This window comes from Ovis aries, chromosome 25 (genome assembly GCF_016772045.2).
Source record: "Ovis aries strain OAR_USU_Benz2616 breed Rambouillet chromosome 25, ARS-UI_Ramb_v3.0, whole genome shotgun sequence".
Classification (NCBI taxonomy): Eukaryota; Metazoa; Chordata; class Mammalia; order Artiodactyla; family Bovidae; genus Ovis; species Ovis aries.
In genome coordinates this window covers 34,704,903-34,816,432 of record NC_056078.1, presented here as the reverse complement: position 1 = coordinate 34,816,432, position 111,530 = coordinate 34,704,903, and the positions used below count along the sequence as shown (strand labels likewise).

At 43.4% G+C, this 111,530-nt stretch overlaps 3 protein-coding genes across 10 annotated transcripts; 2 read left to right on the top strand and 1 right to left on the bottom strand.

The window, feature by feature from the left end:
• Positions 1–9,064: 9,064 nt before the first annotated feature.
• On the bottom strand, positions 9,065–19,953 carry DYDC2 (DPY30 domain containing 2). 4 transcript variants are annotated; one of them, XM_027962252.3, is made up of 6 exons: positions 19,673–19,953; positions 17,705–17,881; positions 15,289–15,425; positions 14,623–14,778; positions 14,316–14,486; positions 9,065–9,594 (listed from the first exon to the last, which is right to left on the bottom strand). In XM_027962252.3, exons 4-6 carry the CDS (start codon positions 14,767–14,769, stop codon positions 9,328–9,330), a joined length of 585 nt encoding a protein of 194 aa, XP_027818053.1. In that variant the 5' UTR covers positions 14,770–14,778; positions 15,289–15,425; positions 17,705–17,881; positions 19,673–19,953; the 3' UTR covers positions 9,065–9,327. The 4 variants fall into 4 exon arrangements, with proteins under 4 accessions (XP_027818053.1, XP_027818054.1, XP_060262539.1 ...); XM_027962253.3 differs by having other exon boundaries at positions 19,746–19,953; XM_060406556.1 differs by having other exon boundaries at positions 19,808–19,953.
• Positions 19,679–59,632, top strand: DYDC1 (DPY30 domain containing 1). 3 transcript variants are annotated; one of them, XM_060406558.1, is made up of 8 exons: positions 19,679–19,957; positions 25,301–25,438; positions 25,527–25,696; positions 28,181–28,282; positions 35,369–35,461; positions 38,946–39,002; positions 39,826–39,927; positions 53,114–59,632. In XM_060406558.1, exons 3-8 carry the CDS (start codon positions 25,550–25,552, stop codon positions 53,183–53,185), a joined length of 573 nt encoding a protein of 190 aa, XP_060262541.1. In that variant the 5' UTR covers positions 19,679–19,957; positions 25,301–25,438; positions 25,527–25,549; the 3' UTR covers positions 53,186–59,632. The 3 variants fall into 3 exon arrangements, with proteins under 3 accessions (XP_060262541.1, XP_060262540.1, XP_042096729.1); XM_060406557.1 differs by lacking the exon at positions 19,679–19,957 and adding an exon at positions 19,991–20,154; XM_042240795.2 differs by lacking the exons at positions 19,679–19,957; positions 53,114–59,632 and adding exons at positions 19,991–20,154; positions 43,202–48,182.
• MAT1A (methionine adenosyltransferase 1A) lies at positions 53,114–95,717 on the top strand. Of its 3 annotated transcripts, none has more exons than XM_042240794.2 (9): positions 53,114–53,205; positions 82,653–82,730; positions 83,535–83,657; positions 86,426–86,538; positions 86,875–87,018; positions 91,051–91,269; positions 92,330–92,512; positions 92,850–92,983; positions 93,632–95,717. In XM_042240794.2, exons 1-9 carry the CDS (start codon positions 53,190–53,192, stop codon positions 93,732–93,734), a joined length of 1,113 nt encoding a protein of 370 aa, XP_042096728.1. In that variant the 5' UTR covers positions 53,114–53,189; the 3' UTR covers positions 93,735–95,717. The 3 variants fall into 3 exon arrangements, with proteins under 3 accessions (XP_042096728.1, XP_027818047.1, XP_060262538.1); XM_027962246.3 differs by lacking the exon at positions 53,114–53,205 and adding an exon at positions 78,757–78,990; XM_060406555.1 differs by lacking the exons at positions 53,114–53,205; positions 83,535–83,657 and adding an exon at positions 78,757–78,990.
• The last annotated feature ends 15,813 nt before the right edge of the window (positions 95,718–111,530 follow it).

Below are 111,530 nucleotides of genomic sequence, written 5' to 3'. Positions count from 1 at the left end.
TTATCTACAAGTGTAATATTTTTTATACATTATCTTTGGATGCTATCATTTAAGTCAGAGAGGTCATTCTTTTTGACAATGGCAACCAGAAAAAGAATTTTTTTTCTTTTCTAATAATTTATTTGAGGAGGAAAGACCCAAGACATTCCATCCAGTGTCAGGATAACTTCTGACCATGGCTTCCAAAAGTCTACTTTCTGGGAACACTTAATAGGATTTTTGTTCCATCTGTGACATCCAGACTTGCCTGTTGTTGAAAGTTATCAGAAGGAGTTTCTTCTTGACAAATAGAACTTGAACATGGACATAGAAAGACTCAGAAAACCTCCCCTGTGCTAACATGAGAGATGCAACAGGGCTCAACTGTGAGCCCTCCCTGGGGAAGTGTTGGCACATGCATTGAGCTCTCTTCATACAAATCATAGCTTTAATCCTGCCCAGAAAAGTCACTCGCTGGCTTTTCTTTGCTGACAGGCATCCTCTTATAGCCACATTATCAGCTGATTTAAGCCATTTCATTCTCATATGCTGAAAATTTGTGGTTGTGACATCACAGCTGCTGCATTTGTTTCCCCAAAGTCATTCTTCATGTGGTCTCTCCAAAGATAAAAAAGGGGGATCCATTCTACCCTACAGGATGCTATTCACCCTTTTGAAAAGTATTTACAATCTACATAAAAATATAACAATGAGGTTACTAGGTACTGATTATTCAAAAGAATATTTTCACTGGAAAATCTTACTCTGTCACGAGGAAGAGCTTTAGTGACGGACTTTATCGCTTATATCACTTATAACAGTGTCTCTAAAGGATCTAACATGAATTTTTGAAGTATCCTGTTTGGATTGTAAATGCCTAGAGTGTCAATTAATTTGGCTGATAATCAAGACAATAAAATATACATGAGTGAGCTTAAATGCTTCTGGATAACAATGATCACTGGGAAGCTCTTTGAAGATTTCATTTCCTATCTGGGAGGTAAGAAAAAGACTGCAATTGATTTGGAGCAAAATATCCAAAGACTAGAGATCTCTTCAAGAAAATTAGAGATACCAAGGGAACACTTCTTGCAAAGACAGGCACAATTAAGGACAGAAATGGTATGGACCTAACAGAAGCAGAAGATATTAAGAAGAGGTGGCAAGAATACACTGAAGAACTATACAAAAAAGCTGTTAATGACCCAGATAACCATGATGGTATGATCACTCACCTAGAGTCAGACATCCTGGAGTGCAAAGTCAGGTGAGCCTTAGGAAGCATCACTGTGAGCAAAGCTAGTGGAAGTGATGGAATTCCAGCTGAGCTATTTCAAATCCTAAAAGATGATTCTGTGAAAGTACTGCACTCAATATGCCAGAAAATTTGGAAAACTCAGCAATGGCCACAGGACTGCAAAAGGTCAGTTTTCACTCCAATCCTAAAGAAAGGCAATGTCAAATAGTGCTCAAAGTACCACATGATTGCACTCATCTTACATGCTAGCTAAGTAATGCTCAAAATTCTCAAGCCAGGCCTCAGCAGTACATGAACCATGAACTTCCAGTTGTTCAAGCTGCTTTTAGAAAAGGCAGATGAACCAGAGATCGAATTGCCAACATCCACTGGATCATAGAAAAAGTGAGAGAGTTCCAGAAAAACATCTACTTCTGCTTTATTGACTACACAAAAGCCTTTGATTGTGTGGATCACAAAAAACTGGAAAATTCTTCCAGAGATGGGAATACCAGACTGCCTTACCTGCCTCCTGAGAAATCTGTATGCAGGTCAAGAAGCAACAGTTAAAATTGGACATGGAACAACAGATTGGTTCCAAATCAGGAAAGGAGTACATCAAGGTTGTATATTGTCACCCTGCTTATTTAACTTATATGTAGAGTATATCATGCAAAATGGACTGGAATGGGTGAATTTAACTCAGTTAACCATTATATCTACTACTGTGAGCAAGAATCCCTTAGAACAAATGGAGTAGCCATCATAGACAACAACAGAGTCCGAAATGCAATTCAGTTCAGTTCAGTTCATTCCCTCAGTTGTGTCTGACTGTTTGTGACCCCATGGACTGCAGCACACCAGGCCTCCCTGTCCATTGCTAACTCCCTCAGTTTATTCAAAGTCATCTCCATTGAGTCGGTAATGCCATCCAACCACCTCATCCTCTGTCATCACCTTCTCCTCCTGTCTTCAATCTTTTCCAGGATCAAGATCTTTTCCAATAAATCAGTTCTTTGCATCAGGTGGCCAAAGTATTGGAGTTTCAACTTGAGCGTCAGTCCTTCCAATGAATATTCAGGACTGATTTCCTTTGGGATAGACTGGTTGGATCTCCTTGCAGTCCAAGGGATTCTCAAGAGTCTTCTCCAACACCACAGTTCAAAAGCATCAATTCTTCAGCACTCAGCTTTCTTTATGGTCCAACTCTCACATCCATACATGACTACTGGAAAAACCATAGCCTTGACTAGACGGACCTTTGGTGGCAAAGTAATGTCTCTGCTTTTTAATATGTTGTCTAGGTTGGTCATAACTTTTCTTCCAAGGAGCAAGTGTCTTTTAATTTCATGGCTGCAGTCAAAATCTGCAGTGATTTTGGAGCCCCCCAAAATAAAGTCTGCCACTGTTTCCACTGTTTCCCCATCTATTTCCCATGAAGTGATGGAACGAGAGGCCATGATCTTAGTTCTCTGAATGTTGAGCTTTAAGCCAACTTTTTCACTCTCCTCTTTCACTTTCATCAAGAGGCTTTTTAGTTCCTCTTCACTTTCTGCCATAAGGGTGGTATCATCTGCATATCGGAGGTTATTGACATTTCTCCCAGCAATCTTGATTCCAGCTTGTGCTTCATACAGCCCAGCCTTTCTCATATGTATTCTGCACATAAGTTAAATAAGCAGGGTGACAATATACAGCCTTGACATGCAGTACTTGCATGCAATCTTAAAAATGACGGAATGATCTCTGTTTGTTTCCAAGGCAAACCATTCAATATCAGAGTAATCCAAGTCTATGCCCGACCATAACGCTGAAGTAGCTGAAGTTGAACAGTGCTATGAAGACCTATAAGACCTTTTAGAACTAACACCCCAAAAAGATGTCCTTTTCATTATAGGGGACTGGAATGCAAAAGTAGGAAGTCAAGAGATACCTGGAGTAACAGGCAAATTTAGCCTTGGAGTACAAAACAAAGCAGGTCAAAGTACCCCACTCCAATACTCTTGCCTGGCAAATCCCATGGGTGGAGGAGCCTGGTAGGCTGCAGTCCATGGGGTCGCTAAGAGTCAACCACGACTGAGTGACTTCCCTTTCACTTTTCACTTTCATGCATTGGAGAAGGAAATGGCAACCCACTCCAGTGTTCTTGCCTGGAGAATCCCAGGGGCAGGGGAGCCTGCTGGGCTGCCGTCTATGGGGTCACACAGAGTTGGACATGACTGAAGTGACTTAGCAGCAGCAGCAGCAGACATTTGACATCTGGAAAAATTTTTTATTTTTTTAACTAGGGTATATGGGTGTGTACTACGGACATCTATTTTTGTCATTGAAGTTTAGTTGATTTACAATCGTGTTAGTTTCTGATGCATAGCAAAGTGATTCAGATATATACATATATCTGAATCTTCTTCATTTTAGATTATTACACGATATTGAATATAGTTCCCTGTGCTATACAGTAGGACCTTGTTATCTGTCTGTTTTATATATAGTAGTGTGTATCTGTTAATCTCAAGCTCCTAATTTATCCCTCCCCTTTCCCTTTTGGTAACCGTATGTTTGTTTTCTATGTCTGTGAGTCTATTTCTGTGTTGTAAATAAGCTCATTTGTATCATTTTCTAGACTCCACATTTAACTGATACTACCTGATATTTGTCTATCTGACTTACTTCACTTAGTGTGATAATTTCTAGATCCATCCATGTTGCTGGGACTGCCATCATTCCTTTCTGTTTTTATGGCTGAGCCATATTCCATTGCATATATGAACCACGTCTTCTTTATCCATTCCTCTGTCTGTGGACATTTAGGTTGCTTCCATGTCTTGGCTATTACAGATAGTGCTGGAATGAACACTGAGATGTACGTATCTTTTCAAATTAGAGTTTTCATCTTTTCCAGATATATGTCTAGGACTGGAATTGCTGGATCATATGGTAACTCTATTTTTAGTTTCTTAAGGAAAATTCATACAGTTCTTCATAGTGGCTGCACCAATTTACATTCCCACCAACAGTGTAGGAGGGTTCCCTGTTTTTCACACCCTCTCCAGCATTTATTATTTGTAGATTTTTTGACGATGGCCATTCTGACCATTGTGAAGTGATACCTCATTGTAGTTTTGATTTGCATTTCTCTACGTCTATTGAGTAAAGGCCATGAACGCTACTGACATCTTACAATATATAAGACAGCTCATTACAACACAGAATGCCCAAAATGTCTGTAGTGCTAAGACTGAGAGATTTGACTACTCAGAGCGTGGTCTTTGGGCCGGCAGCTTGGACACGGTGGAGAAAATTGTTGGGAATCTCATATCCAAATATAGAAAATCCAGACATTTTAACAAGCGACACTTAACAAGATCTCCAGGTGACTTATAAGCACATTAAAGCTTTAAATGTGTTGCTTTTACACTTGTTGTTTATTCTTTCTGATTGCCAGTGTGAAAGTATTGTTTTCCAGAGGCTCCAAGAATTCTGATTAATTATAAGCATGAGTTTCTGCTTTTTGTTAAGGAAAGACTTTACTGGGGCCCCTGCTGCATCAGGGGGAGGCAAGAACAAATGGCAGGATCCCTTGCTTGCTCACTCCCTGAGTGGGGTGGTGAGCTTGTTCCTTATAGGAGGAGAGGATAGGGGTATGTCCAGGGGACAGGCCAGAGGGATGGCTTAGGTGTTTTGCCCACCCCTTAGAAATAATTCTTGTTTTGTTTTTAAGCTGCACTGTGCAACATGGGGGATCTTAGTTCTTTGACCTGGGATGGAACCTGTGCCCCCTGCATTGGAAATGTGGAGTCTTAACCACTTGGGAAGTCCCTAAGCACTGGTTTCTAAGGAGAGTATGTTTCCATCTCAGGCCTGGGCTAGCCATCCACACCCAGGAGACAAACCCCAATAGCAATGTGTTCCAAGGTTCTGAGCATTTCCCTCATGCTTGGCACATGTGGTCCTGTGTGTGGCAGCTACGGACTGATTCATGTGTGTGACTGTTGGGGAAGGCCAGTGGGAGCTCTCACCCTTAAAAAAACAGTAGTGTGACCTTGGATACACTTAATCTCCCCATCCTAAATTCTGATCTCATGGCTGGGGAAGATAAGGCCTCGTCATAGATGTTCACTGTTCGAAAAAAAGGCCTCATCATAGATGTTCAATGTAGGCGGCAGCTCTGGCTACAGCAAGGCTGACTTCATAAGAGTGAAACCTGTACAGTTACACAGGGCCAGATTTGGAAATGTTGCACACTTGGTTTAATGCTTTGCTGTTGTCATCTTGAAGCACATAATTTTGATCAAGGCAGCCTTTATTTTCCTTTTGCACTAGGCTTTGCATATTATGTAGTCAATTCTGGGCCTAGAGGAAGGGGTCAGCAATCTGGAATTGCAAGCTAATCCTTGTGCCAATCAAAGCTGGCTAGCTTGCCCTTTTCACATGTCTGCCATGAGTTGCCAGCCCTTATGTACTTTGATTCATTTACTTATTCAGCATATATTTACTGGCCACTTTTTGCACACTGGGCACTCTTTTAGGTGCTGGATATATCAAAGTACACTTGATCTTGGCCAAAAGGCCAAGAAGCAATGGAAATATCAAAGTAAACAGACAAAATCCGTGCCCTCTTGGAGCTCACACTCTCTTGAGAGAGACTCACAGAGGAGACAGTGTGGAATGTTGTGGGGGGCAGTATAAATGGGATGTATCTATAGGAAGCATGGACTTCCCTGGCGGATCAGTGATAAAGAATCCGCCTGAAATGCAGGAGCTGCAGGAGACCATGAGTTCTGTCCCTGGGTTGGGAAGATCTCCTGGAGGAGGGCATGTCAATCCACTCCAGGATTCTTGCCTGGAGAATCCCATGGACAGAGGAGCCTGGAAGGCTATAATCTATAGGGTCGCACAGAGTTGGCACGACTGAAGACGCAATAAACTGTGGAACATTCTGAGAGAGATGGGCATACCAGACCACCTGACCTGCCTCTTGAGAAAGCTGTATGCAGGTCAGGAAGCAACAGTCAGAACTGGACATGGAACAACAGACTGGTTCCAAATAGGAAAAGAAGTACATCAAGGCTGTATATTGTCACCCTGCTCATTTAACTTCTATGCAGAGTACATCATAAGAAATGCTGGGCTGGAAGAAGCACAAGCTGGAATCAAGATTGCTGGGAGAAATATTAATCACCTCAGATATGCAGATGATACCACCCTTATGGCAGAAAGTGAAGAAGAAATAAAGAGCCTCCTGATGAAAGTGAAAGAGGAGAGTGAAAAAGTTGACTTAAAGCTCAACATTCAGAAAAATGAAGATCATGGTATCTAGTCCCATCACTTCATGGGAAATAGATGAGGAAACAGTGGAAACAGTGTCAGACTTTATTTTTGGAGGCTCCAAAATCATGGCAGATGGTGATTGCAGCCATGAAATTAAAAGACGCTTACTCCTTGGAAGGAAAGTTATGGCCAACTTAGAGAGCATATTAAAAAGCAGAGACATTATTTTGCCAACAAATGTCCGTCTAGTCAAGGCTGTGGTTTTTCCAGTGGTCATGTATGGATATGAGAGTTGGACTGTGAAGGCCGCCAAAGAATTGATGCTTTTGAACTGTGGTGCTGGAGAAGACTCTTGAGAGTCCCTTAGACGGCAAGGAGATTCAACCAGTCCATTCTGAAGGAGATCAGCCCTGGGATTTCTTTGGAAGGAATGATGCTAAAGCTGAAACTCCAGTACTTGGGCCACCTCATGCGAAGAGTTCATTCATTGGAAAAGACTCTGATGCTGGGAGGGATTGGGGGCAGGAGGAGAAGGGGACAACAGAGGATGAGATGGCTGGATGGCATCACCGACTCGATGGACGTGAGTCTGAGTGAACTCTGGGAGTTGGTGATGGACAGGGAGGCCTGGCGTGCTGCGATTCATGGGGTCGCAGAGTCTGACACGACGGAGCGACTGGGCTGAGCTGCAGAGACTGAGCACGCACACGTGCACGCGCGTGGGAAGCACCGACAGGATGGCTGAAGAGCCCTCACTGCAAAGGCCACTTTGAATGAAGATGTAACGGAAGAGAGCGTCCACTTCAATAACAGAAAAGCCAGTTATTTTACCAGCTACAGTGTTTATTAGGGAATAGCAGAGGAATTTCAATTCAGACCATAAGCAAATCCAGAGGAGGAGGAAAAGGAACTTGCTTTTATAGAGAAAAGGGGAGAATTGGGAGGGGCTGCAGTAATCAAAGAGCTTGCTGGAAGAAGCTGGGAGCCCCAACTATGGAGGCTTCTTATTGGTTGTTCTACTACAGTCTCTTACTGGCTGGAACCCAGGGTGGAGGGAAGTTTTATTCTGTGTGCGTGTGTGCGTGTGCGTGTGCGTGTGCGTGTGTGTGTGTGTGTGTGTGTGTGTGTGTGTGTGAGCTCAGTCATGTCCTAACTCTCTGCAACCCCATGGACTGTAGCCCGCAAGGATCCTCTGTCCATGGAATTTTCTGTCCATGGAGTGGGTTGCCATTTCCTACTCCAGGGGATCTTCCCGACTCAGGGATCAAACTTGCATCCCTTGCACCCCCTGCATTGGTGTGAGAATTCTTTTTACTGTGCCACCTGGGAAGCCCTTTATTCTCTGTGCTGGATGCTAAAGTAGAGGCACCTTTAGGTGGAGACGTAGGCAAGTATCTCTTCCTATTTGGAGCAACTGATGATGCGTGGAGGGGCATGAGAGTTCTCCCTACTGGTCTGTCCCAGCTGAGGTTTGTTTTTTTTTTAAAATTTGATAAGAGAATCTGCAGAAATCCAGGGGTGTGGGGAGGTGAGAGCTTTCCAAGTGGAGGGGAAGAGAATGTAAAAGTTCTGAGACTAAACCATGCTAGTCCTGTTTGAAGAACGGAAAGTTGGGATGGCTGGCGTGGAAAGAACAAAATGGAGACTAAAAAAAGGTGATGCAGAATCACTCTTATAGAGTCGGGCAGGTCATGGTGTGGGCCTTAAATGTTTCTGTAACTGAGATGGGAAGCTACTCGTTAGACATGATCAGACTTAATGTTTTATCAACATCATCCTACTTTAATGTTGAGGTTAGATTAGACAAGGCCAAGGGCAAAAGAAGGGAGATCAGTTAGCAGTCTATTATAACAATCAAGGCAAAAGATGATGGTGACTTATGCATTCAGGTGGTTGAATTCTGTCTTTATTTTCAATGGAAAGCCAACAGACCAGATTTAGGGCTAACATAAAAATAGTAGAGCCCAGGATGACACCAAGAGTTCTGACCTGAGTAAATTTAAAAAAAAATAGTAGAAACCAATTCAGGGAGAATATCAGGGATTCCATTTGGATCACAGTTGTTCCTTGAACAACACGGGTTTGAACTGCACAGGTTCACTTACATGTGGTTATTTTCCAAGAGTAACTACTGTACTTCACAGTCAGTGGTCTGTTGAATCCAAGGATGTGCAGGAACCTCAGATATGGATAGCCAACTCAATGTAAGTTATATATGGATAAACCCATGCATTGTTCAAGAGTCAACCATGGTTAGGTTGGAGATATCCATTGTTTATCCAAGTGGAGGTAGCAAACTGGGAGTCATGTTCAAGGAAATCTTGATTAAAGATATAAATATCAGATCATCAGCATAGAGATATCTGAATGAATACAGATGGAAAATGATGGAAAAAATTTCTAACCTTTGAGTGTTACTGTCACTGGAATTGTTTCAAAAATAAAGACATGTAAACACCCTGAAGAGCCTAACTGCAAAATTCAGCCAAAGCTGAGGTGCAAACATTTGAAACGAATGTGTCTTCACTGTCTAGTCTCCAAAAAATGATAAAGCAAGAGGAAAAACATTCTCATCAGTTTAGTTATTTATTTTAAATCTTTATTATGAGTTTATTTTATCCTATATGTAGTTCAAATCTTCACACAATTAAGGGGTTTTCATGGTTATCAGGATGAGACTTGGGTTGGAGAGTCCCTGTAGACACTTCCTTCCACAGCCTCTCATATCTTGGTTTAATCCACATAGCTAATCATCTTCAAGTAAGAACTCTTTGAGTTGGCCACTTTCTCAGCTTGTAGCTTTGAGAGAAGCATCATTAGAATCATCCACCTTCTACAACCTAGGGAGGAGATTCGGAGCCAGGATGAAATTCAAGAGCAATTTCATGCTGAACAGCCTGGTAATTTATTTCTTGTGGAGTTCCAGTGTTCAAGTCAACCTGGCTGGAGACAGATGGCTCTGAAGAAGGGCTCTGTTGAGGCATTCCTGGAATCATATTGGAAGTTCCTGGCAGGGATTCCTGCCTCAAGGCTTCCTTCTCAAGGGGTTCTGGGTTCTCCTGCATGAAGTTAGTCTTCTCCAAGGAACTTGCTACAGATTTCAGTGGCTAAATAAAAAGCAGAAGAGCAAAAAAAAAAAAATCGTTAACAGAGACTAAACATTCTCGGCATAGCAGGAACACAACATTGCCGTTTTCATGCTCAAGCCTGAACAAAACTGAAAAAAGACATTATCCAGAAAAGCATAAAATAAATATGACAGGTTCAAGATAATTCACCAATAATTTAACTGCAAGACAGAGCAAAATTCAACACCTTTTAAAGAAAAAGTACACAGTCTAGATGGCCTATACAGTATCACATACAAAGTTCAGCATACAGGTAAATAATTACTAGACATGTGAAAAAATAGGAAAATGTGAACCATAATCTGGATAAAATATATTTACTAGAAAGAGACCTCAAAATGACAAAGATGGTGAGATTGGCAGACAAGAACTTAAAAGTGATTACAGATTTAAAGGAGAAAATGGCCATAATGAGTGAAGAGATAGGGTATATCAGCAGAGAAGATAGGAGCCAGAATGGAATTCTAGAACTGAAAAATAAACTATCCAAAATGAAAAAAAAAATTCATTAAATTCCTAAATAGGATATTGGACATTGCAGGAGAAAGGATCAGAAAACCTGAAGACAGATCAATAGAAATTATCCAAATCAAAGCACAGAGAAAAAAAAGATAGAAAAAATGAATAAAGTCTCAGTGACCTATGAGACTCAAGGAAACATCAAGCATCCACGTAATTGCAGTCCCTCGTGAGGTAGGAAACCTTGGAGCTTAAGTTCTATCCCCAACATCGCCCATTGTCCAATCAACAGTGGACCCTGTGAGGCACTGCAGAGAGGTCTGTGAGGTACTTGCCCACATGATCTCAAAGACCCTTCTAACTCCAAAGTGCTATGAATGAATCGGTGCAGCAAATCTACATATTGTTTCCATAAAAACGTATTCCTGAAACATTTGTATGGCCCAGATCTTTATAACAGTGGGATTTTCAGACTTAGAAACAGAATAATGATTTACTTAACTAAAAGATGCCTCTGCTTAATGAAGAGACACCGATATAGGAACCACTTTTGCCAGTTTTATTCTAGGCCTGACTCAAATGCTATCTTCTCTGTGAGTTTCTTCTTGATTCCCATTTGATGTGATCTCTACCACACATAGTGCTCTCTTTCTACTTCTCTTTTGACCGACACACTAGACCAACAGTATTCAATCTGGGGCACTAAAAGCAATGATGGCTTTAAGATATTTAGGAAATTCTTACAAAATTTTGAGTACAGGTGTTAAGAAAATTAGAGATACCAAAGGAACATTTCATGCAAAGATGGGCTCGATAAAGGACAGAAATGGTATGGACCTCACAGAAGCAGAAGATATTAAGAAGAGGTGGCAAGAATACACAGAAGAACTGTACAAAAAACAGCTTCACGACCCAGATAATCATGATGGTGTGATCACTCACCTAGAGCCAGACATCCTGGAATGTGAAGTCAAGTGGGCCTTAGAAAGCATCACTATGAACAAAGCATAGTGGAGGTGATGGAATTCCAGTGGAGCTAACTCAAATCCTGAAAGATGATGCTGTGAAAGTGCTGCACTCAATATGCCAGCAAATTTGGAAAACTCAGCAGTGGCCACAGGACTGGAAGAGGTCAGTTTTCATTCCAGTCCCAAAGAAAGGCACTGCCAAAGAATGCTCAAACTACCACACGATTGCACTCATCTCACAAGCTAGTAAAGTAATGCTCAAAATTCTCCAAGCCAGGCTTCAGCAATACGTGAACTGTGAACTTCCAGATGTTCAAGCTGGTTTTAGAAAAGGCAGAGGAAGCAGAGATCAAATTGCCAACATTCGCTGGATCATGGAAAAAGCAAGAGAGTTCCAGAAAAACATCTATTTCTGCTTTATTGTCTATGCCAAAGCCTTTGACTGTGCGGATCACAATAAACTGTGGAGAATTCTGAAAGAGATGGGAATACCAGACCATCTGACCTGCCTCTTGAGAAACCTATATGCAGGTCAGGAAGCAACAGTTAGAACTGGACATGGAACAACAGACTGGTTCCAAATAGGAAAAGGAGTACATCAAGGCTGTATATTGTCACCCTGCTTATTTTACTTATATGCAGGCACATCATGAGAAATGTTGGGCTAGAAGAAGCACAAGCTGGAATCAAGATTGCTGGGAGAAATATCAATAACCTCCGATATGCAGATGACATCACCCTTATGGCAGAAAGTGAAGAGGAACTAAAAAGCCTCTTGATGAAAGTGAAAGAGGAGAGTGAAAAATTTGGCTTAAAGCTCAGCATTCAGAAAACTAAGATCATGGCCTCTGGTTCCATCACTTCATGGGAAATAGATGGGGAAACAGTGGAAACAGTGTCAGACTTTATTTTTGGGCTCCCAAATCACTGCAGATGGTGACTGCAGCCATGAAATTAAAAGACGCTTACTCCTTGGAAGGAAAGTTGTGACCAACCTAGATAGCATATTGAAAAGCAGAGACATTACTTTGCCAACAAACGTCAGTCTAGTCAAGGCTATGGTTTTTCTAGTAGTCATGTATGGATGTGAGAGTTGGACTGTGAAGAAGGCTGAGCGCCGAAGAACTGCTGCTTTTGAACTGTGGTGTTGGAGAAGACTCTTGAGCCCCTTGGACTTCAAGGAGATCCAACCCTCCATCCTAAAGGAGATCAGTCCTGGGTATTCTTTGGAAAGAATGTTGCTAAAGCTGAAACTCCAGTACTTTGGCCACCTCATGCGAAGAGTTGACTCATTGGAAGACTCTGATGCTGGGAGGGATTGGGTGGCGGCAGGAGGAGAAGGGGACGACAGAGGATGAGATGGCTGGATGGCATCACTGACTCGATGGACGTGAGTCTGAGTGAACTCCGGGAGTTGGTGATGGACAGGGAGGCCTGGCGTGCTGCAATTCATGAGGTTGCAAAGAGTCGGACATGACTGAGCGACTGAACTGACTGAACTGACAGATGTTAAAATCCATCAGTTAAATCAGCAGGCCTTCTGAAACCCAATGCAAACCATTCTGGGCCTACTTCAGATACGTTTTACAGTTCCAGTGATGAAAGCTAAAGGTGACAGCAGCAAGGAATAGTTCGCGATTCACTTGGAGCCAAGAAGAAACCAGAACTTAGACTGTTATTCTATCTGATGTACCTCCACAGCTTCCCTTGAGGCTCAGCTGGTAAAGAATCCATGTGCAATGCGAGAGACCTGGGTTTGATCCCTGGGTTGGAAAGATCCCCTGGAGAATGGAAAGGCTACCCACTCCGGTATTCTGGCCTGGAGAATTCCATGGACTGTATAGCCCATGGTGTCACAAGGAGTTGGACACGACTGAGTGACTTTCAGGTCGCCACCTCCTCACCCTTTATCTAGCTCTTTCAATTTGTACCAGGATGTGGCTCTCCCTCGCCCTGTAAGCAATAAGCTTTCTTTTAGACCCCTGTTGGGTTCCCTTTGCTTCCTTCTTACAAAGGGAATAAATTTCCATAATTACAATTTGCACGTGAAATCTCTCCTAAAACTGAGAACTTGCTCACAATCCAGGCATCAGGCTGGCTCTCATTTCCCTGACAATTGCCAATTGTCTCACACTTGGCGAAAGAACAGCAAACCGTTTATTCAACCAAATCTTGCTAAGGAACAGCTATAGGGTGTGAAACCTCCTGAGTGCAACATAGAGGGACAACTCAAGATACTGATGTGAGCAAAGTTTTCCATCATAAAACCAGGGTACAGTTTTGGGAGTCTTTCCTTGCCTTATATATTTACATTTCTATTAACAGTGAAGCAAAGTGTTAGAAAAGGATTAGCGTGGGCAACCAAGGTGATGACAACTTTTGCTAAATGATCTCACCTCTACCATCTCCCAACAACTGCTCAAATGATGAACTGTTCCTGAGGGAGGATTCCTTCAATTACTGCTTTCAGACTGTAGTAGGAAACTATCTTTCTTTTGATCTACATGTAAAATATCCAGACTTAAAACATAAATCTATTAATTTTGAGGAAAGCTGAGCATGTTGATATAAATGTACATAAAGCTTAATATTTTCATGTCTTCATCAAAATTGGCTTTGGAAACTAGCAAAAGCTAATAAATTATATAAGACTACATTAAAGATTTTCATGCACAGGAATACAGTGATCATTACAAAGATGTCAGATATTAAGTTCAAGAAGTCAATCTGTTCTCCAGGTGTCATGTACTTTGCAGAAAGCACAAAAGGACACATGGTGTTTTTCAGAAGACTGCGGCAAAAATTGTGGGAGATAAAAGATAAGCTTGACTAATAAACACAGAGTTGTTGCTTAACTATTCTAATAATTCATGACCACTATTAGAGCATTACAGGAGACATCTTGTGGCTTGATAAATAAATAGCATATATTAAATTAGTTAAGTAAATAGTAGATAACATAAAATAATATATCTGAAGTATATACTGGAAACCTATATTTGGTTTCTGAAAAATATTGAGTAATTTTTTTAAAAGAATTCGAAGAATCTTGTATGAAAATATACTTGTTCCAAGTGATGCTTTAGATTTTTCTAAACTCTGGTTTTTTAAACCAATACATGTAAGGTATTTCCTGAAATCTAAAATGCCTTTAAGCATTTTGTTCATTGACAAGAATTGTCAGTAAGACTGATCTACATACAAACATATGACTATGGAGGGAAAGTAGGTTTGGGGAGCCTCAGTGCACTCCGTGTATTTCCTGGTACCCACCACGGGATGTGGTTGTGTGCCCACCGCCGAGTTTCTCCTCCCTAGCTGGTGGTGACACTCTTCATACCGCTCTTGAATCGCACGTTCTTCTTGCTTCAGCATTTCTGCCATTCTGGTTTCTTTGAGGCTATTTTCATATTCTCTCTGCAGCTGGGTCTTCTCTTGTCTATCCTAGGGTGATAGGACAGAGTAGAGTCTGGTCAGTTCCCAGGGGCATGGACCCTCCCCAGGGATCCCCAGAGTCCTGCTTTGGGTTTCAGGTTACTATGAGAAAGCTCACAGCCCTCCCCAGACTGACTGCATGCACCTGTTCTTTTGCTTTCGCCGTTTTCGTGTAATGATAAAGTCGGTGAGCCAGGTACTCTATGGGGTCACTGGGCTGAACCATCGCCACTTCTGCCAGAGCCTGGGCCAGGTGATTTCCAAAGCACCTCTTCAGGTAATTGGTTTCCATCCTGGTGGGCTTGGGAAACATCAAAACAGGGTCACAATCTAATTGGACTTAAAAAAAAAAATAGACACATTCTAACCAATGCAGATTTATTTGGGGACAAAAGTGAGATGTTTCTGGGAGCCCATCCTTCCCCTTAATTACCAATAAATATATATGCACTTGTTAATAGCTCTTACATGCAAATGAACTTTTTTCTAAAGCTTTCCAGCTGTCCTAGGTCACAAATAGGTCCTGGGGTTCATCTGGCCAGGAGCTTGGTGAATGGGTATTTAAGAGTGGCTGAGGCCTCCACTTATTCACACATCTCGACTCTTGAGTAGGGAGGAAATGGCTGAGCAGGCAGGAGGGTGTAAGAGGGTCTCTAGGCACCTACCAAGCCACACTATTGTGAGGTTAAAAGCTACAGTCATCTATGACATAGATAAGACAGGCTTATATATTTCACCACGGACCACTGAGAAGCCCTGAGGCAGAGAGGGAGGGAAAATGCCTGGCACTGTGGCTACTGCCCAGGGCTACCTGAGCAGAGGGGTCAGCAGCAGTAGGAACACAGACTCCAGGATCAGACAGACCAAGTTCCAGCCCTGGGTCTCCTGTTTATTAGCTGTGTGATCTTCAGCAAGTTACCAAGTCTCTCTGAGCCTCAGCTTTCTGATCTAGAAACAGAATAACAAAAATATGCATTTCGTAATTGTGAGGATTAGAAGAGATACTAAACACATGTGAAGCACATAGCTTGGCGAGTAATAAATGTTTACTATTAGCTGTTATAGGGGAAGATTGTGACATGAAATCGCCTGGCATCCAGCCTCTTCCTGACCATCTTCATATTTCTGAAGCTGACACATTTTAACTCCAAAAGAGCTAATAATACAGTGAATAATAGGCTTAGATCAAGTCCTAACATTTTCTGGAGGCACTTTTCAGTTTAAGGAGGGAAAGGTAAGTAGATTAGTAGATATGAATATGGGAAAAATATTCCCAGGTCTTTCCACTGCAAAGGCCTAGAACCAAGAACACCTCAGTAGCAATGAACACAAAGAACCTGCTTTTTTTAAAATTGAAGTATGGTTGATCAGTAATGTTGTTTTAATTTCTGTTATACAGCAAAATGATTCAGTTATACATATACATTAATATATGTATTCTTTTTATATTCTTTTCAACAATGGTTTACCACAGAATATTGAATATAGTTCCCTGTGCTATACAATAGGACTTGTTGTTTTACCCATTTTATATATAATAGTTTGCATCTGCTGCCCCAAACTCCCAGTTCATTTCTACCTACCACCCACCCCACCCACATAGCCTCAGATAGAATTTGCTCCTAAATAGCCTTAACAATTTAAAAGGAATCAGGGTTCCTTGGAGAAAGGACCAAGATCAAGGCAGGGAAAGTCTAATAAATCTGGAATATTTTGCTTTCCCCCCAAAATAAGAAAATGCTAAAAAATAAAATGGTTGGGGACAGAGGAGTCAGCTTGAAGGGGCTATTACTAGCCAAATCTGAGGTAATTTGGCCACCAAAATTAGTAATGACTGTTGTTATTGTTCAGTTGCTAAGTCGTGTCTGACTCTTTGCAACCCCATGGACTGCAGCACACCAGGCTTCTCTGTCCTTCACTATCTCCTGGAGTTTGCTTAAACTCATGTCCAAGAGCCTGTGATGCCATCCAACCATCTTATCCTCTGTTGCCCTCTTCTCCACTTGCCCTCAATCTTTCCAAGCATCAGGGTCTTTTCCAATGAGTTGGCTCTTTGCATCAAGTGACCAAAGTATTGGAGTTTCAGCTTCGGCAATAATGACTGTAATGGATTATAATCAATTGAATAAAGTAAGAATCCATGGGTCCATATAAGAATAAATTACTGAATGGGAGGGCAGGCAAATTCTTTCATAAAGAAGAATGCCAACTAATAAATGTGGAAAGAAAAATGAAATTTTAAAATATTTTGTAATGATCATAGTATAACTGAAGCAGTCATCAATGAACACTAAAACTTGGTGAATATTTGACAAGGAGTAGGATATTCATACGGAGAAGGCAATGGCACCCCACTCCAGTACTCTTGACTGGAAAATCCCATGGACAGAGGAACCTGATAGGCTGCAGTCCATGGGGTCGCGAAGAGTCAGACATGACTGAGCGACTTCACTTTCACTCTTCACTTTCATGCATTGGAGAAGGACATGGCAACCCGCTCCAGTGTTCTTGCCTGGAGAATCCCAGAGACGGAGGAGCCTGGTGGGCTGCCATCTATGGGGTCGCAGAGTCGGACACGACTGAAGCGACTTAACAGCAGCAGCAACAGGATATTCATATAGTCCCAAAGTTTCTCTCCACAAATTATGGATTAACTCCAAAAAGAAATACAGAAACTTCACAGTGGTAAAACCTGACAGGCACAATGTTAACCAAATAATCAAAGCATATATCACCCATAAAGGGACAAAATAACATTATGTGTCTCCTGATGTGATGCACTTCCTCCTGGAACACAACACATTTCTGTAGATTCTTGCCCCAAATGCAAAACTGGAATCTGACATCAAACAAAGCCAAGTTGAGAGAAAGTCTATAACTGGGGTATACTCTTAAAATGTCAACATCATGAAAGACAAAAAAGATGAGGCACTGGTCCAGCTCAAAGGAGCCTAAACAGCCATCCATCCCAACTAAATGCAATCTATGATCCTTAGTTGGATGTAGACCAGGAGACAGAATTCTGTAAAGGAAATTGTTGGGAAAACAGAATGTGAACTGTAAGTTCCATAATAGAATTATATCAAGGTTAAATTTCCTGGTTGTGGTAATTGAAATATGAGTAAGAAAATGTCCTTGTCCCTAGGAAATACACAGTGTGTCAGGGCAGAATAATGGCTCCCAAAGGTGTTCACAAAGTAATAGCCGGAATCTATGAACCACGTTACCTTATATGACAAAGGGGACTTTGCAGATGTGATTAAATTTGGCATTTTTTGTTTGTTTGTTTTGGGGAAATTATACTGGATTATCCAGGTATGCAGGCTTTCCAGGTGGCTCAGTGGTAAAGAATCTGCCTGTCAGTGCAGGAGACGTGGCTTCAATCCCTTGGTCCGGAAGATCACCTAGAGAAAGAAATGGCAACCCACTTCAGTATTCTTTCTTGCCTGGGAAATTCCATGGACAGAGGAACCTGGCAGGTTATAGACCATGGGGTTGTAAAGAGTCAGACGCAATTTAGCAACTAAAATAGCAATAAATCTAGGTAGGCACAATGTAATCACAAGAGTCTTTATAAGAGGGACACAGAAAAGTCAGACAGGGCGGAAGAAGGTGTGGTGATGTCGGCAGAGGGAGAAAAGGTGATGCGATTCAGGACCATGAGCCAAGGAGGGTGGGTGGCCTCTAGAAGCTGGAAAAGGCGAGGAAGGGGATCTTTCCTGGGGCATCCAGGAGGAACCAGCCTTGCTGAAACACTCTGACGTTAACCCTGTAAGATTCATCTTGGATCTCAAACTTCAAAAACTGTAAGATAATAAATGTGTGTTTAAAGTCACTACGTTTGGGGTAGTGGTGAAGGGAGGGGATGGGGATGTGTTGGTGGCTGCTTCTGCCAATCTGTGACTAATGCACCTGAACCAATGCACCCAAGTAAACTACTTTCTACACCCCTTCTCATCAAAGTGTGGTCATTGCATCACCTGGGAGTTGTTGAAATGCAGATTCTCAGGTCCCACCTCAGATTTACAGATTGAGAGTCTGCATTTTAACAGAATCCCCAGGTGATACACAGTTACAGCTCTCCTTTGCCTTAATCCCAGTACAACTACCCTTCCCAGGGGGTGGGATCACCAAGTTTGGAGCAGATCGTTTATCCAGTTTGCCACACTTACTGCAGTGTGGCAGACACTGAGGACCAAACGCTGAAGAGCCTTCCATCTGTCAGTGCTCCCGCTGGCACTTATTATCTCAATCAACATTTAGTGAAGCATCTTGTGCCCAGCACTGCCCCACATAAACTGAAACAAAACATGGGAAATGCTAGCCAAGAACTGTGCGAAACAACTAGCCCAGGGAAGGCTGCAGATGGTGGGGGAGATGAAAAAGGTTGGAAGACTTCCTGGAGGTGGGGGCACCCGGGCTCGCTCTGAAAGTAGTGCCAACTAAAGAATGTCTCCAGCCAGCTGGCTCCACAAGGACTGAGTCATTAGCAGTTGTTAACTGGTCACTAACACAGCCTGAAAAGAGTTCAGGGTGGAAATCAGGAATGAGATACTCCACTTTCTGGGAAAACTGACAGAATAGACCTTCAGACAGAAACTTTCAGGACAAAAATTTACAAACCCAATTTCTTGCATCTTACATACTTAGAAAAGCCATAAAATAATTAAACTGTGTGTGCTTGATAACTAGCAGTAGACTTTTACCTAGATATATGTTTGACTGCAGGTACCCGTTCTCCAAATCTCCTATACGCTGACCTCTGCCCTCACCTCTTCCATGCTGAAGCAGTTTCTCAGAGTTGTCTGAGAGGCTGTCTGCAGGGCTATAATCCTCAGTTAAGTCCCCAAGTAAAACTGAATTTACAGCTCTTAGATGTGCTATCCCCACCCCCAGTGGCCAGGATCCAAGCAGAAGTCACCAGCAGGTGCGAAAGCGCTAGGCTGAGAAAATACCAGGATGTTAGATTGCTACACTCTTTTCTGGCCTTAAGCAGTGCGGGCTTCACCTACCGGTAGCCTTTGCGCACATCCACTCCCGCCCCTGCCCCGCCCCGCCCCGCCCCGTCCCGGTCAGCCTCTGTCCTGGCTCTCTCCGTGTGCACTGCGCTTGCCAGTCTCGCTTGGTCAATTCCCCTTTTTGGCTGGCCCCTCCTCAAAGCCTCTAGATTGCACATCCTGTCTCTGCTCACGTACCCTGGTGCTTCCGGCTCTCCATCCAGCACCCTGTACACCTTGGGCGCAGCCTCCTCTCAGCTGCGCATCCTACCTTCCACTCCTCCAGCTTCTCCTCTCTGCAGCATCTACTCCGCCGCCGCCTCCAACCCTCACCATCGCTCACGCCCCGGCCCGCGCCTCTTCTGACCTCAGCCCAGCGTAGTCAGCTCAGCTCTCAGCACGCACTCTTCTCTCTCGGACCCAGGCAGTCTCCAGCCCAGGGGCGCGCGGGCTCATTGCCTAGCAACGGGACGCTATCTGCAGGTAGGTAGGCGCATGCGTCAGGCGCCAGCCTCTAGAATGCAGGCGCCTTTTGGGAAGAACAGCTTCCGGTGCTGGGCTGGTTTCCAGCCGGCAGAGGCAGCTTTGGCCCTTGGACCCTGCCAGTGGTGCGACAGAGGAATAGCTCAGCGCAGGGAGGCAGCTCTGTGGCTGAGTCCTACTCCTCTTCCTCCTCACTGGTGAGCAGCGCCGCGCCTTTTGGAGGGGCAGGGGAGGCGGGTCTGGAATAGAAAAGCTACCGAAGCTCTCGGAATCCAGGTCGGTAAAATTCGGGGTACCCAGTTAAATTTGAATTTCAGAGACATAAGAAATTACTGTTTAGTACATGTATAGTAGAGTGTATAATACAAAATCGTTTCTTGTTTATCTGAAATTTTAAATTTAACTGGCCACTGTATCCGATCCCTTCCTCTCCCACTCGGCCTGCTTTCTCCCAAGCATGACCGAGGAACCTCTGTTTCTTTGGACAGCTTCGCCAGGCTTCAGTTCAGTTCAGTTCAGTTCAGTCGCTCAGTCGTGTCCGACTCTTTGCGACCCCATGAATTGCAGCACCCCAGGCTTCCCTGTCCATCACCAACTCCTGGAGTTCACTCAGACTCACGTCCATCGAGTCAGTGATGCCATCCAGCCATCTCATCCTCTGTCGTCCCCTTCTCCTCCTGCCCCCAATCCCTCCCAGCATCAGAGTCTTTTCCAATGAATGAACTCTTCGCATGAGGTGGCCAAAGTACTGGAGTTTCAGCTTTGGCATCATTCCTTCCAAAGAACACCCAGGACTGATCTCCTTTAGGATGGAGGGTTGGAGCTCCTTGCAGTCCAAGGGACTCTCAAGAGTCTTCTCCAACACCACAGTTCAAAAGCATCAATTCTTCGGCGCTCAGCCTTCTTCACAGTCCAACTCTCACATCCATACATGACCACAGGAAAAACCATAGCCTTGACTAGACGGACCTTAGTCAGCAAAGTAACACCTCTGCTTTTGAATATGCTATCGAGGTTGGTCATAACTTTTCTTCCAAGGAGTAAGCGTCTTTTAATTTCATGGCTGCAGTCACCATCTGCAGTGATTTTGGAGCCCCCAAAAATAAAGTCAGCCATTGTTTCCACTGTTTCCCCATCTATTTCTCATGAAGTGATGGGACTGGATCCCATGATCTTCGTTTTCTGAATGTTGAGCTTTAAGCCAACTTTTTCACTCTCCTCTTTCACTTTCATCAAGAGGCTTTTAGTCCCTCTTCACTTTCTGCCATAAGGGTGATGCCATCTGCATATCTGAGGGTATTCATATTTCTCCTGGCAATCTTGATTCCACCTTGTGTTTCTTCCAGTCCAGCGTTTCTCATGGTGTACTCTGCATATAAGTTAAATAAGCAGAGTGACAATATACAGCCTTGATGCACTCCTTTTCCTATTTGGAACCAGTCTGTTGTTTCATGTCCAGTTCTAACTGTTGCTTCCTGACCTGCATACAGATTTCTCAAGAGGCAGGTTAGGTGGTCTGGTATTCCCATCTCTCTCAGAATTTTCCACAGTTTATTGTGATCCACACAGTCAAAGGCTTTGGCATAGTCAATAAAGCAGAAATAGATGTTTTTCTGGAACTCTCTTGCTTTTTCCATGATCCAGCAGATGTTGGCAATTTGATCTCTGGTTCCTCTGCCTTTTCTAAAACCAGCTTGAACATCAGGGAGTTCACGGTTCACATATTGTTGAAGCCTGGCTTGGAGAATTTTGAGCATTACTTTACTAGCATATGAGATGAGTGCAATTGTGCAGTAGTTTGAGCATTGTTTGGCATTGCCTTTCTTTGGGACTGGAATGAAAACTGACCTCTTCCAGTCCTGTGGCCACTGCTGAGTTTTCCAAATTTGCTGGCATATTGAGTGCAGCACTTTCACAGCATCATCTTTCAGGATTTGAAATAGCTCCACTGGAATTCCATCACCTCCACTAGCTTTGTTTGTAGTGATGCTTTCTAAGGCCCACTTGACTTCACATTCCAGGATGTCTGTCTCTAGGTGAGTGATCACACCATCGTGATTATCCGGGTCTTGAAGATCTTTTTGTACAGTTCTTCTGTGTATTCTCGCCAGGCTTAAGGCAGCTGTTTCTGTGGGAATGAGCTTTCTTATGTTGAGCCAAGATGCCTGTTGGTGTGTCTGAAAAATATGCCTTACAACTGGCTGGGTATTTTTGCTGTTTCCTGGAGAGGAAGCAAGCCGAAGGAAGTAAGGAGTTTCACCTGGGTTCGGTTGATGAGCAGATGCAGCCGGCTTCTGTTGGAGACCAGTCCTCCTTGGGCGGTTTCTCCTTTCGGAGACCAGGGTTGTCTCCTCCTGTGTTCGCTTTCTGGAGCTGCAGCAGGAATCTGTTCCAGATTTCCTGCACTGCAGTCAGATCCTTCACTGCCCGGGCCACCAGGGAGAAGTCCTTTAGAAATTGCTAGTGTGTTTCAGATGGAATTGAGATGACAATGTAGTTATTTTTGTCTTTAGAGCATTATCCCATTGAAGAAGTACAATTAGGATACTGTGTTCCATACTCAGTTATAATCATTCTTCTCTCTGTGTGGGTAAGATGCTAGTGCCAGCTAGGTGGGGCATTAAATTTGTGCCGGGTTTTGGTTTGTCTTTATGACAATGTTTGTGGATACACAAGTACACATTCCTTTCCCCATAGCGGTAAATACCAAAGAGGGCATGCTGCTGCTGCTAAGTTGCTTCAGTCGTGTCCGACTCCGTGAGACCCCATAGATGGCAGCCCACCAGGCTCCCCGGTCCCCGGGATTCTCCAGGCAAGAACCCTGGAGTGGGTTGCCATTTCCTTCTCCAATACATGAAAGTGAAAAGTGAAAGTGACATCACTCAGTGGTGTCCGACTCCTAGCGACCCCATGGACTGCAGCCTACCAGGCTCCTCCGTCCATGGGATTTTCCAGGTAAGAGTACTGGAGTGGGGTGCCATCGCCTTCTCCGAAAGAGGGCATACTAGATGCAATTTCTGCATCTGGCATCCCTCCCCCCCCCCCCACCCCCACCCCACGTCTTCACATTATGTCCTAGAGCTCACTCCTGGTCTGGGAGACCTTCCTCATTCTCATTTTATTTGCACAATAATCCATTGTGTGGCTGTACTTTAACGATGGATTCCCAATTTGGTTATTGTTAGTGATAGTTTAAAACAACCCTGTGTATGTATTGTAACAGAGCATAGGGAGCTCATCCCTTAGAACGCAGCAGTTGCTCTGCTGCTTCCTCTGGACACCCCTTAGCAGGCAATGGTCCGGCTCAGCTATTAGTCAGTACAGGCAGTGGGCCCGCCCATAACCAACGAACCAACCATCAGTGAGTGACCGTTAGTGGTCCTGCTTAACCATTGGCTGTTGCTGCAGTGGGCTCCGCCCACAAGCAACCAACTGTCAGCTACCGTTACTCAGGAACACAGCCGAGGGTCTGTTGGTGGAGTAGTGAGCTGTGGAGTGGTGGTCCTCAGGTGCAGAGTGAGGTAAGAGGCGGATCCAGGCCTTCTCCATGGAGCCCTCCAGTTCACCTGGCCTCGGGCCAGTGGGTGGGCTGGAGGGCCCAGGGCCGGGGGCTCTGTCCTGCAGAGTTTCAGAGCCCTTGCCAGGGCTACCCACTGCCTTTAGCCCGGGGCTTGAGGCAGCGGTGAACCTCTCCCCCATACCTACTAGCAGTGGCTTTCTGTGGAACCTGTTCCTCCCCACACCCCGCAACTTTTTGGGCAGAACATTTACAGGAGCATCATTACCTGACCATGATCTGATAACAACTGACTCCACCCCTCTCTCATCTTTCCTAGAAAAGGGCCTGGCTGAGAGCTTTTGCGGGAGTTTCGGGTTTCTAAGGCATGAGCCACCCAGGTCCTTGCATGGCCCTGCAATAAACCTTTCTCTGTTCCAAACTCTGACTCTTAGGTATTGTTTTGGCCTTACTGTGTGACAGGCATATGAACTTGCATTTCAGTAATAATATCACTTCACATTTTTGTAAGATAGGATCCCAGATGTGAAATTGATGAGTCCAGTGGTAAATACATATGTAATTTTCAAGATATTTACAAATCCTTCTCCGTGGTGTTATGTCATTTTGTACTCCTATCAAGGAGAGAGAGAGTAGATTTGAGATCTATGGATGGAAGTCAAGGGGTCATTGTTTCTACAATTTTGTGCAGAATTTTAGGTGCTATTGTTTAGGGGACCTGTCTAGACACTGGCATTCTGTCCCCTGAAATTGCTCATGTCTGAATATAACAGATACTCAGTATGTATTTGTTGAATAATGAATACATGTCATCAGATTCTCAGAAGAATCTGAATTCCATACGGGTAATTCAAAGGTGATCACTGCTTTCAAAGCACCTGAAATAGAGTGGTTACTGCATTCCTCCCACCCTCCCTCTTTCTTTTATTCTTCCTTCCATTCTTGTCTAAGATTATTCTTGTCCGGATTCATTAGTAAATTGGGACATTACTGAGAGAGTGGAGAAACTCATTCATTTGCCCATGGAGGAGGGCCAGCTGTGTCCACAGTGTGATTGAGCCATACTTTTTGAGGAGCTAGGAGAACTTGTCCTCTTGCGGGAGGGCAGATGTATGCATACACAGAGAGTGCTCAGGTGGTGTGACAAATGCTGTGTGAGCTGCTTGGGGAAGGAGGACCATCTTTGCAATGCCTGGGAGACTGTTGTATGAGCCACAGCAGGGAGAAATGAGAGAGGATTGATGCCTTGCAGGTGAGGAAGTATTTTCCAAGCTGAGGGAGAGTGAGGGGGCCATCATATGCAAAAGTCATGGAGATGGAAACATGCAAGGTGTGAGCAGCAGGATGGCAAGATCTTCTGTGTAGTTAAAGCCCAGGAGCCAGAATTGATATCTGGAAGTGATCCTGGAAAGAAAAGTGGAGCCAAAGCATGAGGAACTTCATATGCTATTCTTGGAAGGTTGGATTTTTTTTTGTTAATTCTTTGGCCTTGAGATATTTGGAGTTTTAAAAAATTTGAGGCGGACGATTGTGATATTTTCAAGAAATAAGTCTTATGGCTTGCAACGAACATCTTAATAAGTCATGTAGGGAGGGTAACAGCTCTGGAATTAAGAGTTGGGTATGATTCCCTCTCCATCATGCACAACCTGTGTGATCCTGGGCTGTTTGCTTACACTCTTTGTGCCTGGTCGTCCTCATCTGCACAGTGAGGCTAAGGATACCATGTTCAGGTATGCTGTGAGGATTTAATAAGACATGTATCTCTTGTCATATGGACATCTCACAATAATGAAAGTAACCCTTCTCTGACTCTTGGACTCCAGGGTCCTTCAGGATTTGGAAACTATTCTAGTTGTGGCAACATTTGTGGAGCCATTTTGGAAACTTCTAGAAGCATCCCAGAGCCAGCTTGCTTGTGCCCTGATGTGCTGATGGCAGCTGCCCATGACTGATGACAGAAGGTAATGCTTTGTTGGCCTCACTGGACTCTGCCCTGACTGTGCCTTCATTGAAAATTTCCTGCACTAAAGTAAAATGTTTATCTTTTAGAAGTTTTTATTTAGCAGTTAGAAATGGAGTCAGCATATCTTCAAAAGTTTCTTGGGACATGTCTAACTGAAGGTCTTGCGGAAGTGGCAAGGATGCGTCCAGTGGATCCAATAGAATATTTAGCACTGTGGATTTATAAGTATAAGAAAAATGTGACCATGGAGAAACAGGTAGATATGGATATAGTTTTTAAAATTTATTATTTATCAAAGAATAGTTGATTTACAATATTATATTAGTTTTAGGTGTATAGTAAAGTGACTCATATCCATGCATGTATTATATACATATATATTTTTTAGATTCTTTTTCCATATAGATTATTACTAAATAGTCAGTCTAGTTCTCTGTGCTGTGCAGCAGGTCCTTCTTTACTAATACATAGTAGGATGTCTACATTTCTTCCGAATTCCTAATTTATCCCTCCCCCCTCCCCGAACCTTTCCCTTTTGGTAACCATAGCTTTGTTTTCCGTCTTTGAGTCTGTTCCTGTTTTATAAATAAGATCGTGTATGTCATTTTTTAGAGTTCACATAAAAGTGATATTGTATAACATTTGTCTTTGTGTGACTTACTTCACTTAGTATTAAAATCTCTAGGTCCATCCATGTTGCTGCAAATGGCATTCTTTTTTGTGGCTGAGTAGTATGCCTTTGTCAGAGAAGATGATGGCACCCCACTCCAGTACTCTTGCCTGGAAAATCCCATGGACGGAGGAGCCTGGAAGGCTGCAGTCCATGGGGTCACTAAGAGTCGGACATGACTGAGCGACTTCACTTTCACTCTTCACTTTCATGCATTGGAGAAGGACATGGCAACCCACTCCAGTGTTCTTGCCTGGAGAATCCCATGGACGGGGGAGCCTGGTGGGCTGCCATCTATGGGGTCACACAAAGTCGGACATGACTGAAGTGACTTAGCAGCAGTAGCAGCAGCAGTATGCCTTTGTTGGAGAAGGCGATGGCACCCCACTCCCGTACTCTTGCCTGGAAAATCCCATGGACGGAGGAGCCTGGTAGGCTGCAGTCCATGGGGTCGCAAAGAGTCAGACATGACTGAGAGACTTCCCTTTCACTTTTCACTTTCATGCGTTGGAGAAGGAAATGGCAACCCACTCCAGTATTCTTGCCTGGAGAATCCCAGGGACGGGGGAGCCTGGTGGGCTGCCGTCTATGGGGTCTCATGGAGTCGAACACCACTGAAGCAACTTAGCAGCAGGAGCAGCTTGCCTTTGTATATATGTACCACATTTTTTATCCATTTAACTATCACTGGACTTTTAGATTGTTTCCATGTCTTGACTACTGTAAATAGTGCTTAAGTGAACATTGGGATGCATGTATCTTTTTGAATTAGAGTTTTCTCCAGATATATGTCCAGGAGTGGAATTGAAGGATCATGTGGGTTCTATTTTTATGTTTTAAGGAACCTCCATACTTTTCTCCATGGTGATTGTACCAATTTACATTCCCACCAACAGTGTAGGGAAAGGTTCCTTTTACTTCATACCACCTCCAACATTTATTATTTGTAGACTTTTTGACGCTAGCCATTCTAACTGGTGTGAGGTGATACCTCATTGTAGTTTTGTTTTGCATTTCTCTAATAGTGATGTCTAGCATCTTTTCCTGTGTATTTTGGCCATCTGTATGTCTTCTTTGAAGATAAGTCTATTTAGAATTTCTGCCCATTTTTTGATTGAGTTGTTTGTTTGTTTTGATATTCAGCTATATGAGCTGCTTATGTGTATTTTGGTGATTAATTTCCTTGTTGGTTGCATCATTTGCAAATATTTTTCCCATTCTGTAGGTTGTCTTTTAATTTTCTGTATGGTTTCCTTTGCTGTGAAAAAGCTTTTAGGTTTAATTAGGTCCCATTTGTTTATTTTTATTTCCATTACTCTAGGAGATGGGTCAAAAAAGATATCACTGCAATTTAGGTCAAAGAGTGTCCTGCCTGTGTTTTGGTCTAGGAGTTTTATAGTATCCAGTCTTACATTTAAGGCTTTAATCCATTTGGGGTTTACTTTGGTGTAGGGTACTAGAGAATGTTCTGATTTCATCCTTTTCCATGTAATTGTCCAATTTTCAAAGCATCATTTATTGAAGAGACTGTCTTTTCTCCATTGTATATTCTTTCTTCTTTTGTCATAGATCAATTAACCAAAGATGCTTGGGTTTATTTCTGGGCTTTTTATCCTGTTTCATTTTGGATCTTCTGTTATAAAATTATATGAGTGAGATAATTGGCCCAGTGTCTTTGCTTTTTAAAAGAAGTTCAATATTATAATTTCTTTCTATTATAAAAATAGTATGTTTATTATACAAAACTGGGCGACATGAAAAAGTAGAAGAAAACAAAGACCTCTATTTAGATTTTTAGGTATTTTTAGGTTGTCTAATCTTTTTTTCTACATACTTGTCTGGAATTTTTTTTTTAAACACAATTGTGCCCACATTCAATGTGTAATTTTAATTTTATGCTCTTTTTTGAAATAATACATTTTCCCCAATTATTATATAGTTTGCTAATGGATAAACTGTAATTTGCTTTCCTTTCCCTATTGGTGGCAGTTAAGATGCTTCTAAGATTGTGTTTTACAAATTGTTTTATCTGTAATTAGTAATGGGATGTTTTTCTTTAAATCATGCGAGAGACAAGAGGAAATGGCCCAACTGGAGCGTGAAAGAGAAGTAGCTTTGAAGGAGCAGGAGATGATGGAGAGACTTAGAGCAGAGGAGCTTCTCTTCCAGCAGGTAAGACCAGAGAGGTCAGTGGTGCCTGGAGCCCTGGCGGTGGCACCCTTGGGGCAGTGCCCCGACACCAAGGTGCAGAAAACTCCTCGCCTCTGGTTGCTTAGACGTGGCTTTCTTACATCTTCAGAGTTATGTCTGTTATGTGGTTTCTTTTGTTTAATGCTTATTTTTATTTGTTTATCTTACTTGGCTGCACCAGGTCTTAGTTGCTGGCATGGGGGATCTTCATTGGAGACATGCAGACTCTTAGTTGCGACATGCGGGATCTAGTTCTTGTATGGGGAGCATGGAGTCTTAGCTACTGGACCACCAGAGAAGCCCCGGGGCTTTCTTACTGGGGAAGAAGCAGTGTGAAGTAGGAGGAAACCCCAGAGAGTCTGCTATCGCAGGAGCCAAGGGGACAGCATTTCAGTGAGACCTGAGTGGTCAGTCATGTCTGTGGTTGGTCAGGTGAGAGCCGAATTGCCAAGTGCTCACTTGAGGCCACAAGTGACCTAGGTGGGAGCAGCTGTGTGGGGTGGGGTAGCGCAGGGGATGTGGAGATGGTGAGTAGATGTAATGCTTTCAAGGAGATTTTCAGGGAAGGGGTTTTCTTCTGTTTGTTTGTTTTAAGGAACAGAGTGGAAGGGGAGCGGTTGATATAAAGAAATGAAGGGGATGGTTACTGGGGTCAGCTTTTCTTGGAGACCAGAGGAAACTGTCTCTGGAATGAAGATTAGGCAGGTGAAAGTGTCCTTTGATTGAAGGGAAGGGGAGAAAACGGCATTAAGTACATGTGTGTAGGTTTTGTGGAGCAAAGATGAAAGCAGTTTCTGTGTGACTGTTTCTTTTTTATAAAGCAGGGACCATGATCATCTACCCAGAATGAGGTGGTAAGGTAGGAGGTGACGGGAGAGTGGTGAAGGTTTGAAATGGTGACTTTGGAGAACTAGAGTTGACCAAGGAAACTAAGCGTTCCTTGGTAGCACTGAATTCCCTGAGTCCAACCAGTCGGAGTGGGGCCGTTTGGTTTGATTTTGTTGTGTGATTTTCTCTACCTGCCCTAGGTATACTGGTGAAGACGTGGAGGAGACAGGCAGACTGAAGTGAGTTTGGGTTAGCAGGACTGGGGAGCTAAGGATGCTGGTTTGAGAATGGCTGAAGAGGTGGGTTATGAACTATAAACCAGATAGGGAAAAGTCCTAGGGTGACTTCTGGACTAAATTTAATTTATGGAGCACTTCTAAACCAAATTTGAGTCACCCTTATACTTCTACCATATAGTACCTAACTCTAGAGACTCAGCTCCAGTTTACATATTTCAAAAAGGGATTAATTGGGTGTGTGGATAAAAAGGAAAATGTAAACATGGAAAATAGCTTCTCTATCTTGTCTCCCATCCTCAATACTTGGTAAAACATTCTAGGCACCTTAGATGGATATGGCTGTAGAGGCCTTTAATGCCTCTGAGTCTTCATTTTTCAGTCATTGGGCTTATTTTTGTGGGGAGCTTGCAAAGTGTTGGATGTCAAATGCCCATCCGAATGGGCAAGTGTCTGCTGCAGTCTCCCCAACTTTGAGTGGGGGTCTGCCCTGCCTCTTCCAGCTCCTGGAGCTGCATCTGTCCCCTGTCTATCTGAATAAGGGGAACTTCTTAGCAGTTCTCCTTCCCCAAGACAATTAGATCACAGCTGTGGAGATACCCCAACTTCCGTTGACTTATCTTTTTTACATTACTTCAATAAAGTTTGACAATACTAGAAACTTTTCTCTGGCTGTGCATCGAACCCTAAGCATTGTATTGGGTGGGTGGAAGATACAGTGATATCCTGCAGAAGGCATGGTGGCTGGTTAAAGAAGTAGATTGATGGGCAGAGAGATGAGAGAAGAAGAAGGGATGTGTGGAAAGATGGACCAGCAGAGAAGCACTTAAAACAGTGAGGCTAAGATGAAGAAAAATCAGAGAGGCTCTCTGTGCCCTTTGAGTCAAATGAACTGGAAGTCAGGACTCTGGTCACCTGCCTTTTGGTTGCAAAAGCAAGTGTCCTCACAGTATAGCTGACTTGAAATTGTTTGAAATTTTAGACACTCTTCAGCAAGCCCAGGTCCTTGTGAACAGGGAAACATTTTTATTGGTATTTTTTACTTAAGAGCTCATTTTAGAAGTGATAGCATTTATATTTGTTTGAATGTTTTTCTAATGGTTTTTGGTCACATGTGAATAAAGCAGTTGAGTTTCAAACATTTCCTGAAAATGTTAAGAAACTGATTATGTTGACCAGTGTGGCTGGTATTTAACAACTGCATTTTGCATTGTTATTGACTGATTAGAGTTATTTCACTTTCTGTACTGATGTCTGAAATGATTGAATGATAACATTCCTGCATTTCAGCTAGCTAGCCCATCACTTTTATTTTAGTGGGGATGACATAAGAATACAAAGAAAGTAATTAACAGCCCTGTGTGAATAACTATTAATCACTGTTTATTATCTCTTTGTAAAAAATGTATTTTTTAAAAATCCTTAATATAGTTTTAAAATTCTCTTAATGGAATGAGCTTCTATTATCCTGTTTATGGGGTGGCACTGGACTGATGGTAAGAAATTATTTTCTAGTGAGGTTAAACTCTTCCTGTAAAGGTGGATATTTTCAGGCCAAGAGGCAAAACTGAGGATATTGTGTGGGGACTACAGTATATTATGTAGCTATAGCAAGAGAGAAATTTCTACAAATGTTTTATCAATGAAATAAAAAATTAAAAAAATATAATTTCTTTCTGTAATGTAGACTTACTGTTGAGAAGAATTACACTCCCCCTTTAAAGATAAGAGTTCACCTACTTGGACTTCAAAGATAATGTTCCCTCTCATCAAAAGGGATGGAAATGTTTCTGTTAATGCTGATCTGTAATGAGATTTTATGTATTTCATCTATGAAAATGTCTTTTCACTCATAGGTCCTACCAACTATTGATAATTAGTCCCTGTGCCTATAATATTCAGTGTATCGATCTCTTGGGAGGCACTTGTAGAAGTCTACTCAATTTTTCTCTTGATATTTTTCTTTTAGCGGGTCTCTACCTGGTAAATTAATCTCTTCCAGTTGAAGGTTGGTGAAAGCCTCTCAGTTACAGTTTTGAAATCCATTGTAAATGGATTTTGAAATGTGGGAATTTCCTTTGCACTTACATCAGGCCTAAACACACTCTGAAACTATAATTTGAATTTGGAAAATGTATCTGGCACAGATCTGTATGGGAATGGAAATCTCGTTTCTGACAGCGCTAGGAGTGTATACTGCAGCTTGACGTGATTCAGACGGTATTAGCTGTTGTAAAAATGATTTTACTGAAGTGTTCAGTTTTACATATAAGTGCTATTTTGCCTTATACTTTTATATTGAATTGATTAAAAGTCTACAGCAGAAGCTAATTAATGTTTGATAATTGTGGTTGAAAATGGCCTTCTCATTCAGAAATACCTCAGTCTTGTCCCTGAGCTCAAAAATTCACAACAAACCTATTAGGCACGGAACTATCGAGATATATTCAACTTCTGTTTCTTTTTATTTTTAAATATGTGGTCTTTGTAAAAGTTTTTATTTATTTATTTGGCTGCGCTGGGTCTGAATTGTGGTGTGCACGATTTTCTGTGTTGTGGCGCGGAGGGTCTTTAGCCAAGGCTTGCGAATGCTATTAGTTGTGGCATGTGACCTGGAGTTCCCTGACCAGGAATTGAATCCAGGCCCTGTATGGGGAGCATGGAGTCTTAGCCACTGAACCACCAGGGAAGTCCCCAGCTTCTATTTCTTATGAAAGTTCATAGAACCGATGATGGTTAAATCCGTAAGGGTAAATGAAGGTCGCTGTTGCCACTGTAACTGAATCAAACTTAAGTCTGTTCATCCAGTGCACAGTAAAGCGAAACCTGTTGACACTGGGTTGTGGTGAAGGCAAGTACAGAGTTTACTGCAGGGCAACAAGCAAGGGCACAGGAGACAAACTGTATCCACTCTCACTTAGTGTCCGAATGAGTGAGTTTCTTAAAGGGGAAAAGCAAAGAGGCTGGGATTAATCTTGTGACGTTTCTGTGACATTTTCTATTTTTAAAATTGAAGTATAGTTGATCTACAATACTGTGTTAGTTTCATGTGTATAACAAAGTGGTCTGGTTATATATATATCGATAGATACTTTTTCTATTTCATTATAGTTTATTATAAGATATTAAATATAGCTCTCTGTGGCATACAGTATCCTTGTTTATTTTATATATGGCAGTGTGCATCTGTTAACCCCTACTCCAATTCCCCCTACCTTTGGTAATCATAAGTTTTCTATCTCTGTGAGCTTGTTTCTGTTTTTTATGTTAAGTTCATTTGTACTATTTTTCAGTTTCCATGTACAAGTGTGATATATGATATTTATCTTCCTCTGTCTGACTTATACTTAGTAAGATAATCTCTAGGACTATCCATGTTGCTTCAATACTTCTGTGATATTTCTTAATCATTGCTTTTTTTCAGGCAGCGATTGATTTTTCAGTCGTTTTGAACTTGGCATTGACTCCTTTGGAAGTCAGGGTGTCGCCCATTTACAGTTCCCTGGCCAGGTGGTCCATGGCTCAGTGGGTCAGTTAGCTCATCTTGTCCTAGAGAAATGATCTGAATTTGTACATTAATGATAAAATAGCAATTTTAGTGCATTAATGATGTTACCGACAATAGCAATTTTAGTCATCTGACTCTGGTTGATTATGGTGTTCAGTTAGCACAGAATTGAGGTCAGAGAGGACAACAAAGGGAATAAAGTTTTGGATAGAGAGATTAATCATAAACTTAGTACAGGAACTCAACTTTAGGGGGTCTCAGTTTCAACACTGCTGGCTCAATAACACATGATCAGTTCAATTCAGTTGCTCAGTTTTGTCCGATTCTTTGCGACCCCATGGACTGCACTGTGCCAGGCTTCCCTGTCCATCAACTCCCAGAGCTTACTTAGACTCATGTTCATCAAGTTGGTGATGCCATTCAACCATCTCATCCTCTGTCGTCCCCTTCTCCTCCTGCCTTTAATCTTTCCCAGCATCAGGGTCTTTTCCAATGAGTAGGTTCTTCGTATCAGGTGGCCAAAGTATTGGAGTTTCAGCTTCAGCATCAGTCCTTCCGATGAATATTCAGGACTGATTTCTTTTAAGATTGACTGGTTTGATCTCCTTGCTATCCAAGGGAGTCTCAAGAGTCTTCTCCAATACCACAGTTCAAAAGCATCAATTCTTTGGTGCTCTTTAAGAATTTTCCATAGTTTGTTGTGATACACAGTCAAAGGCTTTGGCATAGTCAATAAAGCAGATGCTTTTCTGGAACTCTCTTGCTTTTTTGATGATCCACCGGATTTGGCAGTTTGGTTCTTTTGCCTTTTCTAAATCCAGCTGGAACATTTGGAAGTTCATCTGGAACTCTAACACATGATAGAGTCAAATATTTCCTGAAGAGTAGCTGCTATTGAATCATACAGTGAAAACTCATAGGTTTTAAACACTATGTTTTCACAAACTTTGTAAATTTGTCCAGTTAGGCCTTTTTCTGTTCCACACACACTTCTTTTGGCAGCTTGTTACACATCTTAGCAGATTTCATATCTGGTTGTACTGAATTAATGTTCCTCAGTGTCTGAAGATGTTCTTGCCTGTAGCACTGTCCCAAGAAGATTGCTCATGGAGGTTGATTTTTCAGTCACTGCAAACTCAGCATCAACTCCTTTGATAAACAATAGCTAAGCAGTGCTGAGAGCATTCGTCTACTCATCAAGGGCAAGGAAGATCAATATTTCCCTTGTCTTTAATTGGCCATTGAAGTTGCTCCTCATGTCATCCACTCTGAGCAACTGTTCTCACCAAAAGGCTAATAACCTTATTATTTTTTTAGACACTGAGATCAAACTTGTTTTGATTAAATCACCACTGATGAATGTGTTTCTTTGCTTGGCTAACAGAGGAGCCATTTGGGAGCTCATTTTCATTGCGGCCTCCTTTTCACTTTTAATTTTTGTGAAGAAATTCTGTTCTGGTGAAACAATTTTGTTTTAAATTATCTAATATTTCCAACCTTTGTGTTCATGTGAGTTGAGACCATTGTGATAAGTGCTTACTCTGATAATATTGACATTTACTGTATTCTTTTAGTGCACTGTCATTGAATGAGAAACATCATTTGCTCTTGAATAATTTGATAGTAAAATAACCCACATTCTGCTTTGTCTTAAAAGAGCAGCATTCAAAATTCACTTCTTTTCTTGATGGATAATGCACTGGTTAAAAGAAATAGCCTGGTGTAGTGATACTATGGCGCTCTGTGAGTTCTGATGGTGTCAGTGAGCTTGTATGTACTGTGCTGAGCAGCAGTGCAAGGCAGTGAGAGCACCACCTGCCGCCTCTGTTGCAAATACTGGGCTCTGCTGTCATGGGGCAGAAGCAGTCACAGTAGATAAGTGAGTGAGTGTGGGCATGGCAGTGTTTCAAGAAACTTTTATTTATAGACACTCACATTTGGACTTCATATAATTTTCAGGTGAAATAAAATATTATTCATTTGGTATTATTCAACCATAAAAAAAACAGGAGTTGGGTCAGGTTTGGCCAGAGGAATTTAGTCTGTGGACTTCTGTTCTCCTAGAGCTAGGATATATGTTGAGATGGGACCAAATATGTTGTTGATTATCTCTGGGTTCAGGTAATATACTTAAAATGTTCTTATCTACTGTTTTACAACCAGAGTTTGGCTATTTGAAGATCTGTTCTTAAAGAAATTTCATCTGAGAAAAATCACTGCAGTCTCATTTGTGGCTTCTAGAAGAATAGGAAAAATGATTTAATTTTGTACAAATACTGCTTTTCTAAAATCAGCAATTAAGGAACCTTCCTTTTAAATTTTGTACATCAGAAATATTTGTAAAAGCTAAAGTACTGGGAGCCTGTGACCATTTATTCTCTTAAGTTTCTGAAATTTAGATGGGTGTAACCTTAATTATCCTGGGATACTTCAGAGTAATCGAGTGAATTCCTTGCAATAAACTCTAATATGACTTATTTATATCTGAATATTCAGCAACAGCTAGAATTCCAGCTGGAGTTGGAAGAGCAAGAAAAAGAGAGACAGAGAATAGAAGAACTGCAGAGAGCTCAAGAACAATATGAGAAGGTAAATTAAAGTTTTATAAATGTTTGTTTTATGGAAAACCTCTTAGAATCCTCACTGTTACTTTCAGTTGTTATAGCAGGGGATTCACAGTCTAAAGACCTGCCACATATTATTTGTGCTACTTAAGCAAGTCCTATAACCCTTTCAGTTTCAGTTTACCTTTTAGAAAAATAGGGATAACAGTATAATGTTGTTGGCAATATCTCACTGGGCTGTTGTAAGGATCAAATAAGACCGTGTATGTGAAACTGCTTTGTCAGCAGTGGCGTTTCCTAATATTGATGTGGTCAACATTTTAGTCAAGAGACAGTGGTTCCTAATTATGGCAGCTGATACTGAAGGCAAAGTTCTTTGTAGTATTGGAGGTATTCTCATCTCTGAAACAATAGTTTGTCTCTTTTCTTCACACTGGATGTATTGTGAACAATAACTTACATTTTAAAATATGTTCTTATTTGGATTTTTCATGTCTTCAAATTTTTCAGTAACTTATGCCAGAAAAGTCCATCTCCCTCGACTGTGTCTGTTTTATGTCAAGCCTCCTGCTTGGTTAATGTTTCCTTGTATCCAAAAAGTATATATTGTATAGACTAAACTTTTGCATGACTGAGTTATACTTTTCAACTGAATATTTCATATTGTATGCTTGCAACTATCAATTGTTATCAAATGTTATTCCTCTACTTATTCCATGATTAAAATTTTAAAAATTTAAAATAGAAGCAGGTTTTGTAGAATATATTTATTAATGGCTTAGATGAGAGTATCATTGTTTAAAGCAATTTAAAAAAGTAAATTAAAGGGTAAAATAAATTTTTTTAAAAATGAGATTTAATTAATTTACTATTTTTTTCCCATCGATGTACAATGCTTATCATTCTATAAGAGATGAATAAGAATTGTTTTTACAAAGTGAAATCATTCAGTCCTGTTGTAGTTCAAGTGTTGGTAGACTACTTTTGTGAGTCAAAAAGATGAGATTTTAAAAGGATAAAATCAAATACCCATACAGAGTTTTAAAAACAGAGGTGCTGATGTTGTCTTTGTCTGAATGAGGGTAGGGTACATGGATATCCACGCATGCACACACATGTCAATGCACACACCCTTCCGCTTCAGTTAAGACTGAGTGATCGCAAGTAAAAGAAGAAAACTCAGAATACATCAAGAAGATAGTGATCAAAGTGATAAAAGAATTGAAAGTGTGTCTTATTGAGATGTCCTGATAGTTATAGCTGAGTGATATAGAAAGTCTGTGATTTACAGGAGGGATTGGCTCCACAGGGTCCCCGTTCATGTTGCTTACTTTCTGGGCATTATCAGACTGAGTGTCCAGAGCTGCAGTGACATTAATAATCCATATTCCTACTGGCTTATCACCCCTTTCTTTCCTGCAACATACTGCCTTGCTTGGAGGCAGATTCATCCAGGTCTTTTCATCCTGGCCTTCTTGTGGCTTCAGAGACATGACTTAAACTATGATTTGCAAAAGGAAATGTATTGGAAGGCTCCTGGGTTGAAGCAAGGGTTTTACAACTGAACTGTGAAGGGCTTTGGTTGAGCTGGGTCTTCCAGGCCTCTGGGGGCAAGAGAATCAGCGCTGCCAGGGCTCACACCTCTGCTGGTGCCTCTCACTGCGGCCTGGTTCGCTGCACATGGGTGAGGGTCACCATGGTCCTTAATGCTTCCTGCGTCTTATAATGCTGTGGCTCCGACCATCCGAAAGGAATGGATTCCTTTCTTTTAGGTTTCAGTTAAGAGAAGAATCTTGGGAAGGATTCTGACTGGATGAATTTATGTCAAGTATCCATCCCTTGGTTGGGGAACAGAATCCTATGAGAACATGAATTTTTCCGTCAAAACCACGAAGTTGTGGGATAAGATGTGTGCAGGAGAAGGGAGTGATCTGGAGAAAAGCATATAGTGCTAAATTGCTTCCATTGTGTCTGACTCTTTGCAACCCTATGGACTGTAGCCCGCGAGGCTCCTCTGTTCATGGGATAATCCCAGCAAGAATACCGAAGTGGGTCGCCAGGGATCAAACACATGTCTCTTACATCTCCTGCACTGGCAGGTTGGGTTTTTTACCACTAGCGCCACATGGGAAGCCCATATGTACCATTCAGTTCACTTCAGCTGCTCAGTCTTGTCTGACTCTTTGCAACCCCATGGACTGCAGTATGCTGGGCTTCCGTGTCCATCACCAACTACCAGAGCTTGCTCAAACTCATGTCCATCAAGTTGGTGATGCCATCTAATCATCTCATCCTCTGTCGTCCCCCCTCTCCTACCTCCCATCTTTCCCAGCATCAGGGTCTTTTCCAATGAGTCAGTTCTTCGCATCAGGTGGCCAGAATATTGGAGTTTCAGCTTTAGCATCAGTCCTTCCAATGAATATTCAGGCCTGATTTCCTTTATTGACTAGTTGGATCTCCTTGCAGTCCAAAGGACTCCCATGTACCACATGTGTCCCTAATCATCAGGGCCATTATATAAACGGTCACAAGATGACTCACCCTTGGACAGCTGAAGTGAATCAGCTCAAGAGCAGTTAAGTCAGCTTGCTGCCTTAGAATGAAAAGATAGAGGCCACAGCAAGGTTTGGTTTGTTTAGAAGATTCTGGGTTTTCACATTCAGAAAGCAGTGTCCTATGTATTCAGAGTGCTTTATAGAGGGCATTGCCAGGTGCTGTGGAGAGGTCACATGTATTAGGTAGCGCCTTGGGCCAGACTAATTGCTTTAGAAATATTTGCTTCTTTTTCACTATGTATAAAATTCTACTTAACTGAAAGTTCTTTCAAAGTCTCTTATTCTAAGAGTTTATTAAAATTTTTGTCACTTTTCACTTTTGTTAGTAATTTGGCTTCAGGGTTAGTGTTTCAGCCTATTTCATTTTTTAAAATATTCTGCTGCTGCTGCTGCCAAGTTGCTTCAGTTGTATCCGACTCTGTGTGACCCCATAGATGGCAGCCCACCAGTCTCCCCCATCCCTGGGATCCTCCAGGCAAGAATACTGGAGTGGGTTGCCATTTCCTTCTCCAATGCATGAAAGTGAAAAGTGAAGATGAAGTCACTCAGTCATGTCTGACTCTTCATATCCCCATGGACTGCAGCCTACCAGGCTCCTCCATCCATGGGATTTTCCAGGCAAGAGTACTGGAGTGGGTTGCCATTTCCTTCTCCAGAGGATCTTCCTGACCCAGGAATCAAACCCAGTTCTCCCACACTGTAGGCAGACGCTTTACAATCTGAGCCACCAGGGCACATTTTATTTAATTATAAACAAAATATGGTAGTTGCCTATTAATAGAGTATTAAATGAGGCTGTATCTGTACTTGTGTATTCAGATTTCTTCTTTAAGAAGGTCAGCATTTTTGCTCTTAAATGGGTCATAATGTAAAAATGAAATGCTTAAAAATTAAACATGGAATCAAAATGGAAAGCATATGCAAAGTATTTTTCTCCATTTTTATATATTATAGGAGTTGAGAATGAGCATGGAAAATATGGCTAAGGGTGAAGATACTTTACATGGAGAGGTGAGAACAAAAAGTTATGTTATGGGATACGAATAAGTATCCTGGATTGTGACACTAAATTTTGGTGCATTAGTAGATACGTTTTAAAAACAATTTTATTTATCTGTGTTTGGCTGTGTTGGGTCTTCTTGCTGCAGAAGGCTCTAATTGCAGTGAGTGGGTGCTATTCTCCAGCTGAGGTACCCGGGCTTCTCACTGTGGTGGCTTCTCTTGTTGTGGAGCACAAGCTCTAGGGCACGCGGGCTCCGTGGTTGCAGTGCCCAGGCTCAGTAGCTGTGGCACACAGGCTTAACAGCTCCTGCAGCATGTTGGGTCCTCCCGAACCCATGTCTCTTGCATCGATAGGCAAATTCCTTAACACTGAGCCACCAGGGAAGCCTAGTAGCCAAAGTTTTAATATGGAGTTTATCAAAACTGATAGTTCAAATACATAATCTAGTAATAACAAGTCACAAATAGGGTGTACTTTAAAGCCAAATCTCAAAGTGGATAAAACTGGAATATCCAGTTTGTTTTTGTATTTTTAAAAACCAGAATATTATGAGATTATTGACCATATGATTACATGCAGTGATATGTTTTAAATTTTATGATGTATTTTTTAAAAAACACATTTTAGCCTTTGTTTTTGGAATTCACTTGTCACTAACAGGTATTGGTTCATTCCATTAACTGACAATGTTGAATGTTGATGTTATAATTCAGAAATGCCTTAGCAGAACTGAAAGCAAATTAATGTATTAATCTCAAAGTCATTTGAAAGTGAAAATGAATTATATGATTCATTTATGATCAAGATTCATTTATGATCATATGGTTATAGGATGGAGCCGACTCAGGCAAAACACTAGCTGAGATTAGTGATCGATATGGGGCACCAAACTTGAGCAGAGTGGAAGAACTCGATGAGCCAATGCTCTCTGACGTAAGTATCCTTAGGAAAGTATTTTGTGAAAAGCAGAGTTTCTTGTTTTACTTGGGAAAGCCCAGTGTCTCTCAGGCCAGGGTTGGATGGCAAAGTCAGTCTTTTGCTTCACAGAAAGAAATCAGCTTTCTGGGTGCCAGCTTTTTTCTAATTGGTATCCTGTGCAGTGTGCTGCTGGCCCCAAGAGTGAGGGCAGGCACTGGTCTGGCTCCACACAGAAGTGTAGGCGCTGGTGGGGAGGTAGCTGGGTATTAATGTGGAGTGAGCAGTGTACCCTCCTGTGCAGAGGGTGATACGGTTGTTCGGAAGTGAGGCTTTGAAAATTTCAAAATCTTTTCAAAATGTATATTTAAAACCATGTGGTAAAATACATAATCTTTAAATTTTGGGGGCCGATATTTTGGTTCTCAGTAGTAAACCATGGAGCCAAGTAAATAACCTAATGAGCGTGCATGCTTTTACAGTATTTATGTACGTTAGCTTATTTAATAATCATACAGTGTTTCCTGGGCACACATATTGTGCCCAGTACTTTTATGGCCAAAACAAGTCGTTCTGACCTTGTCTAGGAAAGAAACAAACAACTAGACAAGCAAGTAATTGTCACTGTTAGAGTGGCCAGGTAATTTGTCCTCCAAAGCAGTATGCTTCAAGAGCGAGAGGAGGAGCTGTTGATATCTGATGCCATCAGCAGCTATAACCCAGGAAGCCTATTGAGTCACCTGCATTGGTGGGCACTGACAAAGTAGAACAGCTGCCTGGCTGAAGACCCTTGATCAGGGAAAGCTTCATGGAGAAAGTCAGCCTTGTCACTCAGTGGTGGGGTGGGAGTCTGGGGGCACAGAAAGTATCAGGACCCAGCTCAGGGTGAAGAGGGAGGGAAGGGGAGGCAGGGAGAGATCAGAGCTGGGACAGTGGAGAAATCAGGGGCCAGACCACTAAAGGACGTGAATTTGTGCTCAGACATATATTTATCATCCTGAAGGCAGTGGAGGTCAACATGCTCAGAGCTGCATCTTAGGAAGGCCATTTGGCTATAGCGTGTAGAAGAAAATGGAGTGATAGATTTGGGAAGACCCACCAGAGGGCTATTGTAATCTACGGAGAAATAGCATTGATGACCGAAAATAGTAACTGGTGTTTTAAGAGCTGTTCAGAAAGTGGAGCTGGGTGGATTTGGTTCTAATCAGTCAGTGGATACATTTTTATTAAATGGCTGCTGTGGTTCAGTACTATGCAGGGAGCTAGAAAATACCAGAGAGCAAAACAGATTGGGTTTCTGTCCTTTGGGAGCCATGGGCTGGTGGGGAAAGTTCACTGAAAGGACAGAGCAGGGAAACCTGACTTAGCCTGGGTGAGTCTTATGCAGGAAATGACATTTAAAGAATTAGCCTGAGATAAGTCTAGCAGATAGAAAGAGCAAGATGCTTTCAAGGAACTGGAATAGTCCAGTATTTTGGTTTGAGTTGCATGGAGCTAGGAGAAGGAAGTGATTTGAAGGTTGGAGAGGTGGGTACAGGCAAGATCATACTGGGCTCTGTGTGTCATGTTAGGGATTTTGGACTTAGATGCAGTAGAAGTCATCAAAAGGGTTTATGTGAGGATTAGATATGTGTTTTTAGAAGGTGGAGAAAAGATCTGAGCGGGTGGGAGTGGGAAGAGCGGACAACCTAGGAAATTCTCATAGTCATTCAGGTGCAAGGTGAGTAGGACCAGGATGCACACAGCACAGATGGGGACAGCTGAGTGGATTCACATTAGCTGGGAGGATAAGGGGGAGAAAGAAATCAAGGATGAAGCCCAGATTTCTGCCTTGGGCAACTGGACTCGTCACCAGTTTTTGAACTTTACCATTGGTTGAACTGAGGAACATAGGAAGAGAAAGTAGGTTTGTGAAAACAATGGCTTCAATTGTGGACGTGTTGAGTTTCAGGTCACTCTGAGATATGCAGGTAGGTCTGGAGGACAGGAGAGAAGTCCAGACAGGAGAGAGGAATTTAGTTATATATACTAAGTGAAGCTAGGAGAGTGAGTCAGATGCTCAAGAGGGAATGCAGAATGTGAGGAGGGGTCTCAGGGTGAAGTGTGTGTGTGTGTTTAGTTGCTAAGTCATGTCCAATTCTTTTTTGACTTCATAGACTGTAGCCCACCAGGTTCCTCTGTCCAGGGGGTTTCCCAGGCAAGAATACTGGAGTGGGTTGCCAGTTCCTTCTCCAGGGGGTCTTCCCAACCCAGGGATCAAACCTGTATCTCCTGCATCGGCAGGTGGATTCTTTACAACTGAACCACCTGGGAAACCCTCTCAGGGTGAAACCATGAGAAATTTCAGCATCTAAGGAATGGGTACAGGACTCTGCAAGAAAGATACAGACAACAATAAGAGGGAATAGCAAGAGAAGTAGAAGAAAGGATGGGTTAATAAATACATTGAAAATACAATTGAATGATTATATATTGAATTTGGATTTTATGTGAAATAATCCAAAACTATCAAAAAACTTTATTTACATAGTCACATAGAAGTTACCTAAGCTCTAATTTTGTGTAGCTTGTACTTTTCGTAGTTCTAATTGTATTTAGTTAGTTCACTCACTCAGTCGTGTCTGACTCTTTGTGACCCCATGGCCAACAGCATGCCAGGCCTCCCTGTCCATCACCATCTCCCAGAGCTTGCTCAAACTCATGTCCATCGAGTCAGTGATGCCATCCAATCATCTCATCCTCTGTCGTCCCCTTCTCCTCCTGCCTTCAGTCTTTCCCAGTGTCAGGGTATTTTCTAATGAGTCAATTCTTTGCATCAGGTGGCCAGAGTATTGAAGTTTCAGTTTTTAGCATCAGTTCTTCCAATGAATATTCAGGACTGATTTCCTTTAGGGTTGACTGGTTGGATCTCCTTGCAGTCCAAGGGACTCTCAAGAGTCTTCTCCAACACCACAGTTCAAAAGCATCAATTCTTCAGCGCTCAGCTTTCTTTATAGTCTAACTCTGACTACTGGAAAAACCATAGCTTTGACTAGATGGACCTTTGTTGGCAAAGTAATGTCTCTGTTTTTTAATATGCTGTCTAGGTTGGTCATAGCTTTTCTTCCAAGGACAATTATATTTCTAATTGTATTAATTAAAACTTCTAATTGTATTAAAGCATATTTTAATACAATATGCTACAATTAATTTTTATTAATTTTAATTTTAATACAAAGCATAAAGTTAATAATTGTATTAATTAAAATTTATAATTGTATTAAATCATATTTACTTTTCATTTTGTTTCTAGGTTGCCTTAAACATTGATCAAGACTTGTAGGCTCAACCAACCTAAGAACAATACATTTTTCTTCTTGTTCCAAGATTCAAAATAGGAGGTCCCCAGTTGTATTTTTTTTCCCTCCAAACTTGTACTCTGCTTTTCCTCCCTCTAACCACAGCTTTATAAATAAGTTTCAAGTGTGGCCTTAAAATATTGTTTTCTTAATGTAACTGGTTACATGTGTGATGTCATTGAGAGAACAGGAGAGAACTTTTTCCAAAGCAACCAAAAGGAGCAAGTGGGAGACCAGCTGAAAAGAACTGTGTGCATCTGTATGAGAACAAGATTGCCTGAGGTGAAAGTTACTGGTCTGTGAGAAGTGAAAGAGGCTGCCACTCTGCAGGGCTCAGGAACATTCAACATGCTTTAGATATGATGATTTCCTCCCGGGAGTGCACTGCAAAGACTTCCCCAGTTTGCTGGGAAATGATCTTTGTAGTTCCACTTAATCCATGCTTATTGACGCAGCTGGGGTGGGGAGGGATGTCAAGTTCCCGGATAGGGAAGCTTTGTTTCTTTTGGAACAATCTTTGGTCAGAGGGATGATGTGCTGCTGTTGAAGGGAAGATCTCGCTTCCTTCAGTGGATGCTGGGCGGTCTGTGGACCCTGACTGCACTCTTGGCCTCTTGGAAGTTTCAGGGCTAGCTTTGAACTTTAGGGAGAAATTTACTTTTATAAAAAATTTTTCCAAATCTATGTTTATGCCAAGAAGAGGCTTCTTCTAAAAAAAAAAAAATCTGGTTTTAGTTATAATATACCTTTCCTGACACAATGAGAAGAGAACAACCTAATTGCTTAAATGGGAAAAGAAAAAAGGGGAAAAAAAATATGGGAAAGAATACAGATTTCATTGAAAAGAAACATTACATCAGTTCTGTACTTTTTAAAAAACTTAAAGAATTTGGGGCTGCGCTGGGTGTTCACTGCTGTGCATAGGTGGCTTTTGTAGTGAGCGGGGGCCGCTTTCCATCATGGTATACAGGCTTCTCATTGCTGTGGTTTCTCTTGTGGAGGAGCGCAGGTTCTACGTGAACAGGCTTCGGTAGTTGTGCAGGGGCTTAGCTGCCCTGTAGCATGTGGAATCTTCCTAGACCAGAGGTCAAACCTGTGTCCTTTGCATTTACAGGTGAATTCTCAACCACTGAACCACCAGGGAAGTCCAGTTCTGTGCATTTTATTTATTTTTTTTCAGAAAAAAGTTCCAGGTGCCCTGGAGCCATCAATAACTTCTGTGTCCATCAGGCTTCCAGGCACTCTGCCCCCCCGTATGGATGACCTGTGTTCACTGCACCCAGGCAGAAGTGTTGAAGGCAGCAGGAGAGTGTCCTTCAAGGCCTCGGCCTCAGCCTCAACCAGTGTGGCACTATCAAGGAGGGCTAGGTGTGGAAAGCCAGGCTCAGAGCGCATCTTGGACTCAGTCAGCCCATGCCCCTCGCCAAAGAGTGCAGTCTGGCCCTGGGATTTGGCAACAAGAGTTTCTGAGTGTTAGTCAACACTCAAGGTGAAGCTTTGTGGCTCTGGGCTAGGGGGTGGTCTTGTGTGAAGAGTCTCCAGCCAGAGCTTGAAGAAGGTAGAATGGGATAAGAAAGGAGATGAAAGATGTTCAACCTTTGTCTGGGGAGAGAGCCCTCAGGAAGATTCATCTGGTGATCAGGGTGCAAGGGAAGAGGCTCCCATCTCCACCAAGAGATGACTCACAGATACAGCAGATGCCCACTGGGACTAGGGCAAGCCTGTCATCTTCAGGCAGACACTTATGCTGAGTTTGAATCTGAGTCTTAGAGTTTCTTGCTAATGGCAGCAAGACGTATTTTAGACCCACCCAAAGGATGGGGTCCTCTGTCCATTAGATTTCCCAGGCAAGAATACTAGAGTGGGTTGTCACTTCCTTCTCCAGGGGATCTTCCCAACTCAGGAATGAAGCCCGCATCTCCTGCAGCGACAGAGAAGCCTGGTGAGCTTCACAGTCCATAGGGTAGCAAAGACTAAACAATGATAACAAAGGATGGGGTGGGGATGTCTCCTGTTCTGGCATACTTTTAAGTAGCTAGATAAGATCCTGTTTTGGTTGAAATTGCTGGGAGAAATATCAGTAACCTCAGATATGCAGATGACACCAACCTTATGGCAGAAAGTGAAGAGGAACTAAAAAGCCTCTTGATAGTGAAAGAGGAGAGTGAAAAATTAGGCTTAAAGCTCAACATTCAGAAAACGAAGATCATGGGATCCAGTCCCATCACCTTATGGGAAATAGATGGGGAAACAGTGGAAACAGTGTCAGACTTTATATTTTGGGGCTCCAAAATCACTGCAGATGGTGAGTGCAGCCATGAAATTAAACGATGCTTACTCCTTGGAAGAAAAGTTATGACCAACCTAGACAGCATATTCAAAAGCAGAGACATTACTTTGCCGACTAAGGTCCATCTAGTCAAGGCTGTGGTTTTTCCTGAGATCATGTATGGATGTGAGAGTTGGACTGTGAAGAAGGCAGAGCGCTAAAGAATTGACGCTTTTGAACTGTGGTGTTGGAGAAGACTCTTGAGAGTCCTTTGCACTGCAAGGAGATCCAACCAGTCCATTCTAAAGGAGATCAGCCCGGGATTTCTTTGGAAGGACTGATGCTAAAGCTGAAGCTCCAGTACTTTGGGCACCTCATGCGAAGAGTTGACTCATTGGAAAAGACTCTGATGCTGGGAGGGATTGGGGGCAGGAGGAGAAGGGGACGACAGAGGATGAGATGGCTGGATGGCCTCATTGACTCGATGGATGTGAGTCTGAGTGAACTCCAGGAGTTGGTGATGGACAGGGAGGCCTGGCGTGCGGCGATTCATGGGGTTGCAAAGAGTTGGACACGACTGAGCGACTGAACTGACTGACTGATTGTAGATTTTCCTCCTGATCTGGCTGTTAGTGGAAGGCAAAGAGAAGGAAGAGATGAAAGAATGGAGAGACATAAAGGATCTAAACAGAAATAAATGATAGGTTTCTGCTTCTTTTTGTTTTACTCACTAGTTTGTTATAGTTTTTTAGATTCCACATGTATTGGCATCATGCAGTTAAATAGACATTTCGGCTGAATCTTGAACAGCCAAGTATTAAGTTCACTGTTCAGCTGAAGTTAAGGCTGAAGTTATAGGTTAACTTCTGAGACATAGCAATTTTTAAAACTACACTTTAATTAAAATTTTGGTTTAATATTATGATGCTTGAGCACTGATTTTTCAACATTTTTAAATGCTTGGAACTTTTGTGGTCACTGTGCCACACAATTTTGGTACTATGTAAATGTTTATTTTTAGCTAAAATAGAGAAAGCAGATACTTTTCAGTATTTTTCCCCCTAATGTGTTTTTTCTGTAAGCTCTCTATTGTTCATTTGTGTTTGATACTTCTGGATACCTAATTTTTCTCCAATTCAGTTTTCTGCTCTGTAGATGCTATATTTTAAATTTCGTTTGGATTGAAGATGACTTATCCAGCTGTATATATTTTGGGACATAACAGCTTTATTGAGATAAAATTCACAATCACCCATGTAAAATTTACAATTCGTTGGTTCTTAGTACATTCACTGGTTTGCACAACTGTCACCAAAATCAGTTTTAGAACATTTTCATCACCCCAAGAAGAAACTGTCTGGTTTAGTGGTCATGACACCTAGGTCCTTCCCCATCAACTCTAGGCAACTCCTAATCTAATTTTTCTGTATAACATCAGAAATCACAGCATCTGACCCACCGTTGGTATAGTTAAGAAGAACTGTTGGGTTACGGTGATGATACTCTGTGCCTCTAGTCTTCCGTGCCCCTCTTGCAACTCTGAAGTAATTTGTATGGTTGCTATATGACCACCAATCCTAATCATTTTAATATTAGTTGCTAATTTTTATCCAAATCAAACTTTGCATTGGAGTTTGTGAAATTCATTGTTAATTCTAGTTTCCTCTTACATTTATGTCCAGCATTCTTCTGAAAAGTTTTTCATAATCATTGAGAATCATTTGGTTATCCCCAAAAGTAATTCTTCCTAAAAAGAGATAATTGTTTCTTTTCCCTTAATTGCTAACCTTAAAAGTAAGGAATTCAAGTAGTTATGAATAATGACAATTTTTCCTGAATTTCTTTTAATTGATTATCATTATGGACTCATGGTACTTCTTTGATTTAGTTATTTTTTATTATCATCACCTTGGTAAGTGAATAAGCTCCTTTATTCCTTATGTATGGTGTTTCCACTACTCAGGACCGTGCATAATTGATATTATTCACTAGTCTGCAGATGAAGAAACTGAGGCACAAAGAGAGGGGTTTTGCCTCGTTTTAAACAGTTGGTAAGTGACAGAGCTGACCTGGACTGGGCCTTTCTTGGGCCTCAAAGTCAGTGCTGCTGATGTGCTCAGTCATGGCTGACTCTTTGCGACCCCATGGACTGTAGCCTGCTAGGTTCCTCTGTCCATGGAATTTTCCAGGCAAGAATACTGCAGTGGGTTGCCATTTCCTTCTTCATCAAAGTCAGTATTTTCTGTCAGTTCACTATTTGGATTCTGGATAGGGACAAGAAAATTAAAGTAATTTTTTTTTAAAAGATCTGAAACAATTGTTTGTATAGCTCAATGTTCATAAAGAATTAGACTTTTTATATGTTTTACTTTTTATTGTGGTAAGATGCACATAACATGAAATTTACCATTTTACCATTTTAAAGTGTGCAGTTCAGTGGCCATAAATAAAGTCGGCCATCGCTGTACTTGATATCATGCTGCCATCCTCACTGTCTGGTTCCAGGATGTCTTTATCAGAGCTGGAGCCTACACACCCACTGAGTAATCACTCCCCATTCCTCCCTCCTCCCAGCCCCTACCAACTGCTGAGTAGGTTTCTATGAATTTACTGGTTCTGGAAACTTCAAATAAATGGAATATATGGCCTGGCTTCTGTCACCTCCATCATGTTTTCAAAGTTCATCTAAGTTGTACCATATATCAGTACATTTTTTGTCACTGAATGATAACTTACTGCTTCGATATATACCACACCTACCCATTTGTCAGTTCATAGACACTAGGGTGATTTCTGCCTTTGGGCTCTTGTGAATAATGTTGCTATCAACTTGTGTATTCAAACTTGTATGTGGACATGTGTTTTCAGTTTTTCTGAGTATATACCTCGGAGTGAGTCATACAGTAATTCCATGTTGAAGTTTTTGAGGAACCTCCAAGCTACTTTCCACTGCAGCTACACCATGTCACATTCCTACCAACAATGTATCATCCCCACTTACACTTGGTATTTACCATTTTCTTTTTGTGTGTGTGGCTATCCTAATGGGTGTGAAGTCATGTGTCATGGTGGTTTGGTTTGTATTTCCGTAATTACTAATAACTAAGCATCTTTACATGTGCTTGTTGGTCATATTTATGTCTTTGGAGAGATGTTCTTTCAAGTCCTTTGCCTGTTTTTATTTTGTTATTTTTATTTTTTGTAGTTTTAAGGTTTTTGGGTTTTTTTTTTTTAAGAAAAATATATTCTCTGGATTCTAGACACTTATTGGTTATATAATTTGCAAATATTTTCTCCCATTCTCTCGCTCTCCTGATGGCGTCTTTTAATCCTCCAAAGATTCCATTTTCAAAAAGTCCAGTTCATCCATTTTTTCTTTTGTTGCTTGTGCTTTTGATGTCATGTCTAAGAAATTATTGCCAAATCCAAGGTCATAAAGGTTTACACCCATGGTTTCTTTGAAAAGTTTCATAATTTTAACTTTTATTTAGATATTTAATCCATTTCAAATTAATCTCATATATAATACGAAGTAAAGGTCCAACTTCCTTCTTTTGCGTTTGCCTATTCCGTCATCCCAGCACCGTTCATTGAAGAGACTGTTCTTTCTCCATCGAAAAGTCTTGGCACTCTGTTGAAATCAGTTAAGATAATATATATGTATGGGTTTACATACATTGCGGACTCTCCATGCTATTCAATCAATCTATATTACTGTTTTTATCCCAGTAATACCCTCTTTTGACTATTGTAGCTTTGTAATTTTTATGAGTTTTGAAATTGAAAAGTGTGAGCCCTCCAACTTTGTTCTTTTTCAATGTTTTGGCTATTAGGCCCCCTTGAAATTGCATATGAATTTTAGGATTGTCTTTTTCATTTTTGTAAGGGAGTACATTGGGATTTTGATGGGGATTTCATTGAATCCTTAGACAGGTTTGGGATATATGGCCATCTTAACAGTGTTAAGTCTTCCAATTCACAAACACAAGATGTTTTTCTATTTAAGTTTTCTTTATTTCTGTCAAAAATGTTTTGTATTTTTCAGCACACAGGTCTTGCTCCTTCTTGGTTACATTTATTCCTAAGCATTATTAATGCTATTATAAATGAAATTATTTTATTAATCTCTCTTTTACATTGTTCATTACTTATATACTGAAATGCAGTTGGTTTTGTTTATTGGTCTTATATCCTGAAATTTTGTTGAATTTATTTATTAGCTCTAGTAGTTTTTTTGTTTTTGTGATTGCTTAGAATTTTTTATACACAAGATCATGTCATTTACAAAGAGAGATAATTTTACTTCTTCCTTTCCAATTTGTGTACCTTTTAATTCTTTTTTTATTCCCTTAATTGCTCTGGCCAGAACTTTCAGTATAACATTGAATAGAAGTGTTGAAAGTGGGCATCCTTGTTTTGTTCCTGATTTTAGGGGGAAAGCTTTCCATTTTTCACAAGTAAATATTTTGTGACTGGGGTATTTTAGAGTTTTTTTTTTTTAATCAATTGAAAAATTCCATGTATTCATGATGTGTTGAATGTTTTTATCATGATATGATCCTTTTTATGTTTTTCTAGGGCCAATTTACTAGGAATTAGTTAAGGATATTTGTATCCATATTCAAAGCAGATACTGGTCTCTAGTTTTCTTATGTTGTCCTTAGCTTTGGTATATGTTTAATACTGGTTTCATAGACTAAGCAAGGAAGCATTCCTTTCTCTTTTGTTCTCGGAAGAGTTTATGAAGGATTAGTATTGATAATTCTTTAATTGGTAGAATTTTTTTAATTGATAGAATTCACCCATAAAGCCTTCTAGACCTATTCTTTTCTTCGTTGGAAGCTATTGATTACTAATTCATTCTCTTTACTGCCAGTATTTCTGTTTCTTTTTGAGTCAGTTTTTATAGTTTATGTCTTTCTAGGAGTCTGTTCATTTCACCTACGTTATCTAATTTGGCATAGAATTAACATACAATCCTTATAATCCTTTATGGGGTGCATATATCTTTTTGAGTTAGTGTATTAATTTTCTTTGATAAATACCCAGAAGTGGAATTGCTGGATCATATAGTTTCACTTTATTTTTTTGAGGAACCCTGTACTATTTTTCATAGTGGCTACATCAATTTACAATTCCCCAAAGAGTGTACTTGGGGCTCCTTTTCTTTTCATCCTCACCAATACTTGCTATTTCTTGTGTTTTTTTGATAGAAGTCCTTCTAGTGGGTATGAAGTGCTATCTCTTTGTGGTTTTTATTTGCATTCCATGATGATTAGTAATGTTGAGCACCTTTTCACGTTAGCCATCTGCGTGTCTTTGAAAAAGTTATCTATTTGGATTGCCTGCCTATTAAAAAAATTTTTTTGATATTGAATTGTATGAATTCTTAGCAGATATATGATTTTTCAAATATTCTTTCCCATTTGGTAGGTTGCCTTTTCATTTTGTTGATGGTTTCTTTTGCTGTGCAGAAGCGTTTTAGTTTGACTTAGTCTCACTTGTTTATTTCTGGTCTTGTTGCCTTTGGTTTGATGTCAAATTTAAAAAATAATCACCAAGAATGATGTCAAAAAGCTTACCACCTATGTTCTCTTCTAGGAGTTTTATGATTTAGGGTCTTTAATAATTTTGAGTTAATTTTTGTGAATGGTGTAAGCTAGTGGTTTCATTCTTTTGCATGTGGCTATCCAATTTTTCCAACACTGTTTATTGAAGACACTGTCCTTTAAAAGAAATATATTAATAAATAATACTCTGGTTTAGAATAATGCCTACTTAATTTTATTTATTAAGAAGCAGAAACTGCTTCTACATAGCTCTACTTTCTTCCTCCTCTTTTGTGCTATCATTGTCATAGAAATAACACTTTCAAATTTGTATGCCCATTAACACAGACTTTTAATTGTTGCTTTTAAATAATATAGGAGAAAAAGTTACAAACAAAAAATACATAATTATGGGTATCAATGTTCATTATTTCTTCATGGGAATTCAAATTACTGTCCAGTTTCACTTCTGCCTGAAGAATTCTCTTTAGTATTTCTTGCAGAGCAAGTCTGCTAGCAATGAATTCTGTTAGCTTTGTTTTAATTTCTCATTTATTTCTGAAGGATGGTTTTGTTGGATATAGAGTTATTATCAGTGTTTCCTTTCAGCACTTTGAATATGTAATCCCACTGCCTTCTATCCTCCAAGGTTTCTGATGAGGAATTAGCTGTTAATTTCGTTGAGCATCCCTTGTATGTGATAAGCTGCTTCTCTGTTGCTGCTCCCAAGATTCAGTCCTTATTTTTGGATAGATTGATTATGATTTCCCTCAATATGCATCTCTTTGAGTTTATCCTACTTGGAGTACACTGGGGCTTCTTGGATTTGTGGTTTAATATTTTCTATAAAATTTGGGAAGTTTGGGACCATTATTTCTTCAAATATTATTTTAGCTTCTTTTTCTTTCTGCAACTCATTTATGCACATGTTGGTATAATTGATGGTGTTCTATTTGTCTTTCAGGCTTTGTTATTGCATATTTTTTTTCTTTGTTTGTCTCAGAGTGAATAATGTCAATTGACCTATCTCCATAATGTTGATTTATTCTTCTACCAGCTCAACTCTGCTATTGCATTCCTCATATGAATTTTTCATTCTAGTCACTGTTTTTCAACTCCAGAATTTCTAAGTTTTCTTTAGTTTTTATGGTTTATTTTAGCACTTTGAACAAATTTAAAATAGTTGATTTAAGGTTTTGTCTAATAAATCCCATGCTTGACTTTTCCTTAGGGACAATTTCTAATAATCTTTTTTTTTTTCTGAATATGGGCCATACTTTCTTGTTTCTTTGCATACCTTGCAATTTTTTGAAAAGTGGGGATTTCAAAACATATGTATTAACAATTCTGGAAAACAGATTCTACCCTCACCACAGAATTTACTATTGCTATTTGTTCTTGTTATTTGTTTGTTTAGTAACTTTTCTGAATTTATTTTATCATGTCTGTATGTATTGTCATATGTGGTCACTGAAGTCTGCTTGGGTTGCTTAGTCAGCCTTTGATTTGACAGAGGTTTCTTTAGATGTTTGAAACCGATAAATCTTCCAGACTTTGTTGTGGCGTACATGCAATGCTTAGGTATGTAGTTTATAGCTCTGCTTTAATCTTCACTTTCTGATTGTGTTGAGCCTCCTCCAGTTCAGCCAGAGATGAGAGCTTAGGGTCGTCTTGGGTCTTTCTTAACTGTATATATAGCCTTAGGCATGCAACCCAGCAGCCATGTCATTTTCTAGCAATATTGCAGAACTTTTAATAGTCCCCTACGGAATCTCATTCTTAAGCTTTTTGACTTAAGGTTTTGGTCATCTTGTTCTTTGTCCCAGTCATTATCACTGTATCAGTCAGCCATGATGTTAAAAAAAAGTTGGTGCTGATTTTTTGTTTGCATAGGTGAACTTCGAGTCATGTCAAATAGAGTTTTTTCAAGTGGGATTTTCCATGGAACTTCCAGGAAAGTCAAATAATGACTATTTTCTGGGGATTGGCCTTTAGATAAGTTCCATCCTGATTCTGCCTTTATTTATTTATTTATTTTTGGCTAATAGGTCACTGATTTTCACCATGGTTTCAACATGAAAGCTCTGTTGATTTTCAAGACTACCATAGACTTGGGATAGGGGAATGGGAATAGAGAAAGGTAAGTAGCCACAAGGTTCATGCTATTCTTGAGATTCAGCTATTTTTCTTGAATGAATATTCCCTGAATTTTTTGCCAGTCTTTGGTTAATTTTGAGTTCTGAAAAAGTTGGTTTTGACAGTTTATACCAGCATTATTACTGTTTTTATGGAGAAGAGGGTTTTGGGAGATATTTTTAGAGATCTTTATTTTTGGAAATCATTATTTTACCTTTATTTTAAAATTGTTTAGTTTTGTTCTTAGGCATCCTAGTGAGATAAGGCCAAATGGCGCATTTCTTTCTAACATTAAATGAAATCTATAATCATCTATCATGTAAATGATATGAGATGTAAGCCTTTGAATTTTGTATATAAATGTTTTTTGGATTTTGACATTTGCCTTTGAAGCAGTTTTCTACTGCTTATAAAACTGTAAGTTGACAGTTTTTTCTCTTTCAGTATTTTAAGGATGATTTCTTGCTCTCTTCTCATTGCTTTGTTTTTGGTAAGAGACCTAACGTCACCCTTAGGTGTTCTTATGTAATATGTCTATTTTCTCTGATTTTAATAGTTTATCTTTATTACTGGTTTTGAACAATTTGATTTTGATATGCCTTGGTGTACTTTACTTCATATTTTGTATGCCTTAGGTTTATTTGAGTTTCTTGGCTTAGGTTTTTATTAAATTTGGAAAAAGTTTTAGTCTTTATTTCTTAAGTATTTCTTTACTATTTTCTCTCTAGGGTGAACTGAGCTCACTGATGTTGTAATTCCCTTCTTTTTGTTTTTTTGCCTCTCCATGTTTCATTTTTGAAAGTTTCTGTTGCTAAAGATTTTTTTCTCTGCGATATCTACTGTTAATCCTGTCTGGTATATTTAGCATTTATATTTATTATTTTTATAATATCATCCATCCTCTACTTAATATGTTCATTCTTTCCTCTTGCTTATAAAATGTATAGGAGACAATTGGAAAGTTTGCATTAATGTTTCTGGTTACTAATTCTGTCATTGCATTGGGGCAATTTTGATTTATTTTTTCCTTATTATAGGTTATTTTTCTTCTTTGCTTGGTAACTTTTTATGTGAATTTTGTCTTCTTGAATGTTGCGCATTTTTATTCCTAAAGTAAATATTTTCGAGCTTTTCTCCTAGGTGTAATTAAGTTACTTGGAAATAGTTTGATATCTTTTCAGGTCTTAGTTTTAAGAAGCTTTGTGAATTGGGACCAAGAGAGCATTCCGTCTTGGGCTAATTTTGCCCTGCAACTAAGGCAATAGTCTTGAACGTATGCTACCCGATGCTAGTGAGTTATGAGGAGTCCCACTTTGGCTGTGGGAAGATCAATTATTTTATTATATTTTTGAAATGACTTTATTTTTTCCAATTAAAATCTATTATTTTAGAGAATTATTTATTTTATTTTAAAATTTTATTGGCATATAGTTGATTTACAGTTTGTGTTAGTTTTAGGTGTACAGTCAAGTGATTCAGCTTTACATAGACATATATTCATTCTTTTCCAGATTCTTTTTGCATGTAGTAAAACCACTTTGTTGATGTGTGATTGACAGGAAGAGAACTTCTTCCTGAGTCTTTTTGAGCCATGCTGTCTAATCATTTCAGGCGGTTCCTTCTTTAGCTTTGTGTCATTTCCTCATACACAGGCATTTATTACCCAGCTGAAGACTCGAAGTGGACCCTCTGTAGGTTTCTCTGTGCTTTCAGTTCCTTTTCCTTCAGTCAAGGAGTCACCAGGCTTCATATACTTCCCCCTCCCTCACTGTAGTAGAGAACACTTTTTTCTCTCATTTCGTGATTACTGTCCCTTGTTGCTCAGCCATCACTGTCTTGAAATGTATTGTTTCACGTATTTTGTCCTGGTTTTGTTTCATGTGCAAGACCTGAACCTTTTACACCATTCTGGCTTGAAGCCAAAGATCAAACCCTATAGACTTTTTCTCATGAAAAACTGTTCCTTTGCTATACTCATCTTTCTTAGTTTTATGACGTTCAGTGTGATTATTTTCTGAGGACTTTAGGAGTCCTGAATGTACCTAATGACTTATATCTCTTATCCTGTTTGAAACTAGGCATAAGGGGCCAAATGCCCCTTATGAGTCAAAGAATCGACTTCATGGATGTTAATTTCATCAAAGAGTGCCCTTTGGACACTGGGCCAAAACAGTGTTTCATTCCTACTGGTTAGTCTCAAGAAAAGCAGTCAGGAAGCTGCAGTTCTGTCTGTGCCAGGTGGAGAGCCTGGTCTATTGGCTTCTCAGAGGGGGAGATAAAAGCACAGAGGGTCTTTGGTTGGTTTGATTGGCTGAGACATTGAGGAGCAAGAGCTCTAAGTCCCAGGTGGGCCTGCGGCCTTTAGACCAGACCCACTCATCCTTCTCTTGGAAGAAGCAAGAGAGGAGGGTGGTGCAGAGGTAACCTGGCTGTTCTGCCACACACATCACTCCATCTTGGGAAATGATACCATATTAGTCTTGTTTTGGCTGAAATAACTTAAAACCCCAATTCAGCTGGCTTCAGGGATCAGATAACTAATCATCTCCACAAGAAGTGCAGAGGATGGCAGGCCCCAAGCATGGCAGATCAGGGCTCTAGCTCCCTCGTCTTAGCTCTGTCATTCTCTCCTATTGGCTTCACCCTCAGGTTCCTCACAGCTTGACAGCAATAAATAAATCCAGGTGTTATATTCAGATACAGCAGCATCTTATGTAAGAATTAGGTGAGCCTCTATCTTCCTGAGTGTTATTATATTCCTAGAAACTGTTTAGCAAACTTCTTTTCCTGTCTCACGTGATTGCACTATATATATATCATCTCCAATCTCATTTCCAACAAAGATGAGTAGTTATCACCCAAAGTACTTACACACCATTGATTCATTCATTGATTAATCAGTTTAGATTCCTTTATTCTCAATCTGTATCAAAGAGACATCCCTAATTAAAGGGCAGGGCCAGGGTAAGGCAAATGTGATAAAAGTTTTAAGTGCAAACTCTGTAATTACAGGAACTGGAGAATGCCTGGCTCTTAAATTTTGCCCTCTAGGCACTCTGTTTACATTGCCCTAGTCCTGCCCCTGCTAGTTACTGTAGGACAGGAAAATAAAGTATTACTTTTTCCCTGACAGAGCTTTTGTGTCACTGAAAACTGTGTGCACATATTTGGGGCAGTTTGTTTGAAGCAATTAATTGACACAAATAGGACCAAAGAAATTAGAGGAGGGAGTTATTTTTTAAATTTAATTAATTTTTTAATTAAAGGATAGTTGCTTTACAGAGCTTTGTTGTTTTCTGTCAAATCTCAACATGAATCAGCCATAGGTATATATATGTCCCTTTCCTCTTGAACCTGAGGAGGGAGTTATTTGAGCAAGCTTTGTGAAAGGGAGAACCTTGAAAAGAACCTTAAGGGAAAGGTAAGTTTTGAACATGTGAAACCCATGGGAATGTGAAGTGAAGTGAAGTGAAAGTCACTCAGTCGTGTCTGACTCTCTGCATCCCCGTGAATTGTACAGTCCATGGAATTCTCCAGGTCAGAATACTGGAGAGGTTAGCCTTCCCCTTCTCCAGGGTATCCTCCCAACCCAGGGATTGAACCCAGGTCTCCTGCATTGCAGGTGGATTCTTTACCAACGGAGCCACAAGGGAAGCCCATGGGGATGTGAAGGAACTAGTCAAAGAGAGGGCTAGAGGGACTATTAGGAGCCAGATCATGGAGGCCAGGGATGCCAGCCTCCATGGTTTAGACTTGAGATACTGGAGTGATGTATGGAAAGACCCATGATGGTTCTTGAGGGCTTTTCACAGTTTTCATGAAGTACGTGGATGTGAAATTCAGATCATATGGTTAAGGCATGAATTTTGGTAGAGAAGGGAAAGATATTGTAAAGCTATTCTTTGGAGAAATTTTGTGATGAAGAGAAAGTGCTTGAGAATTTTGCAGGATTGAGAAGGGATTCTCCTTTGGGTAGAAAAAAGTTTCATGTTTTTGGCAGTAGGCAAGAGGCAGCTGAGTCAACTTGTTGGCAAGTTGAGAGGCAGAGGCTGGAAGTGTGGTTCAGGAGACTTAGAACAGGGTTCCTGGAGAAGGAGAATTAGGTGTGGAGCAAAATTACAAAGGAAGGAAGGCACTTTGGAATTACCCTTTTGCTCTCATCCAGGGGTGGGAAGTAGATATTGTGAGTGAAGGGGAAGAACATTTGGGATAGTAGTGCATTCTAGAATTTTCAGTATGGACTTCTAGTCCTCTTGGTAAAGAAGGAAAGGAGGACAGAGTTTGGTTATGTACTTGAGTGAGGATGAATTTTAAAATATCTGCTGGGGGAATGGGTGAATAAAATGATTGTTGGATGACTCTGTGTACCCACTTTAAATTTATTCATTCTGAAAACACTTTATAGATACCTACTCTGCTTCACTTTCCTTATCTGTATAATAAGTAATGATGCCTGCCTCTTACAGTTGTAAAGATTAAATGGCTTAATTCATATAAAGCTTTAGTAGCATTGCCTAGCATTTAGCAGGTACTCAAGTAGTGAAGTTGTTACCATTACCATGTTATTTCATGCTGGGTGCTCTGCTAGGTAAGTAGAGACCTCCTCAGCATTCTTAAATCATATGCTCCAATAGCCCATTACAGACTCAGAGGTAGGGCAGTCAGTGGGTAATGGAGGTGCCCTAGAGGTGACATTTGGTAGATATCACAAGACCGTGGGGTCTAGAGTCCAACAAGAACCACAGTGGAGTGTGTGGCTCCCAGGCTCCCTGTCAGCTGGGTGGAGGTGAGTAGCCTTGTGGCTCTAGGGGAGGAGGTGAGTAGCCTTGTTCAAAGCAGATTCCTGGCCTGGCGCAGAGCAATGATAGGAGAGGGATGGAGAGACAAGAGCAAATAGCATAGCTCATGGTAGAGGATTTTCAAAGATTTGGCCCAGCCAAGGAGTCAGTGTTAAGGAAGGATTCTGACCCTACCAAGGAGCTTGACTATAAATCAGAAGCAGGACCAGTGCCCATTGTCCAGCCTAAACACGTACTCTAAGGATGGGGGCAAGACAGAAGTGAGTTTGTGAGTGGGTGGGAAGGGGTGAGGCATGAAGTTAGTGAAGGAGAGAAGTGGGCTGAGTGCTTCTTAATGTTGAAGGCTCTACTCTGAGTTTACAGGATTGTTGCTGTGAGCCTGTGTTTGAAAGGAAGTTTCAGAAAGGAAGTTGAGCTGTTCACCTAACGTGTTGGAGCTGGCCTTGTTGCCCAGCTCTGTGTGACATGCTTAAGCTGCTGAATGTGCTTACCTACGCTGAGAGCTTTACAAAAAGCCGCATCTGAAGCAGACTTGACTTACTTTCCTAGAAGCTCGTCCTCCTCACCTTCTGCTGTTATTCAGTCACCCAATCAGGTCTGACTCTTTGTGACCGCATGGACTGCAGCACGCCAGGCTTCCCTGTCCTTCACCATCTCCTGGAGCTTGCTCAAACTCATGTCCATTGAGTCGGGAATGCCATCCAACCATCTTATCCCCTGTTGTCCCCTTTTCCTCCTGCTTTCAGTCTTTCCCAGCATCAGGGTCTCTTCTAATGAGTCAACTCTTTGCATCAGGTGGCCAAAATATTAGAGCTTCAGCCTCAGCATCAGTCCCTCCAATGAATATTCAGGATTGATTTCCTTCAGCATCGATTGGTTTGATCTTTCAGTCCAAGGGACTTACAAGAGTCTTCTGAAATACCACAGTTCAAAGCATCAGTTTTTGGTGCTCAGCCTTCTTTATGGTCCACTTCTCACATCCGTACATGACTATACATACTCACCTCTGCAGTATCATAAATGGCTTCATTACTGTTCAGGTGCCAAATTTATGCTGGAAGAGTCCTCCTGGACCGTCTTGTGGTTATCTTTCATCCAGTACAGGGAGCCTGATACTCCTCTTTCTCTCATGTTCCAAAGCCGTGAGATAGGTTTCGTAGCTTGTCCCCTTTCTGGTGTCACTGTCATCAGTCTTTCATCAAATTATAAAACGTTGCTTGTTTAACACACTATTCAGCATCATGTGCCAGCTCCCTTCAGATAAAAAATGGTAACAGCTTATCCCAACTGTGGTCAGTGGCCTCCCGCCCTTTATCTAACTTTCCTTATTTCAACAAGTTCCTCTTGTTGGCTCCCCTCTGAGGACTTAGCAAATCCCACCATAGAGTTTTGTGAGAGGTGCTCAGAGCCTTGCAAAGCCCTCTGCACATGGTGAGAAAGAGCATGAACGAGAAAGTAAATAATGATGGAACTGCAGACAACCAGTTGGGTAGTTAGCGCTATGAACTGTTTACATGGATAGAAGCCACTTAGAGATTCATGGAATTGAGAGATCAAAACAAAACAAGACATACACACGCAAAAAGAAAAAGGTACAGAACTGACTGTGGATGAGCAGTAGAAATGTGAGCAGAGAAATGAAGGTGAGAATGCCTGCAGGATGCCTGAGAAATAGTAGGTCTGTTTAGTGATGAAGTAGGAGGGAAGTTCAGGAAAGCTGATCTGGACCAGTTTGTGAAGCTTATTAAAGTCAAAGCTAAGACATTTAGGGTGAGAGTGGGAATGGATATGAGACACGTACATTGAAAACTTTATTGGGAATGGGGGATGAGAAAGTGGTGCTATTTTGCAAAGAGATGGTTTTAAGAGGCTTAGTTTAAGCTGTGGTTAGCATGGTTTTGGCTTAGAATGCTGTGGTCTTAGTCTAGGCTTCAGGTAATGAAGGGTGGAATCTGGGCTGTGGTAGTGGAAATTCGTTAGTGAATGTTCTTTGGGAAAGAACCCCCTGCCAATGCTCGAAACTTAAGAGATGTGGGTTCAATTCCTGGATCAGGAAGATCCATGGAGGAAGGCATGGCAACCCACTCCACTATTATTGCCTGGAGAATCCCACTGACAGAGGAGCTCAGCGGGCTACAGTCCAAGGGGTCTTGAAGAATCGGACACGTCTGAAGTGACTTAGCATGCATGCACGCACTATGTGCTAAGAACTGTTCTAGTTTCCCAAGGGAAAGGTATGTATCAGACGTGATTCCTGCTCTCAAGTCACCCACAGTTTGGTGGAGGAATGTAAAAAAAACAAGTGTTAGCTATGACAAATTCCATAAGCAAACTTGGAAGCTGACTGCAGGAAGAACCCTGGCCTAGAATAATGGTGGGGCCATTGAGGGCTTAGAGGGATTATGCAGGAGGAGCAGATGAGGGGCAGGAAGGGATGCCTGGCAGCTGGGTGTGTAGCAGGGTGTGAGGGAGATGCTCCAAGCCTCTCTGCTGCTCTCTCCCGGAAAATGGGGTGGCAGGGGTCCCGTTGTTTGGGGATGGAACTAACATTACTGACACATTGCTCACAAGACCACTGACTGAGACATATAATGAATAAATACGAGATGATAACCTTATTCCAAAGTGCCATCCCCATTAAAAATATTCAAGTATAGACCATTTGGGCAAACTCCGGGAGACAGTAAGGGACAGGGAGGCCTGGCATGCTGCAGTCCATGGGGTTGCAAAGAGGTGAACACAACTTACCAACTGAACAAAATAATAGACTACTGAAAACAGAAATAAAAAGGGCAAATTTGAAAAGTTTTGTGAAATTTATTTAAACGCAGAAATCAGGTACATTGAATCAAATTTGCTTCTAATTGTGTATTGTTAGTAGCTCAGTCCTGTCAACTCTTTGCAACCCCATGGACTGTAGCCTACCAGGCTTCCCTTAAATTGTAACTATTACTATTACCACTAGATGTCACAAAGATTCAGTTTTTAAAGGCCTTACACCTCTTGTGGCTGTAGCTTTGAAACATTCCTTTTTTGTACAGAAATAAGATTTTCTAGTATTAACAAGTATAATGAAATACTACTTTAAAGTTTTTTAATTATTACGAAATACCCCCAAAATACACAAGAGTACACAGAATAATTGGAGAAGGAAATTGCTACCCATTCCAGTATTCTTGATGGGAAAATCCCATGGACAGAGAACCCTGGTGGACTGCAGTTCATGGGGTCGCAAAGAGTCGGACAAGACTGAAGTGACTTAGCATGCACAGCACACAGAATAATACAAGCAGTATCTTTTACCCCAACCCAGACCTAACAGATATTAACTTTTCATCATATATTTGACATTTCTCTCATTTCTTGCCCACAGATAACCATTCCCTTGAGATCAGTAAATGTACTGCCCAGGCATGCATCCCTGATGTTTTCATGCAAATGCTTATTGATTTATTCAAAAGTAGCATTGATATTTTGGAGTGAGATTGAAACTTAATGTTAAATGGTATCAAACTATAATAGGTGTCATTCTGTATATCGCTTTTTTCATTCCTGCTATATTTTCAAGATTTATTTCTGCTAATTCATGAATACGCTTCATTTATTTTAACTGTTGTACAATGTACCATTGTACCCACTCCTCTATTGGCAGCTGTTTAGACTGTTTTAAATGCTTTATTTGTAATATACATCTTTGTATGTATCTCTGTGGAAATGTGTGCACTTGAGGAAATCTGATTGTCTGCATACCATCCCTTGACACTTAGTGACACTCTATCCTACATCCCTTTCCAGAGAATCTATCAACTAGGGGCCATGTCCCTAGTATTCTGACACTATCTCCTACTGAATGACGCTGCTGCTGCTGCTAAGTCGCTTCAGTCGTGTCCGACTCTGTGCGACCCCATAGATGGCAGCCCACTAGGCTCCCCTGTCCACGGGATTCTCCAGGCAAGAATACTGGAGTGGGTTGCCATTTCCTTCTCCAACGCATGAAAGTGAAAAGTGAAAGTGAAGTTGCTCAGTAGTGCCAAACTCTTAGCGACCCCATGGACCGCAGCCCACCAGGCTCCTCCGTCCATGGGATTTTCCAGGCAAGAGTAGTGGAGTCCTGTGGAACAGGTGAAAACTAATATGTGAGAGCTTCTCTGGTGCAGTGATTCTGAAACTCAAGCATGCATCTGAGTATTTGTGAAGTCTTTGAATGCACCCCTAGCAAGGCAGTAAGTCTGCGCTAGGGCTGGAGAATTTGCATTTCTATTAAGCTACCGGGTGTGGTGTTGCTCCGGCTCAGCGATCACATGTTGGAGAACTCTGCTCTGGGAGACACGAGACCCCCTTGTGTGATCCTGGTCCCTAATCTCAAGTGTCTAGATAATGGTAAATTGATTCCCACGGCAGTCATGCGACTGTTCCATATAGTCCTACTGGCAGGATATGGGGTTCCTTGTGTGCCATTCCCTTCCAGTACTTGGTAATGTCACACTTCAATATTTTTGCACATGACAGAACTGTAATGTGCTAGCTTCTTTGTCAATCTGAATTTTTCCTGATGTTTAGTGAGGTTACAAATCATTTCATGTTTACCAAACAATGGGTTTGCTCTTCTGAGAATTGCTTGTTCATATTATTTATTTATATTTTTTATTGATTTGTTTGCCATTTTCTTATTGACTTTCTTAGTTGTATGTATTGGGAAATCTCTCAGTTGGTGGGTTGCCTTTTAACTCGGTTTATGGTATTTCTTGTTTAGTAGAAATGTTTTATTTTAGTTAACTGTACCTTTTTTTCCATTCATGTTTTATGATATTTTGTCTTTTAACAAGTGAATGAAACATTATTAAGTCTGAAAAATTTATATCCAATCTGATTTAACAATTATCTTTATAAATTATTTCCATGTATTTTAATTTAAATTTTTCAAATTAATTTTCTTCAAGTATAGTAAATTGACAATTTAAAAATCAGGCTAAAGCATGATTTTATCAGTTATATTGAAAAATAAAGTGATTCTTCATTTCAGTTCAGTCACTCATTCATGTCCGACTCTTTGCGACCCCATGGACCGCAGCACGCCAGGTCTCCCTGTCCATCACCAACTCCCAGAGTTTACTCAAACCCATGTCCATTGGGTCGGTGATACCATCCAATCATCTCATCCTTTGTCATCCCCTTCTCCTCCTGCCCTCAATCTTTCCCAGCATCAGGGTCTTTTCAAATGAGTCAGCTCTTTGCATCAGGTGGCCAAAGATGCACCTATTGGGGTTTCAGCTTAAACAACAGTCCTTCCAATGAACACCCAGGACTGATCTCCTTTCGGATGGACTGGTTGGATCTCCTTGCCGTCCAAGGGACTCTCAAGAGTCTTCTCCAACACCACAGTTCAAAAGCATCAATTCTTCAGTGCTCAGCTTTCTTTATAGTCCAACTCTCACATCCATACATGGCTACTGGAAAAACCATAGCCTTGACTAGACAGACCTTTGCTGACAAGATGTGTTTTGCTTTTTAATATGCTGCCTAGGTTGGTCATAACTTTCCTTCCAAAGAGTAAGCGTCTTTTAATTAATGGCTGAAGTCACCATCTGCAGTGATTTTGGAGCCCCCCAAAATAAAGTAGCCACTGTTTCCACTGTTTCTCCATCTATTCCCCATGAAGTGATGGGACTGGATGCCATGATCTTAGTTTTCTGAATGTTGAACTTTAAGCCAACTTTTCAACTCTCCTCTTTCACTTTCATCAAGAGGCCCTTTAGTTCTTCTTCACTTTCTGCCATAATGGTGGTGTCATCTGCATATCTGAGGTTATTGAGATTTCTCCTGGCAATCTTGATTCCAGCTTGTGCTTCATCCAGCCCAGCGTTTCTCATGATGTACTCTGCATATACGTTAAATAAGCAGGGTGACAGTATACAGCCTTGACACACTCCTTTTCTGATTCTAGTTAATAACTTGTCCATTGATGATGTTGCTGAAATGGTACTTTAAGTGCTAAAAATGAGCCTATTGTAGTATTAAAACCTCAGCCTACTTCCACCACTGCTAATATTTTTTGCCTTTTACTTTGATGATTAGGCACTTTCTTCAAGGAGAGAAGAAAAAGAGCTTTTGAATCAGATGACTCCGAAGTATAATTTGGCATAGGAGAGTTTGCCAGGTGGGAGGTGTGCAGTGTGTGACTTTCAGGCTGGTAATGGTTGGTGGATTTTTCAAGTCATAAGAAATGCTGACCTACTCCAGAATGTCTCCTATGTGGCTCCGCTGCTTGGAGCAGCACCTCCTAGGTGTTTATTTGCATCCACAGTTTTGAAGTTCAGTTATCTCTGACGTTGTTGGCTCGTTTATTCAAAAGGAAGAGAGTGCTTACTGTGTGCCAGGCGTGGTGTGCAAGATACTTTGCAGTAGTATGTGTACTCCCTCTGCAAGGTAGGGATTTTCCTTGCTTTATGGGGGCAGAAATGGAAGTTCAGAGAGCTTTTTAAGATTCTGAGACTCTCACTGCTAATCACTGAGAGAGCTGAGATATAAACCCAGATTTCTCTGCCTTTAGAATTTTCTTGCTACCACTGTGTTCTCTCAGTAACATTCTATCAGAGAATGTTTGTAGGCATTAATAGCTATTAATACTTTAGTGAGACTATTTGCTAAACTGGGAAACCTAGCTGAATTGGATATACTAGATGAACTGGATACACTAGCTGAATTGGTTACACTAGGGGAATACATGAACAGGTGGGCTGTTGCTGGAGGGTTTGAACTTGGCTGTAACACCTTCTGAGAGCCTGAAATACTGGTGCCCAAAGACTGCATGGGGTGGCAACTAGACAGGAGGAGTTTCACATCCTTTGACCTTTTTTCCTAGGGTAGTGCTTCTCAAATTTTAATTTCTTTAAAAAAATTTTATTTTTTTTAACTTTTTTGAAATTCTAATTTTTTACTGGAGTATAGCCAGTTAACAATGTTGTGATGGCCTCAGGTAGACAGGAAAGGGACTCAGCCACACTGGCGGGATTTTGTTAAAGCATAGATTCTAATTTCCGAGTCTAGGGTGGAGCCCTAACATTTTGGATTTCTAACAAGTGGGCAGGTGATGCTGAGGCTGCTCATTAAGGAACTGCAGTGAATAACAAAGGTCCAAGGTAGACTCAGAAGGCGTGTGTGTGGGGTCATGGACTGGAGAGGTTTGGTAGACACATGGGTGGCTGGAGGAGTTTGAGGGCTGAGCAGTAGTGCAGCAGTTTCAAGGAGGGTGGTGGAGGCTGGGCGGTGGTGGTGGGCGAGGTGGGTGGTAGGCCCTCTACTGCAGGTTCAGAGCCCGGGCTGAGCAGTGTCACTTGTCCATTATGGTGTCTGGTGAGTCACTGGATATGGTGCTGCAGTACAGGTGATCCTTATGGCTCAGAAGCCAGTGAAAGCAGATCATGCTGAGCAGTGGAATTAGAGATGTGTTTGTTTCATCGTCCAAGGACCCTTTGGGTATAATTCTGGAGCATTCAGTGGCAAACTTTCTGCACCTGAGGCTATGAGAGGCTTTTTTTTTTTTTCTCCTAAGCTCTGGTAGCAGAAAGGAGAAGAGTAGCTGGCAGCAGATAAATAAACAACCACAACTTTGTGAGTACTTACTTTTTTATTATCTTGAATTAGGGAAAAGTTGAAGCACTTTTAATAGGCCACACAGTGTTGGAAGGACTGAGTTTGAGCGTGGTGTCACTTAGCAGTTGTGTGGCCCAAACTAAATCATGGAATCTCCCTGGACTTCCTCCTCTGTTAAATGGGGATGGCAGCCTGCTCAGTTACTGTGAGAGCTGAAATTTACAGGAGTGCTTTGTAAACTGCAAGACTTTCTGTATATATTTATTTATATGGAATATTTACATCAGAGACAGTAGGAATGGAAGGCTGCTTCCACGTAGGTGTGTGTTGCTTTTCCAAATAGGTTTTTAGAATCTGTCCTCAGCCCCCCAAATAAGACAGTTTGGTAGACATTCCCAAACATGAAATACTTCTGATCCAACTTTATTTACTTTTGGATGGGAGGCCTAAATTAACTAAATAATTATTTTAGTTTCTTATTTCATTTAAAATATTTAGATCTCAACAATACTGTTCAGTTATATAAAAATATTTTCTAGAGTAAATAAGGGCTTTCCTTGTAGCTCAGTCAGTGAAGAATCTGCCTGCCTATGCAGGAGACCCAGGTTCGATCCCTAGGTCGGGAAGATCCCCTGGAGGAGGAAATGGCAACCCACTACAGTATCCTTGCCTGGAAAATTCCATGGACAGAGGAGCCTGGTGGGCTGCAGTTCATGGAGTCGCAAAGAGTTGGGCACGACTGAGCGACTAGCACTTCACTTCAGAGTAAATAAGGGTAAGACAGAATATCGAGAGAAACTGAAGCCAGATGACTTAATGACTGTGATTTTCTTTTTCTACAATTTTTACCTCTAAAGTGTTTAGGTCTTGGGGATGGAGATTTGTTTAGCAAAGAAACTGTATTCTGGGGGATAGGTGACAACTTCATTCTTTTCCATACCCTTTGGCTGTGTTGTGAAACTGTAGGTCAGCGATTTAACCCCATTAAGTAAATTGTGGACTGAGGTGAGGTCACTGTCAATCCATACACTTTGCAGATTTCCTACCAGTATTGATGAGTTTAGAGGGAAGGACATGATATTTTAAATTTCTAAGGTCAGTTGGGATAACCTGCAGTTTTTAAAATAGAACTTATTTATAATGACTGACTACAGCCGTGCTGATTTTAATCAAAATGGAAGTTAGATGCATACATGTAGTCTGTAGTCCTTAGGGTCCTTAGCCTATGCTGACAGATGTCTAGATACATCCTAGCTAACTTCTCAGTTTAGAGTTGAGAGGGGATGGCTAATTTCTTGAAATCATGTATAGTATATTTAACATTCATATTGATTGCTGTGAATTGATTCTTAGATTTGACTCATTATTTTTCTACTTTAAAAATGCTAAATCATCTACAGCAAAGCAATTTTTAGCTGAGTAGAGGGCTCCATAGGAGCGCACAGGATCTGTGATTCCCTGTCTAACAACCGGGCCTCTGTAACCCGCCCCTTCCTTCCCTCAAGCGAGACGTCTCTATGTTGGGAGATCAGTGGGCCAATCCCATGCTGCTCTTCCGTCCCACCCATCTTCCTGCTTTTTCCTCCAAAATTACTGGCTGACATTAAACATACCTGTGCTGGCTCCGTTTTCACTTCAGTTATGTATTTACCTTGGCAAGTGTGCTTGCTTATGTAAAATGAGTAGTGTTTATTTCATGATAACAGTAACCTGCAGAATATTAGTTTTTAAATATAGAATCACATGCTTATAGAAATTCTTGTAGAAATGGCTTTATTGATCAGAGTATGGGGTTCTTTTAATACTTTATGTCTGTAAAGACTTTCAGTTTTCTGGAGGCTCATTTAACACCACCTGACCTGTTGAGTAAGCCATGGGGAATGTGCGTAACAGGCAATGCTGGTGTATTTGCAGGGTAGGAGACTGGCGCAAGTCCTTGAGAGCACGCAGTCCTCCCCAGAGCATCAGTGCTCACTCGCCTCCTGGCAGGGTCTAGTTCATCCTGAGAACACCCTGCGTTTGTATTTATTGTCATTATCTCTCTACTGTGGCATCCCGTGTGTTCACCCAGGTCAGTCACTTGGAAGTGATCCCTGAATCCTCCCACCTTTTTGCTTCCTACATCCAATGAGGTATCAAATCCCACTTCTGCTTTCCACCTATGCCAAGTAATCTCTCTGCCTCTGGGACAGACAGCTCTAGTTCAGTTTAGTCAGTTCAGTTGCTCAGTCGTGTCCAGCTCTTTGCGACCCCATGAACCGCAGCACGCCAGGCCTCCCTGTCCATCACCAACTTCTGGAGGTTACCCCAACTCAAGTTCACTGAGTCGGTGATGCCATCCAACCGTCTCATCCTCTGTTGTCCCCTTGGGTGGGCATAAAACAGTAGCAGCAGCTGGCAAAATGGTTTCCATAGAAAGTCTCATCCATGCACATCTCTTTTTTTAAAATTTAAATTTATTTATTTTTAACTGGAAGATAATTGCTTTACAATATTGTGTTGGTTTCTGCCATATATCAACAAGAATCTGTCATAGGCATAAGAATGTCTGCTCCCTTTTGAACCTCCCTCCCACCTCCTACCCCATTCCACCCCTGTAGGTTGCCACAGAGCACGGGAGTTGAGCTCTCTGTTTCATACAGCAAATTTCCACTGGCTATCTAATTCACATGTAGTAATAATGTATATGTTTCAGTGTTACTTTCTCATTTCCAGGCACAGGCTTGAAGCCCTTCATCAAGTTCCCTTTGTAACTAGGAAAAAGTCTAGACTCCTTACAGGAACAACAGAGCTCTTCGTGATCTAGCCCCTGCCGCCACATCTAGTCTTCTCTCTGGCAGTTCCCCAGCCCACACCCCAGCCTCACCAAATAACTTGAAATATCACAAAGGCCTCATACTCTCTCTAGCTGTGGGTCTCTGTAAACGATCTTCCCTGGAACATTTTCTCCCGGTGTTGCCTGGAATATTCAGGAGGGCCTGCTCTATTCCTAATATGGAGTAGGCATTTAGTTCATATTCACAGAATGAACGCCTAGCAGTCATATATGAACGGGGAAAGATGGTAGATGCGTGGGTCCCTGGGCAGCCTGGGGGAGCCTGTCCTGGCAGCTACCCTGCTCCCTTCCTACCACTGCTGAGACAGCAGCCCAGCAGGGCATGCAGCTTCCTTTCCACGTCTTGTCCCTCAGCACAGACTGGCTTACAGAGAGATGACAACTAGCCTGATCTTCCGATGTAAACTTAAACTCAGAGGAATTATTCCTGTTAAGGCCAGGGGCTGGGCCTCCTGCTAGAGATTTAGCTCTAGAGTGGCCTCTTCCTCTTCTTTGGAATTCTTGCTCCTTGGCTGTCAATTGTCAGGTTGTATGGTCTTCAGTCTGGGCCTTTAACTTCTCAAAGAGTTTTCTTTCTCTTGTGTTTTTTAAATAATTTTATTTCTTTAGTTGGTTATATTTGGCTGTGCTGGGTTTTCATCGCTGTCTGTGGGTCCTCTCTGGCTGTGGCCAGCAGGGGCTAAGCTCCAGCTGGAGGGCGTAAGCCTCTCATTGTGCTGGCTTCTTTTGCTACGGAGCGCGGGCTCTAGAGCGTGCAGGCTCAATAGCTGTGGCACATGGGCTGAGCTGCCCCGAGGCATGTGAGATCTTCCTGGATAAGGGATTGAACCCACGTCCCCTGCATTGTGAGGCGGACTCAACCGCTGCACCACCAGGGAAGCCCTCACAGGTTTTTCTCAAGAAGATAATTTGTAATTTTGAAAGTGGTGACACTTTTTTCTGCGGCTTGACAATGCCTTCGTGTTATTTCTTTTGCTTTCTGCTGCACTGTCAGCTCCTTGATGTCAGGAGTCATGCTGGGTTTTGTTTTGCTGGTTGTATATCCAGAGCAGTATCTGGAGCATGACATAGTAGGTGCTCGGTAAATAATTCAGTGAGTCATGTGAATGAATATAGGGGTGAAGGAGCTGAGGTAAATTTTCAATTTTTAAAAACGTTTAGAACTCTTCTTGATTTACAAAATTATTGCAGAGTTAGTACAGAGTTTCTGTATACACGGAATCCCCATTCCTCCTATTATTAGCATCTTACAGTGTTATTGGAGCTCTTTCTCGTGCTCTTCCGTCTGTGATCTTTCCAGTTTTTTTCCCACTCTGGGCCTGTCCTTTTAATCTGTTGTGCAGAAAACTGGCTTTTAGTTACCCTGCTCTGCTGTACGTTTTGTATGGCTAAGCCTGCACCTGGGATTTAGCTAGGTGCCTAAGAAAAAACAACAGGGATTGGTCCCACTTTCTTGGGATTACAGCTCCTCCATTTGGAGAGAAATTTCCCCTCCTTCAGGATTTTAGGTGCCTACAGGCCCAGCTGCTAATTTTGTCACCCCGGAATTGCCTAGGGGCAGGGGCTCCAGAGAATGGAAAAAGGAAAAGAAGTACAAACGATTTCCCTCCACTGTCTCAACTTAGGAACCCCTTTTCCTGCTCTTGAGTCAATAAAAGGGCCTCTTCCAGAGCTTTCTCTGTGTGTGCCCCAACACCCACTCCTGAGTTTTGCGCTGCCTTGGGGCCAAGATATAGGAGGGGGGAAAAACAGGGAACCTGCCTGCCTTTTCCGTGATACTTTGAATTTTGGTCTCTTCCCCTATTTGTCTACTACTGGTTACTTTGCAGAATCCTCAAATAGCTACTTCATGTATTCTGTGAAGATGTTATAGCTGCCTTCAGTGAGAGAGACAGGGAAGAGCCTGCTTATTGTCCTTCCCCATCTCATCTGGAACTAGGACTCAGAAGGTTTAATTAACTCTCAGATTTTTAATCTAAGTAACACATACAGGGGACTATACTATAGAGATACATGGATATATTTCCTTCAGGAGAAAATATGCCAACATATTAATCATGCTCATCAATCTATGAATGGAAGGATATAATATATTATTTTTCTTTTCTGTATTTTCTGAAATTTTCCCACAGCTACCATAAATTACACCAGAATAAAACTCAACTTTTTTTTTTTTTTAAGAAGGCCTATTATGGTTGAGTGCTATAATTAGAACCCCATAGCACCATTTAATTTTAAACGTTTTGCTTTTATTTCTCTATGAGAAACGAACCTAAAACAGCCCAGAAGTTTGGGAATGATGTATTGCTTTCTAGGTTTGGAAACATTTTGTTTATGCCAGTATCGGACACTGTTTTCATTACTGTAGCTTCTGTAGCTGAAATTGGAAAATGTGTTTGTGTCCTCCAACCTCATTTTTCTTTTTCAAGATTGTGTGGCTATTTGAGATCTTTTTCAATTCCGTATTAATTTTAATATAAGCCTTTATAATTCTGCAATAGATGCCTCTGGGATTTTGATAGAGATTGCATTGAATCTGTAGATTGTTTTGGGTCCTATTGCTATCTTAACGATTTGTTTTCAAACTCAGAAATATGGGATGTATTGCCATTTAGGATTTTTTAAAATTTATTTCAGAAATTTTTAGTAGTTTTCCACTGTAAAACCTCGAACCCTGTCAAATTTTTATTTTATTATTTCTGATGCTATTGTAAATGGAATCATTTTCTTAATTTCCTTTTCATGTTATTCATTGATAGTATACAGAAATAACTGATTTTTGTGTGTTTATTAGATACCCCAAAGTTTTGCTGAATTGGTTTATAAGCCCTAACAGTGCACTTTTGTGTGGATTCTTTAAATTTTCTGTATACAAGGTGATGTCGTCTGTAAACAGAGACAGTTTTACTTCTTCCTCTGCAGTTTCAGTGCCTTTTATTTGTTTATTTTTTCTTGTCCATTTGCTCTGGCTAGAATTTCCAGTACATTGTTGAATAAAAGCGGTGAAAATGGGTATCCTTCTCTTGTTTCTTATCTTGGAGCGGGGGGAAAGCTTTGAGTTATTTACCATTGAGTATAATGTGAGCTGTAGGTTTTCTAAAAATGCTACTTATCATGTTGAGGAAGTTCCTTATACTCCAAATTTGTTGAATATTTTTATCACTTTGATTTTTCAAGTCCTTTTTCTGCATCAAATGAGATGATTATATGTTTTTCCCCTTCATTCTATCACTATAGTGTATTACACTGATTTTCATATTTAACCACCCTTGCATTTCTAGGTAAATCAACTTTGGTAATGATGTATCTTTCTCTTAATATGTTGCTGAAACATGTTTGCTAGTGCTTTGCTAAGACTCTTTCATCCATATTCAGAAGGGACGTTGGTCTATGGTTTTCTTCTCTTCTGATATCTTAGTTTGCCTTGGTATCAGTGTAATGTTGGCCAGATAGAATGAGTTAGGAAGTATTGCCTCCTCTTTTATTTTTTGGAAGAATTTGGGAAGGATTGGTGTCAAGTATCCTTTAAGTATTTGGGGAACTTCAACAGTGAAATCGTCTGGATCTGGGGTTTTCTTTATTGGAAGGTGTTTGATTGGCAATCAATCTCTCGTTAAGTTTTTTTTTCCTTCAGATGTTCTATTTCTTTTTAAGTCAACTTTGTTTGTGTTTCGAGAAATTTGCTTACTTCTTCCACTTATCTAATTTGGTTACAGTTCTTGTATGCTCTTATAGTCCTTTTCACTTCCATAAGGTCTGTACTAATGTCACCAACTTTATTTCTGCTTTTAAAAACTCCAGTCTTCTCTCTTTGGTGTCTTTTGGTCCATTGAGCTAAATGTTTATCAATTTTGATTTTTTTGAAAGAACCAACTTTTTGTTGATTCTATTTTGTGTTCCTGTTCTCTCTTTCATTTATCTCTGTTCTAATCCCTGCTATGTTATTCCTCTGCTAGATTTGGGTATAACATGCTCTTTTCCCCTAGAGTTTCAAGGTGTAAAATTAAGTTATTGGCTTGGGATCTTTAAAAAATATATATATAAGCATTTAAAATTATACATTTCACTCTGAGCACTGCTTTTGGCTGCACAACAAATTCTGTAATGTTAATTTTCCTTCACATCAGAGTATGTTTTAATTTCATATGTAATTTTTTTGATTCATTTTTATTCGAGATTGTGCAGGTTAATTCTCATGTTTTGGTGAATTTCCTAGCTTCCTTCTGTTACTGATGTCTCTCTTCACTCCATTGTAGTCAAAAAAGATTCCTTGTATGATTTCAGTCTTTTCAGATGCATTGAAAGTTCTGTCACCTAACACATGGTCTACTCCGGAGAATATTCCATGTTCACTTGAGAATAATCTATATTCTACTTTCAAATGGACTTTTCTATGCATATTAGTTAGGTCTAGTTGGTCTACAGTGTTTTTCAAGTCCTCTCTTTCTGTATTGATCTTCTGTTTAGTTACTCTACATATTATTAAAAATGAATACTTCAAATAGTTGAAATCACCAACTATTTCTACCTTCTACCTTTAATTATGTCAGTTTTGCTCTGTATATTTTGGAAAGGCAATGCCAAAAAATGCTCAAACTACTGCACAATTGCACTCATCTCACACGCTAGTAAAGTAATGCTCAAACTTCTCCAAGCCAGGCTTCAGCAATATGTGAACTGTGAACTTCCTGATGTTCAAGCTGGTTTTAGAAAAGGCAGAGGAACCAGAGATCAAATTGCCAACATCCGCTGGATCATGGAAAAAGCAAGAGAATTCCAGAAAAACATCTATTTCTGTTTTATTGACTATGCCAAAGCCTTTGACTGTGTGGATCACAATAAACTGTGGAAAATTCTGAGAGAGATGGGAATACAGACCACCTGACCTGCCTCTTGAGAAACCTATATGCAGGTCAGGAAGCAACAGTTAGAACTGGACATGGAACAACAGATTGGTTCCAAATAGGAAAAGGAGTACATCAAGGCTGTATATTGTCACCCTGCTTATTTAACTGATATGCAGAGTACATATGAGAAACGCTGGACTGGAAGAAGCACAAGCTGGAATCAATATTGCTGGGAGAAATATCAATAACCTCAGATATGCAGACGATACCACCTTTATGGCAGAAAGTGAAGAGGAACTAAAAAGCCTCTTGATGAAAGAGAAAGAGGAGAGTGAAAAAGTTGGCCTAAAGCTCAACATTCAGAAAACAAAGATCATGGCATCTGGTCCCATCACTTCATGGGAAATAGATGGGAAAACAGTGAAAACAGTGTCAGACTTTATTTTTTGGGGCTCCAAAGTCACTGCAGATGGTGATTGCAGCCATGAAATTAAAAGACGCTTACTCCTTGGAAGGAAAGTTATGACCAAGCTAGATAGCATATTGAAAAGCAGAGACATTAGTTTGCTACCAAAGGTCGGTCTAGTCAAGACTATGGTTTTTCCAGTAGTCATGTATAGATGTGAGAGTTGGACTGTGAAGGCTGAGTGCCAAAGAATTGATGTGTTTGAACTATGGTGTTAGACAAGACTTTTGAGAGTCCCTTGGACTGCAAGGAGATCCAACCAGTCCATCCTAAAGGACATCAGTCCTGGGTGTTCATTGGAAGGACTGATGCTGAGGCTGAAACTCCAATACTTTGGCCACCTCATGCAAAGAGTTGACTCACTGGAAAAGACCCTGATGCTGGGAAGGATTTGGGGAGAGGAGGAGAAGGGGACAACAGAGGATGAGATGGCTGGATGGCACCACCGACTTGATGGACATGAGTCTGAGTAAACTCTGGGAGTTGGTGATGGACAGGGAGGCCTGGCGTGCTGTAATTCATGGGGTCGCAAAGAGTCGGACAGGACTGAGCAACTGAGCTGAACTGAATTGGCTTATCTTCATATTCACTGACTCTTTTGTCTGCCTAAATGTGCTGCTGAACCCCTCTAATGAATTTTTTATTTCTGTTATTATACTTTTGAGCTCCGAAATTCCCAGTAGGTTTATTTTTAAAATTTTGTCACTTTATTGATATTCTCTATTTGGTGAGACACTCTGCTGACTTCCTTTAATTTTTTTCATCTATGGTTTCTTTGTATCTTTGAGAATATATAAGACAGTTGATTTTAAGTCTTTGTTCCAGTAAGTATAAGTAAGTACAATGCATGTGCTTCCTCAAAGGCAGTTTCTATTAGTTTCTTTTTTCCCCCCTTGCACAAGGGCTATACTTTTTGTTTCTTTTTGTGCCTGGTAAATTTTTGTTGGAAAATGGACATTTTTTAGTGTTATAATGTGAAAACTCTGGAAAAAGATCTTCTCCTCTCCCTGCACTTGCTGTTGCCTTTTGTTGGGTCACTGTTTCATGTTTTCCTGAACTATTTTGTGTTCTGCACTTTTGTCCTGTGTGAAGTCTGTGTTTCATTAGCTTGGTGGCTGGCCATTGTTTTGACAGAGGTTCCTTATATACCGGGATCCTAGAAAATAGAAGAATGCCCTCCCAGTCTTTGCAGATTGTCTCCATCTTAGGATATTCTTTAGTGCTTATTAGGGCATCTGTAACTCTGCCTTACCCTTACCTTCCTGTTTTGAGAAGCCTGAAGTTCAGCCCCAGATGATAATACATGGTCTTCCACTTGTTATTTTTGACATTTAGAGATTCCTCAGGGGTAAATCACTTTCACTTTTCACTTTCATGCATTGGAGAAGGAAATGGCAACCCACTCCAGTGTTCTTGCCTGGAAAATCCCAGGGACAGCGGAGCCTGGTGGGCTGCCATCTGTGGGGTCGCACAGAATCGGACATGACTGAAGCGACTTAGCAGCAGCAGCAGGGGTAAATCTAACTGAAAGTGGTATTTTCAAAGCCAAGTTTCTTCAGAGGTTTGTCAGCAAAGCTTTAGAGTTGAAGGTTGTTGCATGGAAATGAGATCAACTTTGGGCCTTTGACACACTGTATTGGGCATAGGTAATCAGTGGGGCTGGGTTGGAGGACATTAGGACAATTCATGTGTAAGGGAGAATGGGACAGTCTGTGCATAACGGAGGCTTTAATTTGAGTTTATGATGGTAGATTAGGGCTATGTAGTTCTTGTGGGTTCAGCTTTCTAGATAATTACATTGTTGCTAATATCTGCCAGTTCCATCTGCAAAGGACAGATTGATGCTGCTATTTTGACTCTTGGTTGCAGAGCTGTTTCTGTTCTCTGCTGCTGCTGCTGCTGCTGCTAAGTCGCATCAGTCGTGTCCGACTCTGTGCGACCCCATAGATGGCAGCACACCAGGCTCTCCAGTCCCTGGGATTCTCCAGGCAAGAACACTGGAGTGGGTTGCCATTTCCATCTCCAATGCATGAAAGTGAAAGTGAAAGTGAAGTCTCTCAGTCGCTAACTGGGTAAAATTTATTGCAAAAGGGAAATCTTTGATCTAGCTCAGTGTTACCAGGGCCTTGCATTTTGTCTTGTTTTTAAAAGCATGCCAATGATTAGAATTTTCTCGGCAGCATCATGGTGACATTAAATAATTAGAGAAGTTGAAAATATCCAGCCACTGGGAGCTGACTGGTTAAATAATGTATTTTATAGCCTCATGTGGGATACTAGTCAAGTGCTAAAAATGAGATGTAAAAAGAGGACAAAAGTATATTGTCGAAAAAAAAACAAGATGCAAATAACATACACATAGATATCTACTCTTTTTCCAGGAGAAAAGCATGTGCATAAGCATATAAGGTGCTTGTGTGCTCACTCAGCTGTGTCACTCTGCAGCCCCATGAACTGTAGTCAGTCCACCAGGCTCCTCTGTCCATGGGATTTCCCAGGCAAGAATACTAGAGTGGGTTGCCACTTCCTACTCCAGGGGTTCTTTCTGACCCAGGGGTTGAACCTGCTAATGCCTTCTGGGAAGCCCCTATAAGGTGCTTACGTAATATTTTATTACATCCTTATTATGTGCTAGCAGTATGCTTGGTACTTAACATGCCCGTGTGATCCCGTATAGTTCTGACAACAATGCTATGAGGTAGGTAAATTATTTAACTCCCTTTAAAAGATGAGGAAACAGCACCCTTAAGAGGGTAAGAAACCCACCCCAGGGTGCATAGAGGATTAGAGGCAAAACAGGACCCCAGCCCTGAAGCCTATACTCCTAACCACTATGTTCTGTGCACTTTTTGTTAACATTCATCTGCTGAAAGAGCATATGGTGGCCTAGTATTTAATAGGAATGTCATATGAGACTCATATGAAGTGGATTCTCAACTAGGTGCCTTCCAGATCCCTCCCTCCCTGTGAATATGTGTCCAGGCTGCAGAAGCCTCCTGCATATGTTTCTGAAGTGCTGCTTCTCTGGACAGGACATTGTCCCTTCCGCTTCCATTCACTCCCCCTCACCACCCCCTGCCTCTTTACCCTATGATGCTGTTATTCATTTTGGAGTTCAGAGGGCAATTAGCCTGCTTTGTTTTCTGACTTCTTGCTAGCTCTAGGGATCTGGATGCACATCTTGTTCTTAAAGCGTGGGAGGGGGGTTCAGGACGGGGAACACGTGTACACCCATGGCGGATTCATGCTGATGTATGGCAAAACCAATACAATATTGTAATTAGCCTCCAATTAAAATAAATAAATTTAAATTAAAAAATAAAATGCAGCGTCATCACTTTGCCAACAAAGGAAAAAAAGAAAAAAGAACATAATGACTATAGTTGTTAACTGCTAGTGTAATCCAGGTCTACAGCTTACATTAAACATTAGCTCATATTGCCTCCAGGTTTGAAACCAATGTACCCAGAAGAAATTTACAAAGGGACAATGATGTTGAAATATTTTAAGTGCAAACAGGATTCCTGTGTGTTGACAGGGACAAGGCCATGTTGTCTAAAGTCCCTATATTGATTCCTAGTTTTCCATTCCTTTCCAGTGGCCTTTTCCCCTTTGGACATTCTGCAATCTTGTGACTGAGCATTCCAGCTCCCTCTTTGTGAAATGCCTCTGATTGAATGTGTATATATAAAATCTCTTATTTTATCCCAGCGGAGGTGACTTTAATATGGAGGGATAGTACTGCCACTGTTGACCGTGGATGGGTAGTACTGCCACTCTTGACCAGTTGGAAAACTTAGCATTTGGAGCACTGGAAAAAATTTTTTTAACGTTCATCTTCTAAGTAAAGAGGGAATTCGGTTGCCAGAATTATTAATTCATACAACTGTGTTCTACTTTTTGCTTCCCACAGAGCAATGTTTGGTGCATGAGGTTTTGGTTGATTACGTTTTATTGCATTCTAGTGGGAACCAGTTTCTCCACCCATTCTCACTCTCTGTGCTTTCAATTCCCTTTTGTTCCTTGGGTCAAAGGATGCAGTTAGATCTGAGAGCTGGAGAGAGTGAAGTAAAAGATGCTGGCATTTAATGCAAGAATTGGTTCAGTATATAATCCTACTTATTTTCTTGGTCAAAGCAAAAATAATGCAGATCTTGCCAGAAGGATGTTTCTCAAGTGTATAGGACCTAATGTATAGATGCTTAGTTTATCATATGGAAGCTTTGGGAAACTGGAGTCTGATAATTTCCCTATAATGAATCTGCCTCTCAGGATTTTTTTTCCCAAAAATCATTGTTCTCCATAGCCTATCTAGATATTTTTTAACATCTTGCTTGTTAACGTGACTGCCAGCATCTTAGAGAAGTTGACAGTTTATGTGATTTCTATTAGCAGAAAAAAAGTGGGCTCAAAAGCTTTTTCTCTAAATGAATCTATTGTTGAATGTCTGAACTGGCTCAGAATACAGGTGCATGCTCTGCTCTGAGAAGGTAGAAGAAGGGGAAGAGCCCAATCCAGACAAGGTATGTGGGCGGAGGAGGCCGGGAACACAGAAGCGACGGCCAGCCACCCTGTGCTGTGATCTCAGCCTAAACCGTATCCCTGGGAAGGAGTTTCTTACTTCCTATTTGTATCCCTGGGCAACCACAGACCCCCACCTCCTACGTGGGATGTTAGCCTTGGAGCACTGAGGAGGTGAGCTGCAGAGCTAAGGCAGAGTCCCAGAGGAGCTTCAGTTCTGCAGAGTCTATGCAGCCTTCTTTGCCATACATTGATCACATGCTTAGGGCTTGGGAGATGAGAGCTGAGGGCTAAAATTCCGCAAGGTAAGAAGACCCCCTCTCCCAGAAAATGGACTCCTCCAGTTTTCTTACATGACTACTGAGGTACTTTCACTTTTCCATATATAGGAGTCCCTCAGGAGCAAGCTCTGGCCAGTCAGAGGGAGTGACACACCCCTCTCCAGTCCCTCCTCTTCGCCCATCCGCACCTTTACTCTCACGTGCTTGCGGGCACTTACGCAGAAGTGAGCCCTGTGGCTCTGCCAAAGACGAGCCTGTTGGGTTTAAAGGAGGAAAATTAAAAAAAACCTCAGGCCAGGTCCCAGCATTGAAATTGTTACCTCGAAGAAGCTGAGTGGAGAAGTGTGAAGAGATGAATGGACCAGTGGATGGCCTGTGTGATCATTCTCTAAGTGAGGAAGGAGCATTCATGTTCACATCGGAATCTGTAGGAGAGGGGCACCCGGGTGAGTAGGTGGTCTTGGACAGATGGCAACCTATACAGGGTAGGGGGCTGTTACTAAAGGCCTGGAAAACAATGTGCGTAAATTACTATTAAGGATCTCAAGAAGAACAATATGCAATCTTTTTTATTTTATTCATTTGCAGTTTTGTGAAACAGTCACTTGTTATGCAAATAATAGATTGTAAGTTAAGCCAAGGGTCTGTGCTGCTGCCCACCACCAGCGTTTCCTTGGGGCTACAATAGAGAATATATGGTTGCTTGGATAAACATATTATGTGTGTAGAATGTATCATCAGATATTCACTTTATACAGAGTTTTGTTTTGTTTTCTGGTAAAGCTTTGTTGTTTTTTTTTTTTTAATCAATGAGCAGCTTAAGTCAACAGAAAATGTTCCCACAAATAAGTCCACCAGTCACTAAGTTTCAAATGTAAAGCATATAGAGTTTAGAAATGAACAGCAGTGCATTCTAATAGGGGCTGAGACAGATCTCTAGGTCCTGCAAGAAAATCCCAGCATTTATTTTTTTTTGATCTCTGAAAAGTGCGATGTGGAGAAATGAGAGAGGCTTCCGTGAGGACCACGATGGGAGCCTCCAGTTTCTGGGACAGTGGTTCTCAGACTTCAGGGTGCCTCACCATCACCCAGTGGGCTTGTTAGAACACAGAGTGCTGGCCCCACCCCCAGAGTTCCTGATTTAATACGTCTTGGGTGAGGCTCAAGAATCTGTGTTCTGAAGAAGTTCCCAGGCAATGCTGATACTGCCGATGTGGGAGCCACACTCTGCGGACCACTGATCTAGGAGAACCCTGGGGGCCAGACACACTGATTTATGCTTTTAAGCACCTCTTCAAAATTCATCAGAGTATTTGAACTTTTTGGTGACTTATCATCATTGAGTTTAACTTTTTTCATCTTCCTCATCCTTGCTATTTCTCAAAGATCTCTAATTTTTATACCTTGTAACTCAGCTTTAGATATCTCAGTGCACTGCCCCTTCCATATGCTTTAGCCACTGGTTCTCAGCTGGGGAAAAGTTTTGCAACCCTTTTCCCCTAAGGGCGTTTTGTAATATCTGGAAACATTTTTTGGTTGTTACAGCTATTCCAGGGGGTCGAGGCATGGCCTGATACTGGCAGATAGTGGAGAGAGGCCAGGTGTGCTTCTAAACACAAGACCATCCCCCACAACATAGAAATTTTCCAGCCCAAAATGTCAATAGTGCTGCTGAGAAATCTTGGCTTAAACTGAATGTTGTTTGTAGCTTAGCTCATTTCAATGTAAACAGCATCTTTCATTCTGCATGACTTTATAAAGTTCCTAGGTTTACTTTACTCATAGCCTCAGATTTTCTGCTATGTCTGATGTATTCTGGACAGCTCCATGACTTATTAAGGCCATCCACAGGTCAGAAAATGGCCATATAGAATTTGCTCCATGTGGAGGGAGAGGGTGCTTTTTCACAAACAGTGGCCAGTGGTCCCATTGTACACACAGCTATGTGCTCAGTGGACAGAAAATGAAAATTCTAGTCAGTTGACTATTTTGTCTGCTTAATGGCAGGCCTTCAATTTGTCTGATTTAGCTTACCACTGTACATTAGCTGTCCATGTAAAACTGATTTCTTGGTGTTTTTCTTCTTGTCATTCCAGTGCTGAATTCCCCTCCATCAGAAAGATAAGATTAATGCTTCCTTTTCAACTTCCAAGAAAGCTATTAGCTATCTTAAGGCTACTAAGTGATATTGATAGAAAATTTGAAAGCCTTAAACAGTTGAGAAAGGACCTCCTAAGGCATTATCTTAATCTACGCAGCTATCTTAGTACCCTTGCTCAACTCCAGTTTATCGCTAATATCCCTACCCCATTTCCCTGTGTGCACTGGAAAATGTGACCTGTGTCCTCTGAGCGAGCAGAGTCGCCCATGGTCAGCATGTGAGTGGCTCCTAGGAATCCTGATGGCTGGGTCTAAAGTGATATTTGAGCAGCAGGAGGCCTTTACTGGTAGGTGGTTGCAGGGGCATGAACTCAGGCAAACCTTGATTTATAACCAGGATCAGCAGGGAGATGGAAAAACTCAAATATATATTTAGTAGCAGCTTCTGAAGGAAAGATTAGAGAATTAACCTTCAGATTAACAGTTTAACTACAGAATTTCATATGTACTTTCAAAATCAGAAATGCTTGATTCTGGGCCTGCCTTCTCAATTTAAAAACTTATAAAATGACAAAAGAGACACAAGGAAATTTGAGAGGTGATGGATGTATATTAAATCTTGATTGTGGTGATGGTAACGCAAGTATGTACACATGACCAAACTTGCCAAATTTACATACATTAATTATATGCAAAATTTTATATGCCAATTATACTCCAATAAGTCTGGGAAAAATCTTATTAACTTACTAACAGTGGACTCTGTGGGTATTTTGAACACTAAACAAGATGTATTATGTGCAAATAGATGTCACTTTTATTTCTGAGTTTGTAAACACTGGCAGTACACATAACTCCAGAGCAAGAGTGGATTTCTCCAGTGTCTACATGCTCAACCATGAGGAGCCTTTTTAAAAATTATTTATTTTGGCTGCACTGGGTCTTCGTTGCTGTGCATGGTTTTTGTCTAGGTGCAGTGAGAGGGGGCTACTCTCTAGCTGCAGTGTGCGGACTTCTCATTGCGGCGGTTTCTCTTGCTGTGGAGCACGGGCTCTAGGCACAGGGGCTCAGCAGTGGCCACACCCGGCTTGCTCCAGCATGTGACATCTTCCTGGACCAGGGATTGAACCTACATCCCCTGCATCAACTGGCAGATTCTTAACTACTGGATCACTAGGGAAATCCCATCGACCATGGGGAATATTTAAGGCAAATCACAGAAGAACAAGATGAAGTACCAGTCCATGTTGAACTTTTGTCAGTGCCACCTTGATGAGCAAGTCAGACCCAGCTACTGGGACATCAGGCCTTCAGGAGGCTGCATGATGGTGGGGAGGATCTCAGAGCAGCTTGTGGAAGTGTTTAGCAAAACAGCAGTGGCCGTGATGTGTAGAGGTTCTCTCGCAGGATTCCTACAGCTGGAGTCATGGAGGTGGGCGTGGCTTTATGCACAGCGCACTCTAACTGGTGGAACCAGCAGTACAAGCCTCTACCCGTTCTGGCCTCTTCTCCCCGTCGACGCCTAATCTCGCTGATGCCATTAGTGTTTCAAATTCTGTTTCTAAGACTTTTCTTGATGTTAGAATTTAAGGAAGTATGCTGAGGAATGAGATATTTCTGTGTGTGTCTTAGTTCCTTGCACATCTGTCTCTATTATTTATTTAGATATAGTTGATATTCCTATAAATCTAGTGTTCTATGAATGAGATACTTTTTGATTGGAGGAATATACTTTGTGTATATGTGAATTACTTTAGACTCTTGTAACTGGCTTTGGAATATACTTTTCTTTTAGGGAATTCTATGACTTTATATAATATACATCATCCAAAATTAAGGCAAAAGTGGGAAGAAATAAAAATTCCAAAAATTTACAATTTCTTATGCTTTAAAAGTGTCCTCTTGGATAGACTTGATGTGTAAATTGGCAAAATATCTAATTGTTTTAACATTTCAGTTTTTAGGCTTGACATGTCTGTGAATTTTGCTCATGTTCCCTCTTGTCCAGATAAGATCTGCGACCAGATCAGTGATGCAGTGCTGGATGCCCACCTCAAGCAGGACCCCAATGCCAAGGTGGCCTGTGGTAAGAGATGCCTGGCCCCTCCTGCTGGAGCCCTGAGTGGGCTCAACTCGAAACCTGTGCCCAGGTTGAAGCCCTCGGCACAGCCGGGAACCGGGGACTTCAGGGCCTAGAGGGCCCCGGGGTGATAGGACTAGTCTCTTCAACTTTACAGAGGGGATCTTGGGTATCCCTTGGCCAAGGTCATGGGGTAGGGGTCCTAGTGTGGAGACCAGAGCCCCACTCTCCTCACAGTCAGCAGCTTGTTTTGTCCGATGCTCAGAACCACACCCTTCCCTCTCCAGCGCCACCCTAGCCCTCAGACTGAGCACTGTGGGGACCCGTGTCCCTCTAAGGGTGAACTTCACTCTGACGTGTTTATAAATAACTTGCCTTGACTCTGTGCTCAGGACCCCATACCCTAAAGCCTGCAGTGGCGCTTTAGCTGGAAGGGGGCAAAAGAGGTCTTATGTATGCTGGCTGCATTTTTTATGACTACTTGCAACCATTGTCTCGTTACAATGCACACAGCAGTCTTAGGATTATTTCCATCCAACAGCTGAGACTGAACAAGCAGTTCAGGATTGGGCAAGTAGTAAGTGCGTGGTATAGAAACTTGGAATTCGTGTGCCCAATTCTTTCCAAAGTGCAGGTCTCTGAACGCCTGTGAAGACGGTCAGAACTTGAGCTGGGCTGTACTGCCTATTATCACCGTGATGGTCCTTCTGGAGTCCGTCCCCTGTGTGGTCTCTTGTGCGGGTCTCTGTCAGCACTCTGAGAGGTCCCCTTAGCCAGCACGTGGCCACTAGCCTGTCTCTTTGCCTTCAGAGACAGTGTGCAAGACGGGCATGGTGCTTCTGTGTGGGGAGATCACCTCCATGGCCATGGTGGACTACCAGCGTGTGGTGCGGGAGGCCATCAAGCACATCGGCTATGACGACTCCGCCAAGGGTGAGGCCGGGTCCCCGGACGGGGCCCACCTGAGGCTCTCTATCTCCTGGAAGAGCAAATATCTCTCCTTCTGGGCCCACTTGCCAGGGTCCAGGGCTCGCAAGCTCTGGCAACAGCATGGCAGCCCAGGCAGACTGGCCCTTGTCCATCCGTTGCTGACTCTGGTCTTGTTTACGGTCCTGACTTCTTAGAAGAAGAAGCTCTGGGTCCAAGGGGCTGCCCTCTCTTGGGGACGTGTTGTCTGCCGGGTGCTGGGGCAGATCTGTGTGTGTGTGTGTGTGTGTGTGTTGTTGGAGGAACTCTGCTCCACTCCCTAGGATGCAAATGAGGAAACTGAGGCTTAGAGATGGCAATAACTCATATAGGTGGCACAGTCAGTAAGTGGCTATCCCCAGGTGGGACTCCGTGCTTTCTGCTAAGCTAGGCTACTCTTTCCCACATAGAGAAGAAGGTGACTCAGTCCAGCACAGGTGCCGAAAGCAGGTGGAGGAGAGGCTGGCCCAGGGTGGCTCCAGTGCCAGGCAGTGTGGGAGCCTGCAACCCCAGGAGGAGGCCCAGGCACTGGCTGGAGCTGAGGAGGAGCCCTGTGATGAGGTGGGGGTGAGAGAACTGAGGGCCCTGAAGCAGACGCCTGCACTAGGAACAGGCAGGCTGGGAAGGAGCCCAGCCTGGAGGGCGTCAAAGGACAGGGCATGAGGGCCCATTTCTAGGGCTGGGGTACACTGGTCTATTTATTGGTTGTTTGGGGTGATATGTGGCATCTTTGTGGGTCAGGGCAGGCTGCGCTGACATGCACACGTCTTTTATGTGAGAGAGGCCCTCTCTGTGTGAAGGCACAGACACATAGAAGCTCGGTGCGGTCACCTACCTGCTGGCTTGCCCAAAGGACTCACTTGAGCATACGGAAATTTTGCGGATATATCAAGAACCTCTGGGAAGAAGAAACCAGTGAGTACAGGTTGCTTCTCCCAGCCAGCACAAAGGGTGTTCACGGAGCAGGCATATTGTCCCAGAACAGCAGCTCCCTGCCACGTTGCCTTGCAACCCTTCACCCTGTTCTGCCAAGAAGAGCCAACTTATTATTTACTTATCCAAGAGCAAACTTTGTTCTGCATTAGGTAGTAGGAAAGTCGTTTCCGCAGGGGTGTTACTTCCCCTAGAAGAGAGAAGTGGGAGTAGGCCCAGCTCTTCTTGTCAGCACGCCTGCACCAAGGGGACCGGCAGGCTGCGGGCTGGCCTGCAGTCACAAGGCCCCCAGGCTAGAGGCTGCCACTGCTCTTCGCTGCAGAGTTGACCTTTCTAAGCCTTCCTCCTCTCCCCTTAGTGCCCTGAACTGTTTCCCCAAGTGACTTGGAGCCTTTCATTCCGTCTCAGCACTGAGATTTATTCTTTAGACAGGGAGTGTAAGGTGAAATGGGGATTTGGTGAGCCCTTGGCAGCTGAAGGCTGTTCCCTGGTATGTGTATTCAGAAGCCTTCACTAGGAATAGGGGCTGCAGAGGTCAAGGTGGCCTGGCACTCCTGAGGCACTGCCTGGCATTAAGTGTGATGCGGTATGAGATGCTCGGCAGCGAGTCAGCGGCAGAGTGTGCACGGAAGAGCTGGGGTGGGGGCGGCTCAGGGATGTTTACTGAGAGCTGGATGGACTTGTGGAGGGGGACAGGGGTCAGAGGAGGAGCTTTCTAGGCAGAGGGTCCTCGTGGAGGTGGAAAAGGCGGTTGTGTTTATGCTAAACCTGAGTTCACTTCGGTTGAGGGCTCAGCTGGGAAAGCCTGGCTGGAGCTGAGCAGATTCCAGTTTACTGCCTTTGGTGGTAGGTCTTCACTTGAAGCTTGTAGGTAAATAGCAGGTTGAGCCTAGGGGTATTTTTGAGGTTTTATTTGTTTCCGTAGGCCCATTCTGGCCGCAGGGGTGGGAGAACAGATTGGAAGGGGGTGACAGTCAGTGTGCCACTCATACTTGACTTTGTGGTGCAGTCTCTGTGCATTTTTGCTCCTCATTCATACCCATCCTGTAGCTGAGCCCAGCAAGATGGGGAAAACCAATTTGGGAAGAGTGTGCAGTCTGCCTAGTGGCACCCTCGTGGGGCTTCTTGGCCTGAGCTGCTGCTACCGAAGATGTCTGTGTCCCAGGCCCCAGCCCACAGTCCCCAGCCTGGGCCAGGCAGGAGAAGGGGATTTAGCTCCATCTCTGTGCTTGAGCTTTGGGGGTAGGCTGGCAGGGTGTGGTTTTTCCCACTTTGCTCCAGGGTCTGTGCGCACCTCGGGCTCGGGGCACTCTGGCTCAGGAAGTGTCTCTGGATGGCCTACATGCACCTATTTATTGTTCAGTATATTTGATACTTGGGTTTGGTGTATATTTCTGATACTTGGGCTTGATAGGCAGTGTTGGAAGGGCTCTTGGTATTCACTTAGTGCAGTGATTTTCAACCTCGGGAAGAGCCTAAGGGGGCAGGCCCTTGGTCATCCACCGCCCTTCTACCAGAGCAGCTGTAGCTGTTATCTGGTTTTCATACCACTGTTCTGTGTAGGGTATATATTTTTAATTGAGGTGTAGTTTAATACACTGTGGAGGTTTTTTTTTTTTTGACTAAAGAGTTCCATGTGATAGGATGAGAAGGATACTGACATTCCCCATCCTAGGCCTCAGTTCTAAGCCCAGACTGATGGCAGAGACCACCCACCCCAACACTAAATGCCCTCTTGGGTGCCAAGCAGCCCCCAGGAGCTCCAGCCTCCCTCAGCTTAGGCCTGCTCTCCTTGTGTCCAGGCTTTGACTTCAAGACCTGCAACGTGCTGGTGGCTTTGGAGCAGCAGTCCCCGGATATCGCCCAGTGTGTCCACCTGGACAGAAATGAAGAGGATGTCGGTGCCGGTGATCAGGTCACTAAACACTAGCGTGGGCGCCACGTCAGAACTGCAGGGCAGTGTGCTCTGTGTCACAGGGCTGGCTGTTCGTGGGTAATGGACTGAGTGCGCTGTGGGCAGAGCTCCCCCACCCCCTGTCTGGAGTCACACAGCCTAGCTGGAGGGCAGGATGGGTTGGGAATGCCCGGTGTGGCCTGTCTCCCTACCTAGAGTGTTGGGTTTGGGGACCCTGTCTTCCCCTCCACAAATACCCAGTACAAAAAGTCATATGCCTGGGAGGGTGGAGGGCCAGTGGGGCTTTAGATCTGAAGAGAGTTGTCACCTGTAGCCTGAAATGGGTGTCTGCTACAGGGCCTGATGTTTGGCTATGCCACGGATGAGACGGAAGAGTGCATGCCCCTCACCATCATGCTGGCACACAGACTCAACGCCCGCATGGCAGAGCTGCGGCGCTCAGGGCAGCTCCCCTGGCTGCGGCCTGACTCCAAGACACAGGTGAGCCCCTGCTCTCTGAGCCCCTGCAGGGCTCCAGAAATGCACCTCAAACTAACCCCTTCCTCTTGATTCTGGTCGTATGTTAAGATCAAAATGTTCTCTCTGGGCACTCAAAGAAATGTTGAATCTGAAAAGAACTATTTATTTGAAAAATCTTCTGCTCCAGATAAATCTTTTCTTTTCTCCCCTGATCCGCCAACATTTTAGTATGAAAAAGTTTTAAACACAGAAAAATGAACAGTTCTAGATTTTGAGGGGCGGGACTTCTTAGCATATGTTTACTCTAGTAATATGATTCCCCAGTTCCTGCCGCAAACCTTCGTAACTGGTTTCAGACTTTTGGCCACTGCCTGTCAGGTCTCTGTGTCTTAAGCAAAGCTTGAAAACCCCATGAACAGGTGCTGTCTGTAGCTTGCTGCAGCCCTTTTGGTTTGCTTCTCATAGAAAGGATTTACCTTTGCTGATCCTGATGCTCTGTTGCCAGTGACCCTGACCCCGTGTTCCCTGCCATGATGAAATGCGCACTGAGTCCGGATGTGAGAGCTGGCGGTAATGCAATTGCTGGCACATGCTGAGGCCTCTGTCTGCCTTCACTCTCCACATCCTGACAACCCTGATGGCCCCTTTCCTCGGAGCTCCTTTCCCAACTCTACTTCCGCACTCCAGTGGGGTCTGGACACTTCCTTCTACATTCTCTGTCCTGCTACCCACACTTGTGGGTTATTTTCACGTCTGCACACTTGGCTTCCAAATCTTCTACCTGCAGGTCTGTCTGAATCACCAGCCCCCATTTCTCACTCCTCTTGCAAACACATGGGCCCCAGGAGTGCTCCTCAGCTGAAGGGGTTCGTGGAGTCCACCTTTCCCCAGCCCTCTCTGTCTCCACTGGGTCTGGGTTACACTTGTCCCTCTAGAACATCCCTTCTTCTCTGGCCCCCTTTCCCAGTCCAGGCTTTACTGTGTCCTCCTAAAGACTCTCTCTGTCTGGAAACTGCAGTTAATTTGCTTTGGACTTCGCTTTTAATTTCCTTATACCTGCTCAGAACCATCTACAACTTTCTACTTCCTATTGGAGGCGAGAGGAGTACCCACTTGTTATTCTGGCATTTAAAGCAGGCATTTAAAGGTCTTCCAGCTTTACCTTCCTCGATCCCCACCCCCAGTCTTTGCTTAATCCTTATGCTTTCACCCACGTTCCCTTCACTTCTCAGTCCTTCGCACCTGTGCTCTCACCCCTCACTTTCCTTGGAATCTTTCTCTGGTCCCCACCTGTCCTTCAGTGGCCAGCCTGGCTCCTCCTTCTGGTCTCCCCTGATCACTCTCGAATGGGACGTCTTCTTATCCTGCACTTGGAATTTGGCTCGTGTGGTTTTATAGTTCCTCACGGTGCTTGTGACTCTGTCTTGTTACTCCCCAAGGGTCAGGCTGCCCATGGTGGAGGCTGCACATTGGCTGTACCTGGAGCAACAGAGTGTCTCTGTGGCCTAAAGGAAGCCCTTGGGACTTCAGGTGTTACCCACGTGACCCCCACACTGGGAAGTGGGTTCATGAGCATCACTCAGGTGATCTTCGAGGTGGTGGGCAGAAGAGCTGAAATATGTAGGTTGTGATGGTACCAAAGAAAGGAGCCTGCCCTGCCTGCTTCATTCTGTGCCAGAGCTATGTGGGGATGCGGAGGAAGGGTGGAGAAATCCCAGAACACAGATGAGAAGAAGTGAGTGGAGTGGCTCGGGTTTCCTTCTCCCTCCTTGAGGGTGAGCATTGGAGGGCTCACCTATCAGATTCCCTGAAATAGCAAAGGCCTCCTATGTTTGCTTAGTAATAGTAGGTTTCCGAGTCCAGAGGGCAATGAGGGAGGGAGGGGAAGACGGGCCCTTCCAGGCTTTCCCTTCTTGCAAGGAGACACTGAATTCTCATATAAATGTCCTCTGCCAGCCTCCACAAGGCTGCTACCGTGGGAGAGGTGTCTTGCCGGGAACAATGTCTGGGCCTTCTCGTCTACTGGTAAAGGATTTTTATCACCTGCCCATGGTGTTGACTGTGAACAGAGTGAGCCTTTCCACCTGAACAAATTTTTGCTGCTGATAACTAAGAGCGGGGTGGCAGTACAAATGGCTATTTTTGTACCTGGCCAGAGTTGTGTTTTCCATGGTGTACTTTTCTCCACATCTTGCTGACACGAGATAAGCAATGCTTAGGGCCCTTCACTCAGCCACAGCTCTGCTTGGGGTTTGCGGCAGAGTGGGGGAGCCCAGGAGCATTGGAGATGGACCTCAGCAGCAACTCAGGAAGCGAGCCTTCTCTGAAGGTCAGGTACAGCAGGTCTGAGTCCAGAGCTGCTGTGGAGCCTCCCTCTGGAGCTCCCAAGCCCCCAACTCCAGCTTCCTCTCCCAGGTCCGGGAGTGCATGCAGCCCAGCATGAAAGGTGCTATGCTTGGTTCACAGCTGGTGTGCATATGCCCGTCACCCTAGGATCAAGCATTGTGCAGCCAGGGCTCTGTCTCTTCCTTTTCTGGACCCCACCCCGTTGTTCTTTGGACCAGGCAGGACATAGAGTTTGATGGATATCTAAGAGGTCTTTGCCTTAGGCGGAGCCCCAGGGAGACACCGTTTGCTGCCTGCAGTCCTATCAAGGCCCTTGGGGTGGGAGCAACCTGTGCCTGCTGGTCAATGTCCCTGCCAGGGCCATCTGGCGTAGCTGCACTTCTGCAGGCCCCATAGCCCCTCTGGGCACTGTTCCTGTGGGTCCACACTGCCTTGGGTAGCAGTGGGGCCTGGGGCTCCAGTACTGAGAGTCTTGGGTGATAGCCTTCTGCTGGGCAGAGCCCAGTTACCAGGCTGCACAGTTCCAGGTCACAGCCCCTCTTTGCTGCCTGTGCGATCTTGACCGAAGTATTTACATTCTGGAAGCCCATTTTCTCTCATCTTTGAAATGGAGCTGGTAGCAACTTCTCACAGCATTTGGCATTCCTTGTAGCATAGAGTACACACCCAGTCAATGCCAGCTTCTTTTTTTTATTTTTCCAGCCTCATCTGCCTTCCGCACCACCTCCTTCCCTCTCGCTCTGTGCACAGCCCAAGGTGCGCAGGCTGGGACATGGGCTCTCGCCCTCTCTGGCGAGGTGGGAGAGGACAGGGTGCAGAAGCATTCTGTCTGCACTGCTGTGGCCGTGACACAGGCTGAGGGAGCAGGCGGAACAGCGGCTGGCTCGTGGGCTTTTCACTGACTGGCCTGTGACTTCAAGGAAATTGTTATTCTTCGCAGAGCCTGACTATTCTCTTTTGTAAACTGGTGACAATTGTGCCCAGCTTGCTGGGATGGCTGCAGTATTCATTGATAACGCATGAAACAGGCACAGAACTGACTACACTGTGGGGAGAGTCCCAGCTCTGTCCTGTGGCCAGCCCTGCAGGGGAGCTGCAGACATGATCCTGCTTTCCTTGTGCCTGCGGCTCTTCCTTGCTTTTGCCCAAATACCCGGAGGCTGGCAACCCAGGCCTTGCTGCTGCCTCTTAGCTCAATCACCCTGGCTCAGGTCCCTCCACCAGACAAGGTCCCTGGGCACATATGTTTCCAGAGGCCCTCCGTTGAGAAGCTGAGGCAGCGGGCATGTGGCCTGTGGGCTCCCGTGTTCTTAGCAGAAGCCTGGGTGTCTTACCTAGAGCCATGGAGGGTCAAGACAGGGCTTTAGTGGAGGGACATCTGCTGGCACACAGGACCCTCTGAGACAGACGGAGTCGTCTGCTGAGTCACAGACAGAGGAAACTCTGCAACACCTGGGTCTCCAAAATGGCACTGATTGTGGTTGCTTGGGAATAGCTTGTGCCTCCTGCCTGATCAGCTCATGGCGCCAGGCAGTCATTTGCTATAAGAATGTGATGAACTTCCCTGAAGGCCCTTTGAGGACAGGAGGCCGGCGCCCCCTCCGGCTTTTGGGAGCCCTGTCCACCTCCTCGGCACCTCTGCCCAGCAACGGAGTGTCCTCAGGTCTGGGCAGGACTTCACATTTCCTCCCACCCTGCCACCCCCAGGTGACAGTACAGTACCGGCAGGACAACGGCGCGGTCATCCCTATGCGTGTCCATACCATCGTCATCTCCGTGCAGCACAATGAAGACATCACGCTGGAGGACATGCGCAGAGCCCTGAAGGAGCAGGTGATCAGGGCAGTCGTGCCAGCACAGTACCTGGACGAGGACACCATCTACCACCTGCAGCCCAGTGGGCGGTTTGTCATCGGAGGCCCCCAGGTGCATCCCTGTCTCCAGATGAGCCCTGATTTTGCTTACGTCCCCAGCACAAACCTGCAGGAGGTGGTGGCTTTGTGTGACTTGGCCCTGAGTGAGACGTGAAGTCAGCTCACTTTGTGCAGCCTGCTATGTGCCCTCAGTACAGGAGGGTGGGGGACATGTCTCAGGAGGTTCCCGGCCAAGGGGCTAGCTAACTTTCCATCACAGGTGCCGAGCTTGCCCTGGTGGGCTTGCCCTGGTGGCGTTTCCTGGGTCTTGGCCACGTGTGACCTGCAGCTCTTGTGGGCACCAAGGTGGGGACACAGAGTGGCCCCTTTCTCCTGTGCCACAGGCATGAGCAAGCAGAGAGTGGCCTAGCCCCTTGGAGAGGCCACTGACCACTGCCAGGCATCTCTGCTGTGGACGTGTTGCCATGTAACAGAGCTCTCGGGCCGGGTCCTAGGCCAGAGTGGCACAGAAACCCAGGGTGAATGGAAGTCCTGTATTTTCCTGCAGAACTTCTCAGGGCCTTGGCATGCTCAGGGCCTTGGCATGCTGCTTAGAACTGTGGATTTCTAAGTGGGGCGGGTGTTGCGGTGGTATAATATGCAGACTTTCCCCATGTCATTTAATATAGAGCCCCCTCAAACATCTTCTGTGGACTGGCATTGCATGGAATAGACACCTGAGCAAACGGGGAACGATGTTTGCCAGGTGGCACCAGCTGGGGCTCCGCCCAGGGTATATTGGTCCCAGCACAGTTCCCATCTGAACTCGAGTTTCTCCATTATGATCGACTCCTACAACAAAGGCTTGGGGAGCGGGCTGTGACCCCAGTGGCCCATCTGACGAGGGGCCTTTTTCTGACGAGGTTCCAGCTGGTGACCTGACTTCAGTGACTACTCAGTGACTGAACTGGGATTAGAGCCCAGGGTATCTGGCTGACTCTCGGCTAAGGGGGTCTTTGGAAGACGCACTCCTAGAAGCTTCAGAGACTGTCTCCAAGTCGTGGTCTAGTGGCCATCCCAGTGTTTCGCCACCCCTCCCCCCACATCTTCTGCGTCTTCCTCTTCCTCCGCAGGGGGATGCCGGTGTCACTGGCCGAAAGATCATCGTGGACACCTATGGCGGCTGGGGGGCACACGGCGGAGGTGCCTTCTCTGGGAAGGACTACACCAAGGTGGACCGCTCGGCGGCGTACGCTGCCCGCTGGGTGGCCAAGTCCCTGGTGAAGGCAGGGCTCTGCCGGAGGGTGCTGGTGCAGGTGGGTGGAACCCCGCCCTGCTTGAACCACCACACCTGCCCTCAGGAGGGGCACACTGGCCTGGCAGAAGGCCCGCACTGCCAGAGGACGCGACTCTGTGCCATGTTGGGTTTTGTGGCCACTGTCCTGCAAACCCGGGAGTGGGATAGCAGAAGCCTTCAGGCAGCAGGGCGCGCGTGGAAACTGCAGCTGTGACGTGGCGGGTGTATCTAGGCAGATGAGGGCTGGGGGTAGGGAGAGTGTATTGGGCAGGGCGTGTGTGGTTTCAACGGCCTCTCCCTGAGGACATCAAGGTCTCCGTGAGGGGCTTCTCCCTGACCCTGGGCTCTTCTGACAGGTGTCCTATGCCATTGGTGTGGCTGAGCCACTGTCTATTTCCATCTTCACCTATGGAACCTCCCAGAAGACAGAGAGAGAGCTGCTGGATGTGGTCAATAAGAACTTCGACCTTCGGCCTGGTGTCATCGTCAGGTAAAAGGGCCGCCCCTGCAGCTGGACAAAGCCCTCTTTCCCCGCCCCGCCCCGGTGCTTGCTTATCGGAAAGAGAATCAGAAGGAAGGATGTTCAGCCCCCTAGAAGCAGGAGGGGCTTCAAGCTCTTGGCCCAGTACAGTGCAAACCCCAAATGCAGAATGTCTAGTTTTCAGGTTGAAAGAGCCCAACAGACACTGACTTCAGGGGGCCCATCTTTGAGCAGGTTGGAGATCTTAGGAAAATAACTGCAAGACCAGATGCCTGGGAACTGAGTCAGCAAGTCTGGCCCCAACTGCTCTCGCTTCTAATGCCACCCCTGTTTTCTGGAGCTTGCGGTGTCGATGTTGGTTTGTGCCAGGTCAGTGGAGCAGAGTGTAGGCCAGAGTTCAAATCCTGATTCCTGGTGCGTCTGTCTGTGTGATTGATCAGGCTGTCCCAGAACCCTGAGACTGTTTCTTAAGCACCAGTGGCAGTGACCTTGTAAGGAGTGGCATGGCAGAGATAGGAAATTTAGGGAGAATTGCTCTTGAGTGGTTAACACCCCACACACTCATAGTCTGTTAATTACTCCTGTGCCCCCAATTCAGGGAAAGACACTCCCCTCCTTTTCCATTAAAACTGACCCTTTGTTCTTCTGAACGCGCAGGGACTTGGACTTGAAAAAACCCATCTACCAGAAGACGGCGTGCTACGGCCACTTTGGGAGAAGCGAGTTCCCTTGGGAAGTTCCCAAGGAGCTTGTATTTTAGTGCTGCTGGGGGCCAGGCCTGGTGAGCCCTGCAGCCTTCAGGTGGGACAGCTCCTCTCCTCCAGGACCCCAGCTCTCAGATCACCCACTGCCCCCTTCCTGGGCAGAGCCAGGCCCCTCTGAGCAGGAGGAAGGGGGCCTTCTGGTGCTGGGGCTCAGGTCTTCTCATGACGCCAGTCACTATGTTTCCCTGCCTCTCCCCCAGACCAAGGTGATGTGAATTTAGTGGAAATAGCACCCCTGTCGGAGGAAACCTGCTCACTCACCCGCCCCCGCAGCCTGGACCCTGAGCGGGCCCCTCCCTCCCTGGCGTGTGCTGGGAAGATCTCAGGGCTCTGTGAAGGTCTGGGCGTGCCGGGCCACCCTTCAGGTCTGCAGCCCTGTGGTCAACGTCCTGATCCTGGGCCTTCCCACAGGCCCTCCCAGGCCATGCCTGGGGCAGGGGTGACAGCAGCTAGCGTGCAAGAGACCACACTCATCACTGATCACATTTCTTCTTCACTGCAATATGATGAGGTGACCCCTTGTGTTACCTGCATTTAAGGTGAGGAGGCCGAGGTAACTTTCACAGGGCCCACAGCTGCACGGGTCGGGGCCTGGACATGCGTCTCGGATCTTTGGATTGTGAGCCCATACACTTTGACCCCTCACCCTCAGCACCACCCCCCACCCTGATCTCATGCTAAAAACAGGTCTGAGTGAAGACATGAGGCTGTGACCTCTGTCCTGAAGACCTGAGTTTGCTGAGAGTTAGGGGATCGACCCCCTTGGTGACCCCTGAGCAATGATCTACAGAGCCAAGACAGAACCAAAGGGATGTTTCCTTTGCCTCTGTAATTTCAGAAGATAGATCAGGCGGTGCTGGATATCCTGGCCCATGGGGCTGGGCTGGAGTTTGAAATTAAGAGGCACCTATGTTATCCCAGCCCCTGACTACTCAGGGACACGCAGGGTTGGGCCCATGGACTCCTCCGATGAGGGTCCAAGGCCAGTCCTGTCCCATATAAGGCTTCCTAGAGCAGAAGCAGCAGCTTGTCCCTTAAACAAGGGATGGAACCCTGTGTCCTCTGCATGCTTCTCTCTCTCTGACCCCTTTCTCTCTCTCGTCTCTCTCTCTCTTGTAACCCCTGCAATCTGAGTGCTCTTGGAATAAGTGGTTGAGCCTCTCAGATCCCCCTTCCAGAGAGGACAGCCCAAAGGCCTGAATTCAAATGATAAATGGTGACTGAAGTGGCAAGTCTTGACTCCTAGAGGGAGCTAAGTTGGCTGAGATGTCATGAGGAGATTTCTACCTTTGCCAGGTGGCCTCTGAGGCCAGGGCTACCCCCGAGGCCTTGGGTGATTCTCGGCACATTAAGATCTTAGAAGCTATGCATTCTCTTGCTTTCCTTTCCATGGCCAGCACCTCCCTGTACTCCTTCCCCAACCTGGGCCTCTGACTGCTGCACCACTACCTTATCCCCCGCTCCTTAGACCACAGGTTCAGGCAGGAGTTTCCACAGGTCCCCGGAGAATACTGGGGGCTGGCTTCTTCCTGTGGCACTCGGTGCCAGCTCCGGCCAAGATGCACAGCTCAGAAAGCCTCATCTGGGCAGCAGATAGCCTGCACTGATCTGTAGGCCTGAAGCACAAAAACCTTTGGCTTTCTCTTTCCATCAGGGGCAAGGCAGCTGTTCAGGGCAGAAAAAGAAGCCCAAATGACCACAAAAACCTAGAGCTGATGAGTGATATGGAAGCTCAGGAGTCTCACAGGGCTCTGGTCACCTGGGAAGTCTCAAGTTCCTTTTCGGAGAGGGAGGCTTAGGTTTGCAGGTGGCTGAGTTCCTCTAACTTGGGCCATATTTGAAGTGAAAATTCAAATTTTTATACTTTCTGCACCCCCTGGGAGAAACAAGGTTTTCTTGGGTCAACACTGTTATATGAAACTGGAGTCTATTTGTTAATAGTGCCTGCTAAGCCAGTGAATAAAACCTCGAGAAGCAACTACTCTATGCTCAGTTTCTGTCTGCAGCTGCCCTAGACACCTCACCTCTGAGTAGCATCACCTCATCTATCCTGCAGCCAAGTGGCTGTCCTGCCCTCAGGTGGCCCGACTGAAGTCTCTGCCATCCTGTCCACATGGGCTCCGGGGCCTCACGCCAGCTTGTGTATTATCGCTGCCTCACCTATTCATTCCACACCACACTGCATGGAGGTGGGCGGACCCAGGAAACCCCCGTTACTCGTGGAGACCTTGAGGCAAACCGAAATGGGTTAGGACCCAGAGTGGCTGACAGGTGGCTTCCCCAGCCTTCGGAGTCTGCCCCTCGTCCTCGCCTGGTTTCTTCTGCTTCCCCTTCTTGCGTGTTGTCTACAGTGTGCTTGGCATGAAGCAAGTGTTCAGGCAGTATTTGTCGATCGGTTCAGTGACTGAAGTCAAGTGAGGTGAGTGAGCCAAGGGGGTTGGTCAGCAGAGTTGGGAGTTTGGTCTGGGAGGTGGTGGTGGATGGAGGATTTGGGGCATGAGAGGGGACTGGAAGAAATAGCAACCCAGCAGTGGATGGCTGGGGTGAAAGGCTTGGAATGGGGGACTTTAAGAGAAATTTTCGCCAAATTTTCGACAAATTCCCCAGAGCTGATATGACTGGGGCACAGTATCGGGAACAATGATACAATAGCCAAGATACGGAAACAACCCGAGTCTGCCGATGGATGGATAAAGAGGATGCGCTTTATGTGTGCAGTGGAGTGTCATTCATGAACAAGAAGGAGACCTGCCATTTGCAGCAACATGGATGAAACTTTAGGGCATTAGGCTACATGAGATAAGTCGAAGAAAGGCAAACGGTATGATGTCACTTAGGTGTGGAATCTACAAAAGCCGACCGAGAGTAGAATGGTGGCTGTGAGTGGGTGAGACGGTGGGTAGATGGGGGAATGGGGAGATGTTAGCCAAAGGGTAGACACTTCCAGTTAAAAGTTCTGGGGAGCTGATATATAACAGTGATTATAGCTAATAGCACTGTATATACTTAAAATTGCTAAGCGTGTGGATCTTAAATATTCCCACCACAAAAAAGACATGATAATTGCATGACATGATGGAAGTGTTAGCTAATGCTCTGGTGGTAATCATTTTGCAGCATATTAAGTGTATTAAATCAGCTCTTTGTACACCTTAAGCGTATCTATGTCATAGGTCAATTATATCTCAGTAAGTCTGTGGGGAAAAAGCAGAGGGACAGACGCCCGGTTCCTGGACTCAGATCTACTGCCTTCTTACTGTGGCATCTTCGTGAAAGAGGTTTTGGGGAAATAAGAGAGGCTGTGCTCTGAGTTCGGCTCATATCAGCCTTCAGTTCAGTCCAGTCACTCAGTTGTGTCCGACTCTTTGCGACCCCATGAATCACAGCACGCCAGGCCTCCCTGTCCATCACCAACTCCTGGAGTTCACTCAGACTCACATCCATCGAGTCAGTGATGCCATCCAGCCATCAATGCAGAAAAATGTGGGTAGGGAAATAACTCCATGTAAGCAGAAACTAGCCAGAGGGAACCAGAGTTTGCAACCCCAGAAGTCTGCATCAAAGGTGCCATTGGACCTCCCTTTACGAGATGGGAGTCCAACAGACCCATTTGCTGTGACTGTCTCAAGACAATGTGAGCCTCAAAAGTCATAAGGGAAATAATTCACTATATCTCGTTTCATAAAAAATTTCTGTACATTGGAAAAACACAAAGATAAAACATAAGTAACAAATGGAAAATATTTGCAATGTCAAATTTAATGAACCAGAGATCAATAAGAAAGCAGCCAAAACCCCAGAGGTAAATGAACAAAATACAAGAACAGGAATAGACAGATGTCATTAAAGTAATGGAACAAACCACCAGAAATGAGTGTTGCTCAGCTGTACACATTTCAAGAAATAACTTTTAAAAAATGCAGTATTGGATCTTGGCCAAGAAATGGCTGGGGGGTGGGGTGGGGAAATATTCTTAAAATTCAGAGCTATCAAAGGCATAAGGAAGTACGCATTTCCAAATACAGTCCCTGTGACTTGTTCACAGACTTCCAAGAGAGTACTCAGTTCTTTTGTTCTTAACATTTAAATGCCATGTTTGTCTGGTTTGACCTCTGGGTCAGAGGTGCCATCAAGACAGGGAGGGAGTGCTTTGCTCCCTGAAATGTGGGTCAGGTGGCCATGCCCCATCCTGAGGACGACCAGGAAGGCAAGGTTGGTGTGTGCTGAATGGATCATGGTGGTAGTGGTAGGGTGGGCATGTGACTCTTCTTGGGAAACCCATGTCTATTCTTGCCTACCTAAGAGCAGGGTCCTCTCTTGTTGCCAAGGTTGAAGGGGCTCCCTCTAGGGTGTTTTGTGGAGTTCCAACAGGGTGGCCCTGGGACACTGGGGGCTAGAAGGAGCCCCTGTCCTCTACAAGCCAAGGCTGAAACTGCTGAGGCATTTGTGTAGCCTAAGAGGACTAATCAGATCCCCAAGTTACAGAGGAGGAAACAGGCTCAGGAGTGTGGGGCCACCTCTGAGGATCCTCACTCCATAAAGGGCTGACCCTGTCCCCAGGCAGGATAGGAACCACAGGTGTGGTGGCTGAGTCTCCTTCACTTCATTGCAAGAAGTGGCTGGATCATGTCCCACCCAGCACTGGGCCTCACCATGCTGCTCTGTAGGGTATGAGGACCCTCCAAGCTGTGTGTACTCTCCGGTAAGAGGGACAGCCATGGGCCCCTGGGGAGGAGTAGGGAACTCCCTTTCACTTACCCCTGGACCCTGTGGGCCACCCCACCACCACCTCCAGGGTCCCTGACCTCAACCACTGGCGCACACCTCCCTCCTCCTGACTGAAGGTTGGGTTGGGTGCAGTGGGGTAGGGGTCTCTTGATATTTGTGGGTGATGTAAAGCTGGTTGGCTTGTTCTGTTGGGCTGAGGGTTTCCTAGTCAGCTCTAGGGGGCAGCCCTGGCCAGGCTGACAGTGCTGCCTCCCCATCGCCTCCCCCAGGGCTGCGCCCCCTCCCAAGAGGCAGGCCCCTCCACCTCCCTCCACGCACCTCTGAAGAGCAGTGCCCCCCTCCTGTGGCCAAGATTGAGGGTCCTACCTAGGAACTTTCTCCCTAAAAAAAAAAAAAATGTGGTGGGGGGAGAAGGGAAGAAGGAAGATCACCTTTAATTAGCTCTGGTTTTGGCAACAAATATCCCGAGGTCATGAGCTCCACGGTATCTCACTTGTTTCTGTCTTACTTCTGTTTCTCTGCTTTTCTTATGTTTCATTTTCCATTTCTAACTTTCTGAGCTCCAGATAGATTCCAGTGGCTTCTAGATCCAAAATTTACCCCAGAGGCAGTTCTACAGTTTCCACATCATTTTCCGCTTCAACTTTTTCACTTGTTTCTAGTTTCTCTGACAGGCAATTACAGAAAATAATCTCTGTTACTTGTATTTTTCAAAATATTCTGAGGTTTTTGTTGTAGTCCAAAATGGTGAATTTTAATCTTATGTGATGACCTGATGTCATTAGCATGTAGATTTGCATCTATTTCACTTTGTTGTTTAAATGTTTTGAATTATGTAAATCAGATACTCCAATGGACAGTAATTTTAAGCTTTCCTTAGGGAAAGCTATAGACGAGAGAGAACAGTAATGTGTGAGTGGTCAGGCATGGCAGATGGTGGTTTCCTCCCTCCCCTTCTCTTCCTTCCCTCCTGCCTCACTCCCTCTCTCCCCCTCCTAACCATCCCTTCCTTTTTCCTATCTTTTTTTCCTTCCCTCCCTCCTATCCACAGAGGGTCTCCAACAAGATGAACCCAAACAGACTTACACCAAGATATTTAAATTTAAAAAGTTAAAGAGAATTTTATTTTTTTTTATTTTTTTTATTTTTTAAATTTTAAAATCTTTAATTCTTACATGCATTCCCAAACATGAACCCCCCTCCCACCTCCCTCCCCATAACATCTTTCTGGGTCATCCCCAAGAGAATTTTAAAGGCAGCAAGAGAAGAACCAGTCCACATATAAGGAAACCCTTGTAAGACTGTCAGCCGATTTTTCTGCAGAAATTTTGCAGGCCAGACAGGATCTCTTGTAACTTAATATAAAAACAAACGAATAATTAAGAAATGGGCAGAAGACCTGAATAGATATTTTTTTTCTAAAGAAAACATTCAGATGGCCAACAGTCACATGAAAAGATGCTCAACATCACTAAACATTAGGAGATGCAAATCATAACTACAATGAGATGTAATAAACCTGTCATAATGGCTGTAATCAAAAAGAGAATAAATAGGGAGTTACCTGGTGGTCTAGTGGTTAGGACTGTTATTCCCATCTCTCAAGAATTTCTACAGTTTGTTGTGACCCACATAGTCTAAATCTTTAGTGTAGACAATGAAGCAGAAGTAGATGTTTTTCTGGAATACCCTTGATTTCTCCATGATCCGTGTTGGCAATTTAATCTCTGGTTCTTCTACCTTTTGGAAACCAGCTTGCACATCTAGAAGTTCTCAGTTCATGCTGCTGAAGCCTAGCTTGAAGGATTTGAGCATAACCTTGCTAACATGTGAAATGAGCGCAATTGCATGGTAGTTTTAACATTCTTTGACATCGGAATGAAAACTGACTGTACAAAAAGGTCTTAATGACCCAGATAACCATGATGGTATGGTCACTCACTTAGAGCCAGACATCCTTGAATGTGAAGGCAAGTGGGCCTTAGGAAGCATTACTATGAAAAAAAGCTAGTGGAGGTGACAGAATTCCAGCTGAGCTATTTCAAATCCTAAAAGATGTTAAAGTGCAGCACTCAATACATCAGCAAATTGGAAAACTCAGCAGTGGCCACAGAACCGGAAAAGGTCAGTTTTCATTCCAATCCCAAAGCAAGGCAGTGCCAAAGAACTACCATATGATCCAACAATTCCACTCATGGGTATTTCCCTGAAGAAAATAAAAACACGAATTCAAAAAGATATATGCATCTTAATGTTCAGAGCTGGGGCTTCCCAGGTGGCGCTAGTGGTAAAGAACCCACCTGCCCTGGGTCTGGAAGATCCCTTGGAGGAGGAAATGGCAACCCACTCCACTATTCCTGCCTGGAGAATCCTATGGACAGAGGAGCCTGGTGGGCTACAGTCCATAGGGTCACGAAGTGTCGAACACGACTGAAGCAACTTAGCAGGCTAGCATGCACGTTCACAGCTGCATTATTTACAGTAGCGAAGATATGGGGCAAACTAAGTGTCCATCAGCAGACAAACGGACAAAGAAGACGTATATATTTCACGAAATGTGAAGTGAAGTGTTAGTCAGTTGTGCCTGCCTCTTTGTGACACCATGAACTGCAGCCTACCATACTCCTCTGTCCATGGGATTTTCCAGGTAAGAATACTGGAGTGGGTGGCCATTTCCTTCTCCAGGGGATCTTCCCAACCTAAGGATCGAACCTGGGTCTCCTGCACTGCAGGCAGATTCTTTACCGACTAAGCTTATTCAATCATAAAAAGAATGGAATTCTGCCATTTACAACAGCATGGATGGACCTGAAGAGTATTAAGCTTAATGAAACAAAGACAAATACTGTATGTCGTCACTCAGATCTAAAATCTGATAAAATGCGGTATAACAAGGAAACAGACTTATAGAGGACAAACTAGTAGAGAAGGAGGGAGGGGCAAGAGATTAAGAGGTAAAAACTATGTTTCAACAGGTGACAAGGGGATATAGCCAATATTTATATTAATTTTAAATGGGAATTATTTGTTCTAGTTCTGTGAAAAATGTGGCTGGTAGCTTGATAGGGATTGCATTGAATTTGTAAATTGCTTTGGGTAGTATACTCATTTTCACTATATTGATTCTTCCAATCCATGAACATGGTATATTTCTCCATCTATTAGTGTCCTCTTTGATTTCTTTCATCAGTGTTTTATAGTTTTCTATATATAGGTCTTTAGTTTCTTTAGGTAGATATATTCCTAAGTATTTTATTCTTTTCGTTGCAATGGTGAATGGAATTGTTTCCTTAATTTCTTTTTCTACTTTCTCATTATTCGTGTATAGGAATGCAAGGGATTTCTGTGTGTTGATTTTATATCCTGCAACTTTACTATATTCATTGATTAGCTCTAGTAATTTTCTGGTGGAGTCTTTAGGGTTTTCCATGTAGAGGATCATGTCATCTGCAAACAGTGACAGTTTTACTTCTTCTTTTCCAATTTGGATTCCTTTTATTTCTTTTTCTGCTCTGATTGCTGTGGCCAAAACTTCCAGAACTATGTTGAATAGTAGCGGTGAAAGTGGACACCCTTGTCTTGTTCCTGACTTTAGGGGAAATGCTTTCAATTTTTCACCATTGAGGATAATGTTTGCTGTGGGTTTGTCATGGAAATACAAAAAACCTCGAATAGCCAAAGCAATCTTGAGAAAGAAGAATGGAACTGGAGGAATCAACTTGCCTGACTTCAGGCTCTACTACAAAGCCACAGTCATCAAGACAGTATGGTACTGGCACAAAGACAGACATATAGATCAATGGAACAAAATAGAAAGCCCAGAGATAAATCCACACACATATGGACACCTTATCTTTGACAGAGGAGGCAAGAATATACAATGGAGTAAAGACAATCTCTTTAACAAGTGGTGCTGGGAAAACTGGTCAACCACTTGTAAAAGAATGAAACTAGATCACTTTCTAACACCCCACACAAAAATAAACTCAAAATGGATTAAAGATCTAAATGTAAGATCAGAAACTATAAAACTCCTAGAGGAGAACATAGGCAAAACACTCTCAGACATAAATCACAGCAGGATCCTCTATGATCCACCTCCCAGAATTCTGGAAATAAAAGCAAAAATAAACAAATGGGATCTAATTAAAATTAAAAGCTTCTGCACAACAAAGGAAAATATAAGCAAGGTGAAAAGACAGCCTTCTGAATGGGAGAAAATAATAGCAAATGAAGCAACTGACAAACAACTAATCTCAAAAATATACAAGCAACTTATGCAGCTCAATTCCAGAAAAATAAACGACCCAATCAAAAAATGGGCCAAAGAACTAAATAGACATTTCTCCAAAGAAGACATACGGATGGCTAACAAACACATGAAAAGATGCTCAACATCACTCATTATTAGAGAAATGCAAATCAAAACCACAATGAGGTACCACTTCACACCAGTTAGAATGGCTGCAATCCAAAAATCTGCAAGCAATAAATGCTGGAGAGGGTGTGGAGAAAGGGAACCCTCCTACACTGTTGGTGGGAATGCAAACTAGTACAGCCACTATGGAGAACAGTGTGGAGATTCCTTAAAAAATTGCAAATAGAACTACCTTATGACCCAGCAATGCCACTTCTGGGCATACACACCGAGGAAACCAGAATTGAAAGAGATACATGTACCCCAATGTTCATCGCAGCACTGTTTATAATAGCCAGGACATGGAAACAACCTAGATGTCCATCAGCAGATGAATGGATAAGAAAGCTGTGGTACATATACACAATGGAGTATTACTCAGCAGTTAAAAAGAATTCATTTGAATCAGTTCTGATGAGATGGATGAAACTGGAGCCGATTATACAGAGTGAAGTAAGCCAGAAAGAAAAACACCAATACAGTATACTAACACATATATATGGAATTTAGGAAGATGGCAACGACGACCCTGTATGCAAGACAGGGAAAGAGACACAGATGTGTATAACGGACTTTTTGGACTCAGAGGGAGAGGGAGAGGTGGGATGATTTGGGAGAATGACATTCTAACATGTATACTATCAAGTGAATTGAATCGCCAGTCTATGTCTGACGCAGGATGCAGCATGCTTGGGGCTGGTGCATGGGATGACCCAGAAAGATGTTATGGGGAGGGAGGTGGGAGGGGGGTTCATGTTTGGGAATGCATGTAAGAATTAAAGATTTTAAAATTTAAAAATAAAAACTAAAATTAAAAAAAAAAAGAAATCTAAAAGGAAGGGATTAATAAATTAAAAATTGGAATTTAACTAAAAAAAAAAAAAAATTTTAAATGGGGTATAATCTATAAAACACTGAATCACTGTTATATACCTGAAGCTAATATTATAAATCAACTCTAGTTTAATTAAAAACCACAGAGAGTCTAGATTTGGATCACGCATCTAATGATCCAGATGGAGTGTTTGTCAGGGAGGACGTGTTCTCTGAGCCCTGGACACATTTCTTCTCCCTTCCTTGCCTGCCAGGCAGTCTCTGCTCGTCCTCCACACCATCCCGTGAATGCACTTGTGGAGTTCCTGGCAGCAGGGTGTTCTCTTCTTTTCCTCCAGGAAGCCAGCGTGGGCACTTGAGCTAGCTTCTCACCAAGGGGTCATTGTTCTCCGGGTCCTCCCTTGGGGGCTGGGTCTTCCTTGCATTCCCTCAAACAGAAAGTAGAAATGGATTACCTCTTGGCTTTCTGCCCCTGCGTGTGGTCTTGCTAATCCAAATCCCAAAATTACCCCAAGGCCCAATGTAAAAACTCATCTTGTCCAAATGTATTTTTGAATTAGCTATATTTGTTTTTAGTTTAAAGAACTGTTTTTACATAAGTCCTTTTTTCTTCTTCTCATATTGCATCTCCGTAGTATTATAAACAAAGTTATGGATAGTATTTAGCAGGTAGTGGTTTTTAAAATGATTCCCATTATATTTTAATCTCTAGAAAAGGTAATAAGGTAAATTTGATGTAATTCACTATTTCTTAACTATTATCTGGGAGAAATTCAACCACCAAAGACGTTAGACATATCGGAACACTGTTTCTCTGTTGAAGCTTCTGTGTGGCTGGGCGGTAAGAGAACAGTGGAGGTTGTATCAGGGGCTCCTGGTGGTCTGGCAGGGCTACCGCCCTCTGATTGTCACCAGGGCTGGACTGAGTTCAGTTACTTAGGGCTGCACAAGGTACACGCAGGTTGGGATTCCCACCTCTCCAGGGCTTCTGGGCCAGGGAGGCCTTCGGCTTTTTCATCGAAGAGTGAAGAGCCTTCCTAATGGCACCGCTGGCTGTGCGCCCGCTGAAGGCCTAGGAGCAGCCTGAGCCAAGATCTGGAGCAGCAGCCTTGGGGCTGGAGGCTGGGGCATGAGTCGCTGCGCCCAGTAGTCTAGCTGATCCAGGATCAAACATGCTCGTGATGGATGTGGATTCTAGGCAAAGAGCAAGGCTGGAGCTTCTGGCTGATACAGCAAGCAGTCCTGGGACCTGAGGCTTGGATAAGGTCTACCTTGCAGAGTGACTGTCCAAGAGGAGTCCATCCAGAGCCTAAGCCTGTGGGCAAAGGATGCACTGGATCTTCAGGGAAATTTTGCCCAGGATTCTGTGAGATCAGATGGGAAGAAGTTCAAACCTGACTCTAGACCCTGCAGACCGTGCTACTTCTGGTAAGTTATGGAGCCTCACTGAGCCTCAGTTCCTCTATTATTTAAGGGAGTAAAGATGGGCCCTGCAAAGGATACGGTGGATGTAGAAAATCCTAACAGGTGCTCAGGAGTGAACACTGCTTCACATCCACCTTCTCCAGGGACAGCATTGAGCCAGCCTCTGTGGAAAGAGGGATGGAACGTGCAAGGGTGAAGACTCTATCAGGCTAGGTCAGGGGGAAAGCAGATCCTCATGGCAGAGCCAGGAGAGTGAGAGGATTGTCAGGACTTATCAAGACCCCTGAAATAAAACAGCCCTTCGTGAAGGTGGAATGAGTGAACAGGGAGAGTGACGTGCGACGTTTGTTTTCAGATCGGCTCATTTGACTGCAATTTTTCCTGCAGCCACCAGAGGGCAGAGCTGACCCATACATTTCCTATGGGATAGCCGTAGGCTGTAAGTTGTCACCCTATTTATTTAACTTATATGCAGAGTACATCATGAGAAATGCAGGACTGGATGAAGCACAAGCTGGAATCAAGACTGCGGGAGAAATACCAATAACCTCAGATATGCAGGTAACACCACACGTATGGCAGAAAGAGAAGAACTAAAGAGCTTCCTGATGAAAGTGAAAGAGAAGAGAGAAAAAGTCAAAAAACTTAAAACTCAACATTCAGGAAACTATGATTATGGCATCTGGTCCCATCACTTCATGGCAAATGGAGAAACAGTGGAAACAGTGAGAGACTTTATTTAGGGGGGCTCCAAAATCACTGCAAATGGTGACTGCAGCCATGAAATTAAAAGACGCTTAACTCCTTGGAAGAAAAGTTATGACCAACCTAGACAGAATATTAAAAAGCAGAGACATTACTTTGCCAACAAAATCCATCTAGTCAAAGCTGTGGTTTTTCCAGTAGTCATGTATGGATGTGAGAGTTGGACCATAAAGAAAGCTGAGCACTGAAGAATTGATGCTTTTGAACTGTGGTGTTGGAGAAGTCTCTTGAGAATCCCTAGGGCTGCAAGGAGATCCAACCAGTCCATCCTAAAGGAGATCAGTCCTGAATATTCATTGGAAGGACTGATGTTGAAGTGGCAACTCCAATACTTTGGCCACCTGATGCGAAGAACTGACTCATTTGAAAAGATCCTGGTGCTGGGAGAGATTGAAGGCAGGAGGAGAAGGGGATGACAGAGGATAAGATGGTTGGATGGCATCACTGACTTGATGGACATGAGTTCTCCGGGAGTTAATGATGGACAGGGAAGTCTGGCTGCAGTCCAGGGGGTCACAAAGAGTTGGACAGGACTGAGCGTCTGAACTAAACTGAGCTGTGGGCTCCCTCTTGTGAATTCTATTGGGAATGATGAGCCTTAAGGCTCAGGGATCACCTTCCACCTCTGTAGGTACAGACACCACTCACAGGCCCTGAGAAGTCAGAACCATTTTCTTAACATTCCATCTCTGGAGCAAGTCCTTTTCCTCAGGGGGAGGGACTATGCACACGAGAGCCTGATCCTTAGGTTCCTCAGGAATCCATAGGGAACACACAGACCGTCCAACTTTCGCGTCTGCTCTTCAGGAGACTTTAGAAGGCGAAGGGAAGGCCTGATCAAGGACACTGAAGGCCCTGCCCCAGGCACCATCATCCCCCACCCTGCAACGAGCCAGGCCTCAGGGACACAGCTGGGAACCAGGGGGCTTCCTGAGTAAGGATCTCCCCAGGATTGTGAGACTTGGGCACAAGCAGGAGAGTGTGTGGCACTGTGTCCTGCTGCCCCCCGACCTTTCACTGCGTGCACCAACCTCCTTGGGCCCTCCTTGGGCCCTCTGTCCCTCTCATGAGTGTCTCCCAATCCAGCCAACTCTCCGCGTTTCTCTGGGGCTATGGAACAACGCTCTGCTGGCCACTTGGTTTCCTCTACATCCATGGTGTAGCTTGCATCTTTGTGGGACTCTGATTAGTTCACTGTTCCCTTCCCTGGTTCGTGTTTATCCAAGACACTTATCCTCAGCCTACTCTTATGCACTTCTTGGGCGCAGGCTCTTTCTCCTCCTCCCTGTTGGTCTTTGGGCCAACTGGGATCTCATGCAGAATCTTTGTTTGTCCCATGAATATCTGTAGAGCTGTGGGCAGACAGAGCCGTGGCAGAGGGCACAGCCCCAGGACAGGACTGCTGGGTTGCCGAGACAAGGCTTTTTATGGAAGCAGACATAGCTGGTGGCCAGTGCCCCTGCAGGGGTCACCTGCCATAGTTGGATTCCTGAAGGCCCCGCCTCTCTGAATGTCCCTGCAGACCTGGCTCCCGGCCTTGGGCAGTGTGGGGGCCACAGCCAGTGTGTGCCCTCTGGTCTTGAGTTGGGGCTTAGCCATGTAGCTATCCACTCTACCCATTCCAGTATTCTCGCCTGGAGATTCCCATGGACAGAGGAGCCAGATGGGCTACAGTCCATGGGGTCGCAAAAGAGTCCGACACAACTAAGTGACTAATAGAAATGCTTTCACTTCCATGTAGCTTAGGGGAGTCCCAGCTCTGGCAGAGGATGGGGCTGTGCTCAATTGGCAGCAGGCTGAGTTCCCCTGGCTCAGGTCATATATGAAGCATAAATTCAGTTTTTTACATTTATGCTTGTAGTCATAATTTTCATATTAACACCATCTCCCGGTAAACCAAAATGTGTTTGGTTGAAGCTGTTTCAGAGACATATTGATTGGAATCTGGAGTCTTTACTTGTTCCTAGTCAGTTTCTCCTGGGGCAGTGAATCCAACGGTACATGGGATGGAGGGATTGGAGGCAGCAGCAACATAGCAGAGAGGTATCAGAAGACTGTGGAGTTAGGAGTGATGTAGAGGGCAGGGAAGCCTTGCTTGCCCCTCAGAGGGCGGACACGGGGCTAGTGTGTGAGGGGCTGACCCTGCTCCCTACAGACGTGGGACACTCCATCGAGGACCAGATTTTCCCCACATCTGTCCCCCTGCCAGGACCGCTGCCTGAACTCTTGTCTCATCATCTCTTCAGCTCAGTGAGGTGGGGTAGCCTGTGGTCTGATTGCCTGCCAAGGTGCTGTGAGAGAGCAGAGTAGGAGGGGCTGAGACCTCCTTCTCAGCCCCATTTTTGAGCTGCTCTAAGTTGAAAGCTCTCCAGAGAACATCCCCTCTTGAACATTCAGGTCTTTTTAGAAAATGAAACCCAGACCATAGCCGATCTTAGGCCCACATCTTGGCCTGAGGAGACATTGTCCCAACATCCCGGGTCACTGGGACAAGCACTGCAGGGCGTTCATGTCCAGAGGCTTTGGGCTCTTCTGAAATGTTTTCTAAAGTCTAGGATGAAGGTACTGAGATATTCTTGCTGTAATCAGAGGTTGATTTAATACAGGAGGGCTCGCCGAAGGGCACTGCACACGGGAGAGTGGACTATGTGGAAGGACCCAAAACAACAAGCCTCTTTAGAGAGCTCTGTGCAGACTCACACTGCTAACTCCAGGCTGTTCTGGGGCCAGGCTCCCAGGTGGAGGCCAAGGCTGACACAGGGTCACTTGTGTATCAGGATGTGGGCACCGAGGTTCTCTGAGGGACAGTGGAGGGCCTGGGTGAGTGTAATAAATGAATATAATAAATGTGGGGGAGGCATGGGGAGATACATGATGGGAAAAGTCCCTTCAACTCCAATACAGACATGAGGCTGGAATCAGTCAGATCAGAAGCTGGTGGTTCTGCAAATCAGGGGCGGAAAGAGAGTTTCACGTTGTCCTGAGTGTGGGATTCCTCACGGAACCCTGTAACTGTTCAGCGCACAGGCTAATGTGCGTGTTTGATTCTGATGACCAGGGCCTCCTTGATCCTGGGACAAACTGAAGCGTTGTTTGTGAAGAAGCTTGCAGGCTGTTGAAAGTCTTCTGCCTGTCACAGTGTAGGTGGCAGACAGTCTTTCTGACTCCCTGAGGCTGGGATCCAGGGGCAGCCCATCCTGCGTCCTTCCCGGGGAGGTGAACCCCAACCTGCTTGGGGCTAGTCCCTCTGTCCACCTGCCCCACCCCGCAGGCTACGTTCAGCTTTGCTTCCAGCAGGCAGTCACGTGTAAATAAGCTCCAGAGCCTGAGCCCTGGCTGCTGCCTCCTCTCTGGGCTGAGCATGTGTGCTTTGCAAGGTGTCTGGAGCCCACTGCCCCAGAGAAAGGGACTCTTCGACTCCGTGAGAAACCTCTGCACATGGTCAACATCTCTGCTTTGGTGGACACTCGTCCCCGGAAGGCTGGTCAGGCACTCTGGCCACACGGTCCTTTCCTTTTCTCTCTCCTACCGTATCTCACTTCCCTGCCTGCCCTCCTGATGTAGCCACGGAAACTCCCTTGGGAGAGTTGCTCTTGTCCAGGTGGAGGCAGGGCATGAAGCAAGCCCTGAGCATTCTCACCCCTGGCTCCTGGGTATCCCCTGCCACTTCAGGAGAGCTGGGGCTTGTTTTATTTTTTATTTTTTGGCCACACTCCACAGCATGTGGGATCTCAGTTCCCTGACCAGGGATCAAACCCACGATCCGTGCATTGGAAGCATGAAGTCTTAATGACTGGTCCAGCGGGCAAGTCCTGGAGTTTGTTTTAAATAGCAGCCTCATTTGAACCCACACACTCTCCTGCTCACCAACCACATAGAGGTCAGAGCCCAAGATGATTCACTTTGACCACGCGGTCCCAAATTAGACCCATGAGGCGACAGCAAAGCCAAAGGAGATCTCTGTTCAACCTCTGCAGGACCAGGTCCCTGCAGGGAGGGTTGCCAGATAAAATATAAGATGCTCAACTGCATCTGAACCTCAGATAACCAATGAGTAATAACATTGCATACTTACAGTAAAAAGATTATTTGTTCCTTTGTGCACTGTTGGTGGGATTGTAAACTGGTAAACGGGTCTGGTCACTATGAGAACCAGTATGGTGGCTCCTCAAAAATTTTAAAATAGAACTACCAGATCATCCAGCCATCTCAGTATATATTCAAAGTATGTATCTGAGTATATATTCAAAGGAAACGAAAACAGGTTATCAAGAGATATCGGTATTCCCGTGTTCATCGCAGCATTACTCACAATAGCCAAGTGTGGAAATAACCTAAATGTCCATTGATAATAAGATGTGGTGTATACTGCCATGAAATATTATTCAGCCATGAGAAAAAGGACATCCTGCCATTTGCAACAATATGGACACACCTTGAGGACATTATGCTAAGTGAGGTAAGTATTAGTCGCTCAGTTGTGTCCAACTCTTTGCGACCCCAAGGACTGTAGCCTGCCAGGCTCCTGCGTCCATGGGATTTCCCTGGCAAGAATACTGGAGTGGGTTGCATTTCCTTCTCCAGGGGATCTTCCTGACCCAGGGATTGAACCCAGGTCTCCCGCTTTGCAGGCAGACTCTTTACCCTCTGAGCCACCAGGGAAGCCAAGTGAGATAAGTCAGAGACAAATATTGTATGACATCTACTTTTTTGTGGCAGAAAATACAATCAGAACACTCCAGACAAGAGAAGAATCATGATCAAAGACACGGAAAGCAGCACTCAGTTCTGTGAACTTGGAGCATCATCCTCTGAGAAGCTGCAGAAGGGAGAATTGATGGAACAAGAGATAAAGAAAGAGGTAAGGCCAGGTAAACAATTAATTCATGATTTTATTAGAATTTTTATGACACACTTTTATATATTGGCATTAAGTTATGTAAGTAACTTCTTAAACAGATGACCTAAATGATGAAATAAAACACCACATGATACTCTTGTCACTGTTTAATGAAAGTAATAGCTGAACCAGTGCTAATTTCTTCATTTTGATGGTTATGTGGAAAAATATCTATGTATAAAACATAAATTAAGGTACTAGGGTGATGGAATGTCATGGTTTCAGAAAAAAATTTGTACTGCCCTGCATCTTTCCTATAGGCTTGATAGGAAATTTAATTTTGATTCAAAATTTAAAAAGGCTCAAGAAGTTATATAACCTGATCAAAACCACATGGATAAAGAGTGGCAGTTCCAAATCACAACTTGAGTATTTCTGACTCCTAAGTCCACCCCTCCCCACCAATCACATGGCCCTGACCTCCAGGCTGCCTTCTCCAGGGCCCTTCAAGATCTTCCCAAGAAGACTCTCCCTGTTCTTGTTCCTTCACCCCAAGAACCACACTCCTCCAAGCCAAGTTGAAGTCCTTAAGCTGGACCCAGCTTACCCCAGCCCAGTGCTGGCCCTGGCTCCCCATCCCATGCCGGCAGAGTCACAGGCATGTGACAGCTGGCAGCAGGGCAGCTGGAAGCACTTAGAGCTCCAGATCAGCTCTGACAGGCCTCCTGCTCCCAGGGGAGGAGTTCCATTAGCTGGGCTCCCACTCTCCCTGCGGATCTCAAG

Excerpts from the sequence above, each read along its gene's own strand:
- DYDC2 (XM_027962252.3), bottom strand. The coding sequence starts at position 14,769 with ATGGAAACCAATTACCTGAAGAGGTGCTTTGGAAATCACCTGGCCCAG. Across the intron at positions 14,487-14,622 it reads CGGCGAAAGCAAAAGAACAG|GATAGACAAGAGAAGACCCA; the intron begins GTGCATGCAGTC and ends CTATCACCCTAG. Across the intron at positions 9,595-14,315 it reads GCACACAACCACATCCCGTG|CCACTGAAATCTGTAGCAAG; the intron begins GTGGGTACCAGG and ends CTTTTTATTTAG.
- DYDC1 (XM_060406558.1), top strand. The coding sequence starts at position 25,550 with ATGGAGTCAGCATATCTTCAAAAGTTTCTTGGGACATGTCTAACTGAA. Across the intron at positions 25,697-28,180 it reads ATGTGACCATGGAGAAACAG|AGACAAGAGGAAATGGCCCA; the intron begins GTAGATATGGAT and ends AAATCATGCGAG. Across the intron at positions 39,928-53,113 it reads ATGAGCCAATGCTCTCTGAC|GTCACTGATTTTCACCATGG; the intron begins GTAAGTATCCTT and ends TTTGGCTAATAG.
- MAT1A (XM_027962246.3), top strand. The coding sequence starts at position 78,897 with ATGAATGGACCAGTGGATGGCCTGTGTGATCATTCTCTAAGTGAGGAA. Across the intron at positions 91,270-92,329 it reads TTGTCATCGGAGGCCCCCAG|GGGGATGCCGGTGTCACTGG; the intron begins GTGCATCCCTGT and ends CTTCCTCCGCAG. Across the intron at positions 92,984-93,631 it reads CGGCCTGGTGTCATCGTCAG|GGACTTGGACTTGAAAAAAC; the intron begins GTAAAAGGGCCG and ends CTGAACGCGCAG.